This window comes from Perna viridis, chromosome 2 (assembly GCF_037379345.1).
Source record: "Perna viridis isolate PV_CMFRI_1.1 ecotype Kerala chromosome 2, ASM3737934v1, whole genome shotgun sequence".
In the NCBI taxonomy this organism is placed as follows: domain Eukaryota; kingdom Metazoa; phylum Mollusca; class Bivalvia; order Mytilida; family Mytilidae; genus Perna; species Perna viridis.
Genome location: NC_142446.1, coordinates 15450743 through 15580333, shown reverse-complemented (window position 1 = coordinate 15580333; position 129591 = coordinate 15450743). Strand labels below are relative to the sequence as shown.

General features: G+C 32.5%; 4 protein-coding genes across 11 annotated transcripts; 3 read left to right on the top strand and 1 right to left on the bottom strand.

Moving 5' to 3' along the window:
• The first annotated feature begins 31045 nt into the window (after window positions 1-31045).
• On the top strand, window positions 31046-36503 carry LOC148623799 (uncharacterized). Its single transcript, XM_088566240.1, has 3 exons — window positions 31046-31189; window positions 31344-35929; window positions 36144-36503. The coding sequence occupies exons 2-3, from the start codon at window positions 32192-32194 to the stop codon at window positions 36501-36503; spliced, it is 4098 nt and encodes a 1365-aa protein (XP_088422366.1). The 5' UTR covers window positions 31046-31189; window positions 31344-32191.
• A 4767-nt stretch (window positions 36504-41270) lies between these two features.
• LOC148623798 (26S proteasome regulatory subunit 10B) lies at window positions 41271-55391 on the top strand. Its single transcript, XM_088565910.1, has 12 exons — window positions 41271-41404; window positions 42657-42736; window positions 44936-44975; window positions 47846-47966; window positions 48975-49089; window positions 49401-49550; window positions 49860-49983; window positions 50920-50981; window positions 51688-51808; window positions 53403-53483; window positions 53697-53768; window positions 55205-55391. Exons 1-12 carry the CDS (start codon window positions 41311-41313, stop codon window positions 55321-55323), a joined length of 1179 nt encoding a protein of 392 aa, XP_088422036.1. The 5' UTR covers window positions 41271-41310; the 3' UTR covers window positions 55324-55391.
• A 2551-nt stretch (window positions 55392-57942) lies between these two features.
• LOC148623797 (REST corepressor 3-like) lies at window positions 57943-78249 on the bottom strand. Its single transcript, XM_088565909.1, has 14 exons — window positions 78051-78249; window positions 73227-73283; window positions 72176-72247; window positions 71077-71129; window positions 70275-70436; window positions 69684-69799; window positions 68096-68159; window positions 67320-67420; window positions 65751-65955; window positions 65138-65215; window positions 64948-65005; window positions 64377-64567; window positions 62028-62140; window positions 57943-60843 (listed from the first exon to the last, which is right to left on the bottom strand). The coding sequence occupies exons 1-14, from the start codon at window positions 78160-78162 to the stop codon at window positions 60747-60749; spliced, it is 1479 nt and encodes a 492-aa protein (XP_088422035.1). The 5' UTR covers window positions 78163-78249; the 3' UTR covers window positions 57943-60746.
• Window positions 78250-81066: 2817 nt separating this feature from the next.
• LOC148623796 (CLK4-associating serine/arginine rich protein-like) lies at window positions 81067-113592 on the top strand. Of its 8 annotated transcripts, none has more exons than XR_015919506.1 (20): window positions 81068-81172; window positions 85684-85796; window positions 86434-86531; window positions 87626-87724; window positions 88584-88666; window positions 88894-88978; window positions 90453-90571; window positions 94247-94343; window positions 95690-95768; window positions 98810-98883; window positions 99696-99737; window positions 101345-101491; window positions 101991-102260; window positions 102943-103107; window positions 104120-104172; window positions 105797-105860; window positions 107340-107398; window positions 108812-108954; window positions 109548-109615; window positions 113488-113592. XR_015919506.1 is itself a non-coding variant. In XM_088565905.1 (20 exons), exons 2-19 carry the CDS (start codon window positions 85698-85700, stop codon window positions 109600-109602), a joined length of 1827 nt encoding a protein of 608 aa, XP_088422031.1. In that variant the 5' UTR covers window positions 81068-81172; window positions 85684-85697; the 3' UTR covers window positions 109603-109615; window positions 113488-113592. The 8 variants fall into 8 exon arrangements, 6 of the variants coding, with proteins under 6 accessions (XP_088422028.1, XP_088422031.1, XP_088422030.1 ...); XM_088565905.1 differs by having other exon boundaries at window positions 104120-104168; XM_088565904.1 differs by lacking the exon at window positions 113488-113592 and adding an exon at window positions 111974-112112 and having other exon boundaries at window positions 104120-104168.
• Window positions 113593-129591: the final 15999 nt, after the last annotated feature.

Genomic DNA, 129591 nt, shown 5'->3' with positions numbered 1-129591 from the left:
TCCATTTGGACCAGTTACTATTTATAATTTACACCATGAATTAAGTATTTGATCAATACTGTTTAATATAAAAAAAAATTAAATGAAACAGGAGAAACTTGTGAACATGAATGAAACATGGTCAACTTTTGATTTTCTTTTACTGGTGGAGTTTTCAATTTCCTATTTTATATACAAATGAAAATTGAAATTACTTAATAATTTAATATCTTTCTACATAGGTGATAAACAGGAATTGTTCAAAATAAGGGCTGGAACTTGTAACTCATTACAAATACACATTCTCACTTCACTGCATTAATTTATTAAGAGCGTTCATTTCTCCTGATCACTATTTACCATACATACATGCATACACTTTATGTAAATATTAATTGAAACACATGTACAAGTAGACTGGCATAATTGAGTATCCCATTCTGGTACACAATTTAAATAAAATGCATTACAGGGTGCACCTTTTTACTGTGAGGGCAAGTATGTACACACCATTCAAGCTTGATACAGCTCTGAATTTTGATTGTTGTTTTAAAAATATTTGACACAAGAAAAGAATTTGATCAGAATTGCAGTGGCTCTTTTATGACCCCTTATTCTTCAATAAGTACAGATTGGAGCAAAACTTGGCATGATTGTTCCTACAGGTATCCTGCACAAAAGGACCATTGGTTTTCTTATCCTTGAAAAAATTATGAGATCTATATGTACAAATTTTGGTGAATAGCCATTGACTGATTTAGGAGTTATTGCCCTTTTTAGCTCACCTAGTCTAAAAGACCATGTGTGCTTTTCTTATCATTTGGCATCCACCATTGTAAACTTTTCTTTAATTGCAATTATTCAATTTTTAAACCTATTAAACCGGGTCAGCAGATTCAGGCTCTTGAGAGCCTCTTGTTAGCTCTTTTTTATTTTTTTTTTATTTTTTTCATTTTTTAATGTTATTTTTTTTTTTTTTTTTTCAAAAATCTTCTACTCTGAAACTACAGGACTGATTGGAATGAAACTTTGTATGATGTTTCTTAGGGTATTCTGCACAAAATGACCATTGGGTTTTTTTTAGCTCTGTTAAAACCTGGTTATTGTTACTAAAAGTAGAACATAGGGTTTGAACTAACTTCAACAGTATATTTTAGAAAATATTTCAAAACTTTTAAGTTAAGCCCAATTCTGACTTAGCTAAAATGTTCAACACAATGAGATCTATCTGTGTACAAATTTTCAAGAATAGCCATTGACCAATTTAGCAGTTATTGCCCTTTTTAGTTTATTTTACAATTTTTTGATGTTATAATTTTCAAAAATCTTCTCAGAAACTGCTGGACCGATTAGAATATAAAGTAGGCATGATTGTTTCTTAGGGTATCCTGCACAAAATGTTTGGGTTTTTTTATCTGTGTAAAAGCATGGCCAACGTTACTAACAATAGAACATATGGGGTTATACAGTATATTTTAGTCAATATTTTTAAAACCGTTTGGTTTAGCCAGATTCTGACATAAGCTCAAAATGTTCAGCATGATGAGATCTACCTGTATACCAATTTCCGGGAAAGTTTGTGCGTCGATATTGTGTTATATGTTTTATTTGCTGTTTTAAATGCTATCATTTTAAAAACCTTCACAGCGAAATTGACTGGAAGTTAGCACGATTGTTCCTTTGAGTTTCCAGCACAAAATCACCCTTGGGGTTTCTTATGTGTGAATAAACATGGCCACCATTATTAAAAATAGACCATTGGGGTCAAGTTGCAGAATTTTGGAATTACTCAATAAGAGTTAAAATCTGACAAGAAGTAAACTTGTTCGACTTGATGGGATGGACCTACACCAAAATTTTGAGAAAGATCCGTTGATGAATGAATGAGTTGTGGTCCTGAAATTGATTTTTATGCCTCCGCGACAAACTGTCGGGGGGGGGGCATATTAATTTACCCCTGTCCGTCCGTCCGGATTACACATGATCATGGCTTGTCCGGCTATCTCCTTGTACAGTTTTTGTTAACTATATCTAAACTATTTTAAAGGATATTTCTACACATGATGAAGGTGTGCAGGACCAAAGGATTCTGATTTTCATGAAATATTACGGAAATTGGTGATGGTTACACTTTGTCATTTTACTCAGAAATATATAGATCATGGCTTGTCCGGCTATCTCCTCGTACAGTTTCTGAGCTACATCTAAAATATTTTACAGGATATTTCTACACATAAAGGAGGCGTGCATGGCCAAAGGATTTTGATTTTCGTGAAATATTATGGAAATTGGTGAAAGTTAGACTTAGTCATTTTTATCAGAAATAAAACCGTATGGCTTGAATGGCTATCTCCTCATCTAAAATTTTTTTTGCAGGATGTTCCTACACATAATGATGGTGTGCAAGGTCATAGGATCTTGATTTTCAGGAAATATTACAGAACTGGGTGATAGTTAGACTGTAATTTTTGCCAGAAATATATCCCACGCAACACAGTTAGGGATTTGTTATGGGGTATAAACATTTTTTATGCGACAGTCCGTCCATCGGTGCTCTTTTTATCATCGCAACTAGTCTGACACTACCAAACAGAATTTCATGACACTATGTGGCCAGAATACAAGATGTAGAGGAATTTCTGATCTCCAATTTTTTCGAGTTACCTACTGGAATAGTTTATTGTCTTGGAAGGATTTCTGAATCTGCAAACCATGTTTTCATGCAAAAAAATAAACATTTTCCTAATTTGGCAAATCTAGCGAGCGGGGGCATCATTAGTGTCTTACAGACACATTTGATTTACTTTTTTAATAAAATCACTTCTAACAAATGAGGCGGGGCTCCAGTGATAGACAGGGCTTCTAGTTTCCCTGAAAATCTCTTCTGAAACTATTTGATGGATTGAAACAAAACTGGGCATGGATGTTCCGTATAACATTTTTAACGATCTGTATGTGGAGATTCTTGATCTTGCGAAAAATATGGCTGCTGTTACTTTGCACATACATGTAATTCAAAAGGATTAGCTAAAATCTGGCAGGGAGTAAAATTGTCGGCATGATGGGATGGACCCATGCCAAAATTTTCAGAAAGTCTTGACGGATGAATGAGTTATTATCCGGATATGGATTTTTTAACCTTATTTTGAAAATCTTCTCTTCTGAAACAACTGGATGGATTGAAACAAAACTCCGCAGAAATGTTCCGTAGAACATCTTTAACAATCTATGTGTTGGGATTTTTTACCTTGCTAAAACATGGCCGCTGTTACTAAAACAGACCATAGGGGTCAAATTGCAGAATTTTGCACACAACTCAAAAATAGTTGGATTTAACTAAAATCTGGCGGAAGTAAAGTTATTCAGCGTGATAAGTTGGACCTATGCCGAAATTTTCAGAAAGATCCACTTGCGAATGAAAGCGTGATGGGTTTTGAAATGGATGTTTTCCCAGAATTATTGTATTTCCAACTTCAGAAATATTCTTCTAAACTACTGGATGAAATGTCACCAAACTTGGCATAAATGTACCTTACAATTTTCTTAACAAACAGTGTGTGAGCATTTTTCCTCTGGTTTAAATTATAGCCAATGTTACTAAAATAGATCATGGTGTCAAATTGAAGATTTTTGGAAAATAAATAACTCCTAATCAGATGAATTGAACTAAATTCTAAAAAATTGTTCAGCATGGTGAGACTCACTTATGCCGAAATTTTTCATAAAGATCTGTTGACCATTGTCTGAGTAATTGCCCTTGAAGAGTCAGAAAATGACTGAGCGATTTATTTCATAATATGAAAACATGGTAGATAACTAAGATGCTCTCTATCGTTTAAATGATTCTTTTGACAATAGTACAGTAAGGTCAAGAGTCCAGCTTTAGAAAGCTTAAAGACCATTTTGACACGGTGAGCGTTTCAGGCTCTAACTTGAGGTACAATTTAAAGAGATCCATTCACATTTACTCAAGTTATTGTTAGAACATCATGAAAAAGCTCGTTTTTGGTTTCTAATTATTAATGGTTTCTGTCAACTCCCTCAATTAATCCCAGCCTTCCTTTTATGGGATGGCGCATTTTGGTATAAGTTTAAAGGTTCCATTCAAAATGAATCAAGTTGTTGTCCAGACATCGTAAAATGCCTGTTTTAGCCCTTTTTGCGAATAATTCCTAAACGGTTTCGGTCACAACGCCCCAAAAAATCCCAGTCTTCCTTTTGTGTTATGAAACATTGTGGTACAATTTTAAAGTGATCCATTCACAATCAAGTTATTTTCCGGACATCAGGAAAATGCTTGTATTTTCCCATGCTTCTTATCCGGTTTGAGTCACAGTCCCAAAATTAACCCTTCCTTTTGTAGTATGATACCTTGTGGAACTATTTTGAAGAGATCCATGCACAATTGATCAAGTTATTATCCTGATATACTGAAAATGATTGTTTCTGGTCCTTTTCCGTCCCTTATTCCTAAATGGTTCAAATTACAATCCCCAAAATCAATTCTAAGCTTTTTTTTTGTGGTGTGGCATCTTGTGGTTTAATTTCATAAAGATATATAAATATATACATTTATACTCGAGTTAGTGTCCTCGGACGACAACGACAGCATACCATCATTTTTATACCCGTTTTTAGAGTAATCCGGTTTGCTCATTTACTTTTGTTTCTTTGTACTCGTTGTTTTTGGTTGCTATGTGCGTCTATTTTCACTACCTAGTTGTTATCCTTAGATTATTTTTTTGATTACAGTTCGAATTCTGGATCTCTTGATTTGTAGAGAATTTCAATGCCTATGTAAAAATGAAATGCGACTGAAATTATTTTGCTGCGGGCAAACATTAAAAAGTGCTTTAGTTTTGAGTTAGATGAGCTTGTTTCAATAATAATAGATTTAACTTTTATTGAGGCCACTTGAACGATCTAAAATAAAAACAAAACAAAATTGGAATTTTAAAGCCGTCTCTAGACGCAAAATCCAAATATTGCGTGTGCCGATTGGGGATACAATAGGGGAGAAGGAATATACCTTAAATATGGTCTTTTAAAAGAAATTCAATACTAAATAGGCATTTCTGATCAGTCATGAATGAATTTCCATGAACTGTCTGAACTTGCTTTTGTAAATCAACAAGCACCCCTAGCTCGAGGGCTTATTCAATGTCTTAATTTTGTATCTCAGTGTACATTTTTGTCACTGATCGTTGCTGATAATTGTTCAAACATTTCAAAATAACGTTGAAAAATAAAACTCCAGCGGAATTGAACGAATCATTAGACGCGCTAATAACTTTTGAAATTATCAGTAAAACTGTACCGAGTACTGCTTAATGTAAGCATTTAGTACCAAATACGAAGTATTTGTAGTACCGATTGCTATTTTTTTAAGATTCAGGGTAAGGTACTCAATGTCCGGAGTATCGAGTAGTCCTTAAGGCTAAAAACCACTAATTCCACTTCCCATAGGCTTCTATGCTAATTTCACAATATTCAATGGCTTCTCTGGACTTTACCTTAACTTTAACCTGCAGAGGACTATATATCAGCATGATTCTACATATGTCAGCTCACAATCCTCAGAATGGCATGTGGGGTTAGCAGACTTGCAGTGAAGTACTGGTCACCGGAAGTGAAGGGTCTATAAATAGCATGGGAAATCCCAGTGTTTTCACAAGATAGGGGTATATTTAAAAATCATTGTGGAGATTAGGCTTCACATCACAAGAAGCAAAATGCACCTATAAAATGTACAGAAATGTTTTTCCTGTCAGAAACTGTTTAAATTTTTAAAATAAGATGAGAACTTTTTTCACAGCACTATGAGGAACAGGGGTAATTTCTGCGTAGGACTATTTTTGCGTACGTTCCAAATGCTCATTGGTTGAATTGGTGGTCTGTAACCTAAAGAGTCACTTTTTGTCTTAGAAAAAATAAATCACTATACAGGTATCTTTCTACACACATACTGAATGCATTTGCAAAGTTTCAGTGAAATGTGACAAGCACTTTTTTAAATATTTGATTTTTAAATATAGGGTAACCAACTTGTGCGAGCAAAAAAGTGACAATATTTTACCATACTTAAATGCATTAAATATTTGCAAAGAACTTTTTCTGACTTTTCAAATAAAAAATATCAATCACAACTTTTTTTTTAACAATATTAATGAAGAAATAGTTTTAACAGTAATCATTTTCTGAGAAATTGGTCTATTTTTAAAAATTTATTTCTGACATGCCTCCCCCTTTTTCTTGATCACATGTCAAAAATCCTAAATCTTTAAATTTTCACAAAAGGTGATATATTTGGCTTTAAATTTGTAAATACAGTGTTTTTACATTACAACATGACCAGTAAAGGGCACCTAAAGCAAAAAAAGTGCTCAATAATGGATTTTCCATGTTGCCATAGGGGAATGCTTATATGGCCTTAACCGCAGTAATGAAAGTGAGTTTTTCCTCATTTCTAACCTAATTTTTGCTCAAATCTACACAAAACTTGATTTCAAGTGCTTATTACCACCATATTTAGGTAAATATAGCCCTCAAAGTTTAATATTTGATATTTTTACTAAATTTTCTACACTTTTTACAAGATAGGACATAAAAATCAGGCAAAAAGACCAAATTTCCATAATTTGGACCTATAACTTAAAAAAATGCATATTTTGAAGGATTTTTGTAGTGTATTCCTCTCATGGCAAAGTTAACAAGATCTTCAAGTAGTTTAAAGCTATTTCAAGAAACTTTTCATTTTGCCATGGCTTCAGCTTAAGGCTAAAAACCACTAGTTCCACTTCCCATAGGCTTCTATGCTAATTTCACAATATTCAATGGCTTCTCTGGACTTTACCTTAACTTTAACCTGCAGAGGACTATATATCAGCATGATTCTACATATGTCAGCTCACAATCCTCAGAATGGCATGTGGGGTTAGCAGACTTGCAGTGAAGTACTGGTCACCGGAAGTGAAGGGTCTATAAATAGCATGGGAAATCCCAGTGTTTTCACAAGATAGGGGTATATTTAAAAATCATTGTGGAGATTAGGCTTCACATCACAAGAAGCAAAATGCACCTATAAAATGTACAGAAATGTTTTTCCTGTCAGAAACTGTTTAAATTTTTTAAATAAGATGAGAACTTTTTTCACAGCACTATGAGGAACAGGGGTAATTTCTGCGTAGGACTATTTTTGCGTACGTTCCAAATGCTCATTGGTTGAATTGGTGGTCTGTAACCTAAAGAGTCACTTTTTGTCTTAGAAAAAATAAATCACTATACAGGTATCTTTCTACACACATACTGAATGCATTTGCAAAGTTTCAGTGAAATGTGACAAGCACTTTTTTAAATATTTGATTTTTAAATATAGGGTAACCAACTTGTGCGAGCAAAAAAGTGACAATATTTTACCATACTTAAATGCATTAAATATTTGCAAAGAACTTTTTCTGACTTTTCAAATAAAAAATATCAATCACAACTTTTTTTTTAACAATATTAATGAAGAAATAGTTTTAACAGTAATCATTTTCTGAGAAATTGGTCTATTTTTAAAAATTTATTTCTGACATGCCTCCCCCTTTTTCTTGATCACATGTCAAAAATCCTAAATCTTTAAATTTTCACAAAAGGTGATATATTTGGCTTTAAATTTGTAAATACAGTGTTTTTACATTACAACATGACCAGTAAAGGGCACCTAAAGCAAAAAAAGTGCTCAATAATGGATTTTCCATGTTGCCATAGGGGAATGCTTATATGGCCTTAACCGCAGTAATGAAAGTGAGTTTTTCCTCATTTCTAACCTAATTTTTGCTCAAATCTACACAAAACTTGATTTCAAGTGCTTATTACCACCATATTTAGGTAAATATAGCCCTCAAAGTTTAATATTTGATATTTTTACTAAATTTTCTACACTTTTTACAAGATAGGACATAAAAATCAGGCAAAAAGACCAAATTTCCATAATTTGGACCTATAACTTAAAAAAATGCATATTTTGAAGGATTTTTGTAGTGTATTCCTCTCATGGCAAAGTTAACAAGATCTTCAAGTAGTTTAAAGCTATTTCAAGAAACTTTTCATTTTGCCATGGCTTCAGCTTAAGGCTAAAAACCACTAGTTCCACTTCCCATAGGCTTCTATGCTAATTTCACAATATTCAATGGCTTCTCTGGACTTTACCTTAACTTTAACCTGCAGAGGACTATATATCAGCATGATTCTACATATGTCAGCTCACAATCCTCAGAATGGCATGTGGGGTTAGCAGACTTGCAGTGAAGTACTGGTCACCGGAAGTGAAGGGTCTATAAATAGCATGGGAAATCCCAGTGTTTTCACAAGATAGGGGTATATTTAAAAATCATTGTGGAGATTAGGCTTCACATCACAAGAAGCAAAATGCACCTATAAAATGTACAGAAATGTTTTTCCTGTCAGAAACTGTTTAAATTTTTTAAATAAGATGAGAACTTTTTTCACAGCACTATGAGGAACAGGGGTAATTTCTGCGTAGGACTATTTTTGCGTACGTTCCAAATGCTCATTGGTTGAATTGGTGGTCTGTAACCTAAAGAGTCACTTTTTGTCTTAGAAAAAATAAATCACTATACAGGTATCTTTCTACACACATACTGAATGCATTTGCAAAGTTTCAGTGAAATGTGACAAGCACTTTTTTAAATATTTGATTTTTAAATATAGGGTAACCAACTTGTGCGAGCAAAAAAGTGACAATATTTTACCATACTTAAATGCATTAAATATTTGCAAAGAACTTTTTCTGACTTTTCAAATAAAAAATATCAATCACAACTTTTTTTTTAACAATATTAATGAAGAAATAGTTTTAACAGTAATCATTTTCTGAGAAATTGGTCTATTTTTAAAAATTTATTTCTGACATGCCTCCCCCTTTTTCTTGATCACATGTCAAAAATCCTAAATCTTTAAATTTTCACAAAAGGTGATATATTTGGCTTTAAATTTGTAAATACAGTGTTTTTACATTACAACATGACCAGTAAAGGGCACCTAAAGCAAAAAAAGTGCTCAATAATGGATTTTCCATGTTGCCATAGGGGAATGCTTATATGGCCTTAACCGCAGTAATGAAAGTGAGTTTTTCCTCATTTCTAACCTAATTTTTGCTCAAATCTACACAAAACTTGATTTCAAGTGCTTATTACCACCATATTTAGGTAAATATAGCCCTCAAAGTTTAATATTTGATATTTTTACTAAATTTTCTACACTTTTTACAAGATAGGACATAAAAATCAGGCAAAAAGACCAAATTTCCATAATTTGGACCTATAACTTAAAAAAATGCATATTTTGAAGGATTTTTGTAGTGTATTCCTCTCATGGCAAAGTTAACAAGATCTTCAAGTAGTTTAAAGCTATTTCAAGAAACTTTTCATTTTGCCATGGCTTCAGCTTAAGGCTAAAAACCACTAGTTCCACTTCCCATAGGCTTCTATGCTAATTTCACAATATTCAATGGCTTCTCTGGACTTTACCTTAACTTTAACCTGCAGAGGACTATATATCAGCATGATTCTACATATGTCAGCTCACAATCCTCAGAATGGCATGTGGGGTTAGCAGACTTGCAGTGAAGTACTGGTCACCGGAAGTGAAGGGTCTATAAATAGCATGGGAAATCCCAGTGTTTTCACAAGATAGGGGTATATTTAAAAATCATTGTGGAGATTAGGCTTCACATCACAAGAAGCAAAATGCACCTATAAAATGTACAGAAATGTTTTTCCTGTCAGAAACTGTTTAAATTTTTTAAATAAGATGAGAACTTTTTTCACAGCACTATGAGGAACAGGGGTAATTTCTGCGTAGGACTATTTTTGCGTACGTTCCAAATGCTCATTGGTTGAATTGGTGGTCTGTAACCTAAAGAGTCACTTTTTGTCTTAGAAAAAATAAATCACTATACAGGTATCTTTCTACACACATACTGAATGCATTTGCAAAGTTTCAGTGAAATGTGACAAGCACTTTTTTAAATATTTGATTTTTAAATATAGGGTAACCAACTTGTGCGAGCAAAAAAGTGACAATATTTTACCATACTTAAATGCATTAAATATTTGCAAAGAACTTTTTCTGACTTTTCAAATAAAAAATATCAATCACAACTTTTTTTTTAACAATATTAATGAAGAAATAGTTTTAACAGTAATCATTTTCTGAGAAATTGGTCTATTTTTAAAAATTTATTTCTGACATGCCTCCCCCTTTTTCTTGATCACATGTCAAAAATCCTAAATCTTTAAATTTTCACAAAAGGTGATATATTTGGCTTTAAATTTGTAAATACAGTGTTTTTACATTACAACATGACCAGTAAAGGGCACCTAAAGCAAAAAAAGTGCTCAATAATGGATTTTCCATGTTGCCATAGGGGAATGCTTATATGGCCTTAACCGCAGTAATGAAAGTGAGTTTTTCCTCATTTCTAACCTAATTTTTGCTCAAATCTACACAAAACTTGATTTCAAGTGCTTATTACCACCATATTTAGGTAAATATAGCCCTCAAAGTTTAATATTTGATATTTTTACTAAATTTTCTACACTTTTTACAAGATAGGACATAAAAATCAGGCAAAAAGACCAAATTTCCATAATTTGGACCTATAACTTAAAAAAATGCATATTTTGAAGGATTTTTGTAGTGTATTCCTCTCATGGCAAAGTTAACAAGATCTTCAAGTAGTTTAAAGCTATTTCAAGAAACTTTTCATTTTGCCATGGCTTCAGCTTAAGGCTAAAAACCACTAGTTCCACTTCCCATAGGCTTCTATGCTAATTTCACAATATTCAATGGCTTCTCTGGACTTTACCTTAACTTTAACCTGCAGAGGACTATATATCAGCATGATTCTACATATGTCAGCTCACAATCCTCAGAATGGCATGTGGGGTTAGCAGACTTGCAGTGAAGTACTGGTCACCGGAAGTGAAGGGTCTATAAATAGCATGGGAAATCCCAGTGTTTTCACAAGATAGGGGTATATTTAAAAATCATTGTGGAGATTAGGCTTCACATCACAAGAAGCAAAATGCACCTATAAAATGTACAGAAATGTTTTTCCTGTCAGAAACTGTTTAAATTTTTTAAATAAGATGAGAACTTTTTTCACAGCACTATGAGGAACAGGGGTAATTTCTGCGTAGGACTATTTTTGCGTACGTTCCAAATGCTCATTGGTTGAATTGGTGGTCTGTAACCTAAAGAGTCACTTTTTGTCTTAGAAAAAATAAATCACTATACAGGTATCTTTCTACACACATACTGAATGCATTTGCAAAGTTTCAGTGAAATGTGACAAGCACTTTTTTAAATATTTGATTTTTAAATATAGGGTAACCAACTTGTGCGAGCAAAAAAGTGACAATATTTTACCATACTTAAATGCATTAAATATTTGCAAAGAACTTTTTCTGACTTTTCAAATAAAAAATATCAATCACAACTTTTTTTTTAACAATATTAATGAAGAAATAGTTTTAACAGTAATCATTTTCTGAGAAATTGGTCTATTTTTAAAAATTTATTTCTGACATGCCTCCCCCTTTTTCTTGATCACATGTCAAAAATCCTAAATCTTTAAATTTTCACAAAAGGTGATATATTTGGCTTTAAATTTGTAAATACAGTGTTTTTACATTACAACATGACCAGTAAAGGGCACCTAAAGCAAAAAAAGTGCTCAATAATGGATTTTCCATGTTGCCATAGGGGAATGCTTATATGGCCTTAACCGCAGTAATGAAAGTGAGTTTTTCCTCATTTCTAACCTAATTTTTGCTCAAATCTACACAAAACTTGATTTCAAGTGCTTATTACCACCATATTTAGGTAAATATAGCCCTCAAAGTTTAATATTTGATATTTTTACTAAATTTTCTACACTTTTTACAAGATAGGACATAAAAATCAGGCAAAAAGACCAAATTTCCATAATTTGGACCTATAACTTAAAAAAATGCATACTTTGAAGGATTTTTGTAGTGTATTCCTCTCATGGCAAAGTTAACAAGATCTTCAAGTAGTTTAAAGCTATTTCAAGAAACTTTTCATTTTGCCATGGCTTCAGCTTAAGGCTAAAAACCACTAGTTCCACTTCCCATAGGCTTCTATGCTAATTTCACAATATTCAATGGCTTCTCTGGACTTTACCTTAACTTTAACCTGCAGAGGACTATATATCAGCATGATTCTACATATGTCAGCTCACAATCCTCAGAATGGCATGTGGGGTTAGCAGACTTGCAGTGAAGTACTGGTCACCGGAAGTGAAGGGTCTATAAATAGCATGGGAAATCCCAGTGTTTTCACAAGATAGGGGTATATTTAAAAATCATTGTGGAGATTAGGCTTCACATCACAAGAAGCAAAATGCACCTATAAAATGTACAGAAATGTTTTTCCTGTCAGAAACTGTTTAAATTTTTTAAATAAGATGAGAACTTTTTTCACAGCACTATGAGGAACAGGGGTAATTTCTGCGTAGGACTATTTTTGCGTACGTTCCAAATGCTCATTGGTTGAATTGGTGGTCTGTAACCTAAAGAGTCACTTTTTGTCTTAGAAAAAATAAATCACTATACAGGTATCTTTCTACACACATACTGAATGCATTTGCAAAGTTTCAGTGAAATGTGACAAGCACTTTTTTAAATATTTGATTTTTAAATATAGGGTAACCAACTTGTGCGAGCAAAAAAGTGACAATATTTTACCATACTTAAATGCATTAAATATTTGCAAAGAACTTTTTCTGACTTTTCAAATAAAAAATATCAATCACAACTTTTTTTTTAACAATATTAATGAAGAAATAGTTTTAACAGTAATCATTTTCTGAGAAATTGGTCTATTTTTAAAAATTTATTTCTGACATGCCTCCCCCTTTTTCTTGATCACATGTCAAAAATCCTAAATCTTTAAATTTTCACAAAAGGTGATATATTTGGCTTTAAATTTGTAAATACAGTGTTTTTACATTACAACATGACCAGTAAAGGGCACCTAAAGCAAAAAAAGTGCTCAATAATGGATTTTCCATGTTGCCATAGGGGAATGCTTATATGGCCTTAACCGCAGTAATGAAAGTGAGTTTTTCCTCATTTCTAACCTAATTTTTGCTCAAATCTACACAAAACTTGATTTCAAGTGCTTATTACCACCATATTTAGGTAAATATAGCCCTCAAAGTTTAATATTTGATATTTTTACTAAATTTTCTACACTTTTTACAAGATAGGACATAAAAATCAGGCAAAAAGACCAAATTTCCATAATTTGGACCTATAACTTAAAAAAATGCATATTTTGAAGGATTTTTGTAGTGTATTCCTCTCATGGCAAAGTTAACAAGATCTTCAAGTAGTTTAAAGCTATTTCAAGAAACTTTTCATTTTGCCATGGCTTCAGCTTAAGGCTAAAAACCACTAGTTCCACTTCCCATAGGCTTCTATGCTAATTTCACAATATTCAATGGCTTCTCTGGACTTTACCTTAACTTTAACCTGCAGAGGACTATATATCAGCATGATTCTACATATGTCAGCTCACAATCCTCAGAATGGCATGTGGGGTTAGCAGACTTGCAGTGAAGTACTGGTCACCGGAAGTGAAGGGTCTATAAATAGCATGGGAAATCCCAGTGTTTTCACAAGATAGGGGTATATTTAAAAATCATTGTGGAGATTAGGCTTCACATCACAAGAAGCAAAATGCACCTATAAAATGTACAGAAATGTTTTTCCTGTCAGAAACTGTTTAAATTTTTTAAATAAGATGAGAACTTTTTTCACAGCACTATGAGGAACAGGGGTAATTTCTGCGTAGGACTATTTTTGCGTACGTTCCAAATGCTCATTGGTTGAATTGGTGGTCTGTAACCTAAAGAGTCACTTTTTGTCTTAGAAAAAATAAATCACTATACAGGTATCTTTCTACACACATACTGAATGCATTTGCAAAGTTTCAGTGAAATGTGACAAGCACTTTTTTAAATATTTGATTTTTAAATATAGGGTAACCAACTTGTGCGAGCAAAAAAGTGACAATATTTTACCATACTTAAATGCATTAAATATTTGCAAAGAACTTTTTCTGACTTTTCAAATAAAAAATATCAATCACAACTTTTTTTTTAACAATATTAATGAAGAAATAGTTTTAACAGTAATCATTTTCTGAGAAATTGGTCTATTTTTAAAAATTTATTTCTGACATGCCTCCCCCTTTTTCTTGATCACATGTCAAAAATCCTAAATCTTTAAATTTTCACAAAAGGTGATATATTTGGCTTTAAATTTGTAAATACAGTGTTTTTACATTACAACATGACCAGTAAAGGGCACCTAAAGCAAAAAAAGTGCTCAATAATGGATTTTCCATGTTGCCATAGGGGAATGCTTATATGGCCTTAACCGCAGTAATGAAAGTGAGTTTTTCCTCATTTCTAACCTAATTTTTGCTCAAATCTACACAAAACTTGATTTCAAGTGCTTATTACCACCATATTTAGGTAAATATAGCCCTCAAAGTTTAATATTTGATATTTTTACTAAATTTTCTACACTTTTTACAAGATAGGACATAAAAATCAGGCAAAAAGACCAAATTTCCATAATTTGGACCTATAACTTAAAAAAATGCATATTTTGAAGGATTTTTGTAGTGTATTCCTCTCATGGCAAAGTTAACAAGATCTTCAAGTAGTTTAAAGCTATTTCAAGAAACTTTTCATTTTGCCATGGCTTCAGCTTAAGGCTAAAAACCACTAGTTCCACTTCCCATAGGCTTCTATGCTAATTTCACAATATTCAATGGCTTCTCTGGACTTTACCTTAACTTTAACCTGCAGAGGACTATATATCAGCATGATTCTACATATGTCAGCTCACAATCCTCAGAATGGCATGTGGGGTTAGCAGACTTGCAGTGAAGTACTGGTCACCGGAAGTGAAGGGTCTATAAATAGCATGGGAAATCCCAGTGTTTTCACAAGATAGGGGTATATTTAAAAATCATTGTGGAGATTAGGCTTCACATCACAAGAAGCAAAATGCACCTATAAAATGTACAGAAATGTTTTTCCTGTCAGAAACTGTTTAAATTTTTTAAATAAGATGAGAACTTTTTTCACAGCACTATGAGGAACAGGGGTAATTTCTGCGTAGGACTATTTTTGCGTACGTTCCAAATGCTCATTGGTTGAATTGGTGGTCTGTAACCTAAAGAGTCACTTTTTGTCTTAGAAAAAATAAATCACTATACAGGTATCTTTCTACACACATACTGAATGCATTTGCAAAGTTTCAGTGAAATGTGACAAGCACTTTTTTAAATATTTGATTTTTAAATATAGGGTAACCAACTTGTGCGAGCAAAAAAGTGACAATATTTTACCATACTTAAATGCATTAAATATTTGCAAAGAACTTTTTCTGACTTTTCAAATAAAAAATATCAATCACAACTTTTTTTTTAACAATATTAATGAAGAAATAGTTTTAACAGTAATCATTTTCTGAGAAATTGGTCTATTTTTAAAAATTTATTTCTGACATGCCTCCCCCTTTTTCTTGATCACATGTCAAAAATCCTAAATCTTTAAATTTTCACAAAAGGTGATATATTTGGCTTTAAATTTGTAAATACAGTGTTTTTACATTACAACATGACCAGTAAAGGGCACCTAAAGCAAAAAAAGTGCTCAATAATGGATTTTCCATGTTGCCATAGGGGAATGCTTATATGGCCTTAACCGCAGTAATGAAAGTGAGTTTTTCCTCATTTCTAACCTAATTTTTGCTCAAATCTACACAAAACTTGATTTCAAGTGCTTATTACCACCATATTTAGGTAAATATAGCCCTCAAAGTTTAATATTTGATATTTTTACTAAATTTTCTACACTTTTTACAAGATAGGACATAAAAATCAGGCAAAAAGACCAAATTTCCATAATTTGGACCTATAACTTAAAAAAATGCATATTTTGAAGGATTTTTGTAGTGTATTCCTCTCATGGCAAAGTTAACAAGATCTTCAAGTAGTTTAAAGCTATTTCAAGAAACTTTTCATTTTGCCATGGCTTCAGCTTAAGGCTAAAAACCACTAGTTCCACTTCCCATAGGCTTCTATGCTAATTTCACAATATTCAATGGCTTCTCTGGACTTTACCTTAACTTTAACCTGCAGAGGACTATATATCAGCATGATTCTACATATGTCAGCTCACAATCCTCAGAATGGCATGTGGGGTTAGCAGACTTGCAGTGAAGTACTGGTCACCGGAAGTGAAGGGTCTATAAATAGCATGGGAAATCCCAGTGTTTTCACAAGATAGGGGTATATTTAAAAATCATTGTGGAGATTAGGCTTCACATCACAAGAAGCAAAATGCACCTATAAAATGTACAGAAATGTTTTTCCTGTCAGAAACTGTTTAAATTTTTTAAATAAGATGAGAACTTTTTTCACAGCACTATGAGGAACAGGGGTAATTTCTGCGTAGGACTATTTTTGCGTACGTTCCAAATGCTCATTGGTTGAATTGGTGGTCTGTAACCTAAAGAGTCACTTTTTGTCTTAGAAAAAATAAATCACTATACAGGTATCTTTCTACACACATACTGAATGCATTTGCAAAGTTTCAGTGAAATGTGACAAGCACTTTTTTAAATATTTGATTTTTAAATATAGGGTAACCAACTTGTGCGAGCAAAAAAGTGACAATATTTTACCATACTTAAATGCATTAAATATTTGCAAAGAACTTTTTCTGACTTTTCAAATAAAAAATATCAATCACAACTTTTTTTTTAACAATATTAATGAAGAAATAGTTTTAACAGTAATCATTTTCTGAGAAATTGGTCTATTTTTAAAAATTTATTTCTGACATGCCTCCCCCTTTTTCTTGATCACATGTCAAAAATCCTAAATCTTTAAATTTTCACAAAAGGTGATATATTTGGCTTTAAATTTGTAAATACAGTGTTTTTACATTACAACATGACCAGTAAAGGGCACCTAAAGCAAAAAAAGTGCTCAATAATGGATTTTCCATGTTGCCATAGGGGAATGCTTATATGGCCTTAACCGCAGTAATGAAAGTGAGTTTTTCCTCATTTCTAACCTAATTTTTGCTCAAATCTACACAAAACTTGATTTCAAGTGCTTATTACCACCATATTTAGGTAAATATAGCCCTCAAAGTTTAATATTTGATATTTTTACTAAATTTTCTACACTTTTTACAAGATAGGACATAAAAATCAGGCAAAAAGACCAAATTTCCATAATTTGGACCTATAACTTAAAAAAATGCATATTTTGAAGGATTTTTGTAGTGTATTCCTCTCATGGCAAAGTTAACAAGATCTTCAAGTAGTTTAAAGCTATTTCAAGAAACTTTTCATTTTGCCATGGCTTCAGCTTAAGGCTAAAAACCACTAGTTCCACTTCCCATAGGCTTCTATGCTAATTTCACAATATTCAATGGCTTCTCTGGACTTTACCTTAACTTTAACCTGCAGAGGACTATATATCAGCATGATTCTACATATGTCAGCTCACAATCCTCAGAATGGCATGTGGGGTTAGCAGACTTGCAGTGAAGTACTGGTCACCGGAAGTGAAGGGTCTATAAATAGCATGGGAAATCCCAGTGTTTTCACAAGATAGGGGTATATTTAAAAATCATTGTGGAGATTAGGCTTCACATCACAAGAAGCAAAATGCACCTATAAAATGTACAGAAATGTTTTTCCTGTCAGAAACTGTTTAAATTTTTTAAATAAGATGAGAACTTTTTTCACAGCACTATGAGGAACAGGGGTAATTTCTGCGTAGGACTATTTTTGCGTACGTTCCAAATGCTCATTGGTTGAATTGGTGGTCTGTAACCTAAAGAGTCACTTTTTGTCTTAGAAAAAATAAATCACTATACAGGTATCTTTCTACACACATACTGAATGCATTTGCAAAGTTTCAGTGAAATGTGACAAGCACTTTTTTAAATATTTGATTTTTAAATATAGGGTAACCAACTTGTGCGAGCAAAAAAGTGACAATATTTTACCATACTTAAATGCATTAAATATTTGCAAAGAACTTTTTCTGACTTTTCAAATAAAAAATATCAATCACAACTTTTTTTTTAACAATATTAATGAAGAAATAGTTTTAACAGTAATCATTTTCTGAGAAATTGGTCTATTTTTAAAAATTTATTTCTGACATGCCTCCCCCTTTTTCTTGATCACATGTCAAAAATCCTAAATCTTTAAATTTTCACAAAAGGTGATATATTTGGCTTTAAATTTGTAAATACAGTGTTTTTACATTACAACATGACCAGTAAAGGGCACCTAAAGCAAAAAAAGTGCTCAATAATGGATTTTCCATGTTGCCATAGGGGAATGCTTATATGGCCTTAACCGCAGTAATGAAAGTGAGTTTTTCCTCATTTCTAACCTAATTTTTGCTCAAATCTACACAAAACTTGATTTCAAGTGCTTATTACCACCATATTTAGGTAAATATAGCCCTCAAAGTTTAATATTTGATATTTTTACTAAATTTTCTACACTTTTTACAAGATAGGACATAAAAATCAGGCAAAAAGACCAAATTTCCATAATTTGGACCTATAACTTAAAAAAATGCATATTTTGAAGGATTTTTGTAGTGTATTCCTCTCATGGCAAAGTTAACAAGATCTTCAAGTAGTTTAAAGCTATTTCAAGAAACTTTTCATTTTGCCATGGCTTCAGCTTAAGGCTAAAAACCACTAGTTCCACTTCCCATAGGCTTCTATGCTAATTTCACAATATTCAATGGCTTCTCTGGACTTTACCTTAACTTTAACCTGCAGAGGACTATATATCAGCATGATTCTACATATGTCAGCTCACAATCCTCAGAATGGCATGTGGGGTTAGCAGACTTGCAGTGAAGTACTGGTCACCGGAAGTGAAGGGTCTATAAATAGCATGGGAAATCCCAGTGTTTTCACAAGATAGGGGTATATTTAAAAATCATTGTGGAGATTAGGCTTCACATCACAAGAAGCAAAATGCACCTATAAAATGTACAGAAATGTTTTTCCTGTCAGAAACTGTTTAAATTTTTTAAATAAGATGAGAACTTTTTTCACAGCACTATGAGGAACAGGGGTAATTTCTGCGTAGGACTATTTTTGCGTACGTTCCAAATGCTCATTGGTTGAATTGGTGGTCTGTAACCTAAAGAGTCACTTTTTGTCTTAGAAAAAATAAATCACTATACAGGTATCTTTCTACACACATACTGAATGCATTTGCAAAGTTTCAGTGAAATGTGACAAGCACTTTTTTAAATATTTGATTTTTAAATATAGGGTAACCAACTTGTGCGAGCAAAAAAGTGACAATATTTTACCATACTTAAATGCATTAAATATTTGCAAAGAACTTTTTCTGACTTTTCAAATAAAAAATATCAATCACAACTTTTTTTTTAACAATATTAATGAAGAAATAGTTTTAACAGTAATCATTTTCTGAGAAATTGGTCTATTTTTAAAAATTTATTTCTGACATGCCTCCCCCTTTTTCTTGATCACATGTCAAAAATCCTAAATCTTTAAATTTTCACAAAAGGTGATATATTTGGCTTTAAATTTGTAAATACAGTGTTTTTACATTACAACATGACCAGTAAAGGGCACCTAAAGCAAAAAAAGTGCTCAATAATGGATTTTCCATGTTGCCATAGGGGAATGCTTATATGGCCTTAACCGCAGTAATGAAAGTGAGTTTTTCCTCATTTCTAACCTAATTTTTGCTCAAATCTACACAAAACTTGATTTCAAGTGCTTATTACCACCATATTTAGGTAAATATAGCCCTCAAAGTTTAATATTTGATATTTTTACTAAATTTTCTACACTTTTTACAAGATAGGACATAAAAATCAGGCAAAAAGACCAAATTTCCATAATTTGGACCTATAACTTAAAAAAATGCATATTTTGAAGGATTTTTGTAGTGTATTCCTCTCATGGCAAAGTTAACAAGATCTTCAAGTAGTTTAAAGCTATTTCAAGAAACTTTTCATTTTGCCATGGCTTCAGCTTAAGGCTAAAAACCACTAGTTCCACTTCCCATAGGCTTCTATGCTAATTTCACAATATTCAATGGCTTCTCTGGACTTTACCTTAACTTTAACCTGCAGAGGACTATATATCAGCATGATTCTACATATGTCAGCTCACAATCCTCAGAATGGCATGTGGGGTTAGCAGACTTGCAGTGAAGTACTGGTCACCGGAAGTGAAGGGTCTATAAATAGCATGGGAAATCCCAGTGTTTTCACAAGATAGGGGTATATTTAAAAATCATTGTGGAGATTAGGCTTCACATCACAAGAAGCAAAATGCACCTATAAAATGTACAGAAATGTTTTTCCTGTCAGAAACTGTTTAAATTTTTTAAATAAGATGAGAACTTTTTTCACAGCACTATGAGGAACAGGGGTAATTTCTGCGTAGGACTATTTTTGCGTACGTTCCAAATGCTCATTGGTTGAATTGGTGGTCTGTAACCTAAAGAGTCACTTTTTGTCTTAGAAAAAATAAATCACTATACAGGTATCTTTCTACACACATACTGAATGCATTTGCAAAGTTTCAGTGAAATGTGACAAGCACTTTTTTAAATATTTGATTTTTAAATATAGGGTAACCAACTTGTGCGAGCAAAAAAGTGACAATATTTTACCATACTTAAATGCATTAAATATTTGCAAAGAACTTTTTCTGACTTTTCAAATAAAAAATATCAATCACAACTTTTTTTTTAACAATATTAATGAAGAAATAGTTTTAACAGTAATCATTTTCTGAGAAATTGGTCTATTTTTAAAAATTTATTTCTGACATGCCTCCCCCTTTTTCTTGATCACATGTCAAAAATCCTAAATCTTTAAATTTTCACAAAAGGTGATATATTTGGCTTTAAATTTGTAAATACAGTGTTTTTACATTACAACATGACCAGTAAAGGGCACCTAAAGCAAAAAAAGTGCTCAATAATGGATTTTCCATGTTGCCATAGGGGAATGCTTATATGGCCTTAACCGCAGTAATGAAAGTGAGTTTTTCCTCATTTCTAACCTAATTTTTGCTCAAATCTACACAAAACTTGATTTCAAGTGCTTATTACCACCATATTTAGGTAAATATAGCCCTCAAAGTTTAATATTTGATATTTTTACTAAATTTTCTACACTTTTTACAAGATAGGACATAAAAATCAGGCAAAAAGACCAAATTTCCATAATTTGGACCTATAACTTAAAAAAATGCATATTTTGAAGGATTTTTGTAGTGTATTCCTCTCATGGCAAAGTTAACAAGATCTTCAAGTAGTTTAAAGCTATTTCAAGAAACTTTTCATTTTGCCATGGCTTCAGCTTAAGGCTAAAAACCACTAGTTCCACTTCCCATAGGCTTCTATGCTAATTTCACAATATTCAATGGCTTCTCTGGACTTTACCTTAACTTTAACCTGCAGAGGACTATATATCAGCATGATTCTACATATGTCAGCTCACAATCCTCAGAATGGCATGTGGGGTTAGCAGACTTGCAGTGAAGTACTGGTCACCGGAAGTGAAGGGTCTATAAATAGCATGGGAAATCCCAGTGTTTTCACAAGATAGGGGTATATTTAAAAATCATTGTGGAGATTAGGCTTCACATCACAAGAAGCAAAATGCACCTATAAAATGTACAGAAATGTTTTTCCTGTCAGAAACTGTTTAAATTTTTTAAATAAGATGAGAACTTTTTTCACAGCACTATGAGGAACAGGGGTAATTTCTGCGTAGGACTATTTTTGCGTACGTTCCAAATGCTCATTGGTTGAATTGGTGGTCTGTAACCTAAAGAGTCACTTTTTGTCTTAGAAAAAATAAATCACTATACAGGTATCTTTCTACACACATACTGAATGCATTTGCAAAGTTTCAGTGAAATGTGACAAGCACTTTTTTAAATATTTGATTTTTAAATATAGGGTAACCAACTTGTGCGAGCAAAAAAGTGACAATATTTTACCATACTTAAATGCATTAAATATTTGCAAAGAACTTTTTCTGACTTTTCAAATAAAAAATATCAATCACAACTTTTTTTTTAACAATATTAATGAAGAAATAGTTTTAACAGTAATCATTTTCTGAGAAATTGGTCTATTTTTAAAAATTTATTTCTGACATGCCTCCCCCTTTTTCTTGATCACATGTCAAAAATCCTAAATCTTTAAATTTTCACAAAAGGTGATATATTTGGCTTTAAATTTGTAAATACAGTGTTTTTACATTACAACATGACCAGTAAAGGGCACCTAAAGCAAAAAAAGTGCTCAATAATGGATTTTCCATGTTGCCATAGGGGAATGCTTATATGGCCTTAACCGCAGTAATGAAAGTGAGTTTTTCCTCATTTCTAACCTAATTTTTGCTCAAATCTACACAAAACTTGATTTCAAGTGCTTATTACCACCATATTTAGGTAAATATAGCCCTCAAAGTTTAATATTTGATATTTTTACTAAATTTTCTACACTTTTTACAAGATAGGACATAAAAATCAGGCAAAAAGACCAAATTTCCATAATTTGGACCTATAACTTAAAAAAATGCATATTTTGAAGGATTTTTGTAGTGTATTCCTCTCATGGCAAAGTTAACAAGATCTTCAAGTAGTTTAAAGCTATTTCAAGAAACTTTTCATTTTGCCATGGCTTCAGCTTAAGGCTAAAAACCACTAGTTCCACTTCCCATAGGCTTCTATGCTAATTTCACAATATTCAATGGCTTCTCTGGACTTTACCTTAACTTTAACCTGCAGAGGACTATATATCAGCATGATTCTACATATGTCAGCTCACAATCCTCAGAATGGCATGTGGGGTTAGCAGACTTGCAGTGAAGTACTGGTCACCGGAAGTGAAGGGTCTATAAATAGCATGGGAAATCCCAGTGTTTTCACAAGATAGGGGTATATTTAAAAATCATTGTGGAGATTAGGCTTCACATCACAAGAAGCAAAATGCACCTATAAAATGTACAGAAATGTTTTTCCTGTCAGAAACTGTTTAAATTTTTTAAATAAGATGAGAACTTTTTTCACAGCACTATGAGGAACAGGGGTAATTTCTGCGTAGGACTATTTTTGCGTACGTTCCAAATGCTCATTGGTTGAATTGGTGGTCTGTAACCTAAAGAGTCACTTTTTGTCTTAGAAAAAATAAATCACTATACAGGTATCTTTCTACACACATACTGAATGCATTTGCAAAGTTTCAGTGAAATGTGACAAGCACTTTTTTAAATATTTGATTTTTAAATATAGGGTAACCAACTTGTGCGAGCAAAAAAGTGACAATATTTTACCATACTTAAATGCATTAAATATTTGCAAAGAACTTTTTCTGACTTTTCAAATAAAAAATATCAATCACAACTTTTTTTTTAACAATATTAATGAAGAAATAGTTTTAACAGTAATCATTTTCTGAGAAATTGGTCTATTTTTAAAAATTTATTTCTGACATGCCTCCCCCTTTTTCTTGATCACATGTCAAAAATCCTAAATCTTTAAATTTTCACAAAAGGTGATATATTTGGCTTTAAATTTGTAAATACAGTGTTTTTACATTACAACATGACCAGTAAAGGGCACCTAAAGCAAAAAAAGTGCTCAATAATGGATTTTCCATGTTGCCATAGGGGAATGCTTATATGGCCTTAACCGCAGTAATGAAAGTGAGTTTTTCCTCATTTCTAACCTAATTTTTGCTCAAATCTACACAAAACTTGATTTCAAGTGCTTATTACCACCATATTTAGGTAAATATAGCCCTCAAAGTTTAATATTTGATATTTTTACTAAATTTTCTACACTTTTTACAAGATAGGACATAAAAATCAGGCAAAAAGACCAAATTTCCATAATTTGGACCTATAACTTAAAAAAATGCATATTTTGAAGGATTTTTGTAGTGTATTCCTCTCATGGCAAAGTTAACAAGATCTTCAAGTAGTTTAAAGCTATTTCAAGAAACTTTTCATTTTGCCATGGCTTCAGCTTAAGGCTAAAAACCACTAGTTCCACTTCCCATAGGCTTCTATGCTAATTTCACAATATTCAATGGCTTCTCTGGACTTTACCTTAACTTTAACCTGCAGAGGACTATATATCAGCATGATTCTACATATGTCAGCTCACAATCCTCAGAATGGCATGTGGGGTTAGCAGACTTGCAGTGAAGTACTGGTCACCGGAAGTGAAGGGTCTATAAATAGCATGGGAAATCCCAGTGTTTTCACAAGATAGGGGTATATTTAAAAATCATTGTGGAGATTAGGCTTCACATCACAAGAAGCAAAATGCACCTATAAAATGTACAGAAATGTTTTTCCTGTCAGAAACTGTTTAAATTTTTTAAATAAGATGAGAACTTTTTTCACAGCACTATGAGGAACAGGGGTAATTTCTGCGTAGGACTATTTTTGCGTACGTTCCAAATGCTCATTGGTTGAATTGGTGGTCTGTAACCTAAAGAGTCACTTTTTGTCTTAGAAAAAATAAATCACTATACAGGTATCTTTCTACACACATACTGAATGCATTTGCAAAGTTTCAGTGAAATGTGACAAGCACTTTTTTAAATATTTGATTTTTAAATATAGGGTAACCAACTTGTGCGAGCAAAAAAGTGACAATATTTTACCATACTTAAATGCATTAAATATTTGCAAAGAACTTTTTCTGACTTTTCAAATAAAAAATATCAATCACAACTTTTTTTTTAACAATATTAATGAAGAAATAGTTTTAACAGTAATCATTTTCTGAGAAATTGGTCTATTTTTAAAAATTTATTTCTGACATGCCTCCCCCTTTTTCTTGATCACATGTCAAAAATCCTAAATCTTTAAATTTTCACAAAAGGTGATATATTTGGCTTTAAATTTGTAAATACAGTGTTTTTACATTACAACATGACCAGTAAAGGGCACCTAAAGCAAAAAAAGTGCTCAATAATGGATTTTCCATGTTGCCATAGGGGAATGCTTATATGGCCTTAACCGCAGTAATGAAAGTGAGTTTTTCCTCATTTCTAACCTAATTTTTGCTCAAATCTACACAAAACTTGATTTCAAGTGCTTATTACCACCATATTTAGGTAAATATAGCCCTCAAAGTTTAATATTTGATATTTTTACTAAATTTTCTACACTTTTTACAAGATAGGACATAAAAATCAGGCAAAAAGACCAAATTTCCATAATTTGGACCTATAACTTAAAAAAATGCATATTTTGAAGGATTTTTGTAGTGTATTCCTCTCATGGCAAAGTTAACAAGATCTTCAAGTAGTTTAAAGCTATTTCAAGAAACTTTTCATTTTGCCATGGCTTCAGCTTAAGGCTAAAAACCACTAGTTCCACTTCCCATAGGCTTCTATGCTAATTTCACAATATTCAATGGCTTCTCTGGACTTTACCTTAACTTTAACCTGCAGAGGACTATATATCAGCATGATTCTACATATGTCAGCTCACAATCCTCAGAATGGCATGTGGGGTTAGCAGACTTGCAGTGAAGTACTGGTCACCGGAAGTGAAGGGTCTATAAATAGCATGGGAAATCCCAGTGTTTTCACAAGATAGGGGTATATTTAAAAATCATTGTGGAGATTAGGCTTCACATCACAAGAAGCAAAATGCACCTATAAAATGTACAGAAATGTTTTTCCTGTCAGAAACTGTTTAAATTTTTTAAATAAGATGAGAACTTTTTTCACAGCACTATGAGGAACAGGGGTAATTTCTGCGTAGGACTATTTTTGCGTACGTTCCAAATGCTCATTGGTTGAATTGGTGGTCTGTAACCTAAAGAGTCACTTTTTGTCTTAGAAAAAATAAATCACTATACAGGTATCTTTCTACACACATACTGAATGCATTTGCAAAGTTTCAGTGAAATGTGACAAGCACTTTTTTAAATATTTGATTTTTAAATATAGGGTAACCAACTTGTGCGAGCAAAAAAGTGACAATATTTTACCATACTTAAATGCATTAAATATTTGCAAAGAACTTTTTCTGACTTTTCAAATAAAAAATATCAATCACAACTTTTTTTTTAACAATATTAATGAAGAAATAGTTTTAACAGTAATCATTTTCTGAGAAATTGGTCTATTTTTAAAAATTTATTTCTGACATGCCTCCCCCTTTTTCTTGATCACATGTCAAAAATCCTAAATCTTTAAATTTTCACAAAAGGTGATATATTTGGCTTTAAATTTGTAAATACAGTGTTTTTACATTACAACATGACCAGTAAAGGGCACCTAAAGCAAAAAAAGTGCTCAATAATGGATTTTCCATGTTGCCATAGGGGAATGCTTATATGGCCTTAACCGCAGTAATGAAAGTGAGTTTTTCCTCATTTCTAACCTAATTTTTGCTCAAATCTACACAAAACTTGATTTCAAGTGCTTATTACCACCATATTTAGGTAAATATAGCCCTCAAAGTTTAATATTTGATATTTTTACTAAATTTTCTACACTTTTTACAAGATAGGACATAAAAATCAGGCAAAAAGACCAAATTTCCATAATTTGGACCTATAACTTAAAAAAATGCATATTTTGAAGGATTTTTGTAGTGTATTCCTCTCATGGCAAAGTTAACAAGATCTTCAAGTAGTTTAAAGCTATTTCAAGAAACTTTTCATTTTGCCATGGCTTCAGCTTAAGGCTAAAAACCACTAGTTCCACTTCCCATAGGCTTCTATGCTAATTTCACAATATTCAATGGCTTCTCTGGACTTTACCTTAACTTTAACCTGCAGAGGACTATATATCAGCATGATTCTACATATGTCAGCTCACAATCCTCAGAATGGCATGTGGGGTTAGCAGACTTGCAGTGAAGTACTGGTCACCGGAAGTGAAGGGTCTATAAATAGCATGGGAAATCCCAGTGTTTTCACAAGATAGGGGTATATTTAAAAATCATTGTGGAGATTAGGCTTCACATCACAAGAAGCAAAATGCACCTATAAAATGTACAGAAATGTTTTTCCTGTCAGAAACTGTTTAAATTTTTTAAATAAGATGAGAACTTTTTTCACAGCACTATGAGGAACAGGGGTAATTTCTGCGTAGGACTATTTTTGCGTACGTTCCAAATGCTCATTGGTTGAATTGGTGGTCTGTAACCTAAAGAGTCACTTTTTGTCTTAGAAAAAATAAATCACTATACAGGTATCTTTCTACACACATACTGAATGCATTTGCAAAGTTTCAGTGAAATGTGACAAGCACTTTTTTAAATATTTGATTTTTAAATATAGGGTAACCAACTTGTGCGAGCAAAAAAGTGACAATATTTTACCATACTTAAATGCATTAAATATTTGCAAAGAACTTTTTCTGACTTTTCAAATAAAAAATATCAATCACAACTTTTTTTTTAACAATATTAATGAAGAAATAGTTTTAACAGTAATCATTTTCTGAGAAATTGGTCTATTTTTAAAAATTTATTTCTGACATGCCTCCCCCTTTTTCTTGATCACATGTCAAAAATCCTAAATCTTTAAATTTTCACAAAAGGTGATATATTTGGCTTTAAATTTGTAAATACAGTGTTTTTACATTACAACATGACCAGTAAAGGGCACCTAAAGCAAAAAAAGTGCTCAATAATGGATTTTCCATGTTGCCATAGGGGAATGCTTATATGGCCTTAACCGCAGTAATGAAAGTGAGTTTTTCCTCATTTCTAACCTAATTTTTGCTCAAATCTACACAAAACTTGATTTCAAGTGCTTATTACCACCATATTTAGGTAAATATAGCCCTCAAAGTTTAATATTTGATATTTTTACTAAATTTTCTACACTTTTTACAAGATAGGACATAAAAATCAGGCAAAAAGACCAAATTTCCATAATTTGGACCTATAACTTAAAAAAATGCATATTTTGAAGGATTTTTGTAGTGTATTCCTCTCATGGCAAAGTTAACAAGATCTTCAAGTAGTTTAAAGCTATTTCAAGAAACTTTTCATTTTGCCATGGCTTCAGCTTAAGGCTAAAAACCACTAGTTCCACTTCCCATAGGCTTCTATGCTAATTTCACAATATTCAATGGCTTCTCTGGACTTTACCTTAACTTTAACCTGCAGAGGACTATATATCAGCATGATTCTACATATGTCAGCTCACAATCCTCAGAATGGCATGTGGGGTTAGCAGACTTGCAGTGAAGTACTGGTCACCGGAAGTGAAGGGTCTATAAATAGCATGGGAAATCCCAGTGTTTTCACAAGATAGGGGTATATTTAAAAATCATTGTGGAGATTAGGCTTCACATCACAAGAAGCAAAATGCACCTATAAAATGTACAGAAATGTTTTTCCTGTCAGAAACTGTTTAAATTTTTTAAATAAGATGAGAACTTTTTTCACAGCACTATGAGGAACAGGGGTAATTTCTGCGTAGGACTATTTTTGCGTACGTTCCAAATGCTCATTGGTTGAATTGGTGGTCTGTAACCTAAAGAGTCACTTTTTGTCTTAGAAAAAATAAATCACTATACAGGTATCTTTCTACACACATACTGAATGCATTTGCAAAGTTTCAGTGAAATGTGACAAGCACTTTTTTAAATATTTGATTTTTAAATATAGGGTAACCAACTTGTGCGAGCAAAAAAGTGACAATATTTTACCATACTTAAATGCATTAAATATTTGCAAAGAACTTTTTCTGACTTTTCAAATAAAAAATATCAATCACAACTTTTTTTTTAACAATATTAATGAAGAAATAGTTTTAACAGTAATCATTTTCTGAGAAATTGGTCTATTTTTAAAAATTTATTTCTGACATGCCTCCCCCTTTTTCTTGATCACATGTCAAAAATCCTAAATCTTTAAATTTTCACAAAAGGTGATATATTTGGCTTTAAATTTGTAAATACAGTGTTTTTACATTACAACATGACCAGTAAAGGGCACCTAAAGCAAAAAAAGTGCTCAATAATGGATTTTCCATGTTGCCATAGGGGAATGCTTATATGGCCTTAACCGCAGTAATGAAAGTGAGTTTTTCCTCATTTCTAACCTAATTTTTGCTCAAATCTACACAAAACTTGATTTCAAGTGCTTATTACCACCATATTTAGGTAAATATAGCCCTCAAAGTTTAATATTTGATATTTTTACTAAATTTTCTACACTTTTTACAAGATAGGACATAAAAATCAGGCAAAAAGACCAAATTTCCATAATTTGGACCTATAACTTAAAAAAATGCATATTTTGAAGGATTTTTGTAGTGTATTCCTCTCATGGCAAAGTTAACAAGATCTTCAAGTAGTTTAAAGCTATTTCAAGAAACTTTTCATTTTGCCATGGCTTCAGCTTAAGGCTAAAAACCACTAGTTCCACTTCCCATAGGCTTCTATGCTAATTTCACAATATTCAATGGCTTCTCTGGACTTTACCTTAACTTTAACCTGCAGAGGACTATATATCAGCATGATTCTACATATGTCAGCTCACAATCCTCAGAATGGCATGTGGGGTTAGCAGACTTGCAGTGAAGTACTGGTCACCGGAAGTGAAGGGTCTATAAATAGCATGGGAAATCCCAGTGTTTTCACAAGATAGGGGTATATTTAAAAATCATTGTGGAGATTAGGCTTCACATCACAAGAAGCAAAATGCACCTATAAAATGTACAGAAATGTTTTTCCTGTCAGAAACTGTTTAAATTTTTTAAATAAGATGAGAACTTTTTTCACAGCACTATGAGGAACAGGGGTAATTTCTGCGTAGGACTATTTTTGCGTACGTTCCAAATGCTCATTGGTTGAATTGGTGGTCTGTAACCTAAAGAGTCACTTTTTGTCTTAGAAAAAATAAATCACTATACAGGTATCTTTCTACACACATACTGAATGCATTTGCAAAGTTTCAGTGAAATGTGACAAGCACTTTTTTAAATATTTGATTTTTAAATATAGGGTAACCAACTTGTGCGAGCAAAAAAGTGACAATATTTTACCATACTTAAATGCATTAAATATTTGCAAAGAACTTTTTCTGACTTTTCAAATAAAAAATATCAATCACAACTTTTTTTTTAACAATATTAATGAAGAAATAGTTTTAACAGTAATCATTTTCTGAGAAATTGGTCTATTTTTAAAAATTTATTTCTGACATGCCTCCCCCTTTTTCTTGATCACATGTCAAAAATCCTAAATCTTTAAATTTTCACAAAAGGTGATATATTTGGCTTTAAATTTGTAAATACAGTGTTTTTACATTACAACATGACCAGTAAAGGGCACCTAAAGCAAAAAAAGTGCTCAATAATGGATTTTCCATGTTGCCATAGGGGAATGCTTATATGGCCTTAACCGCAGTAATGAAAACAGAGATATTTTTTTTGCATAGTACAACCTCGTCTGTGAACCATCTTGATAAATTCCATTAATATTCCATTCACTGGACGATATCCGTACGGTAAAACAAATCTAGCAAAAAGGAGAACCTTCTAAAAGTGTATGCACACCCCATCAACTGACCAGAAATGTCGATTTAGTATTGAATTTCTCTTAAAAGGCCATGTTGAAGGTATATTCCTTCTCCCCTATCTGCACTGAGAATTGTACCAGATCGTTCAAGTGGCCTTAACAAAAGATGAATAAATTATTACTGAAAGATATTACAGAGAAATGAAGGAGAATAAAATCTTGTGTTATGTTCGAACTGACCCCAAACCTGAATTATTGATATGTGTAACAAACTTCAGTTAATTGTCGTTTACATTTTTTCCATACAGGACTATTTAAACTATCCTAGCTTTATATACCACTAACACCGGTAAATCGAATCAAGTAGACCTTTTGTGAAATCACGAGGTTGTACACGTATAGAAATTTAACAGGTGAGTTTTATATCAGTCGGCACATGGTCATTGAGTGAAGCATTGAGTTTGGTAAAGTAGCAGTGGGGAATTATAATTGTCAATTCAGGACATGGATATCCCTAGGCTAATGTTTACAATACTCAGGTAAGTTAATAATTAATTTTATATGGTAAATTATAGTCTATTTTGCTGTCGAGATGATATTTCTTGCTCGCGGTCCAGAATGTACGAGAAATTGCCATATTATGCAAAGGTATAGATGTTGTAAGTAATTTTTGGGTTCAATGTCTATTTACAGGGGTTTTTAGACCCGGTTTTTGGTGTGCGTCTTGCACATAGCTAGAAGCGTCGACCTGTCGGTGATAAAATGGTTATCAACCTGATGTTCCCGAGATGGTGTAATAACGCCTAGAGTCGGTGAAGTAATGTCGGTGATTAAAAAAAAACCGTTGGAAAGCTAGGAATTTATTATTTTTGGAGCACAAAGTTCGTTATATTAATTTGTAAAGTAACCGAGAAGTCCGTGCTAGATATGTTCGTTTAACCGGTCATGGCTTACTGAATACAGCATTATAGTGAAATATATATCATCTGGTGTTCTCTTCGTCAATATAGAAATCTACAAAAAATGTGTGAAATTAGTCTATATTTCGTCCAGTTATAATTATAACAAAAGTCCAAGGGAAACAACCCATTTCATTCGGTAATTTTACAGTACATGCAACGTTCGACCTTACCGGAAGGTGTGCAGAAAAATGGTGGTGTGTTGAGACTGTGAATCATTTAGTTTATGTGTTTATTTCATTCCATTATATTTAGTTCTGTCTTGTGCGTGTATATTCAGTTACATTTATGTTTATTCATTTCATGATGTCATTTATCTTGAATTTACTTTAGTTTGTTTTGTTTATTAAATTTATGTTTTACATTTGTTTTTTTTATATGACATTGGCCACTTGACAATCCAAAGAACTTACTTCTTTACAATGGTGGCAGCGGTGGGATTGTCACTGTGTCAATTGTCATATTAGATTGACTGTCAGAGATAGACAGAGAGTGTTATTCTGACACATATTTGTGTTATTTTATGTTTGTTGGAATTTTTTTTTATTTGATTTTTGATTTTTGTATTTTGTATTATATAGTATGGCAACCGGTGGTCTGCCAACATGGGTTACAGAGTTGTTAGAGAAGGGTGAAAAAGTAGAGGTATGCCTAGAATTGTTGAGAAACATGCAGGCGACAGAAAGGGAAGAGAGGGCAGCCGAAAGAGAGATGAGAAGGGCTGAGATGGAGAGGGAGGTAAAGTTAAAAGAGCTAGAACTTAGAGAGAAAGAATTATCTCAGGGTGTAGCACAACCTCAGACAAGTTCACATTTGAAATCAAAACTTCCGAAGTTTCATGAAAATCAAGACCCAGATATATTTTTGAAGTCATTTGAGAAGTTAGTAACCCTACACAAAATACCCAAGTCAGAATGGGCCCTTAGATTAGTCCCTTTACTTTGTGGGAAAGCTTTAGAAGCGTTTTCTAGATTGTCAGAAGAGGACAGCAGAGATTATGGTCAAATTAAGACTGCTATTTTATCTAGATATGAGCTCACTGCTGAGACATACAGGGAGAAGTTCAGAAGTGCCCGGCAATCTTCTGATGAATCATTCAAGGAGTATGCCGTCAGATTAGTAGGTTTTCTTAGGCACTGGCTGGAACGCGAAGAGATAGGTACTGACTTTAGTAAATTTATTGATTTAGTAACAAGAGAACAGTTGATGGTAAGTTGTAGTCAAGAGCTCAAACTTTGGATTAAGGAGCAGAAACCGAAAACTGTTGACGAGTTGATAGAAAAAGCAGAGGTATTTCAGCAAGCCCATAAAATCGAACATGTTAGTTCTAAACCACAATCATATATGAGAATAAATACAGATCAGGCAAAGCATCAAGGTAAGAATTTTCAACAGAAAGGAAGACGACAAGAGACTAGAACTTGCTTTATTTGTAAGAAGGTAGGTCATATAGCACCAAATTGTTCTTCAAGAGCAAACAAGTCCAAAGAGAGCACGAATAAGCAAAGTAAGTTTGGTTTATGCATACAAACACAGCAGGGTCATACAGTTGATGACTATATCAGTGGTATAACCGTTAAGTTACCGGGTGTTTCATGTAATGGAGACAAAGTGCAGGTACATGGTCTCGATATAGTTGAGGGTAAGATTGACAGTGATAAAATCTCTGTTTTAAGAGATACTGGGTGTTCTACTGTATTTGTTCATAGTAAATTTACTAGCTCAGATCATTATACAGGTCATAATAGAGACATATGTTTAGCAGACGGTACAGTGAAGCAGTGTCCAGAGGTGTGCATTAACGTTTCAACCCCTTATATTTCAGGCGATGTTAAAGCATTGATTTTAGATACACCGTTCGCAGATTTGATAGTTGGTAACTTTGTGAATATCTCAGTACCACTTAGTATTGAAGAAGTACCAGAGACCATAGGTGAAAATGTTTTTGTTTCAGAGGATAAGATTCCATGTCATGCAGTTGAGACTCGGTCTCAAAGAAAGAAGCAGGTTGAAGAAGATAGGAATATAGGTGAGACTACAGTTAGGCTTAGTGGTGATACACCCATATCACAACCTATAGAATTTTCAGATATTTCTAATGATTTTAAGGTTTGTGACAGGAAACAGCTGATTAAGTTACAGAAGAGTGATGAGACTTTAGATAAGGTAAGATCATATGTTTGTGACGATCATCAAGATCAACAATCGTATTTCATGTACAATTCAGATTTACTTTATAGAGTGTATACGAAGCCTAGTGGTGAAGTTATACATCAGGTTGCATTACCACGACAGCTGAGAGAGACAGTTCTTTCTTTAGGACATGATATACCGTTAGCGGGACATCTTGGGAATAAGAAGACAAGAGACCGAATTATGCAGCATTTCTTCTGGCCAGGTATATTTAATGAAGTAGCAGAATACTGTAGATCGTGCCCCGATTGTCAAATGGGTACAGCAAAGGGGAGAGTACCACGAGCCCCTCTGATTAGCATACCCCCTATTGATGAGCCATTCCAGCGAATTGCTCTTGATTTTGTTGGCCCTTTGCCTATGACTGATAGCAAAAACCGTTATATTTTAGTATGCGTTGATTATGCAACTAAATACCCTGAAGCGATTCCTTTGAAAGATCAGGAGGCTAGTACCGTTGCTAATGCTCTTATAAGTCTATTTTCTAGGGTTGGCATAGCTAGAGAGCTGTTGACAGACCAAGGCAGTAACTTTATGTCAGAATTGATGCTTGAGGTATGTAGATTACTACAAATAAGTAAATTACACACTAGTCCTTATCATGCAATGTGTAATGGACTTTGCGAAAAGTTCAATGGTGTACTAAAGAAAATGTTGAAAGCATATGCAAGAGCAAAGCCAAAGACATGGGATGAATATATCCCCTACTTATTATTTGCATATAGAGAGGTGCCAAATGAGAGCACTGGGTTTTCGCCATTTGAACTGTTATATGGCAGACATATAAGAGGTCCTCTTGCGGTGCTGAAAGAGGAGTGGGAAGAGCCGAGTACATGTCAACATTCTGTATTGAGCTATTTATTAGATACAAGAGAAAAAATGAGAACAATGGCTGAGTATGCCACTGGAAACGAGAAACAGGCAAAACAGAGACAAAAACTATACTATGATAGAAAAGCAAGAGATAGGAAATTACAGGTTGGCCAAAAAGTACTGGTGTTATTGCCTACATATACATCAAAGTTATTAGCTAATTGGAAAGGACCGTTTGAAGTTACTGACAAAGTTAGTCCAGTTGACTATAAAATCAGAGTAAGAGGAGGAAAAGAAAAAGTATTTCATGTTAATATGCTCAAATTATGGCATGAAAGGGTAGATAATGATAAGGGTAATACTGTTACAGCAGATGTTGCTGCGTGCTTAAAGGTAATTTCAGGTCTTAACACAGATGAAGGTACAGATGACAGTGAGATGAATACAGCAATTACTCCCGTCTTACGTAGAAAAGAAAGTGTTGAAGATGTTAACATTTCTCCAGAGCTGACAGTTGAAGAGAACAAACAGCTACAAGAACTACTGTCTGAGTATGAAGACATCTTTAGTGATGTACCTAAGGTAACCAATATTATAGAACATAAAGTAATTACAAAAACAGATGAACCAATATACAAGCGTCCGTATCCAGTACCATACGCACTTAGAGACAAAGTTAAGAAAGAGATTGATGATATGTTAGCTGCAGGTATTGTTGAGCCTTCCGATAGTCCGTATGCGGCTCCTATAGTATTAGTTAAGAAAAAAGACAATACATTTCGTTTTTGTGTCGATTATCGGGACTTAAACAAACAGACAATCTTTGATCCGGTTTTGATGCCTAGAATGGATGAAGTACTAAATAAAGTCAGCAGAGCACGATACATAAGTAAATTAGATTTAACGAAGGGCTATTGGCAAGTCCCCCTTGATTCAGCTAGTCGACAGAAGAGCGCATTTATTACACCGTTCGGACATTATCAGTTTACTGTTGCTCCGTTTGGAATGATGAATTCAGGTGCTACTTTTGTTCGTATGATGGACAAAGTTTTGGCAGGGTACGACGAGTTCGCTGATTCATTCATCGACGATATTGGCATATTTAGCGACACGTGGGAGTATCATATTGAGCATTTACGAGCAGTATTTGATTCGCTTAGACAGGCAAAGCTCGTTGCAAAACCAAGTAAATGTTTATTTGGTTATGGTGAGCTGGAATTTTTAGGTCACATTGCAGGAAGTGGTAAGCTTAAACCTGTACAGGACAAAGTTTCCGCTATACGGCAGTTTCCGGCACCTGTAACTAAGAAACAGGTCAGATCATTCCTCGGTCTCATCGGCTTTTACAGGAAATTCATACCAGTTTTCAGACATATCTATACCGTTAACTGACCTCACAAAGAAAAACGCCCCAAACAAAGTTAAATGGTCAGACACAACACAAAAAGCTTTTGACAAACTGAAAGATTGTATTTGTAGTGACTCTGTATTACGGAGTCCAGATTTTTCTAAAAAGTTTATTTTGCAGACTGATGCATCAGGAAAGGGTCTAGGTGCTGTGCTTGAACAAGAGTTTGACGATGGGAGACATCCAATCATGTTTATCAGCAAGAAACTTTCCGGATCTGAATGCAACTATGCAGTGGTAGAGAAAGAGTGCTTTGCTATCATTTGGGCGGTAAAAACATTGAGAAATTTCCTTGAGGGTAAAGAGTTTACTATTAATACAGATCACGCTCCTTTACAGTGGTTACAGAGAATGAAAACTACCAACCAACGGTTACTACGTTGGAGTTTGATACTTCAGGAATTTAAATATAATATTTGTTACATTGCAGGCAAGACGAATATTGTTGCAGATGTGTTATTAAGATGTGATGACGTTTAGACAACCCCTGAGTGTTACAGAATTTTTTATTATGATATTCATGTACATTTTGTATTGTGATTTTATATATATTTCTTACAGAATTTTTCTGAAGTTTGTGTTTTGGTTGGACTAAATGTTCTGTAGTCTTTAGGAAAGGGACATTTGTAACAAACTTCAGTTAATTGTCGTTTACATTTTTTCCATACAGGACTATTTAAACTATCCTAGCTTTATATACCACTAACACCGGTAAATCGAATCAAGTAGACCTTTTGTGAAATCACGAGATTGTACACGTATAGAAATTTAACAGGTGAGTTTTATATCAGTCGGCACATGGTCATTGAGTGAAGCATTGAGTTTGGTAAAGTAGCAGTGGGGAATTATAATTGTCAATTCAGGACATTGATATCCCTAGGCTAATGTTTACAATACTCAGGTAAGTTAATAATTTTATATGGTAAATTATAGTCTATTTTGCTGTCGAGATGATATTTCTTGCTCGCGGTCCAGAATGTACGAGAAATTGCCATATTATGCAAAGGTATAGATGTTGTAAGTAATTTTTGGGTTCAATGTCTATTTACAGGGGTTTTTAGACCCGGTTTTTGGTGTGCGTCTTGCACATAGCTAGAAGCGTCGACCTGTCGGTGATAAAATGGTTATCAACCTGATGTTCCCGAGATGGTGTAATAACGCCTAGAGTCGGTGAAGTAATGTCGGTGATTAAAAAAAAACCGTTGGAAAGCTAGGAATTTATTATTTTTGGAGCACAAAGTTCGTTATATTAATTTGTAAAGTAACCGAGAAGTCCGTGCTAGATATGTTCGTTTAACCGGTCATGGCTTACTGAATACAGCATTATAGTGAAATATATATCATCTGGTGTTCTCTTCGTCAATATAGAAATCTACAAAAAATGTGTGAAATTAGTCTATATTTCGTCCAGTTATAATTATAACAAAAGTCCAAGGGAAACAACCCATTTCATTCGGTAATTTTACAGTACATGCAACGTTCGACCTTACCGGAAGGTGTGCAGAAAAATGGTGGTGTGTTGAGACTGTGAATCATTTAGTTTATGTGTTTATTTCATTCCATTATATTTAGTTCTGTCTTGTGCGTGTATATTTAGTTACATTTATGTTTATTCATTTCATGATGTCATTTATCTTGAATTTACTTTAGTTTGTTTTGTTTATTAAATTTATGTTTTACATTTGTTTGTTTTATGTGACATTGGCCACTTGACAATCCAAAGAACTTACTTCTTTACAATATGTTCGGCCTTTCAGGCGCGTAGCTGAGGCAAAATTGAAGTGTAGGCAAAATTACGGCAGGGGGTATGGGGACCGCTTAAGGCCCCCAGTAGGTTCAGGAGGCGGAGCCCCCCCCCCCGAAGCTCCGCGGAGATAGCGTTTTAGAGCATCATTTATGCCTCTCCTGGATGTATTTTATCTCAAAAAAAAAAATGGCAAAATTAAGTGCAGGCAAAAGCTTTTTTGCCTAACGGCAGCTACGCGCCTGCCGTTCATGAAATGCTTCACCACCAGAAACACAATGTAACATACGCTTGATAATCAAAGAGTTCCGTGAAATAATCGCTTGTTCAAATAACTATCTCGTTTCTTTAAACCAAGACCTAAAATTCGACTTAACTGTGTCCGTACCGCCTCGATTTTGTTTCACCGGTATCCTCGTATCCATACCCCCAAATGTGTGTCTGTACACGGTGATCATAAATGCTTACACTAGTGTTAAAAATAAATCTATAAGGGGTAAGATGTTTGTAGGAAATTCTTATTAGTATTACGAAGTAGACAATAGAATTGTCCATTATGATACAAAATTCGAGATGTTTCGATGTGTAATTAATAATTTGTAGAGTCGAATTTTTGCGATTTTTTATGAAAACTTTGAAAATTCAACTTTTAGCAGTTGATAAATTATGATTATGAAAATTGCCAAAGACATAAAAAAAACAACTCCAAAAGTATTACTCTAGCAATGCTAGAGGTTGTCTGGCAAGCTATTTTCTGACTTGATGCCATCCTCCAACCTCTTACGTTGTAGGAGTACCAAAAGTATCAAAAAAGAAATACAACATTTGCCATTTTTCTCTTAAGCAGAAATACTCTATATATAGGGGTTTTGACGTTGACAAAGTATGACAGTTTAGGTGGTTTTTCGCTGTGGTATTTTGCATGTAATTCAAAAATCGTAAATGTGATTGAAACCTTCCTGATACCATTAGAAAGCTGGGACATTGTGCTACTTCTAAAGATATCCGAATGTGTTCTTCGTACAGAGTTTCAAGAGTTAAAAATAAAATAAAAAATCAAGAGATTTTGTACCACATCGAAGTGGCCAAAAATATAATGCTTCAGAAATTGATTTTCTAATACTAGAAAATGGGTTTATTGTATTCAACTACAATATTTTTTTAATATTAGAAAATCATTTTGTAATGTTAAAAAATGTGACTGACTTTGCAATATTCCAATGTGTTTTTTTTAATATTGGAAATTCATTTTCTAATATTACAAATTAAGTTTCTAGTATAACAAATTCATTATCTAATATTAAAATTAAATTTGTAATATTACTAAATGTTTGATATTTTGTAATATTACTAAATCAGGAATTTGTAATATTAGAAAATGATTTTTTTTATATTACAAAATGAATTTCTAATATTAAAAATATTTACTGATATTAAAAAATGATATTGTAATATCAAATAGTATGTATTTCAATATTACAAAATAAGTGTTTTATAATATTGAAAAAGGACTTTTTAATATTACAAATTTATTTTCTAATATTACAAATTTATTTTCTAATATTACAATTTTTTTTCTAATATTACAAATTCATTTTCTAATATCACAAATTCAATTTTGTGATATTTTGTAATATTACTAAATCAGGAATTTGTAATATTAGAATTTTTAATATTTACAAAATGAATTTCTAATATTAAAAATACTTACTGATACTAAAAAATGATTTTGTAATACCAAAACAGAATGTATTCTAATATTACAAAATAAGTGTTTTATAATATTGAAAAACGATTTTTTAATTTTACAAATTTATTTTCTAATATTACAAATTCATTTTCTAATATTATAAATTTGGTTTCTAATATCACAAAATCCCTTTTTAATATTGAAAATTCAATTGAATTTCAATTATTAGAAAATGATTTTTAATATTAGAAATTGAATTTCAATTATTAGAAAATGATTTTTAATATTAGAAATTGAATTTCTAACATAAAAAATGGTTTTGTTGTATTCAAATACGATTGTTTTTAATATTTGAAAGTCGTATTGTAATATTAAAGAATGTGACTGATTTTGCAATATTGCATAGTGATTGTTTATTATTACAAATTCATTTTCTAATTACTAAATGTGGGATATTTTGTAATATGACTCAATCAGGAATTTGTAATATTAGGAAATTATTTTGTAATATTAAAAAAATGTTTTGTAATATTACAAAGTATTGATTTTTGTCCACTTCGGCTAATCTCTTGTGTCATCGGTGGTAATCAAAACAAAAAATATCTCCAGCGCAGAATCCCAAAAGGGATTATACTTTGGCTTGCCATATAGATTACTAATAGTTCTCGGTTACTGAAAATGAACTAAAATGCAAACATGCCAAGAAATCCTAAAAAAAATTCTGGGGTGCGGTTCTCCAAGCTATCCTAAGATATGTTCCAAATCACGTCATAAGACCAACTTTAGGGTGGAGTTAGGACCACCTTATGGCAGTGTTAGGTTGTGTCTCGAAGCTATATCAGACATGTCTAAAATTAAGACGTTATAAAGACATCCTAAGTATATTTTGTGAAATGTTTAAATTATTATATATATTATGTTTTTATTAAAAAATATTAAATATGGGTTATGGTTGATATTGTTATATCAAATAAACAAAAATGCATATATGATAAGGCATGATGATCCGGCTATGGATTTTTTCCAAACAAGTTTTGTTTCACATTTTTGGTGAACAAAAAACAAATGAGTCTTTTCTAATTATATGCATATGAGTGACTTTAAAAACCGAATGAAGTTATTGATTTTTCGATTGTTACATATATGTATTAGAAATAGAAAAAATAGTTTTTTTTTGTTTTTTTTTTGAATAAATGAAGTGTCACTGAATCGTTAAACATTCAGGTCAAAGTTTAAAATCATGCACATTCCTTAAAAATATGTTTGAACCGACGCATGCCGGTCATTCTCTGGCAATTTCTTTCAATAAGATGATCCTAAAACACCTATTAGTCGTCCTAAAGTAAGGATGAAAATTGCGACTCGTCTTAAATTATGATGGATTCGAGAACACGACTTAGGACAGAGACGAATCCTAAGATAGTCTTAGGACACGTCTTATTCCTAAGATACCTTCGAGAAACCCACCCCTGGTCTGCTCACCCTACAGGCACTAATTATATTTGGTAACGGGATAGTACAGATAAGTTCATTAATGTATTTATTTTCTCAGCAGGGTCTCTTTCCAGAATCCGGAGCGGTTTGAAATCCCGGCATGATATTTGTAATTTGGGGGCATTTCTGTTGAGTGTTAAAACAGTCAACTTTCGTCTGAAAATGTTTATTTGCCTAGATGTCACAGTAACTGCCTGTGAGTTTTGATTAAAACATGCAACAAATCCTTATAATAAGTATATACCGTTTTAAATTTGTTTTACCGGTTAATTGTGGTACGAGATGGAAATGGTGTAAGTCAACCCTGTTTCCTTCTGATTATCTCCCATTATAGTACTTCCGCCGCTTTAATTGACAGAATGGCAACTACAGACAGCGCTCGAGAGAAAGCTCTTGCTGACTACAGGAAGAAGCTCTTAGAACATAAAGAGCTTGAAGCAAGACTTAAAGAAAGTTAGTTACGATTTTTAATCATCGCTAATTGTTATGGTTTTATTCTATTGCGAGATAAAACTATCCAAATTTGCTTTGTCATTCTTAATCAATTTTGGAATCGCAACATTCAGCGTTGGAGATATTTATAAATTGTACAAGGACCATTTCTTAAAGGTCAGACTGGCATTGATTTTTGGGATTATGACTAAAATTCTAATAAATTCGGGACTAAAACGTTTTCCTGGTTTTCTTGGCATAGCTTGAGTAAATGTACACTGATCACTATGTCTGAATTTGTATAACAAGGTTCTATACCATTACAAGAAGGTTTTTGTTGATTTAATCTCTTTCCTGAACTTCCAGGCTTTTCAAAGCATAGGAGATGTAGCAAGGTGAGGCTTTGCCTTTGGTAAACTTACATAGAGCCCTGAAAGCTTATTGGAAGTTTGTTGCAGCTTCATTCTTTATTTATAGAAAAAGTACTATTTTGAACAATCTTTTGAACAGATAATCATAGGCATTTCAAATATTAATTTCTTAGTTGATGTTTATGAGGCCAAAAAAAAATATGTCTGTTTCGGGTTTCCTGGCCGACCCTAATACATTTTTTCTCCAAAATTAACAAAATCTGTAATTTCTGCCAATTTCCGGTATAAAATGGATCATTTCTGGTAAAACCGAAAGTACGTTTAAAAACCAGGTCACAAGAGCGTTTGAATAGGAGACTGATTTATATCACGTAACTCCAAGTGTATTACTGATGATGAGCACAATGGAAGCCACGAGTGTACATATATTTTGTTCAAAATTCCTACAAAAAATAAGTGTATTGTAATAAAAGACATGATTAATAGGTGTGTATGTTAAAAATTAAACTTTCTACTTAAAACAATACACTTTCATGACTTAAACATGATGCTATTTTACAAATGTAGGCTCAACTTTAGTGGAGAAAAAATAAAATGAAAATGCCTACCTACCTACCTACTCTATTTTTGGGAGGAATGTAACCCTAAATAGACATTTTTTTTTGGCCTGATTGAAAATTAAGGATTTTTCCATCTCAATATACATATCATAAATTGGTACATGTAGTTCCAATATTAGATTCCTTCACTTAACCAATCATATTAAAAGGTAATATCACACTGTAAATGAAAATGGGGATATGACCTTATTATTTATGAATAAATATTATTAAAATCACATTTCAGGGATTTCTTACTGTTGAGTGTTGTATTCCCAATTAATTTTTCTATCCTAATTTTAGTGAGAGAAAATGCCAAAGAGTTAAACAAACAGTATGATAAGTCAGAGAATGACTTGAAGGCTTTGCAGAGTGTTGGTCAGGTTTGTATTTTACCAAAATTATTTTACTATAATGTTCTCGGGGAGTGTGTCCCTGCTGTACTAGAATTCTATTGGTTTTTTTTGTGACAAACAGTCAAGGGGATTGGGGAGGGGGCATATTAATTTCCCCCGTCTGTCCGCCCGTCCGTCTGGATTACACATGATCATGGCTTGTCCGGTTATCTCCTCGTACAGTTTTTGAACTACATCTGAATTATTTTACAGGATATTTCTACACATGATGAAGGTGTGCAGTGCCAAAGGATTTTGATTTTCATGAAATATTATGGAAATTGGTGATAGTTACACTTGGTACACTTGGTCATTTTACTCAGAAAAATATGGATCATGGCTTGTCCAGCTATCTCCTCGTACAGTTTTTGAACTCCATCTTAAATATTTTACAGAATATTTCTACACATGATGAAGGTGTGCAGGGTCAAAGGACTTTGATTTTCTTGAGATATTATGGAAATTGGTGATAGTAAGACAGTCATTTTCATCAAAAGTAGGGCTATATGGCTTGTCTTGGTATCTCCTCCTGTAGTTTTTGAACTACATCTAAAATATTTTTGGCAGGATGTATCTACACATAGTGATGGTGTGCAAGGTCATAGGATCTTGATTTTTGTGGAATATTACGAAACTGGGTGATAGTTGGACTTTGGAATATTACAGAACTAGGTGATACAAATGTAGTTGGACTTTGTAATTTGTCAGAAATATACCCCAAGCAACAAAGTTAGGGATTTGTTATTGGGGATATTAATATTGTTTAGGTGTTAGTCAGTCCATCCATCAGTTCTCGTTTTTTCATCGCAAGTATTTTTGCAGTGCTTAGCCTGACATACCAAGTATTTACTGCATCAACCAACAGTACATAACATGAATCTGCAAACTATTTCTTCATACAAAAATAAATATGTTCTTAATTTGGCAAATCTAATGAACGGGGGCATCTTACAGACACATTTGATGTACTAAAAAAAAATCATTACTAACAAATGTCTGAAATGACGCTGGAGCTCCTGTGACAAACAGGGCTTCTAGTTTTTTCCATGTGTTATTGTCTGTTTAACATCATTATCAATAATGTGACAAGGATATATTTCTCGAAATAATTTACCAAGATAACATATTCCTTGCATTATAACAGCATTTTAGATGCTCAGCTGAAAAGGGAAGTAAATTTATTAATGTGTTGTTTACCTGGGCCAAAGAAAAATGAGTCTTGGTCTCTTTCAACCCGCTGGGTCATTCTTTTTTAACAAATTAAAAAATAAAAAATAGTAAAAAAATCTGCTGGGTTGTTTTTCGGCAGTGTTTCTATAACAATTTTATTTTTATTTCTGGTCACCAATCTCGATCACCAAAGTGCTTCCATTAGATCTGTTTCTTATGTGAAATGTTTTTCGCACCTTGAATAAGATTACAGTTCTTCGAATTTGGACAAACTTACACAATGACTTAAGTTGCAAATCAACAAACTGAATATATGGATTAGAATGCAACTGATGTGGTCTAGTATATGTCGGTGAAACACAAGAACGATTAAACAATAGAATATGTGGTTAATCATTCGGGAATAAATACCACCAAATTCCCGACAGTTTATCAACATTTTAATCAAGAAGATTTTTCAATTCTTTCTATGAAAGTTTGTATTATCAACATGCCTCTCTTGTTGCTCTAAAAAAATCCCTGACTGCCTGGTCATATATTTTCTCCCATGTTAAGGGAAGCCAACAATCATTTTTCTTTGGTCTTATCTATATCAATCATTGTACATGTACTTGATTTATATGGTCTTTATGGGCCCATAATATGAAAAAATTAAATAGTTTAGTCAAATCTGATTACATTGTAAAAGTATTTATACAACTTTCATTTTTAATGTGAAGGATTTTGACATGGGAATGGTTCAAATAAATGAACCAGATTCAGCTTAATCACTGGAAAATTTAAGTATTAGAATTTGTACTTGTTTGAATTGACATGACATTGACAGTGCAAACCTAGTTAGTTTTATTTACACCCTTACATTAAGATGTTGTTCAGTCCATGTGGTACAAAAGCATTTACTATCAAGTGGTGAAGTGCTATTTAAATGTTCTGCCATGATGTATAATTAATGTGTTTTTTTTTCTATTTTGATGCAGTTTACTTGTATGGAGTATTCATGTGTATTTTTTGTTATAGATTGTTGGTGAAGTCCTGAAACAGCTTACAGAAGAGAAATGTAAGTTAACAATTCAATACTGGTGCTGAACATCAAGTATATTCCTTCACCCACATCCATAGACAATGAAGGATGGCTAACTCTCCTATAAAACTTCATCAAAATCTGTTCAGCAGTTTGGGAGTAGTTGTGATTACAAGGTTTTAGCATGTAAAACCTTTAAGAGTTTCACATTATGAACCTTGTAAGTGTGACTTCTCTTGATGCACAAGAGATTTTGGAGAAATGTTATAGAAAGTCTAGGCACCGGACATGTGTGTATTTTAAGAGTATAATTATTGTTCAATGCCACCAAAGGGAGATAATCTAACTTAAGAGGTGATATATTCATTATTAAAACCTTGAAAATGATTCTTCTCCTACTCCACACAAAGGATTTTGATGAAATTCTACAGATAGTTCAAGATATGTATATATGCATGAAGAATTATAATTATCTTCCAAATCCTTCAACAAGAGATAATCTTGATATCTTGGGTCTCACTAACCACTTCCGGGTCAAATGGCTACCCCACTATGTAGTACCAAAAAACAAAAAAGATTTTTATCAGTAACAGTGACTCATAACTTGACATCATCCATGAAATACTCAAATAGTTACACAGCACAGACTTAGAATCACACAGTAATGAAATAGGTATGATATAAATTGTTGAAATCAGTTCTTTTTTCATAATTATTTATCATAGGTATCAATTTGGTTTGACAAGTTAGTTAAAATTGTAATTTTTCAGTAATTTAGGGAAAATATCACTGAGGGACATGATATAAAAATGACCATTTCTTTGTAGTTCTATGTCTGATTTTGATAGTTTTGGTCTTATTGGACTCACAATACCACAAGCTTTCATAAAATGTAAAAAAAGAAAAACAAACTCTTAAAATGTTTTTAAGGTCTCATTAACCACTTCCGGGTCAAATGGCCACCCTCCTATGTAGTACCAAAAACACACTGAACCTAGACATATGCATTGTAAGTGCATTATTTGTGTGTATTATGATTAAAAGTAGTCAAAATAAAGCTGAGAATGTGTACTTTAAAATCATATATGTTATTAACTACAAAAGTGTATGAATATTGTTTACATGTGTGAGTAATTTGCCTCCATGCTGTCAGTTAGCAGAACAAGTAAAAATATGGATTTTCAGTAAATTTTGTGAAGAATTTCTACAATCATTGTACCATTAGCATAATGATTTTGGAAGTCTTATTTTCCAAGCTTCGCAATGGTATGCAACTTTAAGATGTCATTTGTCCTGGGAATTCACAGTGAGACTTTGAAAATTACTTTTTTAACATGTAAAGTAATGGAAACGTTAGAAGTGGTTAGTGAGACCTTGGACCAAGTCAGTTAGGAGCTGGAAGTATTCTAGTGAGAGCTTGCCTGAAGTATTTCTTTTTAACGTTATTGATAATTGTTGTGTGCCTTTTTTTGTCCCTGTGTAAAATGTGTCTTGGGCATTAGTTTTTACTATGTTAATACACATGTACATGTGTATGTCTGTCCCATGATTTTAGTAAGCTTTTACAATGTACTTGGTGTCTGGTAATGAGTTGAAATAAGGCAATTTCAACAAGATGAATTACACCATTGATAAGACCATTAACTTGATCACAAATAAACCACCTGTTTAATGGACCTCTACCTCTGTAAGAGTTTAGGTGAACTTTTTCTGTGCAATTTTAATATGTGTATGATTTTTTGTGATGGTTTAACAGTAAGCACAGTTGACCTTTGTGTTCTCTTCCCAAGACAATTAAATCTCGCACAATAACCTGAATATTAGTTGCTGGTTTTCGATAAAATTTTACAACAAAGTATCTTACTACAGTAAGAAGGTTGGTATTGATTTCTGGGGCCTGTCATTAAGAATCAAGGAGCCTCAAACAAACATCAGTCTAAAATTTCAACTGATATTATTTTCATTAGGTGTATTTATCTCTGTACCACATGGTTCCATACCTCAAAGGTTAGACTGGGATTTTTTAGGGAATTACTATATTATATGTATAATCCATAAAAGCAAAAAAAAAGCAATTTCTAGTTTCCCTGACAACTGCTTCAGTCAGAATGAAAGGATCACTATGATACTGTACTATTTGATAACATAACACAAAAGGAAGATATGATTGATTCTGAAAGTCATAGGTTCTAACCATTTAAGAATTAGGGGCAAGAAAATAAGCAATGTGTACATAAATTGCCTATTTTAATGCCTAATAGCAAATCTTAAAGTTCATTATATTAAGAACTTTATGCTGTGTTTAACATTTAAAAATAAATTAAGAGCAATACTATGTCTAGAATTGCCACTTCTTTTTCAGGTTTAACCTCTGTGGGTGTATCAAACTACATTCTGTTTACATTTTATTTGTTTAGTATTACTTAAACAAACTTTTTAGAATGACTTTCAATTTGGTATCAAGTTTCAGTTATACTTTCAAGTTTCTCTTCCTGCTAACTGATCTTTCATATTTTTTGGTTGGTTAGAGCAATACCATCTTCTAGTTTGTCAAAGTACTTGTATGTTTTCTTATTATCCCCTTGATACAATATCATGAAAGAGATGTGACTTTCATTGTCTGGTATACATTTTTTGTGTTGTAAAAAAATGGTTTTTAAAATCATATGGGTTTAAGTCAGTTTAAATAAACCCAGGAGATACTTGATTTGTCTGCAGTATGTTTTCCAGAAAGCAACACGTTGAACTGCAAACAAATATAATTATAATTGCTAAGTTAAGTTCAAGTAGGTACAGTTTATCTAAGGGGAATATTATTAAAATAATATCCTCCTGCCTACCACACTTTATTGTATGTGGATGGATGAAAATAAATATTTAGTTGACCTTACTTTTCCTTTTTTCAGTCATAGTTAAAGCAACAAATGGACCACGATATGTAGTAGGATGTAGACGACAGTTAGACAAATCAAAATTAAAACCAGGCACAAGAGTAGCTCTCGATATGACAACTTTGACAGTTATGAGGTTTGCTCTATTAGTTTAAGTGTAAAATATAGTTTTCTGTCATATTTTTTTTCTTTAAAGACATCCATGTAAAATTTAAAAATGCTGAAAAGTTAAGTGATAATCAGAACAGTGAAATTCCACTCACTGTATTTTGTTGAATGACTTGACATGTCAAAGGTCTTACTTAAACCCTGGTGGTAGTTCTTCATTCAGTTTTTGTCTCGCTTGCAATGAATGTTGTGAAAGGCAAGACTGAGGTATTACTTTTCATGTTAAGTTTTCTGATTAGGTCAGTTAAGTATGAACCACGTATTCTAGGTAGATCATATTTGGTATGCAGTTGCATTAGCATCACTTAACCACAATAATGCATCCATTTCATGCATATGCTCCCACAGTCATGGTCTATTGACTTCAAAATGTCAAATTTTACATGAGGAATCAAGTTTTCTGATAAGGTCAGCAGGGTTCTCAATAAGTGCCGGCGACCGACGATTTCACCGTCTACTTTGACATTGGCGCCGGCTATTTTGTTGCTCAAAAAAAAAATTAAGTATCTATTGGTAAATGAGGGCCCTCAATGGTGCATTGTCCATAATATGTAGAATTAATAACAATGTCACCATCAATTAAGTTTTGAATAACAGCATCCATGTGCAACAGGTGAGACATGTCTCTTTATGATTACAGTTTATTAGCACGGATCGACACTAATAATAGTCTGGTAGTCCTGGGCCACCCTAATTTTGGAGAGTACTACCTAAACATTTTTCATGGTAGTCTTATGGGCTATCTAAATTTTGCCTTATTTTTCATGAGATCTAAAAACAGAACTGTCATTACAGCCTCTGGACTACCTGTTTTACATCTGAAGTGGTTCTGTCAACCACCAAACTAATGAAAGTTGGTGTCAAGTCCTGATTAGATAGTCCAACTAAGTTCAAACATAAATTTATTTTAAAGAACTAGACGACCCAAGTAATGTACTTTTTTTATACCGGTATTCTATATCCTGTAATTAATTAGATATTTGCCAAGAGAAGTAGATCCATTGGTATACAACATGTCAGTAGAAGACCCAGGTGATGTAAGCTATAACCAGATTGGTGGTCTTGGAGAACAAATCAGAGAACTCAGGGAGGTAATTATGTGTAGAACCAGGAACAAACATGGCCAAGGTAGGCCTTAGTCTGAAATCCATATGACTTCAACCTAATAAAAAAAGAATTGATTTCATTTAACAAATTGCTTAATATCTGTTCACAGGATTACTCTCGTTGTTATTGAATTTTTTTTTTCACTGTTAATAACTATTTGTATGCACTCAAAATTTAAGATCAATTGGTTTTTAACTGGTATCAGCTTATATAAACAGTTAATAAGTTCAATTTCTAACTATAGACAATGTATCATAATTAACATCAGAAAAGCTATCATTTTAAAACACTTTAGGTTATAGAATTACCATTGATGAATCCAGAGTTATTTCAGCGAGTTGGGATTACACCACCTAAAGGTTGCTTGTTGTATGGACCTCCTGGTACAGGAAAAACATTATTAGCTAGAGCTGTGGCTAGTCAGCTAGATGCAAACTTTTTGAAGGTAGAATATTTAACTTTTAACTATTATTTCTAAATGATTTCTAAGAATTTTTCACTGAAAACAGTGTGATAAGTTTAAAACCTTTTCTGAAGAATGTCAAGTATCTATTGAAATATTTGTAAAATTTTTCAATAAGAACAGAGTTGTGACAGATACAGACATGAAAATGTTCTTGAAATTTCAACTGACGAAAAAATTGAAAAATGAAAAATTGGTGGCTAGGCCTTTTGAGATGGGACAAGCAGGGATGAGAATCTACAAATTAACTTTACCTGACCTTAATTACCTATTTATTTCTTTTATATCTAGGTAGTTTCCAGTGCTATTGTTGATAAATATATTGGTGAGAGTGCAAGATTAATCAGAGAAATGTTTGCTTTTGCCAGAGATCATGAACCCTGTATCATTTTCATGGATGAAATTGATGCGATTGGTAAGAAATCAATGAAAAGTTATGAATGGTTCTAGTCTATATAATTTATATGTTTGTGCTACTCTTTACAAGAAATGTATAGTGTTGTTAACCAACATTTTGCAGAATGTCTATGATATACTGAATTGACCTTCCACATAAGGAGTAAATTTATCTATTAGGATCAGGTGAATTAAGACTTAGTAAAAAGGGTAAATTTATTTGTTGTAGAATAATGGTATGATGCTGTTGTCATTAGCCAGTGTCCATAGGCATAAAGAACTAGTAATTTGAGTATAAGTCTATAGTTCTTTATGAAATTGTATCAACAAAAGGAAGACAAGGGGTGATTTTTGGGATTGTGACTTTAACCATTTAGGAATTAGGGGCCAGAAACAAACATTTTCATTATATGTGGACAATAATTTGACTAAAAGTGAATGGATTTCTATGAAATTGTGGCACAAGGTGCCATACAATTAAAGGAAGACTACCATTAATTTTTTGGTGATGGTGACTGGAACCATTCATGAGTAAGAGGCTTAAAAGGTAAAATATTTTTCCTGTGTCAAATATTTTTTATTGCAATCAACAAGCTTGAATGGTGTCTTCATACTTACCCTAACTGCTTAGAGTTTGACCTCTGAGATTGTATCAAGCTGTGTCTGGCATTTTATTCACGTTTGAGGTAAAATTCACTTACAAAACTTTGATTAATTAAGGAATAATTAACTGAGGATAATGTTATTCCAGTAATGCTGAATGTTGCAAGTCTCAACATTTATTCAATAAATACTCTATTAACAATCTCATAATCATTTCTTCAATGACTTTAAATATGTCTTTAACAGTATAAATAATGTTGATGTATTACGAAACCAAAGGACAGAAATTTTTTTTTTGTTGGTTTTAACATATTTTCATGGAATTTTATGTTTGTAATTTAACTTTTTCCAGGTGGAAGAAGATTTTCAGAAGGTACATCAGCTGACAGAGAAATACAAAGAACGCTAATGGAGGTACAGAGCTTTTGAAATTTTTTCTTTAATAGAAGGTTACTATTACACAATGCTCTCTTATTATGTTTTAACCTTTTGAAATTGGGGGTAGCTTTAAATCTTGGGAGGGCTTTGCTAGGGTATGTTCTAAATACATTATACATACCATTTTAAAATAATTAATGGAAATAGTGAATAACTAAATATGATTAGGAATGCCAAGATTTAGCAAGTGCATGTTAAAGTGTTTTGGTTATCCTATTTATCATTGATTTTCTCAATGATTTATTGTGATTTTCAAACAAATTTAAAATTTTGCAATTGACTGATATTTCAAGGCATTCATGACATTAAGTAAAGTTATCATCACAAAAGAAAAGAATTGTGATGCTTTGGTGGGAATTTATTTCACATGTGATTTATCAAAATTTATTACACAAAGTACATTCACGTATCAATAAAATAGTTGTCCAGAAATTACTACAATTAATGATTGTTTGTCAGTCTACTTGCTTACAAAGTAATGTAATCACTTATCTTCTGTTTGAAGTATAAACACAGACAGCAGGTTGGGTATCTGTTTTGGTTCTAATTTCATCATTTTTCCTAGAATATGAGGTTGATATGTGATTAATGATATCTTTCTGATAAGTGATAAAAAATAGTTCAATAGCAATTAGAATATTCCTGTGAAAAGATATTAAGCAATTTTTTTTTCTTTCTCTAGCTGTTGAATCAGATGGATGGTTTTGATGCATTGGGTCAGGTAAAAATGATAATGGCTACAAACAGACCTGATACACTAGATCCTGCTTTGTTACGTCCAGGAAGATTAGACAGAAAAATTGGTGAGTTTGGTTAATAAGATATTGTATTACAGTGACTATGCAAGACAGAAAGCTGTGAAACATTAAGGGTGAGTTTTCAAGTTATATAAGATGGTTTAGACATCTTTTATGTCCCTTTTACAACGGATTGATGATGAGAGTAATTTCAAGTAATATGATACAAGTTTTAAAACTTTTATTCTTTACACATACATTAAATATAAACCATCATGAAGTAGAAATTTCTCTAACCATAGTATTATCATGTTTATAGTGAAAACATATAACCAAACTTTACCTGAACATCAATAATGTAACATATTTTGTCTCTGTGACTAGCAGATTCACCTTAAGATTGCTATTATAAATTTTCTTAATTGAAAATGACATTGTCCATGCTCAAAACAGTTCTGACTGAGTTGAAAAACTTAGGTCATTGCATATAATTTGCATTATTCTCATTTTGCTAAGAAAATAAACAACAGATCAGTGTTATTTATAGCACATATATGTTTTATACAATACCACGAATTGAAAATCTCAAAAATATTTTGGTTGGCAGAAAATGTGCTTTATTAGATTTTGTTAATGTTTGTTACTAGTATATGAAACTCTGCAATCCTTCATTGACACAATTTAAGATTTGATTTTAATCATTAACTAGATGGGATTTAAAAAAAAAACATTATCTCCCTATTTGCCATAAAGTTTTTAATATTAGAATTAATATTGTGTAAATTTTTGTGGCAAAAATTTCTGGATCCATTACTTGAAATAATTTAAAATTTGATAGACAGCTACAGATTTGTATTGTGTGTAACTTCTTGGTTTTGTCCTGTTTGGCAAAACCTCTGCAACCCTTCATGGGAATGATTTCAAGTTTGAAAATGTAACTCATAGGAAAACTTGCAGGTTCAGTATAATTGGTATAAACAATATAAGTGCGATTGGAGCCTTAAGTGTTCCTTCAAATTTTATGACTTTTGAAAATGTCTGTGTTCTTATGACACATTTCTTCAATTTTTTTTTATTGGTACTATAGCCATACTGGAAGTGGGATGAATTGGCTATACTGCATGTGTCTTGTGTTTTCATTCATTCTTCTATTTGTTCACATATTTGTAGATATTATTATTAACTTTATTTATTGGCTTTAACTGAATGACTCATACATTGTTTCCTTATAATACACTAAGTAACATTTTTAAAACATTAAGGGGAAAAACTTTCATGAAACAAGTTCTTAACTTAGGACTGGTATATAAAAGTACAGTTGGATCACAGGTTTAGCTGTGTCATTGATATGAGTTGTACAAAAATATCATAATAAACTTCATTTTCCTGTTTGATGGGACTTAACTTCTTATTATGAACTTAAAATAATAAGTGAGGTATGTTTAACATGGCTTATTATGGGACCCATTTTACTACTGAATTAGTCATCATTAAAATAATTATGTAATTGTGTTGTCTTGAGAGGCATTTTTTTTAAATTTTACTTGGTTTATCAGAGGAGGCATAAACTCAAGATTAAAACAAATGCCTTCACAAACATCATGGTCATCTGGACTATTGTGATATCATTCAAATATCTTTTTTAAAAATTTTTTTCCAGAAATTTCATTACCAAATGAACAGTCCAGACTTGAAATTTTGAAAATCCATGCACAGCCTATAGCAAAACATGGAGAAATAGGTTTGTTAATATTGTCATTTGAATTGATTTATCATTTCTATTTCGAAACAATTGTGTATTATGTGAAAATGATAAGGTTGAGGAATTTCAATATGATTTAAATCAAGAATAATATATCACCGAAAAGAAAAACTTTGACTTTTAAGCCATTGTCAGTATCTGATGTACAACTATTGACTTAAGTGTGTTATTATTATGTTATTACTTGATTAGATTGGGAGGCAGTTGTAAAGTTATCTGATGATTTTAATGGTGCAGATCTGAGAAATGTGTGCACAGAAGCAGGTAAAACAAAACAAAACAATTAATATCAAAGTATCAACAGTCCATTACGGACAAAAGGGACTATGGTTTTAGCTTCCATCTGTTGGTCATTTGTTTTTCTAATGTTCTTTGAGATATTGACTTTAACCTATTGAAGTTACAAAATGACTGTAGGAGACTTAATGTCCTTGAGAGGTCAAATTTGATTCTTTGTACTGCTTTTGTTTGTTTTTTTTTAAACTGTTAATGATAGAAGAAAACTGAAATAAATTGTTGAAAAGCCCTACAAAAGATTCCTTGGTTTTAGGATTACTCCTTTTTTGAGTTATTGCTCTTGAAAAGAAAGATGATTTTTTTTGTGCAGTTTTTAGCTGTTATCTTGAAACCCATAAATGGAAAGAAAGAGCATTTCAATTGATAAATGATTCTTATGAGAGAACCACTTCTTACAATAGTTATTGCCATTGAAAGGCAAAACATTTTCAGTTAATAGCTAATATCATGAAAACCATAACATATAAAAAGAAATTTTGATCCATAAGATTGTCCTTATGATGAGGCCTACAGAAGTTTTAAGTAGTGTTAGGATATGCCTGAGTAAATGAAAAATAATTTTATATTTTTGTTCTGTTTGTTGTTATTATCCATGTGAGAAATTCACCCTCTTTAAATTACCTAGTTTTTATTTTGCATCCAGAAGGGGTTTGTGTATTGCTATTTGAAATACTCTGAGAATCTTGTTTTATATCATCTTAGAACAGTTGGACTGTAAAATCAATGTTTTAAAAATTATTTTTGTCTAGCCTAAAATGACAGTCAAGGAAGGTGAGAGTAAGGTATTACTTTTCTAGCTTCGGTGTCATCGTCCACATTAAGATTTTCATGTAATGTGTTTTTATTAGGTCAGTTTAATATGAACAAATCATATTAGGTCAATCACATTTGATATGCAGTTGCATTAACATCACTATATTACAACTCTATCTATTTCATGCATATGCCCCTGCAGTTGAGGTCTATTGACTTTGAAATATCTTTCTGATAAGGTCAACTAAACATGGATCACTTGTACTAGGTCAATTTTTTTGTATTTAGTTGCTTCAGCATCTTTACTTACAAGTTCCATTATCTCTATCATTCATATGCCCAACAGCCACAGTCCATTGACTTTGAAATTTCATGTCACTGAAACATCAACTTCACTAAAATTCAGAAGTGGTCCATTTGTAGAAAAAAAAGACATGAAATAGATCTATGCACTAGGTTCTAGTCACAATGGTGACATATACAATGCATTGTAATTGTAATGTTTTTAACAGTATTCTTTGTATGAATGAATAAACGTTCATGCCAGGGCTTATAAGCATTCTGAATTGTTCAATAGATAGGTATAGTTTGTTTAACTTGAATAAAAATTAGATTTGTTAAATTGTATTCATTGTAATTTTATATTTTAGGAATGTTTGCTATTCGAGCAGAAAGGGATTATGTCATTGAAGAGGACTTTATGAAAGCAGTAAGAAAAGTTGCAGACAATAAGAAACTTGAGTCCAAGTTGGACTATAAGCCTATTTAGACATTGAGTGATAAGTCAGTTATTGTGTTGTTTATATATAAATATATAAAGTAAACTTGAAAACTCTCTTTTGTCTTCATATTTATTAAACCTTTCTGTCCTTTTGACCATGTTCGCTTGTAAGTAATTTTCTAAATTTTTTTTGACAAAAAAAGACTAAACCCTACAAACTAAAGAAAAACATTGTCTTATTATGTCGTATTTTCTCTTTAAAAGTTAAATAGGTATTCTAAAATGAATTGTTTGCTGTCAAACTGTACAATTTCTATGGAATCAGCAAAATTCATTGTAAAGGGCATTGCAATATCTCAGGAAGTAATATGTTGCTAGGGGTGATATCAATTATTGATTGCTATCACAAAGCTACCAATACCCGTAGTTAACCTTCAGTTTGTATAACTTGTAGAAAGCTTTTTGTATGAAATGCAAAAAAATGAACTGCATCTTCCAATCAATTAGGAAGTAACTTATCCTCATCAATTCTGGTCTATTGTACTGAGCCATACATTTAAACTAAATATTGTAGATTGTAATAGTGAAAATACAATCAGTAGATCTCAGGAAGAATCAATGTGTCCTACTTTACCACCAATGAACAACTGCATGACTACTTTCAAGTAGCTGTTAATTATGATGAACTGAATCTTTAAAGTTAACCTATTATAAACCAGTGATAGCCTAGCTTGTACTTTGCATGTCAATAAAAAAAAACATTCTTAATTGGGCATTCAGTTTCAGTTTATAATGGGCAGGTCAAGTCCATCTTAAGTTTCATTAATTGAAAGACTTCAGTAAAAAAATAGGCAAAATATGTATGAGCATTCATGTTTTTACACGGCTGCAAAAAATATCACTGTTGTATGATGTAATGGTACTGCCATTGTCTATAGACACATGGTTTTTGTGCAAAAACTTAAGTATAAGTAAGTGGATCTAAATAGAATTTTACAAGGACCTTAACTACAAAAGGAATTTTAGCATTGATTTTTAAAGTTATAGCCCCAACTGTATGAGAATTAGGGGCAGAAAGCAAGTGGTACTAGGTTCCATAAGGTTCCATTTTACAAAAGGAAGGTTTAGGTTGAATTTTAGGGTATTACCCTTTCTGGTCAGGAATATAAATAGGATAAAAACAAGGCAAAATCAAGTATTCCTAAGTTATGTGTATGCAGTTGTATCGCAAGGTTTCATATCAACAACGTAATGCTGGGATTGATTTTAGAGATGTAAACATATTCATGAAGGAATAAGGCGTTAAAAACGACATATTTGTTGTTTCTGGGTATACTGATCTGTTGGGAATTGTAAAAAAGGATGAATGTTTTTATGGATTTAAAGGGTTACCGCCCACACAGAACAGGTAAAAAAAGGCATTTTCATCAAATTTGTATAAGTTTCTTATTATAAAGATCTATGACTACTTCAATTCTAGTCAAAATCTTGTCAAACATCACAATAGAAATTAGGACCTGTATCAAGTTGGAATAGTGTGTCTATATTTGTCTGTATTGTTTGAAATCAGACTTCCAGTCATATGAAGCTGCCCGCAAAGCATTTTTTTTAATAATCTTGCATATTTGTACAGGTTTTTAAACTTCTTTAATGTACCAGTTTAATCTGCATGCATTCTCAGCATGAGTGAGTGATTGTACTCCTATAATAACTGATTTATGTCCATAAATCATTTTGTACTTTTGTAGATGGTGTAATTACTACTCAAACCCTAAACTAGGTTTAATAACATCTCCATACCAATACAAATGGAAATGTAATATATGGTGGGAACTAGTCCAAGAATTTAAGAATTTGAGCAGATGAAAGCTGCAAGTCAAAAGTATAAAGATTCAATAAAAAGCCTTGCATAGTAGACCATAGAAGTCAAACCATAAGGCTGGGATTGGTTCTCCAAGTTTTTACTTAAACTGTTTATAAATGAAGGACCAAAAAGGACCCAGAAACAGCCATTTTCATGATGTTGGGACGAAATGTGAATGGACTTCTTTAAAATAGTATAACAAGATGCCATTCCACAAAAGGAATGCTGGGATCGCTTTTGGGTGTTGATTTGATCTGATAAGGAATCGGGGGGCCAAACAAGCATTTTCCTGATGTACACAATTTAGTGACTTACAATTCGGTTGGTCACTTAACTTTAAAACCGTAAGTCATGCAGACTTGGGACCTTCACTGTTGATCTTAGATGATATGTTGTGAGTGAATGGATCACTTTGAAATTGTAGGTTGGGAAGGATTTTGCTTATTAAGGAAAATGGGGCCAAAAAAGCCACTTCAATTCTAATATCAAATTCTTCTCCTGTGTCATATATTAAATTGCAATCAAAATTCAGAGCTGTATCAAGCTTGAATGGTGTGTCCACACTTGCCCAAAGTGCACCCTGTCTTATTAACCTTGCAGTACAATTTCATAGAGATCTATACACTCTAACTCCAACAAGACCAACTGTCTAACAAAATTATGTGACCACAAATTTTTGTAGTGTAAAAACCAGTTATGTCTCACTTCAAAGAGCCAATTTTTTATAACTTGACAATTCAATTAATCACAATTATCTATCTAATAAACTCAAAAACATGTACTTCCATAAAATGAACTATGGATCCATTCAAGATACTTTATTGCATAACTTAATCTGATAATGAACGTAATTAAAGAAACAAAAAAAAATATATATTTTCCTAAAGAAATAAATGTTGGTACTTAGTGGAGCTGAAAAAAAAAAACCAAATAGTAATGAAGTACTTCCTATTTCATTAAGAAAAGATATAGCTGTTTCAGTCAATGAGCAAAGAAAATTTATTTTATCAAAATGGACAGTACAAAATATTGTATAAATTATAAAATATGCAAAAATAATTGGCAAAACTGAATTGACTTAAATCATGCTGATCTTTAATGGGGAACATGTAGATTAATCATTCATAAATCATATAGTTTACCTTGTCATTGTTATAACATTCTCCTTTTATTCTTTCAAAGATTAATACAGTGGGCGAGATTCAAATGCAAGCACCTTACACCTGACAACAAAAATACAGTCAAAGTAAAGACTCTATCTTCACAAAACAAAACATAAATATTTAAACTACACACAAAATATAAGTAAAAAACACACAAATGGCAACATCAAGTAAATTGTAGTGCTTTCTGAGAGGAAACTTTATGGTTTTCAATATAAATTATGAATACCAGTATCTATTTAAAAATAGACTGCAACATTAAATTTCATCAAAATTAACAAATCGTGAGACCTTTAGAACTCACAAAAATAGATTTAACTTCATCAGCTTAAAAAGAAAGCAGAAAGTCACTAAATTACTAAAATACCAACATGTAGAAGATAATGAATAAATAATGGATTATCCCTAACTTTTCTGGTATATCAATGCAGCAATGTACATTGTTACTGCCCAGAGCTTGATTAGATCAATATTCCTGATGATAATGTATAGGATCATAATATTTACCGTAGGAAGCAACCAAAACCAATTATAACTATAGATTATTATATTGTATTTTTTTATCAGTCATGTATCAACAATAGACATCCAGAACACTCAGACTGATATGGGTCAATGGTTGATGTAAAGAACAAAATGGAACAATGCAATGCCATAATCATATATTCGAATCATTACAAAATAACTAGTAATATTTGACTGAAATTTCTTCATTAACAAACAAATTATTTGATTTATAGTAAAAATGTTACTACGTTTATCCATGACATTACTATGGATGACATTGCAGCTTGCAGTGGGCCAATGACCAGTTGCCTGCAACTTCTTGTGTTATTGAAGAGGCAAAAATGTCCATATCACTTCCAAATATATAATAAACTCCATGTTACAATAGTGCTAATTTAGCTGCATACTAATGATGCCATCAATAACACTAAAAAAAACTAAAAAAATTGAAACTTTGATTATAAAATGGTTATTGCATGAATATTAGGGATTTTTACATAGCAATAAATTATTCAGTAGAAATTAAAAGAGCATTATTTGCAAATATTTTATCCCATTTCTCGCTCTTTTTTTATATGTTGTGGGAAAAATACAGAGATGTTCCGAATGTTGGTTCTTGTATTGCACACTTGTCTTTATGTAAAAAAAATAAAATCGTGAAACAGGACATCACTTTCTTTTGAGCAAAGCAGAATAAGTGAAACACCTAGAAAAAAAATAATAAAAGTCAACTAAATAGTTGACACAAGCAAAGTAAAGGTTTCATAGATCAGCAGAAAAAGAAAACAGCTGTAACCTGGACAACATGGTGTACAAGTGGCTGGTATCAAACTTAAAACACAACTTATTTGGGCAAGGATCCATACTGAATACATTAAAATTAAATTTTCATGTTCTATCAATGTCCCAGCAGTATAGTGACTGTAACCAAACAAAAAATTATAGGAAGATATTGCCTATTGACTCATCAGATAGTTTACATGACTGAGTGAAAATCAAAGTTTATTAATCATGTTTCAGTTAAAAAATAAAATGAAATTACAAAAAAAATATACATATTAATTGAATGTAAATAATTTAAAAGGATAACTACAGTCATATAGCACTAGTGCTATTATTACTATATTGGACCTAGTGCAATATTAGAACAGTGTGTAAAAATCCCACCCAGCTAAAAATAATACTTGAGGAACACTACAAAATTTATTAATATATAATTAAAGGGTTACTGCATGAATATTAGCCCTCATAGAGTAACATATCGCACTCATGCTTGTGCAATGTGATACCTGCTCAGGCCAATATTCAACAATATTACCACTCATATTATATCCTCTACTTGCAAGCTTATGAAATACAAAATCATACTCTGGCTGATACTTCCCATATATATATGCAATAACCCTATTTATTAAATGAATAGATTTCTTTTACTTTTTAATTGTCCTAAAAACTACTTTCAGGTCATGTTAAAACATGAAAATAGTTCAAATTCATTAAAATACAGTTAATTCTTTCCACTTGCATGGTTATGCTAAAACTAGATTAACAGCAGTCATGCACAATGTAATAGCATATGGCAATAACCTAAAAATAGAAAATAATCATGGAGTTACACATGCACCTTGATTCATGTAATAAAACAATCAATAAATTTGAATTAAGTCACCATCAAGATTTTATTACCCTCAAAATTGTTATACTGTCCTGGCCTACAGCTTGGGGAATATTACATTTTCTGGATGTTGATAAATCATGATATTGACTTAAATCACAATCATTAATAGTATAATAATGACTAGAAATTTTGAAAGAATGCTCCAGAGTCCATATGTGTGTTTGGATGATGTTCACATTAGTTACTTTATTAAGGATCCTCTGGAAATGTTTGTTGGTCAAATAACATATAAATGCTGTCTTCCACTAGCTAAGTTTCCTCATGATGTGGTAATAGCAGGTTTGGGTGATGATGAGGTATTAGGTTTGATTAAAGGTGGAGGCTGTTGTAATATTGTTCTCTGGTTTGGCATCAACCTACAATATAATAACAAATACAAGTTCTCCTTTAAAATACACATAAAATTCTAACAAGCATTCTTCGTGAACTGCTAGGCAAAATAATATTCCTTATGATATTAATGTCATTTAAGAAAAAACTACGAGCAATTTCCACATAATTTTATCACTACTTTTATCAGTATTTAAAAAGAAAAGCAAATTTCAAAAGCTGCTTTTTTGTGAAAAATCTAAATTTTCATTAAAAATGCAAATTTGAAAAAAAAAAAAAAAAAAAAAAAAATACCCCCCCTCCCAAAACGCATAAAAATGATGGAAAAGATGTTTTAGATCTAAATTCAATACTTCCTGCAGAAAACATCTCCCCTTTTATAATATATGATTTATCACTTTCAGTAATTAAAAAAAAAAATCTTATAATTGCCCAGGAAGGTGGATGATAGATTTTTCTGCTAGATTGAAAAAAAAAATTTCAGATGATCCCATTATTTTCATCTTGACTGGCCTCAAAGTTATGTAATGTTACAGCTAATTGGAAAAGACCAGTTCCAATTTCAATACTAATTTATGTAGGCTAGCGAGTCATTTAAATAGCTCTATAGGTAGAAATTTGCCCTACATTATACCAATGTGTCCTACTTAACTACTTCAGAGTATCTGTGTGATCTTTTGGACACGACCTTTTAAGTTTAATTATAATAATAATTCCATCAACTAATTTATATTTTAGTTACGGCATGAACAGGGAAAGACTATGGACAATGGATGGCAGTGCCATACCATTATAGGACTACATAATTTGTGTGATGATATAAAAAGCTTCATGCTATAAAGATTACCTGTCATACCATGAAATTCAAAAAACCAAGTAAAAGCACTTTCACAGTATATATAATATGAAAATCCATTCCAACTACAAGAACCAGAATATAAATATGTATAACACTGCAAATTAGCTATCTCAATTTCTGTTCAAGATAATTCCTCAGGATGCATTTATGTAATTGCATGATTTTTTGACAGCAAGCCTTATTCCAAAATTTTATTTCATTAAATATTTTTAAAATGACTGTATGTAATGTCATAATTTTTTGTTATTTTGTTATGTTCATAACCTAGGACAAAAATAGTTATTGGTAAGTAAATTTGAACCAGAGCACATCCTAAGTACAAGGATAAGTAATTCTTAAGACCATAACTACCTGTGTTGATTAATACTGGGAACTTTGATAGGTGATCCTTGTTTCAGTAATGGAGGAGGCACACCTGTGTTCTGAGAAGCACCATTCTCTGCCTCTTTGATATCTACCTCCATCTACAATAACATATTCGTAATGCATACATGTTGCATGAATTTTTTTAGATTGTTAACTTCAGTATCTAAACTTTATTGCATGTATAATTATGAAGTAGAAAGTGTGAAATCTTCAATTATTCTATTTATCAGTGATGTCACCAATTATTTTGAAGTTAAATTGTAATTGGAAATTTCTTAGTATCATCATCATGCAGTAGCCTTAATCGCTCACCTTGACCATTTGAAATCATCAAACCATATCATTAAAAACAACAATTTTATCAATTAAAGAGGTCTCTTTATTTACATGTTTGTCAATGAATCAAAAATGCCCACATCAGTTCTAGGTTGGATACCCTATGAATATTTATAACAAGTTTATTTCCAATTGGTCCAATAAAATCATAGGAAAAGATTTCAGGGCTCAAGTGAGCACTGTTTTGGAGTCACAGAAGGGCTCAGCGGTAAGTCAATATAGAAAAAGGTAATTGCTTCAGAAGGTGCAGCCTGATATGATGCCAGAGGTCAAACTCTGAACAGTTGGTACAAGTATGAACAAAATATTCAAACTTGATTCAGCTCTGAATTTAGATTGTGATTAAAGGTTTTACACAGCATATGATTCTGACAAGAATGAAAGTAGTATAAGGACTTTAAAAATTTTATAAAAGAAACAAACAATTCATACAAAGATGAAGAAAATACTTATTTCTGATCCTTTATGGCCCTTAACTCCTGATAAGTAAGGAACATAAAGCTTTCATAAAGTTCATCAATTTAGGTCTCCAAGTCAAATTTTTTTTTTGTTTCCCCTATCCAAACAAACACATTCAAATTTATGTGTTTGGATAAATGTTTTTGATAGAAAATTAATTGGCTTATTTCTATTTAAAATATACTTGAAATATATCACAAGTTTTACCTACATGGAAAAACAAATCAATTTGTTGCCTTTTTTTTTTGATGTGGGGTCAGGTTTGGGGAAACAAAGAATTATTTAATTAAGGCAGTCCTCTCCTTCAAAATTCTCAATGACTGCCCGAATAGTAGAGGACTGTATAGGATTCAACTAGCCGGAAACAATTTTTACTAGCACCGGGCTTCACACTAATGGTTAAAGGCAAATACTGTTAAGGCTCTACAATTTTTTCAAGACAAGTACATATCATAACACATTCGTCTGTATAACAATGGAACATGTCCAGTAAAATTCAACTTTGGTTGAATGGATTAAATAATTCATCAGATCAAAACTTAATTTTTCTGACATCCTTGTCAAAATTTGTTACATCCATGTTCACATTTAATAGTAACATGTGTTTATATTCTGTCTCAATATTATCATTTTAATTTAATCAACTGAATCCCTGTCTACCAAGTGCACCACTGATTCTGATGGATAAGACTGGTTTACAATTATTTATGTGTTCTTACTATTTTAATGTATCTGACACAAACCAGCTTTGAATTATCAGTTTCAAGTAAAAAAACTTTTGCCTGGTAAAGTTTATATTTATCCACATACTATAAAGTTTTGGAATCCTTTCTGTTCAGATAATTATAAAACGCAAGTCAAACTCGCAAAATTTTGTAAGATTATATTGTCAGTAATAAATTAGATTTGCCTTCCTCTGTATTATTTAACAGTAAATTTACATTTCTTTGTAATTATAATCATACCATTCATCCTCCTTCAATTGTTGTATATATGTTGTTTCATTGTTAATGTTCACAAACCCTTGACAGGGTCATAAGAAATAAAAGTTTCAAAGTTATGATTGACAAGTTTAATAGTTATTTCAATTCTTTTTTTTATGTAGTTTGTATATTAGTTTGTCACAGTTGACATATCATAAAAGATGGATTTAATCTACACTGTACAATATAATTTTATTTGTCCAAAAGGCAAAAGCTTCATTTGGATTTTACTTGTCCCACTGTTTTTTCTCTTATATCTGACAATCAGACAAGTGTTATTGTCGAGCCCTACTAATGGAGATCCATACACTTTAACTCAAATTACTGCCAAACGAGAAAATGTTTTTGCCCTTTCTGATATTCTAATTTTTTTTGCCCACTGGAAAAAACTGCTCAGCAGATCTGTCAACCAACAAACTGAAAAACTGGGGCCTTAATGATTGTTAAACAGGATATACTTCATATATGTTTAGATGAATTGCAAATGGATGCTAATCACTTAGATCAAGCTAAATTATATATTTAATGAACAAATTTTTCTAAAAAGGTAACAAACCTTTTCTTCTTCCTTATCCAAATCATCATCAATGGAATGTTCAGTACCATGTTCAGCCTCAAACTCAGCTAAAACTTCATCCAAGTTATACCTTCTACGAAAATTTATAAAGAAACTTCTAACATGAGCTTCAGTTTTATTATTAATAACTTCAGCAATAGCCTGGAAGTCTTTACCATATTTCCTTACTCCTGTAATAAGAAAACCATTATTAAGTGATAGTGCAACATATCTAAATATACAACGTCTCAGAATGTGAAGACTCTATTTGCTACACTGCTCCATTGGATCAAATTGATACAAGGAAGATAATGTAAGCATAACGAATAGAGTCGTCACATTCTGAGATATATAAATACAAGTCTAAAGGATTATACAATGATACCAATAAAGATGTTAATACACTATTATAAAACATATAATGAGCGAACACAGTAATCATATTGTTTTTTCCCTGGTTCAAGCCATAGAATAGACCAATCTATTTTCTGCATTTTTTTAAATAATGTGCAGTCTCAAGGTAAATTGTCATAAAGGCATATTGGATAAGATGAATTTTGTTATTGCTTACCTTGAACAGCCAAGAGAAGTTCCTCGTTTGTCCACCTAGCATTAATTCTTTGATTCCCCTTAAATGATAATAATGTTTACTTAAACAAAAATTAAATATGCAACAAACAACAATGAAAACTAAATAGGTGAAAAAAAAAAAGTTTTACAGAAGGAAGAACCTATCATTATAAAATGTGTTTAATAATTACCTCTGGTGGTCGAAGATCTTCAATACCACAACCCATTTTATGCTTCTGCATACTAATCATCTGCTTATGATTTTGAACCTAGAATAAAAAAGTGATATAAAACAAACACTAAATTTGCTAACAGTTATGTACTACAAGATAGTACAATGTCAATTATTTAAGTTAATGTCTTTGGACGATTTAATTTGTTCAACTAAATATTTACATTTTGATCTGTAATATCTAACAATTTGCTTTTCTAGTAGTATACGGTGTTTGCATGTCTAAGTTTTTCTGATTACTAATAACAAGGTCTCATTGATGAAAGAAGAGGGAATGTTAAGTATCTTCTATTTCAGCACAATTACAAAATCTATATTTTCCCTAAAAAGCTGGCTACAATTCATTCTTCAAATCTTAGTTGTTCTTTAGATTCAGACATGATTTCTTGAAGCCAATTAAAATGCAGAAACTGGCAAATCTGGAAGTTTACAAATGATAAAACCCAGATTTGAAAAAGCAGAATTCTGTTTTAAAATGAAAGAAAATCATGTCTGAAGATTTGCAAAATTTTGCAAAAAACATCAAATACATGTGTCCCTTATCTACAATTAATTTAATGCCAATAAGATACCTGTCTCTTGAGAGAAACAAGGTCAGCCTCAGCATTTTTAAGAACAGCATCAGCTTGAGCTGGAGGTCCAGCTGTAAACAGAGACAGATCATCAGCAATTATGAACATTCCACGAGGTGGCTTCCTCTTGTGTTTCATAGGATTGTGGCGATGTTGACCATGGTCATGTCTGTTAGGCCCTGCACTTCTCATGACACCAGTTCTCCTATAATATACAGTCCACATGGCATAAATCAACGTACTCACTTTCATTAAAATCAAATATTTATTTTAATTTAAATTTATTTCATGTATTCACAAAACACATATAATTACAAAATACAGGCTAAATTAGATTCACGCAGAAGGTGACAAGTATATATGTCTATGTCAAATTCCCTTTTAGCACAATGGCATCAAGTATTTCTCATAAGGGAATAAATTAGAAAAACTGTAAGCAATGCTAACTAAATTGAAACCAACCACTCCCCTTATGACAGAAGGAACCTTTTGACATCAATATTGATTAAGATCAATATCTAAAATAGGAGGTGCGAGTATGAAATGAAGATTCTGTGAAAGTTTAATTTAATACCATTCAGTAGTATAAAAAGATTAACAGATAAGAGATGGGTCCCCCCATGTCTCCACATTCACAGTCCATGTTTTGCCAAGTGAAACCCCTAAATTGATTAGTTCAAAATCTATAAAAGGAGGTACACAATGGGAATATGTAATAAAGATTCTGTGAAAGTTCATTCAATTCCATTCAGCAGTGTAGGAGGAATAATGGATAAGAGATTGGTCCCTCCCCCTGTGAAATGGAAGGACGGACGGATGGACACCCTAACACTAATTACCACTCACTTTGCAAACCAGGAGGGGGTATAAAAAGTAATGAAGGATATTGGGGTAATGCAGAAAAAAATAATGGTTATATGGTGACAGGTAGTGATAGAAACAGGTACAAATATTCCAGTAATCATATTAACAAGTTTCATACCACTCTTAATGGTATTTTATGATAAATGTGACTTACTCAAAGCTTTAAGTTTTTTTTTCTTTTTATTTGCATAATTTTTATGGGAAAAGCAATAATGCGATTATGGCTACCTACAAGGTTTTAATGTACTTATAATTAGTGATACCACAATAAAATCTTAAAGTTATTGCAAGTTATCTGGTTATGTTAAACAGTCATGATTTACTTTTGAAGTAGTATCCTGTGTTGGCATGTCCAAGTTTTCCTGATTACTAATATTAAAATCTCAGGGATGAAAGAATAGTGTTCAGTAATTTTATTTCAGCACAAATACAAAATCTGAATTTTCTTTAAAAAGCAGGCTACACTTCATTTTGACTATGCCATCATGCTTTCAGTTATTGTTTCTTAATCATAAATTGATTTCCTACAAAATTACCTCAATACATGGGCAGCTGTACTGTTTTAGCAGGGCAAATGAAGAAAGCATGTTGCATTCACCAGAATTAAGTCTTCTATGAAATAAAGAAAAACTAAAAGAAAGAGAAACTGACGTTTAAATTTAAAGTTTGGCTGCTCAAAATCAGATATGGAAAAACCAAACTTACCTCCAATACTGGTAGCATGAATTACACAGAGATCCTTTTGGTGTTGGGTTGAGTGTTGTAGTACTTATACCACAGTTAGAACAGATGTCCTTCTCTTGTTTCTGAAAATGGATGACAAAACTAAAAGAATGAAGCATGTGGCATCATATAAACTCAAAGATAATGCTAAACCTAAAATTCATTATTTCAATGACTTATACATTTATTTTAAGAAGATAGAACATGATTTAATTGTTGAGTTAATTAAAGGTGAAAAGCATGCATCACTGTAGTCCCCATTACATGCAGAATTAAGCAGTGAACATTTTTACCCATTCCTATCCTATAAATGATAATTTTATGACACATCTGATGGTTGACAATTTGTTTTTACATTCAATAATTATGATATGCAACTTTATACATTTTCAAGTTTTTACCTTAAAAGTTGTTTTTTTTTTATAATTAGTATTTAGCTTTTGCTGCAAAGGCCAAAAAAAACTAAAGAGTGGTTTATGTACTTAATTTTATAAATGAAATGAAAGACTATATATACACACACGCACACATTCAGAGGTGATTTTACAAACAAAAATTTGCAAAATTGGAAGTAAAAAAATTGTAAAATATAGAATATTTACAGTAAAATCCAGAATACAAAAAAAGGAAATCCTCCAAACACCAAATCCTGCACATATTAAAAAAGACGTTCATAACATTTTAAGAAAAATTAAGTAGTATTTATGACCCCCAAAAAACCCCTCAGAATTTCAACTTCATAGTATCAGTATAATTACTCCATTTTCCTTGTTTATATCCTCCGCATCTGAATTTTTGTTGCCTTGGTCAGATTCTTCATCGCTAAAATGTTAAATTTGATAAAAATCAATATGATAAGAGACTTAATATGTGTATTGTAAAATAGAAACTGATTTAGAAAAAAACTTGTAGTAAAGACTGCCTTAGAAACTTGTTTGTGTCTCGAAAACACTCAGTACTTACTGATTTGTGTTTATAACAATTATATTTAAAATCTGTTCTAATATTTTAAACATTAATTACACATATAATATTAAATACAGTGGATTCCGCTTAATTGCATAGCCTATTTGCCAGTAAAAATTATGCATATAACCGGGCTATTCTTATAACCGAAATTACGATTTTACCGGAAGTGTGAGTTCAGGTAAGACGACGATACTGTGGATCAATCAGGGATATCACTGTTCAACATTTCTGATCTGGTATTTAATTGTTATAGACCTTCTCATTGTATTGTTCTTTTATCAATAAATAATAATATATATTGTGTTTGTCTTGTTTATTGACCTTCTTTACGTTGTGTGTATTTAAGTAAAACCATGTGTTTCTGATCTATAAATAGTCAAGTAATTTCCTGACCTTTCTACGAAAGCAAATCCCATATTTCATATTTCAGCCAGGATTCAGTGTAATATTCATCAATGTTTGCAGTTTGTGGGCTTTTGAAATGGTCTGTGTGGTTTTTATTCCTCTGTTCATTGTACACTGATAGTTGTCTATTATACGCGTCATTGACCTCGATATATTCCTATGAAGTGTGGATAGTATGGGGCACCTTAGGGTAGTTGAATTTCATTAGACATTGTACTGAATGAATGACTTAATTTTCGTATAATATTTATGCCTAGTAATCCAAGCTCACTCAAAACTGTTCAGCTCATTAAAGAAAATTAAATTTACATTGATAATCATTTGTAGTTGGAAGAATTTAAATAGGGACAAAAAATACCCCAAGCCGAACCTCAAGCCGCATCATAAGGTGATGTTCGGCATGTCGTCAGAAGTCATTGTTCACCTAGGTGCTTGTTTATTTTAATGTAATTTTTTAATCCATTATTAACACCTCCTGATTGATGATAATCTAGTTTTTACAACAATAAATATGATTGACATATTTATGACCCGAAGGCTTAAAATAGAATTTGGGAAAACCTATCTTTACCTGGACGAGGCAAAATTCTCTATGCAATAAACCGAAATGCACCTCCAAGGTCTATGCAAATAAGCGATTTTTTTCTTAATAGAATAATAGGAAATGGCTTTGTGCAGGAGAAAATTATGCTAATAACCGAAATATGCAATAAAGCGATATGCAATTAAGTGGAGTCGACTGTAGTAGCATTGGGTGAATCAACAATGCAAAACAAGTAAAAAAAAATAACCTAGTCATTCCTTGGTCTTACAGACATTTAAAAACTATCATGACAAGTCAAAATCTGGTAAATTCCCTTAAAACCCATTAAAAAATGTCCTTATGAAAAAATATCAGTGCCATTTGCAGTACACAAACAATGAAATATAACATTACTGACTTTCTTTAATCTATGTGGTCACAAAACTTACCTGTCACCGTTCTTGGTTAGTTTCCTAGCCTGACGATCCATCAAACTTGTTCTTGATCTAGTTTTTTTCCATGAGTAGTAGTATTTCACCAAACTGGCTATAGACTTGTCAGGAAGCTAATTAACAGTTCAAATAAAAATGGTTACCAGTACTCATAAACCTAATCTACTAAGGTACTTCCTGACTCTTACTGTACATTTTAGTGATAAGCATATTGTATTAATCCAATCAATCAGCATAGTAAATAACATGTATTAATGAAACAGTAATAGAAATTTGGGGTGTCAATGTAAAAAATAATTACAGCCAAGCCAGATGACTTAAAAAAAGCTTTGATTTTCTATCGAAAACTATACACTTGTATTGACTGTTTTTGGGAAAATTTTCAGTGTGTGTGAAATTGGTTCAGAGACTAACAGACTCAACACCAAATTATGTACTGTTCTCCTATTTGGCCAACTAAAAATAAACCATTAATTTCTGCCAGACCAAAGGCATGTTTACCGGATATTTCTTCAGTCCAGTGGTATTTTGGTTTCACTATCTTTTAATACTGACGCAAGTTTAACTGATTTTTTGGGTAATGCTTACCATTTGTCTAATTCTGTGAAAACTTTTCCCATGAAAACTGAATGCTTGTTCAAAAAGGACTTTGTCTTCTACTGTCCATTCATCAGGGAAAGGTGTGAAGTTTGGCAAGTCTGATAAAGCTTTGTCTATATTATGTTTGTGCCAAAACAGCATACCTAATGCCTATAAATAATTAAAAGTTTAATTTAGTTACATAGTTTATGTTATAACAAGCACAGTTCAAGCTGTGGCCAAGCCTGACTGATAACCAAGAGCTCTACATCATTTAGCAGGGTGCAGAATGCTGAAAACAAAAAAAATAATCATTGTCTGGAAGGATATATCACAGAGACTAGTAACAACAAGAATTTATAGTATTTCTTTTTAAAACTAAGATGTTATGACATCTTAAAATCAAACTAAAATAGTAAAAGAGGATTAAAAGTATCTAGTCATTAATTCATAGAATGGTATATCAAAATTAATGTCAGCATTTTTACTATCTTCCCAATGTCATTTCAAAACATAGATTTTGTTCACAACACTGTATAAATATTCTAGGTGTAAAAACATTCAACTTGCTTTTCAGAAGTGTCATGAATAATATCATTATGATTTTCTTATGCATTTTGCTGAAAAAAGTGTAGTTATGGTTTCTTTCTTTTCAGAACTACACAAAGATGAGAGAAAGGAAAATGAAGATATCTTTTAATTGTGCACTTCTTCTCTGACTAATTCGTTAAATTGATGTTACTAAATGTTTCTTTATTATTTAAGCTTGAATCTTTTCAATTTTGAAGTGATAAAAAATTAAAGTAGTAACCTGTTCGGTATTGTACCCATGTTTCTCCTTGGCAATCAAGACATACTCATCAACTGAAAGATACAATGTAGTTAATGATAAGAGCCTATCAAAACTAATGTAAGGAATCAGTTACAAAAAAGTTTTGAAGGAATAGTGTGGATGTGGACTTCAACAGTATTCACTGATGATAAATAAAAGTATAACAATAAAGAGCAGCACCATGAGTACATGATATGCCCGTCTCCTGATTTTCAAACATTTAGCATTTCAAATCCTGAAAATCCTTCAGTATGCACTTAGCAATTAGAGCATGAAAATGGACCCCTTCCTTTGCTTTGAAATGTGCCAAAAATCAGATGTGAAACTGAAATTTTATAGAAAACAAAAGGGAACCTATTACCATGAATACAAAGAATATTTCAAAGTTTTGTGGCCTTGGCTGAAAGCATTTTTCAGTTAAAGTACAAAAACAGAAAAATCACCTACCACCCTTTTTCAATGCAAACAGTCCCATAACTCAAAAATAAAGTGTTTAAAATTAATGTAAAATTAAAGTGAGCTTTCTTCCATCAATAAACACAATTGACCAGTTTTTTATATATGGCTTAAAGTGTTCGAGTATTGAGCGAAGTGTTGACAACAGTCAGACAGACAGCAGTATAAAAAAATGTGTCCTGTCAAAATTGACAGGCATATAAAAATAAATTCTCTCCTAAATGTACATGTTTCAGTAAAATAAAAATAGTTATAGCATTACACTTCAGGGAAACAGCAAAAACAGTTATAAAGTACCCTTGATAGAAATAGTGGTGTCGTCAAGAATAATCACTATACTGAGCTAGAAACAATTTTGTAACCATTAGTTGTTTTTAAACGTATCATTAGTTTTTGTTATAGTGTTCATTTCTGAGCAAAAATGAGCAGAAGTAATTAATCAATTAAATGCATGTATTTTTTTGTGACACAACCCATGGAAAGGATTTACTCCAGATCTTAAGCTACAGCTGATGTTTCTTACTTTCATAACAGTTAAGCATGTTGTGATACAGTGTATACATTGTAACAAGGTACTCTGGTCAGCACTGACTGAACAGATATTCATGAAATCTATAATTACCTTTAGCTTCAGGTAATTCCCATGCTGGGGCCCAAACCAAAATAGCATCATTCCTGCCTTCTGGTTTTACATCTACAACATCAAAGATTTGAAAATTACAGTGTAAGCATGTCAAAATGTTCTATTATCAAAAGTAAAGTGTTTATAGATGTTTGACTTCCATGTACTGCATCTCTTCACTAATTTTGTAATTCCATTTTTTCTATTTGTTTATTTCATTCCCTTGTCAGCTAACAAATCATTCCACACAGCATTTGATTTATAAGCATCTCCTTGTTTACTCTTTAGGACACAGAACTTTGTATAAGCTTTTAAGCTTCTTTCCAAATCCTACCATTAGTTTTGTATGTAAATGTGTAAAATGTATTTGCTTGTGCTTACATATTTAAAAAAAAATGTCCTAAAAGTACTAGAGGAAAGTTCCACATTTCTTCCTTATTTTTTTCTTGCGTTTAACTTAAATAATCAAGGAACAAGTATTACAAAGGTAACGAAATTATTAAAGCTGCATTAGCTGTCATATTCATAAATTTTTGTTTCTATTGAAATATACCTGAACTTTGAATTATTTCTACAAAATTATACTTTTCCTGAATAATTTCATTTGATATCCACAGATAAAATGTATTAAATACATGGAATATGTGTCTATTTCATTGAATCAGCAAAATTCAGTATAATCCAAACTGAACAAATTTAGCAGCTAATGCAGCTTTAATATTATATATGATTACTTCTTATCTAGGGCCATAAGCAAATCATGCTACTACATGTATGTTTCTCATAGGCTAAACAGAAATATTAAATAAAGTAGCCAACCAATCAAAACAAACATGATATCTCCATACACATGCTTAATCTATGTTTTCACCCTTTCCTTTTTAATAGTATCAGTAACTAAGTTGAACTACATGTACATCCACTTTTACTTTTCTTAAGAATGCTATAAGAAATTTTACTCAACTACTAGTATGCAATGCTATTTTACCATTTGTTTCATAAATGTTTATGTAAAAGACTATACAGTATATGACTATAAGTACAACTGTACCTGGGCTGTATTCTGGCACTTTGGCTTGGAAATCATCACCAACACGCATCCCATTATCTAAAACAAAACTGAACTATCTGAATAACTTTGCATTCTTGGCTAACCCAATCCTATTCAGTACTAATCAGTATGGGTTAGTCAAAACATATTTTTTCATACTACATGTACTCTAACATTATGGAAAATCCAAAATAACTTTAGACTAATTTTAAAAAACTTAAGAATTCAGTTTTTGTTTGCGGAAAACTGTAAATTCACTGAAATTTTCGAAGTCCAAGGGCTGTAACTTCCTTAAAAATCATTCATCCATAACCATAGTCGAACTTAATCATACAGAGCTTTGCCTATTGTAGCATGATATGACCACAACATTCATGGTTCATCACTGAGGGTTGTCTGATTGTAATGGACAAGACATTGTGGTTTTCAGACAAGTGAAAACAGCACCCTTGTTTGTCAAACCAGGCAAGTAAAAAAAGTGTCATTTATTGAATTAAAAAAAAAAAACCAAACTTTTAATTGCTTTCTTCATGCATCATTGACATCTAAGCAGAACTGTCAGTGTTTCCTTTCATTGCAAACAACAGTGTAAATATATTATTAATTAAAGTATGTCTTTTTATGTTTTTTTTTTTGGTCTGCAAAAAACATATGTCTCCGTCCCACAAACTGGATCCACTTGCAGTATCCACCATGTCCACAGAGCAGCTTCATTAAGTTCTGCTGAGAGGCTGCACAGAAGTTGCGCTAACCGGTTCAGTAGTTTTGTATAATTTGGTTTAATAGTTTCAGAGGAATTACGCTGACAGGGTAATTTATGAGTATTTAAGGCAAATTTCTAAGTTCAAAGGGCATAATTCCTACAAAAGTTGGAAGGTCAAAATTTCCCATCAATATGCACAACTAAATATGATGTTAATGCTATATACCAAATTTCGTCAAATTTGGTTCAGTAGTTACTGAGAAATTGCACTGACTAACTTTGCATTGGACACATTGACAAATAGACCAATGGACAAGCCAAAAACAATATGTCTTCCAACCAAAGTGGGGGGAGACAAATGAAATTAACATGTCACTTGCATGAGTAGACAAACTGGTGCAAATGTTGAAGTGTTCACTTGGGGGCAACAGTGGTCAAGAAATATTATTTTTAAACAGGCCAGTTGATGAATACTTTTAACAAATATTCATGATTTTAATGGACCACTTTTTTACATAAAAAATAAAATCCTGTATCTTTAATTGGCAATTTTCAGCTTCAATGGGCCTATGGCTAATGTTCCCTGTCTTTCCCAATTACAAGGGCAAGTGTGAACACAACATTAGTTTTTGACACACTTAAACATAGGGACTTACATTTCAACAGGATTGCAGTTTGAAATTCAATTTAAATTAAAAGATGTGCTTTTTGGTCCTGTTGTCCCTTTATAACTTAAAACTGTAAGAGATATCTAAAATCTGATTGGAATAACACAGGCAGGGATTTTGGGGAGGAATATTTAAAAAAAAAAAAATTCAAAATCAGACAAAAAATAAATTAGAATCAACTTGGCATACCAAACTCCCCAACCCCATTAAAACAGGACGATAACAAGATTGCTACTCTTGACCATTTGTCCACCGCAGCCACAAAAAAAGTTGAAAGTGCAAAAGCCCTAAAACTCTGGTCTAATTTGTTGAATCAAAATGGTAGAGCATTATGTATGGAGACTAACAATCCTACACAATTTGAGAAAATCTGATGAGTGTTTTTCGAGTGCGTCCACAAAATGTGACAGTCCCATGGACACCAGTATTTCTATTAAAAAAAAAATAGTGTTATATCCCCTTTAAAGCCTGGATTTCCAAAACAGTTGGGGCAATAAACCCCAAAACAATCCAAACCTTACTCAAATGGTAGGAATGTGTGGTACACCTTCATTGAGATGAATACACTTACACAAAGTATACTAGTTATTGTCTGAAAACAAATAAATTTGGCTAGTTTAAGTCCATTTGGTCTCTTATTCCAAAATAGTTAAGGTCATGTCTCCAAAAAATTCGACTTGTGTGTGATATTATGAAACCTTGTAGTGCAAGAGATTTATTAAATTTACTGAAGTTACTGTGTAGAAAACAGAAAAAAAATTGTCAACCCCTTTTTGATACATGTACCTTATTCCCAAACACTTCACGCTCAAAACCAATTCCACCTTGACTTCTATGGATTTTATTTTGAAAAAGATTCAGGGACTAATCCAGACATTGATGACAAGGAGAAGTTTTAGTTAATTATGTCTGAAAAATAACAGTATTGGCATTTTTGTCTAAGTAATCTATTACAAAAATTTCTCCCTGTCAAAGACAAGTCAGCACAAACAAGGAGAAGTTTTTGCTCGCTTCTACCTCTAGATTAGATTCTGAAGATCCATGCCCTTAAATTCAAGGTATCATGTAGAAACTAGAAAAATGTCATTTCCCCCCTTTTTAGTCCCTTATTCCAAATCTATGGTTTAAGAGTCACAACACCAAAAATTAAAACATGATTGATTGATTGATTGTTGGGATTTCACGTCCGAGCAGCAATATTTCAGCTATATTCAGACAATGAATATGTAATGGGTGATAAAATGAAAATGAATGATGATGAAATGAAAAAAAGGGATGGGACAAAAGGACAATAGGGTCGACAAATTTAGATTGCCACTAGAAAAAGGGAGGGATGGGTAGGTTGGGCAATTTAGCCTCCTGCGGCGGAGCGCAAAGGTTCCTACTCCTATCGAATACCACAGCAGAGTTCTTTCATGTGCAAGGAATGAGGCATCTTTCCCAACACGATGCACCACTATGGTTTGTGGTAGGTTTTCTGTATTATAGTCTAGCAACCCCAGCATGTAACACGCCAGGGTACCCCATTCCACCACCTGGGGCACACATTCCAGTTGCTCTGTGGGCCCCTTGCTAGGTTTCTGAGCACTATTTAGTCGCCTTTTACGACAAGCTTAGCGCTGCTGCAGGCCTGTTCTTTTAACACCCGGACCTGCACAGGGCAAAAAATTGAAACAAGTCTGACTTCTGAGGTATACTATAGAACCAAGGTTTTCCTTAATATTTGCTGGAATCGACCAAAAACAGCTATGGAATTCTATTTATCATACAGGTCAAGTCCAGAATCATCCAAAAAACTTAAATTTGGCAAGTATAAATTTTCAGTAATCTAAGTTTCTAAGGTTATTCCTGAACTAAACCATAAAAGATATATAATTCAACAAGCAAATTTTAGTAAGGGGAAATAATTCCTACAAGCAAAATTGAAATTTTATTTGAATTATGGAAGTATTTCCCCTTAAATTCAATCACTGATTGACAATTTAATTTTTTGTTGTTGTGAAAATTATGTGTATGCCCAGGCTTAATTTTTGTGCTACCATTGATGGTATGCCCCTGGTTCAGTCATCATTCATCTACTATGGACCAACAGGATTCATACCAAACATCGAATGGGAGGCTGACAATATATGTCCAGCCAAACGGAGTAGGTGTCAGATAGGTCCACAGCCGGCAAAGGCACACATCTAGGAAGTGAATTCAAAGTGAAAGTAGCCTTTAAATTGTTTAAAATGAGAATTTAGGGTATGTAAGTCTCATTCTAGTTTCATTTTCTTTACCAGAATTTATGATGTAGAAAGTATTGAAAACTGAAGACCGATCTGCATTTTATTGTTTACTTCTGGGTACTCGAAATGCTGTACAATGATGCAAAATCTTCTATTTTATGTTTTTTCTTAATACCTTTATCATGAAGAAATAGATATTTGTCATTTCTTATCAGTATTTTTTACACAAACAAGATGTTTTGCTCTCAACATTGAACTCAACGCTCTCTAAATGACAAGTCTCCATGCTTTTGAATGGTAGGCTATGACCTATTCTTGTGAAATCACAGGGTCACATGACAAGACTTACATACGTTATTTACAGCATCTTGATTCAGTATGCTTGTTTTTTAATTGGGAAAACATTTACCAATCAGCTATAGTCCTTTTTTTCAATTATTTAAAACATGTAAGAAAGTGTGTTGCTCTGTTGTAGGCTGTGCCTAACTCATATAACCAGACTTTAAATAACCTAATAAACTACTAGTGTCTTATAAATTTTGATCTTTGAACTCATGTATATTATCTAACCCCCAACATTCTTAGTATTTAAACCCATTCACCCTTCTATCTTATTCACACTTAAACCAACACATATAGATTGGGATGTCTGACACTTCCTCAATGTATTTTCAGGCAAGCACTTGTAACTGTTAAATTGTCCCTTTTCATTATTTCTCTAACATTTCGCACAATTTTTTTACATGTAATAGCAAAAAAATTTATAATGTATTTTCAGTAAATAAAAAATGGTGGTAAATACATTGTTAAGCTACACATGCAAAAGTCCCCAAACTTGGGGTTAAAAAAAAATACCCAGTGACATCTATTTGGAGGCAGAAAAATTCAAAAACTAGAATACAGCAATATATACTTTGTTTACTTTATCAAAAATTATACTGGTGTCTCAGCAAATCAGCATTTTTCTCAAAACAAATGAAATGTATGTAATATACTGCCCATCGACCCCCCCCCAAATAATACATTTCAAAGGTTTTTTGTAAGAGTAGGAGACAGTAGGAATTTTCTTTAAATTTGTAGTCAAATAAATTGCATGACGATTATGCTTTTATTTAAAAAGAGTATCTTATCTACTTAATTCCTTCCAACCAAAGTAAAATTATTTTCTTTCAGGTTAACGTTTACGTTATAAATGATATAAGTAACGGAGACGTCATACTCATACCGTGATCAGAATCTTCTCCACTGCTGTCGTCTGAAAAATCATTGGGAGTTGCACCTCGAGACCGTCTTCCATTTTTAACTTCAGAACTATTCTTCTGATCAGCCATCACCATTTTGCCTTTCTGTGAAATTAAATGAAAAACACCTACTTTTCCGTGTTTTCTCCTTCTTCAAAGTGAACCAAGCACAATTTTAATAATGAATTTCCGCGAAAATATAGTTACTTTATATACAATTTTTTATATTAATGACTATATTGACGATATACCATAAAAAATTATTTACCCAATCACTGTTTTAATAAAGATATTTTATAAACATACTAGATTAAGTAGTTATTTAAAATAAATTCTAGTATTGATTATATTTATCCGCGAGGCCGTCTTACTAAAATGAGTAAATTTTAACAATGACTGTGGTCATGTCCTCCATACATTGGCATAATAAGTACTCTTGTTTTTTGTTACATGGGGTAAAAAGACGTGAACAAGAACGCTTAGTCCAAACTAATAAATGTATATCTACTGATCTGTGATGATTTTAAAATAAACTGAGTGTAACTGCTTTTGTTGTGCTGAGATCTGACTGTATGACACACTAGTCATTGCCTTTTTGTTTATTTAAGTTCAATGCATTTTGTTTTATTCCATATGCAATTCTGTAACAACTGAATTCTAAAAAAAATCACTGAAAATCAATATTTATACAATTTTGCTTTTTATGTTAGTATCTTCTTTGGCGTACCATACTTCCTCTTACGGAAGCAAAGTGCTTAAGTACTCATGGTCAGTAATCTCCGCATAACTAACTTCTTTATACACAATGATAGGCATTAAACAATTGTGATCCCCCACACAATTAGTATCGACCATTTGATCTGGCCAATAATTTTCTATTAAGGGTAAGTCTAGATGTATTCGTTGAGTACTTCATGTGGATTTTTTCTGTGTACATTTAGTAAGTAAGCAAGTATTTTCATTTAGAGTCGGCATAAAATATAAATGTAAACAGTATAACATGAGTAACGTGAGCTCTCAGGGGCGGATCCAGGATTTGAGTTGGGGGGAGGGGGGTAAATAGAATTAAATGCCGTGCAAAGCAAGGCAAAACATGTTATGGGGTGAAACTTGTGGTGAACTTTTTTTTCTTACCGATTTAGGGGGATCGTACGCCCGGTACGCCAGTCCTTGGATCCGCGCCTGGCTCTGTATAGTTCTTGAAACCGACTATGCATATTTTAAAACAACAACCAAAAAAAATAAAATAAAAGTAAAAAATAAAACAAGCACATGCATATAAAATGCACAAGACATACACAAAAAACACTAGTATATTAGTTACTAATAGAACATATCTAGCAAAAACAATTATATAAATAGCAGCACAAGAATAAGAACTAAAGAAAGCAGTTCAAAAATTAAAGCAATACTAACAAATAAAAGGCAGCAAACAAAATGAAAAGCAAACATAGAAGGAGATTTGAGAGAATGACCACTTGACAGCAAACACTAAGAATATCGGCAGGCAAAGCAATAGCACTTTCAGAACAACACGAAGTAGATACGATTTTTAAAAAAAATGTCCGAAAGTAGATAAACTCCGTGCATGCCTCGTTTGGTAAGGAGTTTCAGATTTTTGCTGCCTCGTACCTAAAACTTCTTTTACCATTCTTTGTTGTTCTCAGACGTGGAATTTCAGCTATGCCTTTCCTAAAATTATAGGAACATTCTTAAAATTAACCAAATCGTGCAGAAATTTTGGACCATTGTTGCTGAGTATTTTAAAAGGTATTTAATGCCATGGTTCTCGATCTTTTCGTATTTTTTTTTATTGTGATTGTATTTTAAATTTTTCGAGCAGAGCAGTGTATGAGCTGTCTTAGTCATCATATATGAATCTCAGTGTACGTTGTTGTAATTTTTTTCAATTTTGTTGGTTTTTTTCTCATGTGATTTAGTACTTTCCAGCAAATTGCATTCAAAATGTCTTCCGTTGCAATTAGCTTTATGTCAAACTTTTTTTTGGAGGCGGGTAATAACCATTCAATTAAAGGAAAACCAATGCTATCCCCATGCAGTTAACTACTTAACTATTTAAGGCATTTCATCGGGTACTGGCCATGTATTTATCAGATCGAGGAAGACCAATCATATACCCTATCTAAAACATTTTATTGGTATATCGCCATTCAATCAAAGAAATTGTTAGTAACAAGCTTTAAAAGTTTAAAGGTTTCTAATCTTGTACAGTAAATTGGTATATTAATTTTAGATATTATTTTAACATTCAAATATTATTGATTACCGTGAACAATCGAAAAAGCATCTTACACAACTGGTCCGTTTTGCTCGTATTTGTAATAAAGTGTAAAATTTTATTGAAAGTAACACATGCCTCACAGAAAAGATTTTCTACTACGGGTATCGATATCACAATTATTTAAAACATTTACCTTTTTTCACCAATACAAAACCTTGATACAAAAATATGATAGCACTTGCAGGTTCTTAATCGAAAGTGGTATTGGTAATGCAGAAAATTACGGAAATATAGTCTACATGAAGTATTCTTTCAAACAAAAAAACCGATGGGTTTATCAAACAACCTTAATAGATTCATTCGTAAAAGATTCGATTTTTAAACTATTGTCTATTCTTTGAACCTTTAGTGATCCCTGAAAGTATTTGCAAGCGCATTTTTTTTTGCGTTTCGCCATATCTTTTCTTTTTTTTTTTTCACTGAAATTGCCCAAGTGTGAATCACAACCGCCCATGGATGCATGTCCGTTACTAATATTGGGACCACTTTATAGTTTCATCATAACCAAGTATATCACAGGATATAGGATTATTAAACTTGTGTGTTCTTGAATGTCCTTAAAAAGTCTGGATTTAAACATAGAGTGTGTATTGAATATTTAATATAAAGTCCCTGTTTGAAAGTTTTTCTAGTCCCCCCCAATAAAACTCCGATATTCGAATTGTGCGCTTCCCCTTATAGGCACACCTTCATTTTTTATTTAGATTTATCTCCCCTTTAGACAGCACCATCCTGACGTATTTTGATTTTCGAGCGTAGTCGAGTGAGGATCATCTAGTGACTACAGTATATATATTGATATATGTAGGCTGTAGCTGTTTTATTGATCTCAATATTGACCTTTGTTTTTTTTGTATTTATAATGTCTACTGTATTATATTTTATTGGCACATACTCATTATTACATTAATAATAATACATTAATAGTCCGAATTTCCTCTGACCCTGCAACTCTCCTCTTTTTGATTTGAATATTGATACGTCCCAACCCGACATATCAATATCCAAATAAAATAGAGGAGGGTTGCAGGGTCAAAATGTCATAATTAAGGCCACAGATGAAATTTTATACATGGTTATAAAATTATATCTGTTTCTAGACACCTAACAGTATCACGAAACATGTTTCCCAAATGCTTCCAAATCTCTGCAGCTCAAAAACCAATATAGAAAAACTCCGTTTTTTCTCGGACAATCAGGGACTGTAAGGATCTTCCTTCAAGTGTAAATCATGGCAATATAATGAACAATTTGATTCTGGCCATTATCTGGCAGAAACATTTAGCTAGTACAGATAATCATGATGTTTGTGGAGGCATTTTTTTAATCTGATGTTTTTGCCTCTCAAAGTGCCATAACAATATGAAACTTTTTCAAATTTTACATATATAATATAATCAAGATAGAGGCAATTCTCGCCAATCTGCTAACCAACATTTTATTCCTCGATGAAAGTCCTTGTATGATGGTGCATTTTAGAGAACAAAGTATCAGAAATCTGTTAGACATTTTTTCATAAATTTTGGGCTTGAAATTGTTTCACAGGAGAAGACGAAATAATCAATTGGGAAGAACTATTCCTTTACATGTAAGGGAGAACAACATTTCTTTTTAACCAGTATTACATGTAGTTTTCACTGTAAATGATAAATAGTTGTAGGCATATGCATGAGCAGTATTTAGTCAGCAGAGAATGTTGACTATTAATATTTCTTTGAAATATAATTATCATTAAAATATATACATGTGTGTTTTGAACTGCATGTGCATTTGTCTATTCGACCATAATTCTGGCATTTAATATTGTTTGTCTTTGGAACTGAATTGGGATGAAAGCAGAAGGGATTACATTAACTGCAATGAGACATTCTCATAATGTGAACATTGTACGTAGATCCAATCCTCTTTTGTTAGATTTTTAGACATGTAAATAATCGTTTTAGTTTTTAAAATAATTATTGTGGACGCTTACATATGTATTGTTATTTTACATTCTCTCCACAGCATATCACTTCTGGACGATGATTTTTTCACCTCATTATTCTGCACCTCCCATACTTGCACCTGCATGTTGCCGTAGAGCTATGAGCTCATGCTGTGGTGATCTGTGCTCACTATAAGATACAGTTAAATGTAAAAATACATTACATACTATATCAATAATTCACAAAATACCTTGTACGTGTTATAAAAAAAGTGATTGAATATATAGGAGGGGGACATCTTTATACTAACTTACTAAGTTTTGAGTAATTGTTCACAATTATTTTAGTGCTGTCTGTATCAGACACTGAGTATATAACCTTTGCCAATTTTTGGAAAAATAATCTGTCCTATCTCATTGAGTGCATTGCACTTGATGAAAAAGTGTGTTTCATCTTCTTAAATTATTTTCACACAAATTATAAAATTATAAAATCTTGGATTATGTGGTATCACAGGGGCTTGCTCCCACTATCAAATATGAGTCTAATGTAGGAAGACCTCATTTCCCTTGGACACCAAATACATATAATTAATAATAATTTAAGGATTTGTACTTGAACATTCAAACTCTGTATTTCTACCATTGCTTAGTAAAGTAAAACTACTCCAACCTTGACATAGACTCACATGACCAGTACTCAATAATTTTTCGTAATGTGTTTTCAAATAAATAAAGTTTTTAATTTCATGGCTAACATTTCATTAAGTATAGACAGACATTAGTTTAATCAGTCTAATTGAGAAGAAAGATTCTAAAAGGGTGTTACTTCATCAACAGGCAAGTTTGTTTCTGACCACTGAAAATTCCTAAATAATAGCATCACTTCATCAGTGCTTGATAATAAAAATAAAACTTGAACAGACCCATCGAAACCTGCCGGACCGTCGGACCTGTCCGGTAAAATTGTCCCAGGTCCGGTAAATACACGTTGCTTGTCGGCCCGGGTGTCCGATGTTTTTTTCTTACGTTAAAGAAGATTTTCTCAAAACTGAAGTGGTTTTTGTGAATAATAAAACTAGAACATTTTAATAATTACGTGAATTAGTCTACAGTCTAGCGAGATAGTCAATCAATTTGATTGTAAACAATAATATGTAACTTCCAGTTCATTCGCTACACGTCATTTCGTCCTTTGATATATCGTCCCTTCCGTTGTCCCTCTACTCGTTTACATGTGAAACATGCGGTCATTATATTGTCAAAATAATAATGAAAAAAATAATAAAGTATATTTCTTTTACATCGAAATTGATAAAGATTAATAATTGAACATCTGATAAAACAAATTTTCATTTGAAATTTTGTTGGGTCGAACTTATTTATTTAAAATATACTTGGAGATTCCCACCCCCCCATCAAAAATGTTAGCGTGTCGATAAATTGTTTAGAGTTTTTTCGGTCAGACAAGTCATCACCTTGTGTCTGACCGAATGTCAGATGTGCTTAAAAAAATTTCGATGGGTCTGCTTGAAGACAGTAAAAGCTGATAAATGAGCAATGTTTTAAAGAGATGGATTATTCACATTTGAAATGATTGATATTTTCGGAACAACAGAACAATATGAATTTTTTGTTTACAAAGCAATGGCATCTATCAAGGTCTGACTGCCTTTACTGTATGAAATTGGAGTAACGACTTGCATTTGTGGAAAAGGGAAGAAAGGGAGGCAATGTAGGTGTGGTTGAGCACTCTCTCCTTCAAAAGATCTGCAGCTACTTTACACAGTTACTGTAATTTACCTATTGGTCAAAGAGTAACCTTTTCCCAAGCCTATTTGAAAATAATGTTGTCGAAATTATTGTGTGTGTCAGAGCTCTACTGTGCAAACTCATCATTTCCTTGTTAAACTTTTACAAAAAAACAAAACACTAAGATATAAAAACAATTACCCTTTTATTTAGGAACAATGCAAATCAAAGTATTTATTTACTTTTATAATCACAAGGAAGGAACATTGCTAGTTAGATCCTTTAATCTCTGTTTCCACTATATAGATAATATACTGTAAACGTATTAATTTTCACATTTGCCTCAAGAACACGAAAATATATTCACATTACCAGGTTATAATTATGGTTTCCACAATTTTTGATAGAAACTTTATATTGTGTAAGGTTTGTATCATTCAATGCAATCAAGTATAAATTTATACTAAGTTTTTTATAAAAAATGTTTATGATAAAAGCATGTTGGTTATAATTTCTTAATTCATGATCTTGTTTGTATAATGATTTGTATCAGTGGCCATGGAGTACCTGGCACATCAAAGAATAAGAATCAATACTGTGCAAACATTCTATTCACAAAAAGAACAGAATGTAAGTGTCAAACACACACTACAGGTAATCATCAATAAAAGATTACCGTTAAATACACACGCTGAGAACTGTTAATAAAAAGTTAATCAGTAAACATGCAATTAAAGTGTTAAAAGTTTATCCATACAATTAGCTACGGCTTGGGCAATTAAGTGAGTTCTTTATAGATTTACGTAAGAATTCACTGTCAGATTTAAATGGCCATAGGAAACTTGTCCATTTGTTTATGTCATAATAATGGCCATCATTATATTGTTTTGGAAATATTAACGGTAAAATAACTGATCAAAAAAGGAATCAAACACTGCCTACACTAATGAGAAACTTATTTTTGCAACCTAAAAAAACAGCGAAAATTAATACCCGCGAACATATTGACTTTTCAGAAACCGTGAAAATTACTACGTTTACAGTATTATGGTTAAACAATCCTATTTTCAGGGATATTATACATCACATCATTCCCAAAGATTATGATATTAAAGATGTTACAGACACTGTGAAGTCTGCCTTATATCTTGACCTACACTTAAGGAAAACTGTTGATGAAATTTTACAACAAATGCGATGACTTTTCATTCAATATTGTCAACTTTCCTTTCATCTGTGGTAACATTCCTTGAGTACCTGTGTATGGAGTGTTCATGTCACAACTCATATGTTATGCCAGAGCTTGTCATAACTGCTCTATTGCATGGGGCCCAGGTCCCTTCCCCCAAATAGTGGAAAATAGTTGAATGTACCACACTTACCAAATTCAGACCTACTCTGTATACTAACTACACATGTAAGTTGATATTTTCTAGCCTACTTGTCATGGCCACTTCATATTTTGATAAGTTTTATATAGGTATAGCATATCATATGGAGTTGATTCCAGGTTAATATGACCACTATTTTCAGTTTGTATTTTGACCATGTGGCTATAATGCATAAACTCAAGTTGGGGTGCAGTGATGTCACTATATGATATTGGTTGACAGATATCTTTTTTTTTATTTTTTGACAGAAAAAGGTATAACCATGTGGCAAGAAGCAAGAAAGCAAGAAAAGAAAATAAGAGGATTGATGGTTGATTACAAAAAGCGAGCTGAAAGAAGAAGGGAATTCTATGAAAAAATTGTATGTACATTAATATCTTAAAGAAATGTCTTATAAAATGTCACAAAATTAAATTTTCAGCAGTGTTAAATAATTGTATTTTAATGTATTATTCTCTGTGTGTTACCATATTTTTGATTTCTGTGTCTTTGGTTTAAGATTTAAAGCCATAAAGTTTTACTGCTGTTCTTAAATATGTATTTCCAGTGAATTATGTTGTAATAATCTCAGCAAACCATCATCAGTCCTTCATGCAAATTAATTGAAATTTGGTTTGCAGCTTCATCTTGATGGGTTATATCATAGATAAGTGAACCACAATTTCCTGTTTTTTTTTTTAAGATTTTCTTATTTTTTGGCTGTAATAATATCAGCAACTCTATATTGGGATACATGTACGTGTAATTTGAAATTTGATCTGAAGCTTCACCTGGATTGGTTAAACCATATGTAAGCTTTTTAGATAGGTCACATGTCACATTCCAGTTTTCTCAGCAACCCATCACAGGATTGATATGAATTTTGAATTGAAAATTTATGTAAATGCTCTACATTATTTGAAGCTCCAATTTAATTGATTGTATTATATTGATTAAGTGTTTCCTGTTTATTGGTCCTTTGAGTTTCTTTTAGCTGTTTCAAATGATTTGTTTTTCAGAAATTAGACCCAGCACAGTTTGTTAGAGTGTATGGAAGACCATGCAAGATTAACCTAGACCCTGCAGTTGCTTATGCAGCTGAAAGCCCACAAAGCATGTCAGTATTACCATTTTAAAGTTAAAATCTTACAGTAGACATTTATCTATACAGGTGTAATTTAATACGCTTCATGAATTCAAGCAGGATGGGGTGAAATATCATGCTTTACACATACAGCCATTGTTGTTGTGAAATATATAGCTTTATGTGTAAATGTACAACCAGTATGTGAGCCAATAATTTTTGCAAAATATTTATAGGATATATCATACATATTTCACATGGTCTTTGTGAAGAAACAGTTTTCCATTGTTAATGTTATGTATGATATAATAAGAGGCATGTGAGATGCCTTACTTTTAGTGGGATTTAATTTTGTCTTCAAGTTTAGTAGGTGTACCAAATATAGCTCTTTTGATAGAGTGTCACTTTTGATGATGTCATCATTGCTGTCTGTAATCATGTGGTTTTCAGACAATAGATTGAGTGCAAGTGAATGGAAGAGTAATCAAGGGAACCAAGGTTATAGCAGTAATCAAAAGAATATAATCCAGGGACAAAGACGAGACTTGGAAAACAGACACACACAACAAAGAACATAAAGTAACTAAAATCATACATACAAAGTAACAAAAGTAAATGAGCAACTCGGACTCCACTAAAAACTGGGAGCATGGACCAGGTGCACCGGTGTATAAAACTCTATAAAATTGTAACACAAGGTTCCATAACCAGTTTCAATGAGGGTAAATTTTAAGTCTTGAATTCCTTGGGTTCATTAGTTTACTGAATCTAACTGTGATGTTCAATTATACCCAGTTTAGATTTTGGTCCATATTATGGTCCAAAGGTCCAAAAACTATATTATATGCCTTCAAAATTTGAACTCTTGGGGTTCTTTGATTTGCTAATTTCAATTAATTTTTTTTAGGTTTTGAATATCTTACCAATTTAGTATTTTTAAGTTCATTTCCTACATTCATTTTGTTTCAGAAACCTTTGTTGTGTCAAATATTCATTAACAATTAAAATTTAGAGCTTTATCAAGCTTGGTATTTAGTATATGTATGAAATGTTCTTGGTTCAACCTCTGTGGTTGTATTGAGATGTGCAATGAGGAGCATTTTGTTTACATGTAATCTTTACTACAGGATGCCATGGCAGGGTCAGACAGATAATATGATTGACAGATTTGATGTCAGGGCTCATCTTGATTACATGCCACAGACAAAGATTGTTGCTCCCCCCACGTAAGTTCTTATTCATGCAGGCATTTTCTGGAGATTTGTATATAAATCAAATTAAGAAGTTTTATATGTACAACCATAGTTGTTGCTGAAACTTCTGCAAGTACTGAAGCCTTTGAAACAATGGTTGATAGCACCCTTTAAAAAATTTTGAGAAGTTAAATGTAATATATAGATTATTACATTAGAAAAAGGTACAGATATGGTGAAATACCACAAATGCACCATCGCATAACCTTAATGAAAATACTTAGAGATCACCAAAGGTCTTCAATAAGAGTAACATACCTTTAAGTACTTCTGAAAAACCCCAACAACAAAAGTAATAGAATCAACGGTAAAAGAATGATGACACTTCTTCAAAATAAATTAAAAATTCAAATAACGAAAAGACATTAATGGCCAATGCCTGACTGGACAGATACATGTCTGCTGTTGGGTAGCATTTTTCATATTATATGCTTTATAGGGTCATGTTATAAGCTCTGAGAGCCATCAGGCTCAATAGCTGATAAAGCATATGATGTGATAAACACTGTGTAATAATTTGTATATTTTTATAACATTCAAACATCTCTGATAACATAAACAAGAGCTGCCTCCATGAGTCCATGTTAGTGAAAAAAATTTAATTTTCCGGAAAAGGGTGTGATAAAGCTTCTGAACAATGAAGGAGATGCATGCAATAAATATGGGAAGTGCACTTTAATCTGCCCACTTGGGCTATTCATTAAGAAACAAATTTTGTTTTAAGTTTTATTGAGAGGTAACATTTAACTTTTATTTATAATAAGTATATGATAAAAAAATCTGTGTACTGTGGTTTGACTCCATGTTGTTGTTAATGTTTTATTTTTAATAGACTGAGTAAACGTGAAGAGGAAGAGGAACGATGGTGTAACTATGAGAGCTACAGAATTATTGTAGAAAATGAATGTGCTGGATGTAAGTTTAGGAACAAATAAATCTTGGCTTATCTGACCTTTATCTAATAAACCATGTTTTATTTATTGGTATGTGATGCCATTCTTCTTAATGTTTAAGTAGAAAGATAAGAAATGATTTTAAGAAAGTACATCCTTGAATTGGATGCTATGAAGTTTAGGTATCCAGCATTTTTATTATTAATATTATTTGAAATGATTTACACTGTTAACTATTACCATTAACAGTGACTGAAGAGCAAGCATTACACCAGATTTATATTGATGAACAGTTTGGTAATGTTGACAAGACTAAGGATGAAGAAAAGAAAAAGTAAGATGTTTTGTAATAATGAGGACAAGGAAATATTACTCGATATACAAACATGTGAGTTCAAAGACTATATTGATTTTGTCCCCTAATACTACGCCAGGACAGGACCAACTATCTGCAACTCCTCGTGGATGCTTATTTTCTGAAACCTCACAGGTGTTTTCTTCGCTTTTTGTTATAATGTATTGTAGATGTGCATATATATTGTACTGCCATTTTAATCCCACCAATTTTTTAGGGATATGAAATGTTGGCAACTTCAAATGTCACTAGCAGCAGGGGACATGTGGCGATATGTGCACTTCAGTTTTTGTTGCTGTGTTATAACTTATTGATTTCCAATATTTATTTTGATTTATAAAAATCTGATATAATGAACTGATGAACTTAAAGATGAGGGACATTTTAATTCTTCATTTGTCTTTCCTTGCTCCATTAGTCTGTGTAGGATTTGTCCAGATAACTTTTCTGGATTTAACACTAGTTATTTTTCACTTAGCCAGGGTTTGACTTTTCTTGCAAGGTAGCCTACAGGACTACTTGATTTATTAATAAGATAGTCCACAAAATATTTTGTGAATGCATCTTTTAAATTTCAAGTTAGGCACAAACAGAGGTCCGGTAGTCCTGTGCCTATCTTAGTTGAGAGAGGATTACATGCAACTTGAAATTTAAAATTGATAATACTAAAATTATACAACCAATATAATTCAAAGTGTACATATACATATTGAAGATATGGAACACTTATTATAGACAATTTGACATATATTTAATATGCAATTTTATCAGTTGAACTTAGCAATTTTTCAACAGTATTTGCTACAATAAGTACATACCTAAGATAATATGTTACCCATACTGTAGCCTTTTCACTTGCCTAGTGTTTATACATATATTGCAGATATTTATATACTGACCTATATGTAATGGAGATAAATAGTATTGGTATTGATTGTCATACTTTTGCCAATTTTCTTCAGGTGCCTTTTCCAATGGTTTGAAACATTTGTTATTCTATTATATTGTTACTTTACACCTTGTAGACATAATAAGTGGTATTCTGGTGGTTGAATGGCTGTACTTTCTAGATGGTGATTAATGGATTCAGATTTTCATTAATTGATCATCTATCAAAATCATTGTTCACTCTAATAATTGACTTTTGGACAGTGTTTGGAAATTGCCTGTGTCAGCTATTAGGCTTATTTAAAAGTAAATGACAAACATGCTTTATTAAATGCTTTAAAAATGTACCTGATCAGATCTCTTCAGTGTTTCTGGTGTCTGTTTTAAAAAGAATGTGATGTGAAAACATCTAACCTCAAGGTTTCTTTACCAGGTTATGTGGATTGTAATTCTGTCTTTCCTTGCCTACAAGATATATAATTGAAGATTTACCCCATAGTGACTTTATATTGCTTCCTCAAACAGTTGTTGGTCCTAACTGATAAATGAAACTTGGCTTTTATAGGTTGGAAGGAAAAAAAGCTGCCATAGGTTTTGTTTATGAGGACAGTACTCCTGTACTAAAAGATGAAGATGAAAGTGATGATAGTGATAGTGGTACAGATGTAGAAGATGCTGATTTAGGTAGGTTTTTGATTCTGATGATTGTAAAAGCGATAGTGGTTCAGATGAGTGTAATAGTGATACAGATGAGTGAAATAGTGGTACGGATGATTGTAATAGTAGTATAGGTTACAGACCACCAATTCAACCAATGAGCATTTGGAACGTACGCAAAAATAGTCCTACGCAGAAATTACCCCTGTTCCTCATAGTGCTGTGAAAAAAGTTCTCATCTTATTTAAAAAATTTAAACAGTTTCTGAAAGGAAAAACATTTCTGTACATTTTATAGGTGCATTTTGCTTCTTGTGATGTGAAGCCTAATCTCCATAATGATTTTTAAATATACCGCTATCTTGTGAAAACACTGGGATTTCCCATGCTATTTATAGACCCTTCACTTCCGGTGACCAGTACTGCACTGCAAGTCTGCTAACCCCACATGCCATTCTGAGGATTGTGAGCTGACATATGTAGAATCATGCTGATATATAGTCCTCTGCAGGTTAAAGTTAAGGTAAAGTCCAGAGAAGCCATTGAATATTGTGAAATTAGCATAGAAGCCTATGGGAAGTGGAATTAGTGGTTTTTAGCCTTAAGCTGAAGCCATGGCAAAATGAAAAGTTTCTTGAAATAGCTTTAAACTACTGGAAGATCTTGTTAACTTTGCCATGAGAGGAAAACACTACAAAAATCCTTCAAAATATGTATTTTTTTAAGTTATAGGTCCAAATTATGGAAAATTGGTCTTTTTGGCTGATTTTTATGTCCTATCTTGTAAAAAGTGTAGAAAATTTAGTAAAAATATCAAATATTAAACTTTGAGGGCTATATTTACCTAAATATGGTGGTAATAAGCACTTGAAATCAAGTTTTGTGTAGATTTGAGCAAAAATTAGGTTAGAAATGAGGAAAAACTCACTTTCATTACTGCGGTTAAGGCCATATAAGCATTCCCCTATGGCAACATGGAAAATCCATTATTGAGTACTTTTTTTGCTTTAGGTGCCCTTTACTGGTCATGTTTTAATGTGAAAACACTGTATTTACAAATTTAAAGCCAAATATATCACCTTTGTGAAAATTTAAAGATTTAGGATTTTTGACATGTGATCAAGAAAAAGGGGGAGGCATGCCAGAAATAAATTTTTAAAAATAGACCAATTTCTCAGAAAAAGATTACTTTTAAATCTATCTCTTTATTAATATTGTTAAAAATCAAGTTGTGATTGATTTTTTTTATTTGAAAAGTCAGAAAAAGTTCTTTGCAAATATTTAATGCATTTAAGTATGGTAGAATATTGTCACTTTTTTGCTCGCGCAACTTGGTTACCCTATATTTAAAAATCAAATATTTAAAAAAGTGCTTGTCACATTTCACTGAAACTTTGCAAATGCATTCAGTATGTGTGTAGGAAGATACCTGTATAGTTATTTATTTTTTCTAAGACAAAAAGTGACTCTTTAGGTTACAGACCACCAATTCAACCAATGAGCATTTGGAACGTACGCAAAAATAGTCCTACACAGAAATTACCCCCTGTTCCTCATAGTGCCGTGAAAAAAGTTCTCATCTTATTTAAAAAATTTAAACAGTTTCTGAAAGGAAAAACATTTCTGTACATTTTATAGGTGCATTTTGCTTCTTGTGATGTGAAGCCTAATCTCCATAATGATTTTTAAATATACCGCTATCTTGTGAAAACACTGGGATTTCCCATGCTATTTATAGACCCTTCACTTCCGGTGACCAGTACTGCACTGCAAGTCTGCTAACCCCACATGCCATTCTGAGGATTGTGAGCTGACATATGTAGAATCATGCTGATATATAGTCCTCTGCAGGTTAAAGTTAAGGTAAAGTCCAGAGAAGCCATTGAATATTGTGAAATTAGCATAGAAGCCTATGGGAAGTGGAATTAGTGGTTTTTAGCCTATAGATGTTGAAGATGCTGATTTAGATAGGTTTTTGATTCTGATGATTGTAAAAGTGATAGTGGTTCAGATGAGTGTAAAAGTGGTTCAGATGAGTGTAATAGTGGTTCAGATGAGTGTAATAGTGATACAGATGAGTGAAATAGTGGTACAGATGATTATAATAGTAGTATAGATGTTGAAGATGCTGATTTAGGTTGGTTTTTGATTCTGAATATCCATATACAAATGAGATGTTCAGCAACATTTTTGAATTTACCATTGAATAAGACTATAAATGCTATTGGGGCATTCTAATTCAGTTGATTTTCAGATATTTATCATTAAGTAGGGGATGGAGCTTCTTTTTTCAAGATGTCATATGGGAAATCATTTTTTTGGAATAGAAAATGCAAAAGTATGGTTCTTTTTGTATAAATAAAGAATTGGGATGGGACAATTTTTTCCTGTGACTCTACTTGTTAAGCATCCCATCTTGCAAAGTACACAATACAGACTTCCAATAAATTTGAGTTAGCGGGGTCTCCCATTTAATTAGTCATCTGTTTTTTATCTCACCTGGCCAAAGGCCATGTGAGCTATTGCAATCACTTGGCGTCTGTCGTCGTCGTCGTTGTCTGTTGTCGTCGTTAACAATTATATGGAGAACTCTTCTCCTTTGAAATTACTTGAGTGATTAGAACCAAACTTTGTGTAAATGTTCCTTGAGGTATCCTGCATAGAACTGATGTGGGGATTTTTGATTCGTCGAAAAACATGGCCACCATTACTAAAAATAGAACATAGCGGTCAGACAGTAGTTTTTTGCATATATCTCCAAAACCGATAGGTTTAGGCAAATTCTTTCAATAGCTGAAATGATCCTTATTATTAGGACTACAAAAGTCTTCAGGGATAAAAGTTGTCAGATAACTCCTTGTAGGAGTTATTGCCCTTGAAAGGGGAAAAATGACCTTTTTTTCAACAGTTTTCAGTCAATATCTTGAAAACTATGATAGATTAGAAGAAACTTTCAATTGTTGAAATGATCCTTATGATAAGCTCTACCAAAGACTTTTTGAGTCAAAATTATTGGACAACTCTTGTCTAATTTATTGCCGTTGAAATGCAAAATTCAACTAGATGGGCGATTCAGGCTCCTGGGAGCCTCTTGTTTTAGAATTAGTATTGGTATTTGTATTTACTGTATAGGGAAATCAGTAAGGATGATGAATTCAGAATTGTTTTAATATGATGGAGTCATGTTGAATAATAAATAAGTCATATTATAAGGACATCTAAAATTGGGGTCCATTTTTTTTGTGTAGGGCGAGTTATTTTTTCTTACATACCATGATAGGGAGTATTTCTTTTGTTTAACATATTCAACTACATGTACATTGGCAAAATGTTTTTGAACCTTCATATGACTGTTGGCAGCATTGAAATTCTACAGTCTATTCACATTAGAGTAATTACATGTATATACAACATGAATACTTCTAAAAATTTACCATAAGTCCATAGGCAATAATTGCTAATTTTATATTTCACTTAATCCTTATGAGAAAAAACAGTTTTTCTCTGAATTTGAGATAAGAGCTAGGCCAGCATGGAGTTCTGGATATTGTTGACCCTCTGTTAGAAATTAATGCATTTAGATTGCTGTTATAAAATTTAAAAAAAGCCATATAATTGATTAGACAAATGGGTGAATTAAAAACCACCTTAAACAAGCATCAAGGTTGATATGTTAGTAACAAAGGTTGTCTTGACATTGTAGATATAACATTGGATGTTGACACTCTGAACAATGAACAAAAAAGATTACTAAATGAGTGTGCTCAGCAGTATGGCATGAAAGAGGAAGATTTTGTCAGGTATTTGGATAACATTCTAACCAAATTAAATTGTATTGTGATTCAGTTATATTTGCTCAGTAGTATAGTGATTCAGTACTGGTCAATAATATTTACTCAGTAGTATTGTGATTCATTACCAGTAATATTTACTCGGTAGTATTGTGATTCAGTACCAGTGATATTTACGTAGTAGTATTGTGATTCATTACCAGTAATATTTGCTCAGTAGTATTGTAATTAAGAAATATTTACTCAGATTCAGTTGTAAATAATTAGGTTGGAATGTCTTTAGATTTAAAAGCATTCCTGTTTGGTGACTTTTTCCCTTTAATTGAATTTAAAGAATATATATACCAATGGTTATCTTGATCATGTTAGAAATCAGTGTTGCCCTTTCAGTTGTGCTTCAATTATTTTATGAGTCATGACACCTCCTGACTTTTATATTGTTGATTTTTCATATTTTTTCACACTCTGCGAAGCATTTTATTGATGATATTTTATAGGGAGATTAGGTATCATGTAGGTGTGCATATGGAAGGTGATAATTGCAGGATGCTTGTCGAGAGAGGTATTTTTATGAGTTAGCCCACTGTATTTCCAGTTTATTATACCCCTGCTTCAATGGATGGAAGAATATACTCTTTAACCCTTGTACGTTTTTCTGTATGTCTGCAGTTCAGTAACACTTTTTTTATGGTAGAATTCATTTTCACATAAATTCGACAACAACTTCCTGTTTATCAAAGACTTAATTTTATTTAATTTTGACATATTTTAAAGTTGAAATTCTTCATCACATTTTTCTCAGCAATCACTCATCATAGCAGCATGAAATTTTAACATGCTCTTCTTTTAATCATGCCATATGGCAAGATACATTTTGGGAAAAATTTGACGACAACTTCCTGTTTACTGAGGACTTTGTTTATTTTTGACATATTTTGAAAGTTGAAATTTTCATTTTTTTATGAGCAACTACTCATCACTGCAGCTTCAAATTTTAAATGTTCTTGCTGTAGGTATGCCATATGGATGAAGGGATTCATTTGTAGAATAATTCGACAATAACTCCCTGTTTACCGAGGACTTAATTTATTTTTTTCTATGTTTTTGAATGTTGAAATTTTACTCACCCTTTTGCTCAGTAGCTATTCATCACAGGGGCTTGAAATTTTGACATGTTCTTTCTGTAAGTTTGCTATGTAGTGGGATCCATTTTCAGAAAAAATTGTCATCAACCATGTTTAACAAGGACTTTGTTTATGTTCCTGATATCATGATTGAAAGTTGGATATCACTAGCTCACAGATTTGTTATTCTATATTCTTATTGTACATTCAGGTTTACCTTTTTTCCTACAGCATGCTACAGAAAGATAAAGAGGAAGCAGAACAAGTTAAATTGGCAAGAATTTTAGAAGAGGAAAAAGCTCAATTTGCTGTATGTACTTATGCCAGTGAATGTAGTTTTGTTATTTGGATATTTTTGCCTTATCCATTTTTCATCACCTATGACTTGATGGTATAAATGAATGTATTCCAATTTAGTAATAAGACAATTTTTTTTCAATTGTTAAATGTTTTATAGGTAATTGGGAATCAGTCTCATTTTGCAGATTACTTCATGGGTTGCATCATGGTATAAATGTATGCAACTGTCTGAACATGAAGTAGTTGTACCTATAATGTTTGTTATGTATAGTAAGATCAATTACAAATCAAACTCTTCATGGAAATGGACAAAATTTTAAACCCCTCACCAAACGAGGGGGTGGTATATTGGAATCACCTTTTCTTTTGTCTTTCCATCGAGTTTTGTCACAATCATCTCAGCCCCAATCGATGAATTGATTTCAAATTTGGTATGTGGCTTTATATAGATGAAGCATACAATGAAAACCATTTTGTATGTTTTTCAATATCAACTTCCTGTAAGAGTAGGGGTATACCTAGCAAAATAACTCATCAACTCAGTTAGTTTTTGGGTTTTTGATCCTTCAAGATCAAAATACCTCATGTCACAGATTCTTCATGAGGACTTCCCTACTATTTCTGTAAACTACTCAAAATGTATTTGATAAAGGTATTTCTTTTAAATTATTCAATTCCTCTTTGAAGATCAGTCATTTTGTTTTAGGCTAAATGAAAGTTTAGCTGCATATAAATTTAAATTAAATAAAGATTTGAGGGACTTCTTTTTGGCCTTGAAAGATGCAGGGACATAATAATACAAACTTGTTCATATTAATGTACCAGAAGATGTTAAGTAATTAATTCGTATTTAGGATATTTAGTTTATGCTGAATGTGTCAAGAAGTATTGATTATATTTATCAATCAAAATTTTCTTCCTTTTATCAATATTTATGTCTCCCCCTACTTTGGTGGGGAGACATATTGTTTTTGGCATGTCGGTGTGTCCATCACAAAGTTTTTTAGCGCCACTCCTCTCAAACTACTGAACCAAATTTTACAAAACTTGGTATGTAGCAAAAACATAGTTGTGCATATTACTAGGAAATTTTTGTAGGACTTATGCGCCTTTGAACTTAGAAATTTGCCAAAAAATCCTCATAAATTACCTTGTCAGCACGACTCCTCGGAAACTATTGAACCAAATTTTACAGAACGTGGTATGTAGCAAGAACATCATATGTAACTGTGTGTATTAACAGGAAATTTTTATCCTTTAACTCTTGTAGTAGTTATGCCCCTTTGAATTTAGAAATTGGCCAAAAATCCTCATAAAATACCTTGTCAGAGCAACTATGCTAAAACTATTGAACCAAAAATGCTCAGAACATTTTACTGGACATGGGAGACATATGTTTTTGCAGACAAAAACAAAATTTAATTTTTGATTTGTAAAACAGGAAGTGAAGAGCAGTAATTTAATTTAATCAAGTAAAATTGGTTGTAAAATTCAAATTAATGAAAGTGTCTCTTTTTTGGAAAATCTAATACACATCTAGGAAATTAATTTCTTTAGCTGAAATTGGTTTTATCTGAGTATAATTATGTTTATATGAAAATTCAAATGTTAATATAACTACCGGTACAATTACAGTGAATGGATAAATACTCTGAGTTTTTTAATGGTATAAAAAATTTGTTTTTGGACTGGTTTCATATTTGTGAAATAAGGAAATAAAACAAAGTTTGTAAAATATGTGTAAAATACTTTTCAATTATTTATCTAAATATTGACTTCAACAACAGTTTTTCATGCATTTAAAAAAAATCACACCAAAATTTTTTTGTACAGTTAACACTGATGACACATATTTCAAAACTTTACTCCCTCTTTGTTTTTTGATCAGTTTCAAAATGAAATAATCAGGTGGTGATGACAATGTAGAATACGGTGAAACTTCTCCAAACCGGACCCTCAGAAAACTGGTCTTCCCTTCAAACCGGCCGTTTTCAAAAGTCCCGGCTAATATACCTTAAATCTGTGTGTTTTGTCTTCGATAGACCGGCCACCCCCTAAAACTGTACATAGGCCGGTTTTTCACAGTTTTAGTTACATATTTCAAATAAAAACAACATCACCATTCCGGCCACCCGGTTATTGTTCACTTTATTAAATGTATCAACAAAACTGTAAATGACTACGTAATATTACGTAATTAATAACTCATTCACAGACCGGTTTGCATTTCATCATTGGACAGATGATAATTGAAGGGGACAGTAGTTTAAACAACAAATTTAATCCAGTCATTACATTTTGTCACTGGTTGGTGTTAATTGTTGTGTACAAACGTCAGACAACTGGGGTCATTTAATAGTATGATCTTTACGATCTTTTAACTGTCAATTAATGTGACCTGTACCCAAGCCAAAAGAACATAGGGGTGAAATTATTAGACTTTGTTGATGGGTAATTTACGAAAACAATGCAAATAATTAATTACCATCAATAGCCCTTTGATCTTTAATACACATTCTTTTCAAAACCGTAAACATTATTTTGTTGGCAGTACTGTTTGTAAAATCTAATCATTTACAAATGATGCAAGCTTTGAAATGTAATAAAAGGCCAAAAGTTTTGAATCGGCATTAAACATGTTTCAACCAACAATCTGACAAGGTATAGGGTTATAGAACACATTAATGGAACAGCTTTTAGAATGCATTGCTATTTTTCACAAAACCAACCACCCCTATAAACTGGCCATTTTTTCTTGTCCCAATGGAGGCCGGTTTGGAGAAGTTTCACTGTATCGATATTTTTGTTAAGGCCTTGAATAATTGATAAAATTCGACAGTGATGAGGTATGGGCTCCATGTTATTTTGAAAAGGTATGAAGGAAGAAAACAGACATAATTTAGCTATCTTTTTAATGTTACAATTATTCTCATTGATGACATATTCACTGGACACATTTATGCACAATACTGCTCCTTTAATTATTTAGGGAATCCATATTGAGTTTTTTTTTTTCAATTTGCCTTTATCATAAGGATGACTTAACTTCAGGGTAGGAAGTCTAGAAGAGAGAGGAGAGCATACAAGGAGAAGCGTTTAGCTGGGAGAAAATTGAGTCCTCCTAGGTATTTTCTTATACTTTCTATTATATGCCATTCTTATACTGATGTTTATGCTACTGTCAATTCAAAGCTGTATCAAGCCATACCCCAAAACTAGTCTAGGTTGACATCTGTAATCATATCAAGCTGTGCCATAGGAAGCATTTTATTCAATAATTATGGTAGACATTTTGTATTAAACAGTGATGATATTATTTATTGATATCATTTTGTGTGAAGTATTCTTAAAACTAAGGGCATTTTTTTCCTTTAAAGCTTGTTTTATGAACTTTATTAACAATTTTCTATTTTAATGGTGAAATGTAAAAATTTGACATCAAAAGTTTGCCATTAAAATAGTTTCAAAATGATAAAAACTAAAACAGAAAACAATACCCTGTTTTTTTTTTATTTTTATTAAAGCACTTAATATGTATGGTCTTTTCCTAGCTGGGAATTCTTTGTTTTAGTCGAAAGAAAGATATTAGGGTTTTCAGTTGAACATTGTAGTTTCTTGAATTTCTAGATTAGCTGTTTAGCTCATCTAGACAAGTTTATGTAACCTATTACTATCCTTAAACACCCACTGTAGTTATCTGATGTCACTGTCATGTCTGCTGTTGGACCTCTGAATAAATTTTTCTCCTAAAAAAAGTACAGACTGGAATATAACTTTTCAGGCAAATTTTACATCCTGATTATTGTCATAAATCTTTCAAAGCAGGGATTAGATGCTTAAATACAATGTTATTATAACTGCTTGAAGTAGTGAGTGAGTATTTATAAAATATGTGTAAAAAATAAAAATCAAACTGGTTTCCTGTAAAAATTTTCAGCTATGCTGCAAGAGATAGTCCAAAATATGAACCTTATGAAAGGTAAGTAAAATTTATTAAAACAGTTTAATAATGTTCCTTTTTATCTCACCTAGCCAGTAGCCATGTGAGTTATTGCCATCACATGGTGTCCGTCATTGTCATCCTTTGTTATCATTGTTATTGTTGTTGTTAACAATTTTCCTAAATTCATCTCCTCTGAAACTACAGCACCAATTAGAACTGAATTAGTTAAAAATGTAAAAATGTTCCTTTGGGTATTCTGCATAGCACTTATTTAGTGATTTATGATTGGTGGAAAAACATGGCTGCCATTGCTAAAAATAGAACATAGGGGTCAGACTGAAGTTTTTCACATATGTCTCCAAAACCATTAGGTTTAGACAAATTCTGCTTCAATTAAAGTGTTCAGCATGATGAGATCTATCTAGGGTCAAATTTTCTTTTTAGGTCTTACTAACCACTTTTAACGTTTCCATTACTTGACCAATTAGAACCAAGCTTGATATTCTGGATAGAACTGATGTGCTCCAAAGAAAAACATGACTGCCATTACTTAAAATATAACATAGGGGCAAGACAGAAGTTTTTTTCAAATTTCTCCAAAACCATTAGGTTTAGCCAAATTCTTTCGATCGCTGATTGATCTTTATGATAAGGCCTACAAAAGTCTGTGTTGAATCAAAGATGTCGGAAGACACCTTGTTAGTGTTATTTCCATGAAAGATGAAAAATGATGTTTTTAGCAGTTTTCAGCCAGTAATGCAGTATCTTGAAAATATAATAGATAAAAAGAAACTTGCAATGGATGGAATGATCCTTATGATATATCCTACCTAAGCCTTCTATTGAGTAAAAATTGTCTGACAGCTCCTGGTTAGAATTATTGCCCTTGAAAGGCAAATATTGAACCAGATGAGTGATTCAGGCTCCTGGGAGCCTCTTGTTGTAGACATACATCTTGAGTAGCGTTTTGTCTATCTTTTATGTCTCTTTATTATTCATAGATTCTTCCCAAATTTATTTCCCATCTACTCACTGCAAAAAAGGGTATGGGGATGTATTGGTGTCTGGTGTCATTTCTGGTGGTCTGTGCATGAAGGATAATGACTATTATCAGGTGCTTTTAAGGGGAGGAAGATACTGTATTTTTCAAGTATTTACATATTTATAATCCAAGTGAAAGGCATATTCTGTGTTACATTTAATTTGTAGTTTCTTTTTGATGTGCATCAGACAAACTTTTGACATATATTATATATTTGGTGTTTTTAAAAGGTTGGTGAAGTAATTGAACATTTCTTAATCTGCCACTGTCTTCTATGTGTTCTTTTAATCTCAGTAAATTAAAAAAAAATATGGTGAGTTTATAAAATTTTATTAGAGAATGTGTTTGATACAGATGACAACAGTTTTGAAGTTGAGACAAGAAGTATGACCAATATGACAAGCCAGCCTAAAAAAGGTCAAAGGTGATGCTGTTGATATTTTCTGTCAAAACTGAACAGCCATTATTAGGTCATGTTGTAAATTATCATTATCTTTTAGTATCACTTCATTGGCATAAGAATCTGAAAATGGAAAAAAGTTGCTGATTTAAGAATAACTTGTAAATAGATGAGACAGTTATTTATGATGATTTATTTTAGGTCTTCATCATCATCCAAGTCTAGGTCAAGATCACCAGAGAGAAAAGATAGTGTGTTATTTATTACAAGTTTTGGTGGAGAGAGTGATGAAGACAGACCAGTGGTACAGGGCCCTTCATTGCCTAGCACTGATAAGCCAGATAAATGGTCGGTATTTATAGTAAGGGGTTCATTGGATATTGTGGAAACCATAGTCAAAATGTGGAAGTTAACCTGTTAATCAAAACCCAGATTTTATATACTATATGGATCAAGAAGAATTTCAATCAAGACTGATACATGCTTGGCTGTGAGAGGAAAAGACATTTATATTATTTTACAAGTAAATTAACTTTTGATGGAGGTTTTCCCCTCAGGTTTAAATCATCTAACAACAACAACATTCAAACAATTACTACAAAACAATCCAAAGTGATTATGTATTAATATGTAGTTTATACAGTTCTGTTTTATGTATGTTATTAAGTCTTTTTTTTGTTGAATTGATAAAATGTGTCTGAAAAGGTGTAATATTTGAAACTGATTAATGCTTAAGATTTTTTCTTAAATCCTTACAAAAATGTTATTACAAACTGAAATTTAACACTATTATGAAATTAGAAAAAAAGAAATAGGGAAATTTCTAAAACAGAAACTTTTGTTGTAGGACAAAAAAGCAAAGGAAAAAAAATAAGAGAAGAAAGCGATCCAGATCAGTGTCACCTTCAAATAAGAGGAGGGAAAGAGATAGGCTGAAAACATCATTTAGAAAGAAAAGAAAGTCCAGAAGTTCTTCAAGTGATAGTTCACGTTCATTTCGGTCTAGCTCAAGGTCAAGATCTTCAAGGTCTAGATCCGTTTCCAGATCAAAGTCAAGGTCCCATAGTAGGTCATTCTCATCTACATCAAGATCATCTTCAATTTCATCGAAGTCCAGGTAAACACATTTTATATATTATCAGAAGAAGTGATGAGATATTAATTGATACCCTCCGAAAAGTGGCACGTCCATCTGTCGTCCCCTGACAGTTTCCAGATGATTACTTGAAAATAGGTCAATAATTTTTTTTCTAATTGGCACAGTTGTTAAGTACTATGAAATACTGGTTATGTTCAATTTTCAGCACAAACCAAAATGTAGTTTTTGAGTTTTTAACATTTTGCCATCCCTTTTTTTCACACTTATGTGGCCAGGTATCACTTAATGTTCCATTAATGTCCTATTTTTCGAATCTAGATTTTGCCATTATGCTTCATTAGTTTGATGTAGACAAATTTCTACTTCCCTCTTTTTCATATGTCAAACTCAACTAGATCTTTTTTTGCATAGGACTTTCTGATTCCCTGTATACGTGTAGTTAAATTTCATGATGCCCAAGGGTATATCACTAAAATATGGCACATTTGGTTTCTTTTTTTAAATATGTGTTTGTATATTTATTTTTCTACATACAGATGATTTTCGCTTTCAAAATACTCTGAAAATTCTCTTATTGTGTATCTCAGTATGATTGGTACCAAATACAAAAATATCACTCATACTAATATTGTTAGGTGTAATATGATAGTGTCAGTCATATTAATTTAGATATTTAACCACAAGGTTATTTCAATTTCAGGTCTATTTCTCCACAAAAGAATGCCCCACCCATTAAACGTTATCGTCGGGCTAGTTTGTCATCTAAATCTAGTGGCTCAGACAGTGATCATAGACCATCTGGAGACAGAGGATACAGGGACTCTAGAGAGCGATATGATAGATTTGATAGACACTATGGTCAAAGGTATATTGTATTAAAAAGCTTTTGTGATCAGACTTACTTTTTTATATATCCGTAATTTCTCCATTTAATTGAATGATACTGTTATCATTGGTGTCATCCTTGTTTTTGTTGTCTGCAGACACTTGGTTTTTGTGTGTTAACTTGAATATTAGTTGGTTAATCTTTATTAAATATTACCATCAGTTTCCAAAAAACAAATTGAAGGCTGATATAGTTTTTTTGGGGTCATGGCCCCAATCTGTTTGGAATTAGGGACTGAAAAGGGACAGAAACAATTTTTGTAAAGAATTTAACTATTTTAACTCCAGTAAAAGCATATGGATATCAAAAATATTTTATATCTCTGTGGTCATACTGGGATTGATTTTCGGGGTTGAAGATTTGAACTTTTTAGAAATGAAGGACCAAATAGGGCCCACATGCAAGCATTGGACAATAACTTGACTGAGAGTAAATAGGTCTTTTAAATTGTACTATGTGGTGTCATATCACATAAGGAAGTCTTAGATTGATTTTTTGGGTTATGACTTGAGTCTGTTAAGAATTAGGGGCTATAAGGGGTCAGAAACAAGCATATTTTCTGCTCTTTTAGATGATAACTTTATTTTAAATTTTACCCCAAAAAGAAGGTTGGGATTGATTTTTGAGGTTATGACTGGAACCATTTAGGAATTAGGGGCCAAAAGGGCCTCTTTGATTCTGGTTAAATTCTTATCCTGTGTCAAATGTCTATTACAATAAAATTTTAAAGCTGTATCAGGTTTAAATGATGTGTCCATACTTGCCCCACCTGTTCAGGGTTAGACTTCTGGGGTCGTATCAAGCTGTGCCCGAAGAAGCATTTTGTTAATTCCTACTGCTGATCATAGTATGTCACATTTAGGGTTCATGTATCATACAAAGTGCATGTTTTTTTATTTCATACTAATTGAAAGGCTTCAAACTTAATACCCATGATTGATGCTTAAATTACTCTGATAATAGATTTGTCAGTTTTTGTTTTAAATTTCAGGTCAGAGACAAAGAGTATTGGTAATAAAAGTTCATCAGCTGTGCCTCAAGTCAGTAAGAATTAAATCTGTAATACAAAACCCATCTCATGTCAATGCAAATGAACATTGATTGTCACATGAATTTAGACAATGTTTGATATCACAGTTAATGCAAGTTAGGTATAAACCTAAACTAAGATTTTGACTTATCATTGTTAATTTGCATTGTTACTGTTAAGACCCACAAATAAGCCGTTACACTGTTCATGGTGATAATCAGTAGAAAGCTAGTTTGTGAGTTTTTATACCTCTGCCACAAATTGGCCTTCTCATATATTTTACAGTCATTATATCATTCAACAGTGTCAAGACTTTTTATGTCAATGCAGGATTTTTTGTATGTGGTTGAATCTTGTGATGTTTTCTAGTTCAGTTTAAATTTTTGTTCTGCTTCACTGATTTTGACCAAATTATGATCTTTTGACTACAAATTTAATAGATATACCATGTGAATAGACTTAGTATATGAATGCTTGCTGATATTGATATCTGGTGTTTGTTAATGTACATTGATGTTAAATGAAGATCTTGTAACAATGATAGAAGGTTGACTTTAATTTTTGAGTTTCTTTTCATTCTTATCATAATAGTCTTCATAATGTTGACACAGTGTTTAGCTTTACTCTGTTAGTATGAGTTTAATGATACTTTTTTAATTTTAGTTAATTTTTCTTTTGATACAATGCATGCACTTATCAAAAAACTAGGCAACAAAATGCCAGTTATACAGCAAGAAAGTTTCTTTGACAGTTGAATGAAAGACATATTGCTTTAAAGAAAAAGTAAAGTTAATATGAACTTGTCACAGGAATGTGGTTATATGCCCCTGTCCAAGGCGTGGAGGGAACTAGTAATTGCCTGTATATGTGTATGCAACTCCTTCAACGCTTATGTTTGTATTTTGTCCACATTTTCTAATAGTTATTCACCAAATGTATGTGACTGCCATCTTAATTCAACAAGTTTGATGAGAATTTTGAGACTCCCTGTTCATGTTTTTATTTGCTTGACCCTACAGGGGCACTTGGTGAATGCAACCCTTTATCACATTTTGTTTAAATTTTACAGGATTGTTAATCACAACATGTACCTGATCCTAGTGTTCCACCATTTCGATTTGAAAAATTTAACAGGAGTTACGGAGCTAATATTAATGTGTATATAGTTAGTGGACACAACATCAGTAAGACCTTTGATTGGATTCAGATTTTGTAGTTCATTATATTGTTATTCATCACATTTACTTCATCCTTGTAAAACACTATTGCTCTTGGATTGGCCTTTTGTCTTGTGGGTTTGCCCTCTTTGACTGAGGTCACACTGCTCTTATGTTTTGTTGAAGTATTGGCATCCATACTGTCCATCATTTCAATAATACACATTTTGTATCGTGTGGGGTTTCATCTTTTTTCTGTGACAGGAGACATATTGCTATGTGTAGTAATTTTGTTGAATATGCAGAAATTTAGAGTAACTGCTGTTTTTTTACAAAAAAAGTTTAATATACAATTTAGTTAGACCTGTTATTTCTATTACTTTTATATAAAAAAAACATTCTGGATTTTGATAGTTACAACTTTTTACTATATGTTTTTTTTTCTGAAGTAGAATGTATGAATTGAATTTCCTGTTTGTAGGCTGCAAAGTTAACACCACAGGAAAAGTTGAAGAAAAGAATGCAAGCTGCTCTCAGCAAATCTTGTAAGGAATTATTATTGGCTTGTACAAAATGACACACTTTTAGCTCACCAGGACCAAATGTCATGTGAGGTATTACAATCACTAAGACCAAAGTCCATGTGAGGTATTACCATCACCAGGACCAAAGTCCATGTGAGGTATTACCATCACCAGGACCAAAGTCCATGTAAGGTAGTACCATCTCTAGGATCAGAATCCATGTAAGGTATTACAATCTCTTAGATCTAAGTCCATATGAGGTATTACAATCAATATGTAGATAAGAAACAGTGATTGGGATAAGAATTTGTAGATTTTCAATTTTATTCTCAGAATCTCAATGGATCGTTCTAGATACGTTTTTGATAAAGTGTTAACTGGCTTGATAATTCGGAGAAAGTAATCTGCATTGGCCCATGGGATCCTGTCTATGTTTCAAGGTATATTCATGTGGAAAAAGCCTATTTTCAGCCTTCCATACCAAATATTCTCCAAAAAGCCTGTCAAGAGATACTAAAATAAATACACACATATAATTTTTTTTCAAAATAAACCATGATATATGAATTTAATAAATGATATTTTAACAGGTACTTGTCATTTCCCATGTGTTTTAGTACCAAGCAAGGAGAGATAACTCAATATGTAATGTATTTTTTGAAATACGTAATAGTGTTGTCCAAGTAGAATCTTATGTTGCACAAGTTTATGAGTGCAATGTACATTCTGTGAGGGACAGTGTTTGCAAGTTTCCATGCAATAACACTTTATTGTATAGTAGAGACCAAGACATGGTTGAAATAGTTTATAACATCACAATATCTTAATTGCAGTGGTGTATTATAAGAATATAGCTCTTAATGATGTCATATAAGGAAGCTATATTACACTATTGCAATATGTGAATATTTTGCACACTGATGTTTGTTTCAATGGGTACTTTCTAGTTAGTTTAAGTTGTAAGTTGAATGTCTTTGGTCTTATTGGTGTCCTAGTTTTCCCCATTTGCCATTTAGGCATGGTAACATTTACTGGTTTTCCACTACTCTCTATGGAGAATTTATATTTCTATACAACATTAATTTTGTAAGACTTACATATATATCATATTTGATACGCAAATATAGACTTATGCTTTACAATCAGAATATCACTTACATGTATTTCAAAAATGATTACAGTACCAGTCCTAAATCCTTGTTAAATCAGAAAAACCTTACTATTGATAAATGTACATCAAAAACCTCAATAGGCTGGCTTGTTATACTGTATGATTGTATATAATGTTACTGTAACTTATAATTTGAAATTATATATTGTATGATTTACTGTAATGCTAGGATTCACTTTGAAATAAAAATATCTATCTATCTATCTATCTATCTATCTATCTATCTATCTATCTATCTATCTATCTATCTATCTATCTATTTAATAATTGTAACAGCAAAAAGTAATTGATTTAAAACTATTTTTGGAACTTGATATTTTTTTTTCCAGTCAAAGCAGACAAAAAGGCTGAAGTTGAAAGAAGTATTAAATCTCAGCAGGAGAGATTGGTATGTTTTCTGTACATTTGAAAGTCTGAAATTTCACATATGATCAACAGATTGTTTCATTTTTTATCCTTAACCATTTGAGTTTTGTATGTAATAATAAAAATATAATAAAAACAAAAATTATAATATGCTCCAAAAGGGAGCGTGTATGTTTGTATTATCAACTTGGTTCTGTATACTGATGGCAAGAAAAAGCATCAATATCCGGTTTATACCTTCATTTTCAGGAGCCTAAAAACAGCATAATGGCAGCTTCATTTGCTTATACTTGTATATATATGAGAGCCAAACCAGTCTTGAAAAATATTCGCCAGTTTCGATAATTAAATACCAATCAAATCATAGCTTTTCCAAGATAGGGTTGGTCACAGTAGTCTGCGGAATGGCACCCAGATGTTTATGAAAATCATGTAATCAATATTGCCCATAATTCTCGGGTCATAAAAATTTTGAAACGAAATCGAAACAAAACGCAACGAAAATAATCAAGGGAAGAAAGAAATGAAATGAAACAATTGGATAAAATGAATCAAATTGTAATAAAAACATAATTAAACAATATAAATCGAAACAGAATGAAGCGAAACTAAATTGAATAAAAGAAATATTTTAAGACATTTCACAAATTATAAGAACCATAATGTTTACCTGTGCCGGACAATTCGACCCAAAGACATTTCGGACCATGACAACCAATACTTCCTTATGAATGCCGGACATTTCGGCAAATAGACATATCAGACCATGACAATTAATATAATGCTTTAGGACTTATCATTACAAAAACTACCATATTTGAAGGTTATAAATATAACATTTCAAATCAGGGAACAGAGCTGACAAAAATTATCAAAGTTGTTTTTAATAAATGTTTCTTCGGGAGCATTAAAAGGTTTCACCTTCATCATATTATGATCTATATGAAATCCTACTACTTGGTTCCATACTAAAAGAAAGCATGTTTTGGATTGATTTTGGGGTTATGACTCTTAAGTGTTCAAAAATTAAGGACCAAAAAATGGCAATTTTTTCTGGTTTTGAGCCATAAGTGAATGAATCAATATGAAATTGTAAGAAGGCAACAGAAGAAAGGCTGGAATTGATTTAGGTAGTGATGCCAGTAACTTTTAAGGAACTGTGGGTCAAATAGTTTAAAAACAAGCCAGGGGAAATAATCAAACTTAAGTGTTATGAACTATTCACATCACATAAGCACAACAACTAAATTGCTTAGAATTTGAAGAGTATTTATATGAACATTTGGCATCATTTCTAGATGTGCATGAAGGAAGATAATTGTTTAGGATACATGCAATGGGAGATAATCCAACTTGAAGGTTTAACATGTTTAAAGGCCAGGTGAAGTGGGTATTATTTTTTGTGAACTTATTCAAGTATTTACAGTTATTTTAGGATAGAGAAGAAGAATTACGGATAAGGGCTTTAGAAATGAGACGAAGGGAAAGAGAAAAACGACACAGGGATGATAGAAGTAGCAGTGAATGCAGTAGAAGTCGTAGTAGAAGTCCGGAGTCACCAAGACAAAGGAGAAGAAGGTACACATGTTGTCAGTTTACTCCTCTAAACTGGAAGTTTACATTTGGCAGGATCTAAAGTTGCTATCAGTGTACAACTCATTTAAGTGAAGCTGAAAACCAAATTTCAGAGTATTCTTATTATGGACAATTGAGATTTTTGCTTAGATAATATCTACTGTTTTTTACATGTACTGAAAACTTCAAGTTCAGCTACTCAAACAGCATCCAAAATTACAACATACAAATAATATAATTATAGTGGAGCTGAAAACTAAATTTCAAACCATTCCCATCAAGAGAGGGGGCTGAGATTTTTGACAGAAATTTTTGCTTTTGTTAACATTTACACGTGCTAAAAGAATAATAAGTTGCACTAAGCAGGTGGTTGATTAAATGATAACTTGTGCTGTTGACCAGAATATGGAATGTCCTTAATGGCATCATACTTCTAAAATAATAATTATTGATAGAAAAAGGCTGAGATTATATTAAACATCAGTCAATTAGCAAATCATAAAAACTACAAACTGTAGGTCTATTCAAAAGAAGTGATTAATATTAACATTTACAATTATGCAGAAAGAGATGGATTTTGTTGAGTATTATTTTAGGTCTCGATCAAGATCAAGAGAAAGGCCAAGATCATCACAAATGACAAGGAAATGAAACAGCTTTACTGGTAATTATTGTGAGGAACTGGATAACAGTGTGTTCATTCTATGATGTTGATCTGTTTGGGTCATGACAAAGGATTTTATAAATAATGGCAAATGTTTCATTTTGTACATGAAATCAAATTGTTGGTAGTAATACAGTTCCATAGTAATGATCACTTAGGCCAAAGTCCAGATGGCCTTTGACATCAATTTGCATCATCTTTTGTTTTTATCTACTTATTCATTGTTTGCTAGTCTCAATGTAAACCAAAATGACATGGATTAATACTTGGAAGGGGTTTCTATAAAAATACATTCATGTACCAACTTGGTAGAACCAACATTACAGTGTTCTTATCTAACAGGCAATGACCTAGTTTAGGGGCTTTTACACTATAAAGAATTGAAGAATCGAACTGCAATTTTGTTAAACGCTCAGGGAACATCAAACTTATGCACATTTTATGTTTGTTTATTATTCCTTGTTATTTCTTTGAGTACATTATCATTTCTTCTGAACTTAAAGAATTTTTATTCAATCATAAAATTCTTAATGAATGCCAACAAATTGTGGAAAACATATAGAAAATGTTCTGTTATCATTTTGCCCACTATAATAAAAACAACCCAAAAACGTTCGCTATTTGTTGGGCTCGGAAGGTGCTTTTTATCAGAAGTTATGCACGTTTACAGAACACTTTCAACACAGTTGGCTTTGGTGTCCTCTTTTGTAAGAAAAAAATTATTTTAAAAATATATGTGTTGTTACTGTTTATCTTGATATTGATATTTAAAACATTTTGTGGAGATGAAGGATTTTTCTGTTCAGGTTTAACCTCTAGAGTAAGCCATTTAGGAATCATGATTCAAGTAACAACATATTTTTGTGATTTTAGAATTTTTATTTGAATAATTGAAAGCAACTAGGGAATTTTTAAAGTAAAAGCACATATTGTTATCTGCAGATGTCTCATGATTCTATTTATCTATCAGAGATAAAAAAAAAAAAAAAATGTGTTACCATTGAAACTTTCTTAGCGCTTTGGTGAGACTTCGCAAGTGGACTATCCAACTCCAATATAACTTCTTATAACAACTTCAAATTAAAATTTGATACTTTTTTTTCAAAATGGGTTCCTAAGTATTAATTGCCTATTACTTATCTTTCATTTGATATTTTTCAAATATATAAAGGTAAATAATGCATAAAATTCAAATTTACCACTAAGCAATATCTACCCACATATGTTCAAGTTGGAGAATCAAGATATATCAAAACTCCAGCAACAAAGTGAGTTGTCATATACTATTCGTTTAAATGCCTGGCAAGCATGACCTTATTTCATGTAGCTAATTAAAGTCTAGATACGTAAACATTGATGTACATGTACATTGTATTTAAGTGTCTTTTATGGAAGTCTTTTATTGCAATGTCACACGCTATCTAAAAAATATACATATATACAATGAGGTCCTTTCAAGCAATCAAGTTGTTTTAAGACAAGCTCTTAAAACCTAAAAATATCAAATTTATATGACAGCAAACCAGTAAGATATTCCCATTTAAAAGATATTCACTTGTTTCTAAAGATTTTGTTTGACATGCACTGAAGATCCTGCAATTTTTTTTTACCTTCATTTTTCCAAATAGCAAACTGTTTGTATGCATTCCATTTCTAAAATATTTTGTAATATAATCAGATTTTTTATGCCTTTTGTGTGTGTTTGTTCCACTTGGTTAAATCTATGCGCACTGTGTACAGAAATTTGGGGCTTGCTCTGTACTTGTTTTTGTGTTCATTTTTTGTTTTTGGAAAAATAGTTTTGAATGTGCTTTACTTGTTGCATATTTGTGTTAGCTCATCCAAAACATCAACTCTTTATCTGTCATGGGATTGATGGTGACTTTTCTATTTTTTTAATTGGCTAGCAGTTTGTTTGTTCAGTTTTTTATTTTAGTGTAAAAGGGCCTTAAGCAACCTGTTATACTCTATAAGAAAATGATTAGTATCTAATGCCTCTGTGATAATTACTACAGATTAATTTTGGCTATTCTTTTATTTTTGAATTATTTCACTATTTTTTTTATTAATTTTTCATACAAAGTGTAATATACCTGTATAAAGGCTTCACTATTTGATGCTAAATCAAACAAAATGTGGAAATTATTCATAAGTAAAATGAATTGGTATTATAAAACTAGCTGTGAAAGGTTCATATTCATTTTATCACATATGTATGTCTTTAATTTCTTAAAATACCAACCCAAAATTTCTGCAGTCAATATATTATTTGAATTTTCAACTAAACATATTATGTAGAATTGTCAATTTTCGTATTTTCATTTCTGATCTGTCTGTTAATTTCTTTTTTCATTGCAGTAGATTGGGAATGGAAAATATCTAGAAAAACAAACATAGATATTGTCATAGGTAACAAACCCTATGTTATTGGCCCTTAAACCAAAGAAAAAAGATGATCAACAATTATATATAGGTTTTCAGAGTTGTTAAAATTTTGTTGAAGAAACTATGTGGATAAAACTACACCAATGGATACCAGCTATCCTATGGTAGAAACTTTAAATACATGGTTTGTATTTTTAAATGGATTCAATAAACAATAATAGTTCTGTTATTAGCTCTCATGAAATAATTATTTGCTATGATAAATATATTAGCAGAAGGCTTTGGACATAGTCCAAGGTACAGTGGAAACTTTTATCTTTCACATTAGGAAAAGAAAAAAAATCTTGTAAGAATACATGGAACTCATTTGTTACTCTGAGATAAATCTGATTATCATTGAGTGAGCATCCTTTCTGAGCATATTGCAGGATTGAAACATCAGTATGATGCTAATGTTAAAGCAAATCAATATCAAGGAGAATAAATCACCAATACTTCATGTAACAAGCTTGTCAGTTTGTTCAGAACATAATTTTTGCCCCCCTGCAGCAGTCCAAATGTGAACTTAGAAAAACTGGTGTCTTGACTGTGTGAATACAACTCCTTGGAAACCACTAAACTCATTTTGTTCAAATTTTGTAGGATTGTAAGTCACCATATGTCATTGATGATATTGTACTGCTATTTTGATTTAATAAAATTTACAGAAGTTATGGGACTTTGTTGAATTTGTATGTACTACACTATAGGACACTTAGTGGACACAACTCTTCAAACACTGTTGCAGATTTTGCAGGATTGTAAGTCACCATATGTACTAGATTACATCCTGTTGTCATTTCTATTCTACAAATTTGGTTGGAGTTCTTGATCTTTACTTTTTTTTGCATTCTGAACTATTTGAACTCCTCAAAGGCCACTTCACAGATTTCGTTCAAATTTGCATGATTTAAGACTCCATATGATATTGATCTTGTTGCATTGCAATTTTGATTTGACAGTTTTCACAGGAGTTACTGGACTTCTGGGCTGAAACTTTTTTTGCTGCAGTGGAGGACATATGGCTACATGTAGTATTTTGTATAGTTCTAATTGAACAGACATTTAGCTTTTGAAAACAGTACAATTTTAATCTTGCTTATGTAACCATATTTATTTGCCTATCTTAAGATGGACATGTTTTTGTGTACACACCTTTCCATCTGGGTATTATAACTAGAGAATGGTTAAATAAGTTATATTTGATAAATTAAATAGTCTTTTTGTAGAATATCTGTCTTCATTGAAGGAAGCTTTATTTCCCTAATTTTCTCTAAGAGTAATTGGACTTTGTGGGCTAGTATGTGCTTTACACAGCTGTTGCTGTGTTATTGAAATATAGCAAACCAGTTTTAAACAAAATTTATTATTTTATAAATATGAATGAACAATATCTTTTTCTTCTATTACAAAACTCAAGATAGTAACTCTTTTTGCTTAATTTTTAGATGGCTGGTGACCCCTGCTGTCTGTGTAAATTAGATTCTGCCGTTAGAAGTATTATGGCCAATCTCATTGCTGACATTGTAGCAAATAAATATGTTTAAACTGAATATTGATTATACAGTTTTGAAAGGGTAATTGATCTTATGATCTTTTATGTTTGATTTTTTTTACTCAAATGTTGCTAATAAAAGGGAAAGAACAAGTCTGAGTAAAACAGGACTTTCTATTATTTATTTTCACACTTGATGACACATATGGAAAAAAAAACATTTCATTAATTATAAATCCAGTACAAGCTAGTATGCCAATTTTATGCTACATTTTACTTTGCATATGTGTTAAAAAGCAAGAAAATTGGACTGATCTTGTAAATATAAATAAAGTGGTAGGTCATGGTTGTATCAGGTTGATACATTTACTTTCAAGGATTAAGTGTCAGTTATTGATGAATTGAAGCATCAGTTTTTTTTGGCATTATATATCAGTGAAATTATGCCAAAATGTTATAAATGGAACAACTGTCTTTAATGTACAACAGTTATAGTATTCAATTGTTATTATGTCTATTGGATTTTTCCTGCCATGTTAATAAATCAACATCTAATTTATTGTCATCTTATCCCTTACAATATACACCCTTCCCCCTGTACTGGTCATAATTTTGTAATGTCAACCAAAAAAAAAATAGTATGTAGTGGTAAAGTCTCAGAGACATAGAAAACCATGGGACCAAGAGGTGACAACTAACATACTCGGATACCAAAATAGTTTAATAACAGAATGAATTAGACATTGACTTCCTAAAACTGTAATATCATAAGAGAAACAACACCCTCCAAAAACAGGTTTTTACAACATATGGAGGAGGTGAATATGTCAAAGAGACAACAACCCTACCTTGATGAAAAAATGTCAGCTTAAGGCCACCCATAGGTCTTCAATGAACAATGAGGAAACCCTCACAACACAGGGCAGGTTGTCTTTGCCTCAAAACAACATTTTACATAGGTACAGCGAAATAGTTGCCCCTGTATACTCCAGCTGCATAAAAGTAAACTGAAAGTGAAAATGAAAAAGACATACAGGGGCCAGAAATTCCTGACTTGACACAGGCGCAACAAATGTGGCTGGGTTAAAGTACTCTGATATGAACATGCATGGACATTTCTAACAGTGTTCAAGCAGCAGAATATATAAAATCTAGCTTTCATCTGATTCACAAGAACAGCCACAGTAAAATGACTCATTATGAATTGTAAACAATAGATGCTTACGACATGTGAACTACATGTAGCTAGATTATGTTGTTATCTGCGGAAGACCAACCTTATTGGAGAATATTTACAAAATTGAAGAGCTTCAAAGAGAGCAAGATATGCATACAACAGATGACCAATAAACAGTATGTGTAAACCTTGGTTAGAAACAAAATAAAATATTTTCAAAATAGCAGATACAGAAATCTGATTTATCCTTTAAAAAAAAACAATGCAACCAAGAGATATTTAAATGATCCATCTGTAGAACTTGAATAAACTATCAGAAGGTATATCTAACAGTTGCACCAGTACCTCAACATTTTTTAAAGGAGAGACCTATACTAATGTGCATGATCAAGAGGTATAACTTTCTGTGGTCATTTCTGGCGTAGGAAACTATTATATTATACGACTAATTTGACTTGAGGATAGCGATTTCGAAACCACAGAACTCCTGTTTAATGAAAAAAAATGAAATGAACATATAACAGTACTTATTCATATTGGACTCTATATGTTAAAAAGAAAAAGAAATAATTAAAAATTAAAATATGGTAAAGAGTTATATATAAAAGTTTAAATTATTCTTATGTTTATCCATGAGAATATTTACATTATGACTTGCTTTTCATGCCTACTACTGTTTTGTTGAACTTTCCGCCTATGATAAAACATTGGACTCAAATGAGAAATTGCCGTCTTATACTAAGTATATTGTGTTTTATTATATATTTTATGCAGAATGTGTAAAACATTTATAATATCATAAATCTTCATCTTAATTTAGTTACATTAGTACCAATTTGATAAAAATTAATAATATTATATGGTAAAATATAATTATGCTTGGGGGAAAAAATAAAATAAGTATATAGCTCAGGACTAAGCGTTAGTGTTGCAAGTACAATTTAACCAATTGAAATTTCCCTGTACACCTAGAGTTATACTTGCACCTTGTGTACTATATACACATTCCCCCATGCATGCATGCATGCATGAGTGTCACATGCAATACTCTACTAGCCTTACGTTTTTTTTTTTGTTTTTTTTTTTAGATAATAGGGTGCTATGATAACCCATCATTTTTATCACTGCATCTGACAGACGTAATTTTTCACCGTATAATGCAAAAATGCAGTTTCTAGAGATTTCTAGTATTTCTGTCCTCATATCGGACTTTTTGGACAATCACTGTACAATATACTACAATTTGAAGTTAAAATTCCGAGTACCTGTCAGCTTGTGTTTTTTCTAGTATGCGCTAGTGTTTTTCAGTTAAGTAGAAAGTGTAATCTTCAGGTTTTCCATTATATAACTTGAAATTGATTTTTGGAATTGTCGAATCGTTTTTTAATCTCTAGCACTTTGTCCTCTCGTCAGGATTTTACACCGTTGAATTTCCTTACGGATATGCCAAGGGCCATTCCCAACACTGCTAAATAAGGTGTGGATATTTGAAGCTTCATTCGTTTGAAGTGTATTGTTCGAAAATATGTGGATTTTTTTAACCAACTATTGGAGTTGTCTCCTTTTATCGATATCTGTCGGCTAGGTTGAGCATATGCCGTTGTCGCTTCTTTCAGTATAATTCACAAGAATAATCCCACTGCTGCTTAATGAATTAACTGCTCTATACTCTGCTTGAATAGGATGTACAATGCAGTATCTTCTCTGTATTATCAGGCAGCGATAGTATTTGTGAAGTATTTCCAATATCTGTAGATCAGTTTACAGACATTTAGGACTTTTATTCCGTGTAGCATGCTAGGTATAACATACTTTTTGTATAGTTTATATGAGACTCTTGGATTTAGTCCATTTAAGCCATGCATACCAACTCCTATCAATGAGTATAAGGTGCCCCTAGCTACAGAGATTATGTTATTTGACTTACCCAGATAATTTCCTTCTTTTCCTCGATGTATAATGTCTTTCGTTTGTTCGAGTTGTTCATTAAAGAGATATAATGGATTCATGCTTTGTGACTTTTTTTTTATAGCCACCACTCCCGTTTTCTTACTATTTATCTTCACTCGATCTTTGGCGGTTGTATGTTCTATTATGTATAGTTGTTGTGTCTCATGTGTAGAGTTGGCTACGTCTACAAATGTTGGGCATCCTACATATTCTGTGTTCATGTATAAGCCATTGTGAGAACTTCCCATAGTATCTAATACTGATTTGTCATAATATTTGTCTAGCGCGGTTGACAGGATACCCCCTGACGCACTTAATGGTTGCTTGGATGTGCTTCTAAAATTACTCCTGATGTTTTCCCATGGGTAACGGAGCTGTGGTGCAGGCTCTTAAAATCATTCACATGTTTCCAGTTATATGCTGACTAGACAGCTTTCTAAGAAGGCGTGAATGGTTTATCACGCCAAAGTTTATTCCGTATAGATCTAGTTTTCGCCGTTGTCTTTTGATTCTGACAGTTACAGCTTCTGAAATCAACAAAGCAGTATTTTTGGAGGACGAGTTCCTTCTGAAACCTCTATGTAGTTTTTGTTTTTACGATCTAATGTTCAATTCTATGTTTATACAAACTAAGCGTACTTTTCATATAACGGAGGTAACAGTGATTCTACTATAGTTTTGTGAATTATAACATCTTTGTTTTTCTCTGTACCGCAGTTAATAGACCTTTATTTAGTAATGTTAGAAGCGTATTTGCTTTCGGAAATATTGTTTATAATATTTGTAAGGTATAAAACCAGCATGTCTCCACCATTTTGAAGATGCTTAGCTGCCAGATTGGTTTTATGTAATGCTCCTAGAATTTTGGACGCTTCTTCCTGTGATACTAGGGGAATAATTTTTCGATTATTTTCACACATTTTTATTATCATGATTATAATCTCTACATTCATACATGTATTTTCATCATGGTGTTCGTCAAAGTGCACGTTTTGTTGTTATGAAGTAGTCATAGAAAGCAGTGTTTATTTCTTGTGATGATATCACATCCAAGTCATTGACTTTGAGATTATTGATTTCCTTTCTACCAGTAGTCCTTTGTTTATTTCTTGTGAAATCATATCCAAGTCATTGACTTTGAGATTGTTGACTTCCTTTCTACCAGTAGTCGTTTTTTTTATTTCTTGTGGTGATATCATATCCAAGTCATTGACTTTGAGACAGTTGACTTCCTTTCAACCAGTAGTCCTTTGTTTATTTCTTGTGGTGATATTATATCCAAGTCATTGACTTTGAGATTGGTGACTTCCTTTCTACCAGTAGTTCTTTGTTTATTTCTTGTGGTGATATTATATCCAAGTCATTGACTTTGAGACTGTTGACTTCTTTTCTACCAGTAGTCCTTTGTTTATTTCTTGTGGTGATATCATATCCAAGTCATTGACTTTGAGACTGTTGACTTCCTTTCTACCAGTAGTCGTTTTTTTTAATTTCTTGTGGTGATATCATATCCAAGTCATTGACTTTGAGACTATTGACTTCCTTTCTACCAGTAGTCCTTTGTTTATTTCTTGTGGTGATATCATATCCAAATCATTGACTTTGAGATTGGTGACTTCCTTTCTACCAGTAGTCCTTTGTTTATTTCTTGTGGTGATATCATATCCAAGTCATTGACTTTGAGACTGTTGACTTCCTTTCTACCGGTAGTCCTTTGTTTATTTCTTGTGGTGATATCATATCCAAGTCATTGACTTTGAGACTGTTGACTTCCTTTCTACCAGTAGTCCTTTGTTTATTTCTTGTGGTGATAGTATATCCAAGTCATTGACTTTGAGATTGGTGACTTCCTTTCTACCAGTCGTCCTTTGTTTATTTCTTGTGGTGAAATCATATCCAAGTCATTGACTTTGAGACAGTTGACTTCCTTTCTACCAGTAGTCCTTTGTTTATTTCTTGTGGTGATATCACATCCAAGTCATTGACTTTGAGACTGTTGACTTCCTTTCTACCAGTAGTCCTTTGTTTTTTTCTTGTGAAATCATATCCAAGTCACTGACTTTGAGATTGTTGACTTCCTTTCTACCAGTAGTCCTTTGTTTATTTCTTATGGTGTTGTCATATCCAAGTCATTGACTTTGAGGCCCGTGCAGGTCCGGGTGTTAAAAGAATAGGCCTGCAGCAGCGTTAAGCTTGTCGTAAAAGGCGACTAAATAGTGCTCAGAAACCTAGCCGGGGGCTAGGCGCTCTACCCACAGAGCAACTGGGATGTGTGCCCCAGGTGGTGGAATGAGGTACCCCTGTTGTGTTACATGCTGGGGTTGTCAGGCTATAATACGGAAAATCTGACCACAAACCATAGTGGTGCACCGTGTTGGGAAAGATGCCACGTTCCTTGTACGTTAAAGAACCCTGCTGTGGTATTCGATAGGAGTACGAACCTTTGCGCTTCGGCACAGGAGATTAAATTGCCCGACCTTACCCATCCCTTCCTTTTTCTAGTGGCAATCAAAATTTGTCTACTCTATTATCCTTGTGTCCCATCCCCTTTTTTTCATTTCATCATCATTTCATGTTCATTTTATTATTCCTTTCATGTTCATCGTCTGAATATAGCTGAAATATTGCTGCTCGGACTCTAAACCCCAACAATCAATCAATCAATCAATCATTGACTGAGATTATTGATTTCCTTTCTACCAGTAGTCCTTTGTTTATTTCTTGTGGTGATATTATATCCAAGTCATTGACTTTTAGACTGTTGACTTCTTTTCTACCAATAGTCCTTTGTTTATTTCTTGTGGTGATATCATATTCGAGTCATTGACTTTGAGACTGTTGACTTCCTTTCTACCAGTAGTTCTTTGTTTATTTCTTGTGGTGATATCATATCCAAGTCATTGGCTTTGAGACTGTTGACTTCCTTTCCACCAGTAGTCCTTTGTTTATTTCTTGTGGTGATATTATATCCAAGTCATTGACTTTGAGACTGTTGACTTCCTTTCTACCAGTAGTCGTTTTTTTATTTCTCGTGGTGATATCATATCCAAGTCATTGACTTTGAGATTGTTGACTTCCTTTCTACCAGTAGTCCTTTGTTTATTTCTTGTGGTGATATCATATCCAAGTCATTGACTTTGAGACTGTTGACTTCCTTTCTACCAGTAGTCCTTTGTTTATTTCTTGTGGTGATATTATATCCAAGTCATTGACTTTGAAATTGTTGACTTCCTTTCTACCAGTAGTCCTTTGTTTATGGAAGAGGTTATTTTCTCTCCCCGTAGCATCATGAAGGTACTACTACCTGCTGTAGTTCATTAAGTTCTTCTGACGCTTGTTGTCCTTGAACATTTCGGATTTTCTCTCTGGCATCCTTTTTTTCCTTATAGATATTTGAGCTTGACTTCGGGTGTCTAGCTTTTTCCCATTAGTAATGGACATAATTTCTCATGTCTGCATACCTTTAAATACGCTTGTTAAATTGGACAATCGGCTTTATACATGATATTTCACAAGTCGATGCAACACATATTTACACAACCACATCCACTATTAAGTGGACTTTTTTTATTGAGCACTAGGTATAACCTATTTCCTATGTATATATGTATCTTACAATGAAATAGAAGTAAAATAAGAGAAACATATGAAATGTTATTAAAATAATTAAATATTTCATTATTGATGTTTTTTTGAAAAAAATGAAAAATAAAGCATTCAATTCTTATAAATAACTCTTATAAAAGAGTGCGGTTGACCATTTTGATGCTTCTCAGTATTGGAACACTTTTCATTCTCGAGTTTTGCTCTGGAGGCCCCTAAGCTTAAGTTCTTACAGGTTGAGAAATCATCTTTTTTTCATTAACGATACACGCACGATTGTCCAATTGTAAAACTACAATTCAACTCATCTTTGCTTTCCATTTCATTGCACAAATTCCTCCTGAGATTCGACTTTCGGTCACGTTTGATTAAAATTCACACGACCTTAATTTACCTTTAGTGCAAAGAAAAACACCGATTAGCTAAGACAAAAAAAAACAACACATGATAACTTTACAAGTATTATGCAAAAAATTGATGACCTTTTGTCTAAGCATTTCAAATTTGTCATAATTGATCACTCTCTATATATATAAAATTTGCACCTGAAGGACATGTCTAGAAATTTTAATAGCATGTCATTCTATCACCCTTGATCCTGGTTGTAGCCAATTGAATGGCACTAAGGTCGTCAGTTTTGCCTCATTCAAGTACTACTTGTTAATAGTCAACCAAGGATCAAAAATATTATGTGCTATAAATGTCACTTTTGATTGCAGATATTGCGCCGATGTCCGGAAGGCATGGCTTTGTGTGCAAGTCAACCAAAACGTCTCATCATTTGCATTTCTATTGTCATTACCTAGAAATTTTAATTTTTGTTATTGCATATACAAAGACGTGCATTGTCATGTTGTTTACAATTATAAAGATTAAAGACATACTGAAAAGTAAAGCCTTATCTTTGATCAGGTGGAAAGGCTAAAAGATGTTTAAAAAGATGAAATTGTATTAACACTGATTGCATCGAAGTAATAAACAGTGGTATTACCTCCCTTACCTCGCAATCCTCAAAATTACGAAGAAAGTCGACTTGTTTAAGGGCAGTCCATCACTATTTCCCTCGGTATTAATACATGTGTATGTGTATATTGTTGGTAATCATTGACTGCATGATACATAAAAGTAGCACTAAAATCAAAAGGGTCGCTGTTGTATACATTGTGTCTCTACTTTCCTCCAGCATTAGCAATTTATACCATACTTTTCAGAATATTTTATTATACATAAAGTTAGCTGATAAGCTGTATGAAAATATTTATTTTTCATTTCGTACCTCGGTGGTCTTGTAGTAGTAAGCTTTTCCCCTCGAGTGCTAGGGGTATTGGGTTCGATCCCCGGTCGAGTCATGCCAGATTTTAAATAGGCATTCTCCACCGGGCACGCGCCATATCGGATATAGTGAGGGCTGCTTTGCTTCGAGTCGGAATAATGTGTCCGAGTGAAATGGCTTGCTTACCTGCGGACTCTTGCTTCTGTGAGCTAGCACATTAAGAATCCGGTCCAGCGTTTTGGACTATTACGAAGCAGGGTCTATTCTATCGTCCAGATATGTAGGAAATATGGATCTACCAAAGAACGCTAAACCACAATCAATCAATCAATTGATCGATATTTGAGATTTTAGTCCATTATTAGCTAAGAAAATGAGGCCACATGTGTGTATCCTTTTTGAGAGGTTGTATCTAGTTTTGCAACGGTCGAAGAATTTAATATCTCAGTTAAGAGTTTACAATAGGTGAGACACATCACCGTAAGATATTTATTGTTATATATTGTGTACAACAAGCGATACATTTCTCTGTGATAGGTTTTATCTATAACTGGTGCAATATCTCTGAGGGGTTTAGTCTAGTTCTACAACACGCGAGAAATGTATATGAGAGGTAGTATCAAGATCTGCATCAGGCAAGACATATCTCAGTGAGATGTTCTGTCTGGTTATACAGCAGGCGAGAAATATATCAGTGAGTGGTTTTATCTAGATCTACATCAGGTATTAGTAAGACATGACCCAGTGAGAGAGAAAGATGGGTTCTATTTCGTTACACCAAGCAAGAATTGTATCTATGAGAGGTGCATCAGGTAAGACATATCTCAGTGGGTGGATATACGTGGTTCTAAAACATTCGACACATATTTCTGTTTGAATTAAAATCCAGTTCTACCAAAAGTGATTATTAGATAACGTCTAGTTTTTTTAACAGGTGAGGACATAATCAATGAAAGGTTTTCCCCCGACATATTCGCCCCGTGCAGGTCCGGGTGTCAAAAAAAATAGGCCCACAGCATCGCTAAGCTTGTCGTAAAAGGCGACTAAATAGTGCTCAAAACCCTGGCCTGGGGCTAGGGCGTTTTGCCCACAGAGCAACTGAGTTGTGTGCCCCAGGTGGTGGAATGGGGTACCCCTGGCATGCTATATGCTGGGGTCGTCAGGTCATAATACGGAAAACCTGACCGCAAACCATTGTGATGCACCATGTTGGGAAAAATGCCACGTTCCTCGCACGTTAAAGATCCCTTCTGTGATATTCTTTCGGAGTAGGAACCTTTGCGCTCTGCCACAGGAGATTAAATTGCCCGACCCTACCCACCTCTCCCTGTTTCAAGTGGCAAGCAAAATTCGTTGATCCCATTATCCTTGTGTCCCATCCAACTTTTCATAACATTATTCCATGTTCATTTTATTCATTCATTTCATGTTCATCGCCTGAATATAGCTGAAATAATGCTGCTCAGGCGTTAAACTCTAACAATCAACCAATCAATCCCCAAACATATTCACGCAAACAACACAATGTGTATCTTTGTGAAATGTTACCACCACTATATCTACGCTTACAACAGACAGGGATATCTCTGTGAAATGTTTACTCTGCTATATCTATACCAACAACAGACGAGGCATCTTTCTGCGAAAGGTTCACTCTGTTCTATTTATACCTATAACAGTCGAGGCATATATCTATGAAAAGTTTACTCTGCTATATCTATACTAACAACAGACGAGGGATATCTCTGTGAAAGGTTTACTCTAATATATCTATACCAACAACAGACGAGGCATATCTCTATGAAAGGTTTACCCTGCTATATTTATACCTACAACAGGCGAGGCATCTTTCTATGAAAGGTTTACTCTGCTACTTCTACACCTACAGCAGACGAGGCATCTCTGTGTCAAAGGTTTACCCTGCTATATCTATACCAACAACAAAAGAGGTATAACTCCGTGAAAGGTATACCCCAATCGTCGACTGCTAAAAAAAGAACCGAAAAAAATTCAAAACGGCTTTGGTACTACTTAGCTTCCATTTTTGTTAAACAAATGAAGTTGTACATGTAAGAAGTGTTTTCGCCTATTGGATAAATAGGTCCGTTTTTCTGCCAATATCACGAATTTGATTTTTCCAAACGATGTTGATGTTTACCGAACAACCCTTTCACAATGACGTGCATACAAGTACAATAATCCCCCATCACCACTCCTGGTATCTATTCTTTTAGACACAACAAAAATAAAATAATTTTACTTTTGCTTATTATAATGACACCGCTGATCTCACTTAAGTAAGTAAACTCCCTTTTTCAAATTTGAATAGTTGTGGGCATTTCATTACTCATTCTATGTTTCCATTGTAAACATCTAACGTTGTTATGTAATCTATATAACCAGTGCAAGTGTTTACACATAATAGAAATCACCTGCAATCTACCATTACATCACATGGTCAGAAAAACACGTAACCAATCAATTTCCCCATTTTAAAATAGAATGGATTCAACCATTTTGACCCACACAATGATCATAGAAACGATGACCCCAAAAGGACAGAGTAGGTAGGTTGAGACGGTCTGCCATTGGTCGGCGATTGTAATCTGACCCAGCCGATGTGTCCTGGAGTGGTAAAAAACATTATCATATGCAGTGTGCACTCAAGTTTGCAAATAAAACAAATTTCTAGTATGATATGCATCGCCTTATTGCACACAGCTGTTAAGAGTTTACGATTTAACAATTTCTTGTTTGTTTATAACTTAAACGTTATATTAAAACAGGAATATGTTTATTGACCACAGTGAGTAATTTGATATTAAATGGAAAGTACACGAATAATAGAATGCAGATTGGTAGTAAATAGGTCCCATACAATAAATTAAATGTCCTCGATGTATGTTACGTCAATATAAAAAACAACTGGTTATGAATATTTGATATTAATATGGACCTTGAGGTCAATCGGTATGCTTGAATGTGTCTAACATTAGCAGCCCCAGGCACAAAAATCACCAGACTGGAAACTGTGCAGGTCTGCGCAGGTTGAAAACATCATTAGTTTAATCGCCCTTTTCGATTAAATATTAATATACTGGTTTTCCGAATTATGGGCTACTAATATTGTTGCATATTTTAACATTGCAGCGTTACGAATCGATCTTTACGTTTAATATAAATGTACAGGTAGTGATAACGTTCATTTTGGACCTTGGTCAGAACCTCTCCAACTTTCGATACCTATATAATATGATAGCTGGTCTTTTAAGTCTTTCACTATTTTAATCATTTTTACATAGATTTTTTTCTAATAGAAGATGGCAGTAAAATAAACTATAAAGGACTTGCTACGCTTCTAGTTTTTGTCCGTTGTCACTTTTTTTGTTATAACTATTAGAAACCTGGCGATGTTCCTGATAGAGAGGTTATCACGCTCTCGTACAACCAAATGTTTGTTATGTATTTATGATCATCTCGGTTATACCAAGATTTATAATTTTCTCTGTTAACTTCATTCTGAACAGTTAACCGTACTTTTGCGTCCCCATAACTGAACCGTATATTTAACCATTTCGCATCTTTTTTCTTATCTTGGAATGGTATACTAAGAAGTGAATAATACACATGATATACATTAAATGATATTATCATGGCGTTCAGTTTTCACATATAGATACATATTATTTGTATTTGACAAAACTGGGTACAGATGGCTTATACTTTGACATCATGTTTTCGGTTGAACTATGTTTGTTAAAATGTGTTTCAAAACGCAGATTTTATAAAATCAACATTTGATCTACATATGGATGGTGTTTGGTACATAGATGTCAAATGTAATCTCCTTGAAAATCATGTATCATGGTATATGTTGACTTTTCACTCAATATTTTCTTTTAATTTTCGTTATCATGCAATTAAGTGTGTTTTTGCATATGACATGCCTCCTCTCTTCGCGTGCTTTGACACCACTTTTCAATTGACCTTGACCCATAACATGATATATATATGTGTGTGTGTGTGTGTGTGTGTCTCAGAATGTGACGACTCTATTCGCTACACTTCTCCATCGGATCAGATTGATACAGGGAGATAATTTAAGCATAGGAGGGTCTGAAAAATTCCCAACGATGTTAGAACTGTCAGATTTGCGAAGCAAATTTTTGGTCGTTTCCTCCGCGGGATACGAACTCGTACCGCTGAGACATCTATGGCAACACCGCCTACACAAAGTCCAGCGCCCTAAACGACTGGGAAGGGCGAACGGACTTGCCAATACGCAACACCCGCTTAAAACTTTTAAAACGCCTTATATATTTTGAGGAAGTATTTTACTTCATGCATCAGTGGGTTTCCATGTTTGACTTTGGTATTTGAATCGATATTTGTAAATTGTAATTTGAGCGGTTCAAGAAGCCAAGGTTTGGCAAAGAACTTATTTGCGCCAATTTAACTTCGCCGTATGACTCAATAAGGTATAATGATGTTGGCATAATCTGTTGACATGCCAATACCCCGCTTTAAATCAGGGCTGTAAATAGTGACCAGGGTGTCCGTCCATCCGTTAGTCTCACGCATTTCTATCTACTTTTTCTCCTAATCTACTGGATAGATTTTTGTGAATAAGATTTGGATAATGACGCAATTCGAACACACAGCTTGGAAATATTCAGATCGCCTATCATTCTGGACATAGCTGTTTCCGGGCTTAAACTTGCTTTGATTTAAAGGGGAAAAGAGTTGACGTGTTTCCTTTCCTGATTGTCTTGTATTTTCATGGCAATGGGCGTTTTCCATAATACACAACTAAGTACAAGTGCATTATTTTCAATGTAGCGATCTTCCTTCTAATCACCACAACACTTGTGTATCTTGACATTGCATATCATCACTTTATATTTTTCATCGGTTCTTTATTAATTTGAAGTTGTGAATCTATTACTTGGCAAAGGTTATAGACTGCAAAGTAGACATAACACACAGCTGCCGACACATTCTTCTTATGCAATCTGCTTGTCCATAAGTGAGAAACATTTGGCTTCTGTTCGTCTCTAATTCTGCCAAGAGTGCAACCCATCAAGGCTAGTTGATAATTGCTATGTTGACATGGTTACAACGTAATCGCCGCGGTCGCTTAGTATTTCTACCTTTATTCTTTTAGCTGAAATGATGCCAAGGTTATATATTCGTATTTTCTTCTACTTTCAAGCTGAGAGGGTATTAAGAAAATAATTTTACTGCCAAATATTTCATTCAATTTCCTAGGTCCTGAAAAATGGTTCAAGCGTACCAGTCTAGACATTTTGAAGATGAAAGCAAGATTTTAAGAAGGGTAGTGATATATATTTAGATATACCTTAAAAATCTTTGAAAAAAATATTTGCTGAGAACATATCCAATCAATTCTGCTTGGTCTTTTCAATAAAGTTTAAGTAAAACCCAAACATTTCAATGATGGGCACATATAAAACAGTAGCCAGGTTTTAATAGGTTTCTTGCTGCGACTTCACATTGGTCAGGTCGACAGCCATTTATTGACAGGCTTCGTTTTCCCGTAATAAGGGAAGAAATTGAATTAAATTATCATGTAACTAGAATTTCCAAGTCTTTACTTTAGGAATTCTTCATTAAAAGATCAACAGCCCGCTGCGTGAGAAAGAAGCCAAATACATGCCGTTTAAATATGGAGCCAGTGATTTCTTGTAATCACGTTGAATTTTGCAATTAAATTTACATGTACTAGATTTTTAAGTTGACATAACAATATGCATGTTCGTTTTCTACATTACCATGAGATCCAACAAAAAAAAGCGTGGTATAATTAACGAGCTGGGTTGGCCTGGACTACCGAAAGCGATGTATCAATCAAGCCATTGCCGTGAACATGCGCAGTAATTGGTTCAAGCTTGCGATAATCCTAGTGGTGAGTCGGAATGGCTTGAGTTTATGACGGGTTTATCGACAAGAAGATTTTCTTGACAGATAGAAGAGTAATTAAATAATGTAATACTTTACATAGCGATCGATCTGTTGGGGACTTCATTACACAATATCTGCTCTTTTTAATTAGACATGGATTAAGGAGAGGATAGCTATACTCATTGTGCTTCATCAACAAGGATTTCCCTTTGATAGTTTTCTCTCAGTTTTTGACAAGTAGTCAGCACACTTCACTGGTTCCTTTTATCAAAAGTCGATAAGCTTTGTATTAATTTTTTGTTAGATTCTAAATATTTATTCAAACGGTCATTCAATAAGGTAATATTATTGATATGGTGAGTTTTCTTTCGAACAATTAGGCAAAGATGGGAAGTAAATCCCCTGACTGTTGAAGTAAGCTGGTGTTATTTATACCTTACAAATCTGATAAATAAATTAAAAAGCATGAAATTCAAATAGAGCTACAGTAATACAGTCGAATATAGATATTGTGAAATTTGTCCACTATTACACCAAATTCCAGTAATAGTTAACTTGATTCGCATTAAAATTTCTGCTTTGCATTGAATGTATATATATATATATCTATGCCAACATAAGTTGATAAGAACACCTACGTCATTAAAAACTTGTGTTCATTAAATGGGAAGTTAGGGTAGATGAAAAAGTAAGTACAATTTACACATCATGTCTAAGCATCATTTACACTATGACGACAAGGATATGAAATTTTCGCTTCAGTACTGAAATTGACTTGGTGTCGGTTTATAAGATGTGTTATTGGGGTGTAGGTCAATTGATAAAACTTATATTTGAAGTAAACAGGCTACTAGGTACCATAGCCGATACAAATTCCAGTGGTTGTCAACCCCAGCAGGTAGTCAACAATTTGGCATCCCATTAAACCAGTCACTAAGGTATCAACCCCGTTAGATCGATCACGATGTGCCAATTTTTATAAATGGATAAATGGTATAGCCACTGGAGGTTAGACCACTTGATGCAAGCTCCGGAAGATAAGGCTAACCATAGTAAATACTAATATTCGAGCAAAGATAATAGATGTACAGTATCGTGTCCAAAGGTTGGTTGATAATTATTCCAATTTGATTAAAATTATGTAATAGGAATACAAATGGTACGGTAAAATCCATTATTAAATATGGTGTTGAATAGTTTCAACCGCTGTGTGCGAGGCCAAACTGTCAACTTATGCGGACAAAGCACTAGGTGTTAACACTAGATGACAATTCCAGTACATATTGCATATTTTAACCATGGTAGATGGTATCAAAATTCTCAACGTTCCAGCCTCGGTAAATAGACTACTAGTTATTAAAGATCCCTGTAGAAACCCAATCAGCTATACTTGAAAGATCGTGAATTAGTGAAAGACCTAGTTTTTGAAAACCTATTTGATTTTTTACCTGTTGAAGATAGTTTTTGACCAGAATTGTGAATTTTTAAAATAATGAAATAACCTTCTGAGAAAATCAGAGCACCCCTAGTAGATGACTCACATTTACCTTGTCATAACCATGTGTTGTTTTTCTCATTTAACGAATTGAATTCAAAGTTTCCTTGATTAATGTCACAAATAACATAAATTACTAACACTGTGACAGAAGTCTAATCATATGAAAGAATGTCTTAAATTACTTTTGATAACTCAAAATTAATTATAAACGGACAGAAATTCAACACTGCCAGAATACCAGCAATTACATTTTTTTGTTCATTTTGAATATAGGTTTAAAACCATAGGAAGTATAGTACTAATGGGACAAAACAATATCGAACACTCTAAATGGCACACTGAAACATTAGGTACTGTATATGTAAAATCCAATTGTCGAATGTGTCGAGTTTGAAATGCCGATATATGTTTAAAGCATTTTCATAGGTTACTAGTGAAAAAAATCTAGTTGTTCAAGTTAAAGTTTTTTTACAAAACAAACTTTGTAGCCTCAAAATTGACGTCATTTTTCTTCAAAAGTCGCCATCATTATCTTGTTTCTTCAATATGCGTTAAGTCATCTTTACTATGAGACCACGTGTAATACCCTGTGCATGCGTGGTTGGAGGAAGATGATGTAAATACATGTGTTGTG

Coding starts and splice junctions, on each gene's coding strand:
- LOC148623799 (XM_088566240.1), top strand. CDS start 32,192: ATGGCAACCGGTGGTCTGCCAACATGGGTTACAGAGTTGTTAGAGAAG. Junction 35,930..36,143: donor CACCTGTAACTAAGAAACAG/GTCAGATCATTC, acceptor TTTATTTTGCAG/ACTGATGCATCAGGAAAGGG.
- LOC148623797 (XM_088565909.1), bottom strand. CDS start 78,162: ATGGTGATGGCTGATCAGAAGAATAGTTCTGAAGTTAAAAATGGAAGA. Junction 69,800..70,274: donor TTCACAGAATTAGACAAATG/GTAAGCATTACC, acceptor ACTGTTAATTAG/CTTCCTGACAAGTCTATAGC. Junction 64,568..64,947: donor ACTTCTCTTGGCTGTTCAAG/GTAAGCAATAAC, acceptor TTCTTATTACAG/GAGTAAGGAAATATGGTAAA.
- LOC148623798 (XM_088565910.1), top strand. CDS start 41,311: ATGGCAACTACAGACAGCGCTCGAGAGAAAGCTCTTGCTGACTACAGG. Junction 42,737..44,935: donor CTTTGCAGAGTGTTGGTCAG/GTTTGTATTTTA, acceptor TTTTTGTTATAG/ATTGTTGGTGAAGTCCTGAA. Junction 51,809..53,402: donor AAGATTAGACAGAAAAATTG/GTGAGTTTGGTT, acceptor ATTTTTTTCCAG/AAATTTCATTACCAAATGAA.
- LOC148623796 (XM_088565905.1), top strand. CDS start 85,698: ATGTGGCAAGAAGCAAGAAAGCAAGAAAAGAAAATAAGAGGATTGATG. Junction 102,261..102,942: donor TCAATTTCATCGAAGTCCAG/GTAAACACATTT, acceptor TTTCAATTTCAG/GTCTATTTCTCCACAAAAGA. Junction 105,861..107,339: donor AGCTGCTCTCAGCAAATCTT/GTAAGGAATTAT, acceptor TTTTTTTTCCAG/TCAAAGCAGACAAAAAGGCT.